Raw genomic sequence first — 144179 nt, 5'->3', positions numbered from 1 at the left:
AGTAAGATATTTGCTCTTGAGGTCAATGCCCCAGAATGAGGCCTAGATGAAAAGCGCTTAGAAGAACCTGACTCAAGTTTGGTTAAGAAGAGAGTCTTTGCAATGTAAAGGCTTGGGATACCTTGGGTGCCTGCTTGGGCCCCATATTTTTCAACCCAGTAATATGGGGAAAATACTTCTCCATAAGCAACAGAAAACAAGAGTTGCTGGACATATTAACTATCCCATGTCTCCATAGCCTTCATCACTGGGAATTGTTCTGAGATACAGTTGATGGGATATTTTAACTTTTAAGAAGATGGCACATTATTAGAATCGGTCCCTCCTAGGGGCCTCATGTTGGCTTTCTTCCTTTTCCTGTCATTTCTTTTGTTCCTCACTATTGCTTTCCTGAATTGCAGGCCTAATGAGAGAAAGACAAATGAGCATTTGCCACAGAATTGGCTTTCTAAGAATCGCAGATTAAGATCCTCAGAATTTTTTTGTTACTGTTACATAATACCTAAACCAGAACTATTGGGTGGTGTGTAGGCTTCAAATATGACTCAGACCAGGGCTCCAAAATTATCATCAGACAAGACTCCTTTCCAATTCTTGGTTCTGTGTTGCAATTTCTGGTCTTTATTCTTAAGCACCACGTGCAATACAATAATAGTGTTTATTTAATTCTGAAATCCTAGGTCCCATGGAAATAACAGGAGAACCTTTCGTATAATATTGTGGCAAAAGATTTTGTACTTCATCGTTCTGATTGGGTCATGCTTCCATCACAAAACCAAACACCTCTGTAATATGAGCTTTAATGTCAGTCATGTTCTCATTCTGTGATTTATTTATTTATTTTAAAGATTTTATTTATTTATTCATGAGAAACCCAGAGAGAGAGAGAGAGAGAGAGAGGCAGAGACACAGGCAGAGGGAAAAGCAGGCTCCATGCAGGGAACCTGATGTGGGACTTGATCCCAGGTCTCCAGGATCAGGCTCTGGGCTGAAGGCAGCACTAAGCCGCTGAGCCACCAGGGCTGCCTTCATTTTGTGATTTAAAAGTGAATCCTTACGGTGTGTAAGTGGAGTGCATGGTGTTTCCTAGAATAAAATCAAAGCTTGTTTGTGAACAGATGCCGTAAAGTCAACGTTTGTTCTCTACACAGGACACAAGTACAAGACATAGATAAGGCATTTTCCTAGGTCAAAAGGTTTAGGGTAGAGAAGCATCTAGAGATGTAGCTTTAACTGGGGAAGCTCAGGAAAAAAAAAAAAAAAAAAAAACTTCTAGGGGAATAAAAATCAGGGTGGGCCATTGTTACAGCATGCAGAGCTAAACAACAGCATGGAGCCCAAATAGATTGGTGCATTAAGAAATGAGAAAAGAAACATCTGCTAACAGTCAAGAGGTGTTGAAAGCAGCAACTACACCAGACGTAAATAGAAGCAATGTCACCAATATGAATTACATGTTTTAGCCATTCCATTGACTCGCAGAGATTTAAAAAAAAAAAATAGATGAGCTTCAATTTTGTGATTTGGAAGGTGGAAGCTGTTGAGTTGGTGGATTTAGGCGTAAACTCCTAAATGCTACTGTCTATACTCTTAGTATCACTAGATGCAATTTGTTAAGTCAACTTAATGAAACTTAGCAAAGGCTGAGCTTTCATTTATTTTTTATTTTACACTTATTCTTACTAATTTGCATTTCACACATTCTTCTGTATATTATTCTTGAAGGATTTGGATTCCAGCTCTCCCCTCACATTTAGTTATGAGAAAATTATTTAATCTATCTCTGTTTCCACATCCCCAAATGAGGCTAATAATACCCACCTTACGAGATCGCTTGGTCAAGAGATAGGGCTTGGGAGGTAGTTCACCACCAAATCTCAGCTTTATTATTTATTAGCTGCATGATCTTGGGCAAATTATTCTCAAATGTGATGAGGTTTTAATTTCCCATAAAATAAGAATCAGAAAAGTATCTACTTTGTAGGTTGTTATGGGAATTAAGTAAATTGATATTAGTAAAGTGTTAAAGAGAGTGCCTGGCATACATAGGCACTATTTTGCTTAAAAATAGTCAATACACATTTTCTTGCATTTATCACAAATTATATATATTGGAAAGTTCGATTAATGGAACTCTTTTCTTTTAAAAATGCACTCATCGGTTGAAGATACTCCTTATAAGATTGTTTTTGTAACTTATCTGTGCACTATCGACAATCCTAGAATGTAATTTTTCTATTATATATCATCTGAGATCAAGTGGAAAAAAACCAGTAAAATAACATAGACTAAAAAGGAAGACATTACTTTGCATTATGAAATAAGCTTGCCTCTGTAATACACAAAAATATGAGATTTGTTCTGGATGGCTACATATGGGAAAATTTAGCAACCATTGGCATTTAAAAGGAGCCAAATTAGAGGCGTGATCTATCTTTCTTTAAACCTGAGTATCCAATGATGTTTTTTCCTCGACAAATAGCTAATTTGCCATCTCTAAAAGTATGCAAAAATGCATTAAATTTTATGTAGTTATTTTTGTGAAGTCCATTTAAGAAACTGCTGAAGATTAGTTCAATAATCGTTTTTAATCTTTTCTATCTTGGAATATTATAAGGTAAGTTCATTCTCTCCAAATTTAAATAGGTTACACCGTTGATGAGAGAAATAAAAAATGAGGGCAAATAACCATGTTTAACAAAGGAACTGAATCTAAAACTAATTCTCAAGGAGTGATGTCAAGGGAAGTTCTCATCTGTTTTTTTGAAACTTTTAAGAGATCTGAGCTACACTTTAAGGCAAATGAAGCATTTAGACACTTTAGAAGGACAGCTGTGTCAATCAGGTGCTCTACTTACCATTGACGGCTTTTTTCTTATGCTTTGCTGAATTTATAAACATGTCTCACATTACACAGCCCTAGTGATTTAAACATGTTTCTCTGTGACATACAAGGAAGGAAAGCCATTTATTTTTTCTTTAAACAGAGCTGCTCACGGGGTGGGAAAGGTCTCACACTTTTAATTTTCTTTTCTTCGTTTACATGGAGCTGTAATCTGCCTGGAGACGTGTAGGCTTCCCATGGGCTGCAGACACAGAAAGATAATAAAAGCTGCTTTATGTTGGAGCACTGCACAGTCCTTTTAAAGAAAATCCATGAAAATCTCCGCTTCTATTGTTAATGCATTTTACTTTGCCTATTGAATTTTGTATGATTTAGGATCTCATGACAATACACAACTGTAAAATAAATTTTAGGTATAAAATAAATATAATATGCTTATCCATAAAGATAATTAGTAATGTCCAAAAATGCTCACAATTTCAGCAAGACACCACCACCTTCAACAAAATAATAAAATACTTATAACAAAATCATAAAAGTGAAAACCTTTAAAGGACCAATTCAAGTTAGTAAGAAATATGTACTAATGTTGAGTGCTTACAAATGTGCCAATTAATTTGCATATCAATCTTCATCACAACTCTCCACATTTATTATTTATTAAATAAATATTTATTGAGCACCATTTATGTGCTGAGTGTTAAACGACCAATAAGTGAGAGAGGCATGATCTCTGCTCCCATGGAGTTACTAGACTAATAGTATCAGTTTTCTCATGATGAAATATGTAATCTTAATGAATTTGAACTATTATCCTCATTTTCTTATTTATTTATCTATTTATGTATTTACTTGAGAGAGAGAGAGATTGAGAGAGAGAGAGAGAGAGAGAGAGGCAGAGACATAGGCAGGGGGAGAAATAGGCTCCCTGCAGGAAGCCTTATGCAGGACCCAATCCCAGGACCCTGGGATCATGATCTGAGCTGAAGGCATACACTCAACCACTGAGCCACCCAGGCGTCCCTATCCACATTTTCAAATAAGGAAACTAAGACATAAAGGGTATTGTAATTTTCCCTACTTAACACAGCTATTGAGTGGTGGGATATCAGAGGTGGGATTTACACTCATTTTCAGGGGACGCTTCAGAGTCTAGCTCGTTCCATTTTTCTGTTAGCTTGGGATTTCTACCCCAGCGTCAATGTTTTCCTAATATCTTCCTATTTATACTCTGAATTTAAAAAAAAATTGATTCAAGAGAAAAAGTGCACACAACTTTGATTTTTGTGAAGATTTTGCCATGAAAAATAGTAAACTAATAGTCAAGCCAATTTTAGATAAATTAATAATTAAAGATAAAGATGAGGAAGAGAAGTTGAGTTTGGTATGCACTGACCTACACTGAAAAATCATAAGCATAGACATGTAAACTATGACCACCAGGGAATAAAATAGACCTACATAAAGTCAAAAAAGCAACCAATGTCTCTATTTAGTAAAAAAAAAAAAAGTCTCTATTTAGTAAAAAAAAAAAAAAAAAAAATTCTGATCCCTCAGAGGTTTTTCTACTCTAGCTTATAAATTCTAAATCATCTTGACATTCAACAAGTGAATTTTAAAATATAGAATGTAATTCTCTCTGTTCATGGGTTTGCAAAGTTCAACTGTAAGTCAGCCAAAGAAAGGTCTAAAAACTCTATCATGAAGAAAATTTCATGTGTGTGTATGAATGGATAGGCTAAAGGAATTTTAAGTTATTTTAATTTCTGTTTTGTTAAAAATATTTCTTAACTTTAGTACATTCAGTTGAGTCAAATGGTTTTTTTTTTAAGTGATAGAATACATCACCCCAAAATATGCTACATAGGCCTAATAATTATTTTGAGCTGAAGGTGATTGAGAAGAGGCAGATACAAGAAAAGCTTGTATCTGACCTTCCTCTTATTTGCCTGAAAGCAGGACATAAATTTTCAAAGATATCCTTCTTCCTTCTCTTTCAGGAAGAACAAAATTTCCTTCAGAGGAAAATTGAAGTCCCTATCAATCTGAAGAGGCACCAGCAAAATCTACATAAGGAATTTTACTAACTAGTCTGTATCTAACATTAGTTTCCCCTATACTTGCCTTCCCACAATTTGCTACCTGGAGAGACTCAATGGCTTTTGCCTTTGTTTTGTGACTTCCCTAACCATCGATGTATTGTCCCCTATGCTAAGATACCATATAAGCTCAAGGTTTGTTTTTTGTTTTTTGACTTTTTTAAAAATTATATTTATCCATGAGACACGGAGAGAGAGAGGCAGAGACACAGGCAGAGGGAGAAGAGGCTCCATGTGGGGAGCTGGTTGAGGGACTTGATCTCAGGACCCCAGGATCATGATCTGAGCTGAAGGCAGATGCTCAACTGCTGAACCACCCAGGTGCCCCTAAACTCAAGTTTTAACCAAACCTTTGACCTACCTATTTTTCCCAAGGGCATCTCTCATGTATACAGGAAATATACATGTAAATAAACTACTATTTTTTTCTTGTTGATCTGTCTTTTGTTATAAAGGTCTCAAATGAGAACCTAGAAAGGTAGAAGAAAAAATATTTTTTTCTTTTCTACACTTATTTATATTTTATTGGCAAGTAGTCTCAATGGGTCTTCAGTACTGTGTCAATATAACTACCACTATTTCTCCAAAATCTTCCATGAGCTCTATGGTGCATTCCAACTCCAGATACTGGTGAAAGCAAAGACATTTTCAATATAAACTGTAAAATAAGAAATATCCTCATGAGTACATGCTCACATTGATATTACCTCTGAGATGCTAAATGACGAAGGGAAATATTTGTTAGCATCTGGTGTAGTTTTCTTTCTTAGTGAATATATTCATATTTTAGCTTATTCACCCTTTACTAACTCATGCACGCATAGAAACATTTGTTCAACATAATAATGAGCCCCTCCTATCTAAGTACTCTTCTTTTGTTATAGATAGGAAATAACAACAACTAACATTTACACAATGCTTATTATGTTTCAAGAATTATACATTTAAAATTCATTTCCAAGCCCCTAAGGATTCCACTGTTTACAAAAGGAGCAGACAAGGCATTGTGATTCAACAGGGCATGTAAAATAGATATCTTTGGGAGGAAAGGGTTTGGAACAAAGAAATGAGTGATTAGCTCTCTTTTGAAGGCTGATTTAGAGAAGGTTACATGAACTGTGTTTGTGTGTTTGTTGTTTGTTTGTTGTCTTACAAGGAGAATGAAAGCATTTTCAGACTGAAATCAGAAAAATGACATGATGTGTTTGAAGAACATCATGTAGTTTGGTATATTTGTTGCCCAGAATGTGGTGAGGTTACAGAAGAAAGATAAGCTCTGTAGCTCTACTTAAGTAATTCAGGTGTGTGTGTGTTTTTTTTCCCCAAAAACTGGTATAGCAAAAATTAACCATTGAAGGATCATACGGGAATATAACATATTCAAACTGGCATTTCAGAGCATTCTACTGGTAATATGGTAAATTTAGGTGAAAGCGGGTGCATGAAATCAAATGTCAACTGCTTAACCAGGCGTGAACTGAGAACTGTCTTCACAAAGGGGGTAGTAATAACAGGTAAGAGAAGCAGTCTACATTTTAAGGGGCTAATGAGTTATATCTGAAGGAATTAGTGATTGTTTGGAAATGGGAATGGACAAGAGTTGAATGCCAACTATGTGCCATACACTGTTCTTAGCAGGAAAGAGAAAACAGATGAACAAAGAAGCAATAGTACAGAAAGAAACAAAGAGAATATATGGTAGACCAACCATATCAATAATTTTACTGAATGTAAATATACTGAACAGTCCAATTAAAAGACAATTTATCAGAGTAAAAGCAAAACAAAAAATAGGCTGTATGCATGAGACTCACTTTAAATCCAAAGACACTGCCAGAAACAGAGGTATTTAGATTTCATAGGTAGAAGATGAGTAATGGGGCTAGGTAGGGAGAGAGAGATAGGGAGCTCTGGGATCAGGTTCACAGAAATCCCAAAAATGCTGAGGTGTAAGGAAGCCAGAGATAAGGGAACAAACCAGACCACCCTGCCCTGGGCCTTTTTGATGACTGTCATCTGTGACCAACAAAGAATAACCAGACCCAAAAAGGAAGTCATTAAAGATGTTCTCACCAGTCCTCACTCAAACCAAGACATCCTAAGAATGATAAGGCCACAGGCTCCCTGGGCAGCTCTAAATAAAGGCTGTCCCTGAAGGCGCACGTGGGCAACACTGTGGGGACCCCCCTCACTTCCCAGAGCTTTCTCTGCGTCCTTGCTTAATCAACTTCTACCCCTTTACTCTCCTTTGTCTGCGAGATTCATTCTTCAACTCTGTGAGACAAGAACCTAGCCCTTCTGTTCCAAGAGATTGAGATGAAGCCGAATTCCATAGTAAAAATACTATGGAGAATGATCAATATAGGAATATATATATATTTTGAAATGTATACTTGTAACTTTCTTTTAATGATTTCCTTCTATATGACTTCTATTCAACTGAAGGCCTTGGTTGCTTTGAGGATGATTAGTAATCTAACAATGAAAGAAGAAAGAACAGTTCACATATAAGATTAGGTAAAGAGTTGAAATCCACATACCTCAGTTAGAGACAGGCAGAAGCTGGAAGGACGGCAACTACAAAGGATCAAACCAGACTGTGGTTGGCATCTTTCAATGAGGCTGGTGTTTCCCTCCCTCTATTCCTTTATCAGAGACCTTATGGAATTAATTACATTAGAAAATTTGAAGTCCCTCACAACAACCTGATTGATACTGTTGAAATATTTGTTCACTCGCCAAAATAATGTAACATCATATTGTTAGTAGGAACTGAAAATTAATTTCCAAAATACGAATGATAGGATTATGTCATCAAAGTAAAAATAAATTTTGTAACAATAGAATTCTGATTACACAATGGACAGGACTGGAAGTCAAAATCCATCTTATCTTGGCCATGTAAATGAGTTCTAGAAAGTCTCTAAGCTTAAATATTCTCATTTATAATTAAAAGAGTCAGGTAAGAAATCCAAGGAGAGCCTTTAAATGAGTAGATTGCTTGTAATAAAAATTTAATGATCTAAAACTCCCATGCAAATACATTCAACTGATCTTAGAGAAAGGAACAAAAATAATACAATGAAGAAACGATAGTCTTCTCACAAGTGGTGCTGATACATTGGATTTCTACCTGCAAAAAAAAATTTTAACCTAGACCAGTTTTTATGCTTCTCACAAAAATTAACTCAAAATGAATCATAGATACACCTAATTGTAAAAACACAAAACTTTAAAACTCCTAGAAGATAACATAGAAAATCTAGATGCCCTTGGGTTTGGCAATGACTTTTTGAATAAAACACCAAGCAGGATCTATGAAAGAAAGAATTAATAAGATGGACTTCACTAAAATTAAAAAACTTCTGCTCTTCAAAAGACATTGTCAATAAAATGAAAAGACACATCACAGATTGGGAGAAAATATTTGCAAAAGACATATCTGATTAAGGACTATTATCCAAAATATATAAAGAACACCTAAAACTGAACAATAAACAAACATCCCAATTAAAAAATAGACCATGGATCAGAAGAGACAGCTCACCATATTAGATACACAGATGGTAAATTAGAATATGAAAAGGTGCTCCATACTGTATATCACCAGAGAAATACAAATTAAAACAACGAGATATGTATTAGAATGGCCTGAACTCAAAATGCTGATCTCACCAAATACTGCCAAGGATTTGAAGAAAACAGGAACTCAAATTCATTGCTGGTTGGAATGCAAAATGGTACAGCCCCTTTAGAAGACAATTTTGTGGCTTCTTATATAAGTAAACATATTCTTGCCATAGGAGCCCACAATCTAGTCCCTTGGTATTTAAAACCAAAGGAGCTGAAAACTTACGTCCACACAACAACCTATAAATAGATGTTTACAGCAGTTTTATTCATTATTGCCAAAACATGAAAGTAACCAAGATGTTCTTCAGTAGGTGAAGAGATAAATGGTTGGTACAATCAGAAGAGATAAATGGTGGTACAATCAGACTATGGACTATTATTTGGTATGAAAGAGAAATGAGATATTAAGCCATGAAAGACATGGAGGAAAGTTTTTCTCTTCCAATTTTTATTTAAATTCCAGTTAGTTAACATAGAGTATAACAGTAGTTTCAGGTATAGAATCCAGCAATCCATCACTTACGTAACAGCACTCAGCACTCATCACAAATCCCTCCTCAATACCCATCATCATTTAACTCATTTAACTCATCTCCCCACTCACCTCCTTTCCATCAACCAACAGTTTGGTTTCTACAGTTAAGATTCTGTTTCTTGGTTTGCCTTTTTTTCCCCTCCATGTTCATTTTGTCTCTTAAATTCCACATATGAGTGAAATAATATGGTATTTGCCTTTTTGGGATTTATTTCAGTTAGCATAATTCTCTCTACTTCCATTTACATCATTGCAAATGGCAAGATCATTATATATATATATATATATATATATATATATATATATATATATATTCCACTCTTTGTCCATTCAATGGACACTTGGGCTCTTTCCATAGTTTGGCTATTGCTAATAATAATGCATGCATATGAACATCAGGGTGCATGTATCCCTTCAAATCAGTATTTTTGTGTCTTTTGTGTCTTTATAAATACCTAATAGTGCAAATCTGGATTGTAAGGTAGTTCTATTTTTAACTTTTTAGGAACCTCTGTACTGTTTTCAGAGTGGCTGCCCCAGCTTGCGCTCCCATGAACAGTGTAAGAGGGTTCCCCTTTCTCCACATCCTCACTAAGACCCAGTGTCTCCTGTGTTATTAATTCTAGCCATTTTGACAGGTGTAAGGTGATAGCTCATTGTGATTTTGACTTGTGTTTCCCTGATGAAATGAGTGAGGTTGAACATCTTTTCATGTGTCTCTTATAGTCCTCTCTATGTCTTCTTTGGAAAAAATGTCTATTCAAAGACATGGGGAAAACTTAAATCCTAATAATGCATGTTACTTAAACTCAGTAATGCATATTACTAAGTGAAAAGAGTCTATTTGAAAAGGCTTCGTACTACAGAACTTCAACTCAAAGACATTTTGGAAAAGGCAAAACTATGGTGACAGTAAGAGACCAATAATTGCCAGGGGTCAAAGGGCAATAAGTGGTGCGTAGTCTGAATCCAGGAGATTTTTAAGGCAGTGAAACTGTTCTACATGATTCTGCACCGGTGGATACACGCCATCATACTTTTGTCAAAATCCATAGAATGTATAACAGCAAGAATAAACTCTAGCGTAAACTGTGCTCTTTGGGTGATAATGATAAGTCAATGTAGGTTCACCAATTGTTTTAAAATAAGGAGGGAGGCTATGCATGTGTCGGGATAGGCAGTAGATGGGGAATCTCTGTAACTTTCTGCTCAATTTTGACGTGTATGTAAAATTTCTCAAAAAATGTCTATTAAAACATGAAATGGTAAAAATATTTCTACAAAATAGATTTGCCATGATATAATTGCTTCCATTCTTTAATTCTGCTGTCCTTGTCTATGATTTGTCTCACTCAAATTAAGCTAGCAAACCAGCAGCCTCAACACCTTATCATTATACACAGTAGAATGATATATTTTCAATTAAATATAACTAAAACCGAGGAAGAACTTTTAATAATAGAATATTTTAAATTTTATTCAGGTAAGTAGTATTCAAAAAAAATTTTTTTTTAACATGGAAGAGGTTTCCAAATAAGTAAAACTGGGAACTTATCTAAAGCATGTTAGAAAATATTTTTTTTTGTTTTATTTTGTCTGATTTATTCAAATAATCTTCTATATTCTGGGTTATTTTTCATGCTAATTCCAAACACTATGGAATTAGTATTTGGAATACTAGAGGGGCGCCTGGGTGGCTGAGTCAGTTAAGCATCTGCCTTCAGCTCAGGTCAGGATCCTGGAGTCCTGGGATCCAGCCCCTTAATGGGTTCCCCCAATGGAAGTCTGCTTCTTCCTCTGCTCTTCACCCCACTCATGCCATGCTCTCTCTCTCTCTCTCTCTCTCTCTCATTCTGCTTCTCTCTCATTCAAATAAATAAATACATAAATAAAGATAAAAACTTATTTTCTTTACTGCCTTATGTTTTTGTTTTCATTTAATCATCAAATAAGCGCATTGTGTCCATTGAATATATTTCTCTTCTTCATCTTCAGGTTAAGGAGGAGGAGCTCAGAGACTGTCCATGATTTTCTCAGAGCTACGTAATGATTACACAGAGTACAAATTCAGATTTTTACAAATCTGACTTTGTCTCCAGTGAATTCCTTCTGCTTCCAGGCTACACTTCGGAGCTTGAGTAGACCTTCTTGTTAGGATTCCTGCCTCCGTGTTAAATGTCAAATCACCATTTCTTTTTCATTTGTAATTCCTTAATGGGAAAAGAGAAGGTGGCATTAGAGAAATAACATAAAATTACCTGCAGTTGAAAGGCAATAGTATCCCTTTTCCTTTCTGAGATTTGGACTCAAGCCCTTTACCTTTTATTTTTCCAGGAATAAAATAAGGAAGCAGATATAATAATCCAAACATTATGTGCATGTTCTCACAAAATTAACATCTTCTTAGAGGTTCAACCCCTCACCTTCATCCTGTATTATATTCTAGAACAACATTTCCAAATATTTTATGCTTCTGTAACCATTTCAATAGAAGAATCTGACTACACACTTCAAATGCATGCATATTTATCTATTTATAAATAATATATGTGTCCTATTAAAATAAGTGCTATATATGTTATAAAACAAATATCTATCTTAGAAGCTAATATTAAGTTAGAGGCAAATATAAAAATCTGATACTGAATAATTCTTAAACAATAAGTGAAATGTGAATATTGATATAAATTTATAAATGCACTGGGATACCTGGGGGCTCAGAGGTTGAGCATCTGCCTTGGGCCCAGGGCGTGACCCCAGTGTCCTGAGATCGAGTCCCATATTGGGCTCCCCGAAGAGAGCCTGCTTCTCCCTCTGCCTATGTCTCTGCCTCTCTGTGTGTCTCATGAATAAATAAATGAAATCTTAAAAAATAATTTTATGAATGCATCAATATGTTGCTCACTACTCAACTGTAAACCAATAGTCTAGGAAAGTGAAACAAGGTGGTGTCAGTCAAACCCAGAGACATATTAACTATTAAAGAAAAATGAACACAGGTGTGTTCATTACTTACACATTAGAGAGCAATGGCTACCAAATTCTAGGGGAAATAACCAAACTTTTTCTTCAAAAGCTTACACCCAGGGGGATTAAGTCAAGTACATAACTATCTATTAGAGGAACATAGGATGAGAGCAAATGAAAGACTCAAACATCATGCTGTGCAGATGGAAAGGAATCCCAGGCTGGGAGGGGATTCTCATTCACTCCTGCCATCCCATGAGGTGATAAGGAAATCGCTCTTTTCTTGAGGGTGAATGTGCAAACTACGTCAAAGGCACTGAAGGCTTAGAGGGGAAGGCTGTGTGCTAGGAAGCTGGGAAGGAACAGGATCACATGCAGGTCTGCTTTTCCCCTTCACATACCATACCTCTGTTAATGCACCTGACATGCACCTGACCCGTGCTTCAGAGGGCACCTAGGGGGCTCAAAAACTCATATATTTCTGACCCTAAAGATAGATTTACAATCTTCTGTTATGAATATTGACATTAAAATGTGTGTACTTCTTAAAAATGAGTGTGCTATTCTCTGACATAGAGATTTTGACATTCCGGCCAGGTCTGCGGTGGGAGCTGTGAATTGCCAGATGGATGAATGCAGAACAGCCTGACTGTCAGAGAATCTTTACGATCTAGGTAAAATTTAACATCGAGAAAGACAACATGGTGCTTCCAGTTTCCCATTGATCTAAAAAAAACTATTAGAGAAAACAGATTTTGAAATATTTCTAAAGATCAGAAAAGGTCTGAAAAAGTCAGAATACCACTCATGGGAGGTCTCAAGGCCTGAATATTGACTGTGGAATGGCTATGCAGAAAACCTAACAGTGGGTTTTTTAGAGAAAATTCCACATGTTCATAATTCAACTGGATGAACAGCTAATCTGGCAAAAGAGAAAGAACCAGTTTGTTACATATTGTAAGACTCGCAGCCAGGAATTATTAATAAATAAATATGAAACCAGGAACTTTGGCTGTATGGTAGTAGACATGACAGGGTTTGAAAATAAATAGGAAAAAAATCAGTTGCAAAGTGCAGATTGCAAGCGCTGTTTCATTTCATCCAGTTCTTAGACTCAATTTGCTGCCTAGGAGAGACTACATCCAACTAAGCTCCTCAGTCATTTGTCCCTTTTTCCATTTTTTTTTTTTTTTTGAGTGAAGGACAATGTGGGGTGAGTTAGAAAGGAAGAAGGGGTCAGACAGAGAGAGAGATTTCAAGTAAAGATCTTCAGGGATGAAGTCAGCTAAATGTAAAAGAGAGGCAGCAGTTCTATTAGTCACTTTCCTTAGGCAGCGGCTTCTCTCGTCACTCTCAAGCATCTTTTCTTTTTTTTTTTTCTTTTTTTTAAGATTATTTATTTATTTATTTATTTATTTTATTTATTTATTCATGAGTGAGAAAGAGAGAAAAAGACACAGGCAGAGGGAGAAGCAGGCTCCATGCAGGGAGCCTGACATGGGACTCGATCCCAGGTCTCCAGGATCACGACCTGGGCCGAAGGCAGGCGCTAAACTGCTGAGCCACCCAGGGATCCCCTCAAGCATCTTTTCTATGGTCTTCTTTCCATCTTCTCTCCAGATGCAAGCCTGATACCCCCAGCTCTTCCCATTTAGAATCTTATTAGAAAAGATACCAAGGGATGGATTTATTTTGTGCAAGATGGATGCGTTGTGAAGTTCCCCCTCGTAGGGACATGTATGCTCCAGCTAGCCAACAAAGCACCAAGCCAAAGGATGAAAAATGTAGAAATAGACACCAGAAGTTAGGACCAGAGAGAGGAATCTAGAATAATAGCAACAAATGAAAGAAAGGAGAAACTGAACAGGAACAGAGGTGGATTCAGAGCTGAGTGGCTAAGCAGGTGTCCAAGGCATCGACAAACAGAGGCCTTAATACGTTGTCGGGAGTCATAAGTAGTGTTTCTTCTGGTAAGAGTGGTGTATATTGAAGCTACGCCGAGATGCCATTATTCACTAATCAGATTTGTAAATATTCCTCAATCTGGCACTATGCTATGCTTTTGGCAAGGCAGTGGGAGAACCAGAGGCCTCACTACATCACTGGTGGGAATGCAAATTCCAATGATCGCTATAATCAGAGATATGGCAATATCTATTAGAATTTCAAACACACGTACTTTTGGGCAATTCTGTTGCTGTGAGTCTGGTCTATGTAGGTGGTTGTACACATGCAAACTGTGATAAATACAGGTTTCTTTGTTTGTAGGAGCAAAAAACTCAAACCACCCAAAATACCACCAAAAGCAACGGACTTAAATGAATTATGATACTTCCATCGAATGGATGATATGCAGATAAATATCAACCAGAACGCTATCTGTACTCTGATATGGGAAGTCCTCCAAGCTATATTTTAAGTAAAAAATCATGTGCAGAACCATATGCATAATTTACAGGCTTTTGTGTAGAGGGAGAAAAAATCAGGATCTGTAGCTACGTTTCCTTGGATGTAAAGAAACTGAAAAGACACATAAGAATCTTTCTACAGTGACTTCCACGGTGAGAGGGGACGGATAGACAGAGGAGAAGGCGGGAAGGGAGGCAGACTTCTCAGCGTGCACCATTGTATCCTTACGTATGTTTGTTACTTGGAAAATGAATGAAACAAAGCTTTTATCAAATATTATTGGAATAAAATTGGAAATGGAGAAGCGTTTAACTTTTGCACCTGCACAAATGTAAATTGATACAACTCCCACTGACTACACAGTACATTTTAGTTTAAAAATATAATAAAGGGACGCCTGGGTGCCTTAGTGGTTGAGCATCTGCCTCTGGCTCAGGGCATGACCCCAGGTCCTGGGATTGAGTCCCCCCATCAGGATCCCCTCATGGATCCTGCTTCTCCCTCTGCCTGTGTCTCTCTGCCTCTCTCTCTCTGTGTGTCTCATGAATAAATAAATAAAATATATTTTTTTAAAGTGTCCCAAGAACAAGGTGCATTGGTTTCATCAGGGTCACCAGAACAGACAAGGTTAGGTTGTGTTTCTTAACAACCTCAAAATCTTAGTATTTTACAGAACACACGTGTGTTGAGGGTCGGCTTCAGTTCTTCCCCCTACTGTCTGTGCCCCAGCTCAAGGTTGAATGAAACTGCTCCCATCTAGGAGTCTCATGCCTTCTAGAAGCGAAAGAAGGAGATGGGGAACCAGAAGCTCCGAAAGCTCTCTTGGAAGTGACACATTGCTTATCACTTCACGATATTTTATTCGCCAATGCAAGTCAGATGGCCTCTCTTAACTTCAACAGGACGGAACTGTCACCTACCCATGGAGGAGGGGTGCATCACGAGTCATATAGTCAGGCCAAACTTAACAGCATTAAGGAACTACAAATCCCCACAGAGGAAATATTTTGAAAAATAAGAGTATTACTGTATGTCCTTTGTTATTAAAAGATCACCTTTTTCTTTGTCCCTGCATCCGATGCAGATTGAACCCCTCCTAACACTGATGTTAATTCTAATGGTGGATGATAAATACAAACCTTAAGGAACCTGCCTAAAGTTCCTACATATCTCATTGCTCCCTACATAGGAACAGACCCTACGTACAGTCATTAAAATTGTCAGGAAAGGGTTTGCTTTGATAGCAAGTGAAGTCTCCTGTTTTTAAAGCCAGTTTCCAATGTTTTCTAATAGATCACATCACATAGTTAAGTCCTCCAAGGTGTAGACGCATCAGTAGGGATGCACACCATTGAAGAAAGTGACATCTACGCAGAAGATTATTTTTAATTGTGGATGAGCGGAGTGTTTTTTTTTTAAACCAACTGAATGAATAAAAGAAACCTCCATTTTAATAATCATTCCCACATATGCAAACCTTTTTCTCATACTGAAATAGCTGAGTGAATATTATCTACAGAATTTCCTTCAATTAAAATTTTAAATCCATTACTTAATTCTCTTCAGTCCCTCTTCGGTTATTATCAGCCACTGTCTACTTTATTCGGATAAGTGGCCTACAGTGTCTGCTGTAAAAATTGAGTATCTTTTGAATTCTGGATCTTCCTACAAAATCATATTATTTCGGAATCTGTTAATCAGATAGCATCTATGAGGATTTTTATTACCAATAAAAAGCAGAAATCCTTTTGACTCAGATAAAATCTTCCTGGGAGACTCCCCTCACCCAAAAATCCTAAACGAAAATATGGTTTTTTATTTAAAATCATCACCCACTCCGTATGCCTGTGTCTCTGCCTCTTTCTCTCTCTGTGTCTCTCATGAATAAATAAATAAAATCTTTAAAAAAATGAAATGAAATGAAATGAAATCATCACCCAGGAAGGACTACTTGATCGTGATTCGAAAGTGGCCAAAGATTTAAATTTCATTTCCATGCTACTTCTCAAGCTGTCTATGCTGCTGTGATGGAAAGCAAGAAGTGAATGAAATCACACGAGGGAAGGAGAATAAAGGAGGGGAAAGGTGGGAGCTGAGGCTTAGAGGCGAGATCTAAGAAGGGATATTGAATAATGAGAAAAGCAGCCTGGCTGAAATAGAGGGATTATGATAAGAAGTATTGAGAGGCGGGTTTGGGAAAAGTAAATTAGGACGAATACTAGAGGACCTGGAGATCCAGCTAAGGATCCTGATGGAGATGATCCGATAGGACATGTTTTCAAAGAGGGGGTGGGGAGAAGGAACAGAGCAGAGCAGGTGGGAAGGGCAGGGTCGGAAGCCGAGAAACATCACCTTCAGGTGCCAAGATTGGGAATGATAAGCAGTCGGTTAGACGACATCATCATGAAGAAATGGAGGGAAAGAAGAGAAGCCGTGAAAACGACAAACTAACAGAATTTGAGTACATTAACACGAAGTCAAAAGGAGAAAGGGATTTGACTGATTGTGAAGCCGGGAGAATTGAAGGACGGATGAGTCGGAGAAGCAGAAGGCACAGGGGGGACCCTGAAGATCAGGCCTGGAGTAGAAGGGGGTGTGTAGGTGCACGTCTACCTGTAAGGGGAGGCTTAGAAGGTTACTTTTACGAATGTGGAAATCAGATATGAGATCATGCACCTTGAAATGTCAACGAGATATTTCAAATGTGAAATTCAAATTTGAGAAATAGACCAAAGGAGAATTTCATCTCCTGCCCTCTTCTTCCTTCTTTCCCTCCTCCCTCCCTCCCTCTCTCCCTTCCTTCCTTCATCTCTCTCCTTCCATCCCCTCCCCGCTCCCTCCTTCTCTCTTCTCTCCCCCCACCCCACATCACTCCAGCTGTTCTGTGTGCCCTTGAAAACCGTGTCAACACTCTTCTTCTTGTTGGATGGAGTATCCGTGTGCTTACACCAGGTCCACTTGGCTGACAGTGGTGCTCGGGCCCCTCATTTCTCTTGACCTATGTGTTGTGTGCGTGTGCATGAAAATATTGTTTTAAGGAAGTCACGTATGAAAAATGGTTAGATTTGTAATACCTGAATTAATTCCTGATTCATTAATAGCAAATGACCTTGTCTACACTCAGCTATATCCTTTGCCCTGAAATCCACATTGTCTGATGGCAAGGCAACTACTTCTGCTTTTTTAGAAATTAGTGTTAGCATGATTTATCCTTCTCCACCCTTTCCTCTTAATTCGTTGGTGTCTTTATGTTTGACCTGAATGTTTTAAGGCAGCATATGGTTGGGTCTTGTCTCTCTCTCTCTCTTTCTTTTTTTTTTTTTTTTTTTTTTAAGACTTACTTATTTATTTGGGGGATGGAGGCAAGACAGAGGGAGAAAGAGAATCCTGGAGCAGACTCCCTGCTGAGCACAGAGCCAGACCCAGGCTCCATCTCACCGCCCAGAGATCATGACCTGAGCTGACACCAAGAGTTGGCTGGTTCAGCGACTGAGTGGCCCAGGGGCCCGGGTCTTGTTTTATTTATTTATTTTTTTAAATTCAGTCTGACAATCTCTGCTGGTTCTTTGGTGTGTTTAGTTTACTTACTTTTAATGTGATTATTGATATTTTTATATTGTCAGGTTTAAAGTTACTGCTTCAGTATTTGTCTTATCTGTTCACTTTTTCTTCTTTTTCTTTTTTCCTTTTTAGATTGCTTTTTATGATTCCATTTTATCTCTTTTTGACTTAGCTATAAGTATTTGTGGTTTATAATTTAGTGATGACTTAAGGGTTTAAAGTATACACTTTTAATTTATAATCTGTTTTCCTTATATCATATCATTTCAATTAACATCTACAAATTTCTAATAGTGTGCTTTTATTTTTCTCATTCTAGTGATTACTGTATTATGTTTGTGTATATTGTAAACTCCAGATTCTATTGTTATTATCTGTTGTTAAATAGTCAACCTTTTAGAGAGCTTTTTATTTTATTTTTTATTTTATTTTATTTATTTTTTATTTTTCATTTTTATTTTTTAGAGAGCTTTTTAGAAAGAAAAAAATAAACATGTTTACTCACCTGCTTAACATTTCAAGTACTCTTCGTTGCCTTGTGTAGCTCCAGACTTCTATCTGGGACCATATTTCTTCTGTATTAAGTATTTATTTTAAGATTTCCTGCAGGGGGACCTGGACGGCTCTCAGTGCTTCCAACTCTTGATTTCAGGTCAGAGCATGATCTCAGAGTTATGGGATTGAACCCTCCATCTGGCTCTGTGCTCAACAGGGATTCTGTTTGAGATTCTCTTTCTCCCTCTTCCTCTGCCCCTCCCCCAGCAGTCTCTCTCTCTCTCTCTCTCTCTCTCTCTCTCTCCCTCCCTCTCCTTCCCTCTTTCTCTCTCAAATAAAATTTAAAAAGCTTTATTATAGTGTCCTCTGCTGCAGATGAATTATTTTAATTCCCGTATGTCTGAAAAAGTCTTGATTTCACTTTCATTTTTAAAGAATATTTTCTCTGGATGTCGAATTATCATTTGACTCCTTTTGTTTGTATTTAATACCTTAAGAATGTTTTTTTTTTTTTTTTCCTCTTCTGGCCTACATTGTTTATCATGAGAAATCTTTTGTCATCTTTGTTTTCCTATATGTAACTTTTTTTTTTTTCCTGGTTGTTAAGAATTTTTTCTTTGTGATTGGTTTCAAGCAATTGATTAGAATGTGCCTTGGTGTATTTTCATTGTTGTTCTTTTTATGTTTCTTGTATTTGGAGTCTGTTGACTGTCTTTGATAAAATTTGAGGCTAATATTTCAACCATTATTTTTATAATTTTATTTCCCTCTTTTGAAGACTCAAATTCCCTGTAGATAGGCCATATGGAGTTGTCCCACAGCTTGCTAATGCTCGGTTCATTGTTTTAAGTCTCTCCCCCACCCCCGTATTTCATTTTTGGTAGTTTCTATTGCTATGATGTCAAATTAACTAACTTATTCTTTGCAATATCTTATCTTTCTTTTATCTTATCCGGTGCATTTTTCATACCAGCATCATATAGTTTCCATCTCTATTAGTGAGATTTGGCTCTTTTTAAAAAATATCTTCCATGTCTCTACTTAGGATATTTAATCATTCTTATAGTTTTTTGAATGTGTGGAGTATAGTTTTAATAACTGTGTTATGATGTTTTTCTGATAACTCTAGCATTTCAGTTCTGAATTGGTTTGGTTTTACTAATTATTCTCCTCATTATGAGTCATATTGTCTTGCTTCTTTCCATTCTTGGTAATTTTTTTTTTTTAGATGTAAGACATTGTTAATTTTGCCTTGTTGAGTGCAATATTGCCTGAATCCTGAGTATTTTTGTAGTCATACCCATTTTCTTGAGCATTTTTCTTGGACTTAAGTTATTTGTAAATAATTTAAGTCTTTTTGGCCTTTATTTATTTAGTTCTTTTCCTTTCCCTTTTTTTTTAAGTGGGACAAGAGCAATAATTAGCCTAGGGCTCATCCCCCCGTGACGGACGAAAGGTCCTTCTGAGTGTACAATCAGCTGTGCATGAAGAATGAGGCTTTCTAGTCTGACTGGATAGCAGGCACTATTCCTATATCATCTGAGCTTTGGGGACTGTCCTTTTTATCCCTTTGGGAGGTTCTTTAAAGGGCCTCTCATGGTTTGTCACATATGTGCTGAACAGCGCTCTGCATAACACAAAGACTCATTTCAGATTTTCAGAGTTCTTTCTCTGTTCACATCTATCTAAACTAACAAGTAGATAAGTTTCCCTGCTGACTGTAGTTGTCCCTCTCTCCTCAAACTATCAGTTGTGTCTCTTCAACTCAGGGCACCCACTAGTCTCTTTCCTTTGTTTTTCTGTCCTGCATGATAGCCTGGAAACTTTCTCAGAGAAATATATCTAGTAATTGTTGAGCTTATTCCATTTGTTTCCTATGAGAGCAGGATGTCTGTTGCTTAATGCCCAGGGCCCAGAATATAGTTGCTCTATACATCTTGTCTGGTTATTTGTTTTCTTCAGGTGGATTGGTAAAATTCTTGTATGATAAGTCTATTTTATCTAGAAGTAGAAGTCTTTTCATTTTTTAAAAAAGATTTTATTTATTTATTCATGAGAGACATAGAAAGAGGCAGAGACACAGGCAGAGGGAGAAGCAGACTTCCTGTGGGGAGCCTGATGCAGGACTCAATCCCAGGACCCTGGGATCACAACCTGAGCCAAAGGCAGATGCTCAACCACTGAGCCATCCAGGTGCCCCAATCTTTTAGTTTTAAATAATAGAGGCCCATAGAAGGAAACAGTTAAAAACTGACTGTATAGGAACACAGCACAGACCCTGAAACTAGACTTCTTGATTTTAAATCCTAGCTTCACCAGTGTAACATTAAGCAATTTTCTTGAATCTCTATGATTCATTTACTTCAGCTGTAAAATAAAGGTGATAGAAGTAACCACTTCACTAATTTAATACGAGGACTAAATGAGTTAGTATATATGAAGTGCTTAAAACACTGCCTGTCTCTTGGCAAACCCTCAGTAAGTATTAGTTATTATCCTATTAGTTGTATCAGTAAAGGAACTCTCCTTATTAGTATTTCTCCAAGGGGAGTGTACAATAAGGCTTTTCAAGGAACTGGAGAGACGAAATGGAAATGCATCAGTAACCAAGGTTACTGTTGTTGTTTTTTTTCTAACAATGGATGGAAGTAACTCATTCTGTTTTTCTGTTTCTTCCTCATTCTGATCTTTCTCTCTATAAACCAACTTTCTCTGTTTCCACGTGGGTGTTTCTGGCTAAACACTCCTGACCTGAGTTGCTGAGTTTCTATGTACTGATGCCAAGAAATTAACTAACACTGTTGACTCTATTGGAAAAATACACATGACTGACAAGGTAGGAAGAGAACATAAGAAAATACATACTTGAGTTACAAAGATGTTTGCTATAGGGACAAAGCGCCATTAAGGATCAAAGAAGCCATGTTAAGGTCACACAGCTGAGTTTGTATATACGGCTGCAATACTCAAGTTCAGAGATTTTGGCATCCTTCAGAGATATTGAGATTTCAATGATGTATGATTTAAAGATGGTAAAAGAACAGATTTTGTCATTGAATTGGGAATAATTTGGAAGCAAAGTCCCGAGAGGTGGGAAACTGTGTTTTCTATCTAGTTAATGAATGCCTCCTTTCTTTTTTGTTATTCAGTACATCTCACTTCAAATGAATAAGTGTCACTGAGGTAATGCTCTATTTCTAACTAGCTGTCTAATTTTTCAGAGAGATGAATGAAATAATTTTGTGAGCAACAATTAACAAGTGGCAGAAGCTAGCTATGATTTTTAATTATGAAGAGATAAAATTTTCTTCCATTATTTGTTTAAAAATTTTGTTGATTGCTCTTTTCAAAGAGAAATGAGCTATCTTCAGTTCATGTCTCAAGAAATGAATTCAATGAGAGCCAAAGAATGTTAATATTAGCTCTCTTAGTGTTGTTTGTATTAAGGCCTACATTTTAAAAAGAAGACTTTTTGGACAATTTACTTATAAGTACAAATCAAAGTATTATTATAATTTTTCCTGTAAGTCAAAAAAATGATTCTGACAGATTAGCTCAAATATTTTTTTTTTTGTAGAATTATTTATGGGAAAGAGTATTCAGAAATAGAACTGTTAGAAGAGATAAACAAAGAAATGTCTGGTTAAAAGTTACAAGGCTCTTGACTGATGGTCCTCTTGGTGGATGGGTTACTGCTTTCTCAGAACAAGATTTTGATTCATTGTTCTTAGGAAAAACTACTCACTCATTTTATCAAGACTATGATTTTCTTCCCATAAGAAACATCTGCATTTTCTCACCCAAGTAGCTCATTTTCTAAACCAAATTTTATCCTTCTACAGATCCTTGAGAAAGACATTACAGTTCCCCAAAATCTAGCCTCTTGTCCAATAAACACTGGTAAAGTGTTTTGTTATGTGTAGATGAAAATATGATATATTATGTAACATGGAAACTGAATCCAGTTTCAAATGCAAGAGAGGAACTTATTAAACTGAGTGGAATGCTTTTGTGAAAGCAAAATTCTTAGGTCATGCAAAAAAAAGAAAAATGTTTTGGTAAACCAGACAACGTAGCATACTGGTATGTCTTATAGGACAAGATACAAAATATTTATATAAATGAAGGGTTGTTTTTTTTTTTTTTGTCATTGCTTATTTGTTTATTTTGTTGCTGCTTTTGTTTCAGTGTTTTTCTTTTATCAGTCTATCACATCATGGTTACCATGGTCAAATCCATTATCTAAGCTTGACTCATAAACCTGTGTTCACTAGGGGTTTATAAAATTGCATATTAAATTATTTGAATAATTGTGTGCCTATATTTTGCAAATCAGAGAGCCTGATTTTTAACAGATAAATAGTGAAAATAGTATTCTATTTCAACTTATAGGGTCAGAAAGGAAACAGGAAAGCTATTATGCAAATTATCTCATACAAAGGCTTTCAGAGCTATTCTGTGCGGAGAAGAAAATTTGCAATATGGAGGAAAGGAGTGGACCCAGATGGCTGTGGCTTGTCTGATTTCAAAACTAATTTTTTGTTAATATTCCTTTTCTTAATAGATATGATTAATCACCCTTTCCATCATCTATTTGGTAAATTTGTGTTTTTAGTCTTCTCTGCTATTTTTAAGCAAATAATTTTCTTTCTATGGTAACAAAAGTTCCAAGAAGGCAGATTTTTTTTCACACTTGTGGTCACTGTTCTATCCCTTAAGTCCAGAACAATATCTGACTCATAATAGACTTTCAATAAAATGTTTGTTACTGAATTTTGAATGACTTTATACTACTTGGAAAGTCATGGAAACAGTCTCTCTCCTACACTTATGGGAAAAGGCAAGAGAATTTCCATCAAGCTGATAAATGTCTTGAGTATGGAAAATCAGTATGGTGTCCCTTCATATATCCATTACATAAAACCTCCAGAAAAAATGTAATAGTTTTGAATATTGAAAATCAATAACTATCATTGGTGGATTTTCTTCCAGCAGTTTGTTCCCAAAGATGAAACACAGGAAATTTTGAGTGCTTTCATTTTTTTGCATGCTCTAAAAGACAAATTCAACAGCTAACTCCCTCATACCATTTTTTCTTCAGAGGTTTCTAAAAGAGAATAAAATAATCCAGGGACGAGTAGTTCTAAAGTGTGGTTTTGAAGGTGACTGGTGTGGCATTTCACAGCTGTTGCAGGAGTAAAGACCACTTTGAATTTACCCTATTAGGAAATAAAACTTCTCTTTTTGCATCACTCTCAGGACAGTTTTTGCAAAAATAAAATGCTTGAGAGGTGCCGGGGTGACTCGGCTGATTGAGCATCTAACTCTTGGTTTTGGCTCAGATCATGATCACAGGGTCCTGGGATCAAGCTATGCCTGAGGCTCCATGCTCAGCAGGGAGTCTGCTTAAGATTCTCTCTCTCCTTTTTCCCTCCCCCATTTCCTCTCCCTAAAATAAATAAATAAATCTTTAAAATAAAATCCTTAAAAATATTTGTTGACTGAATGAATGGTATAGCAAGCCTCACTATAATAGACTGAAGGAATGGGATAGAGGGATACATTCTTCACAACTATAAATAATCCAAGTTCACTTTTACTTAACTTGAGGTTATCAGTTTTGGTTCCCCATTTCAATATGAATAAATCTAAATTTTTTGAGACAGTTTGAAATGGTAGAAACAGATCAGGGATACAATGTCCTGAAAATAATTTTCCACTTTTTTTCTTCTTTTTTTTTTTTTAATTATTGTATGAGGAAGGTTTTATTTGGCCCCTATTCATGTTGGCTAGAAGCAGAAGTTGGAAGGTCTTTTTGAAGACTCAGTTATGCACCAGATGATAGCAACACCTTGCAAACCTTGAGTAATGTCCTCCAACATATCAGCTACCAATATGGTGCTCATTCTTCTGTAGCCAGTAGAAGTCAAGAAATCATAATTTTGAAAGACAAGTGGTTCTTCTCATTATTACCTACACTCCAGCGAACTTTTTACTTCCTGTCTGCAACTTTAGGCTCTGCATACCCCAGAAAGGAAGGCTCCCATTAAATGAAATATCAAGGGTTTCATTAAACTGAATTTGAGCCTGCCACTGGACTATTTTGAACTCTTCATACTAGTGAACAAAGAAGCAAAGAAGAGGATGGTTTTATTAGAGATGATGGCTGATCTTTCTAACCATGGGGAAGGTTTGTTTCTTCTACAATATAATGGTAAGAAGGAATGTGTCCAGAATGCAAAAGAGCCTCTGGGATGTTTCCTAATAGACCCATGTCCACAATTAAAATCAAAGGAAAACTACAATAACCAACACAAACAGGCCTGATGGTAGTCCACACACTTCAACAGAAGGAAGATTTGGATCACTCTTCATGAGACAAGGCAAGGAAAGCCAAGGTACGTGGGTAAAGTCATTATAAATATCAACTACGACAATGGAATTAGTTGTACAAAGAAGGACTATAAAAGATACGAATCTTACTTTTTCTGATGTGGATATATTTATGTAAATATTAAAGAGTTTTTTCTCTTCTTCTTTTCCATTCCTCTACCGTCTGTCCCAAGATGTGTTAATAATAGTTATGCTTAGATCTCAAAATTAAAATTACAAGGTATCAAAGGAGCTGTATGTCCCAGCCAGATGAAGAATGAACATCACCCACAAATAGATAAAAGGACTTTATGTCCTTTGGGGGGAGATAGTTGGCATATTTTCAGTTATACAAGGGAGAGCTGCCAAAGTTTGCTATTTTCTTTATTTGAATGTTACATATTGATAAAGAAGATGCATGTGAATTCAGGTTGACCAAGGATAGACTATGGTGGGTTTGTATTGTGTCAATTTAGCTAAGCGGGAACTGTTTCTCAGAATTTCTTTGTTCCCTGTCAATGTGTGCCACAAGCAACATTCGGCACAGATTAGGGAGGCAGAAGGAGCCAGCAGTCATCTTTCTGTTACACGTGACAGGTCAGGGCAGGCACAAGGAGTTGTTGAAGCTTATGCAATGTGTTCACAACCTGCTGGTTCCCTTGTTGGGTGGTGTGATAGCCAGACCTGCAGTGACTTCAGATCATGGCAGATTTTTTTCTTTAGCTTTTTTGATCCTGGCTGAGGTATGTTTTAATTAGGTGATGAAGGGTACCAACCTCTCCAGTTAAACAGTGCCACCTTTGAAGGGGGAGACTTGCAGATAACAAAGCAGGTCATAATTTGTCTTCATAGGTTCTAGTTCATCTTGTAGTTTCCAGCCCATATCCACAAGTTCCATTTTTTTTTTATTCCCTACACTTCACATCCATCCTCTCTTCCTGACTACCTGCCTTTCTAACTTTGAAATGTAACACTAGATACAGAATCAAAAGCCTAATCTGAATTTTTTTAAAGAATTGTGTAAGGCCAAATCCCCATAAAAATCATTTTGTTATAGAGATACGTGTGTGTGTGTGTGTGTGTGTGTGTATATGTCCTAATGATTTTGCTTCTCTGAATAAACTATGCCTAAAATATGTGGCTATCTTATTGGAGGTGATCAGAGAAGACTTCTCCAATACCATAAAATCTAAGTAAAGTAAGGAAATGGAGAATGGATTAAATATACCATTTAATGCAGTTATATGTGATTTGAGGAACTGCAAGGAAGCCCAAATGGCATTGTATAGTGATCAAGGAACAATAGATGGAGTCAAAATGTACACAGGGGGAAATTTATTTGTTTACTTATTGGACATGTTCAGTAGTTTACCTTTAAGTGTGTGTGAAACTGGAAGTCAGTGACTGATGCTGAGCCAAACAATGGCATTATCAGATACATTTAAAAAGATCACACAAGGGAGATTTCCACTTCTAGTTAAGATGGAAATCTTTGTCTGCTACAAATTCACCAAGAACAACTAGAAAAATTAGTTTAAAAAAAGCAGCAAGATTTCAAACAAAAGTAAACCCTATAGTGTCAAATTAACCTCCTGTCATTTTTCACTAATAGTATTCGATATTGTTCAGTTGTATGGGGCAAGAATCTAAGAGCAAAAAAGAAAACCATAGAAAAACAACAAAGTTTTTGACTGTCTTATGGTATTGAAGTGACATAATTTAGAATTTTGGACTTCCTCCCCTAAGAAGAGTTCTGCTAACCACCATAGCAGTCCCAGAGTTGGATGGACCCAGAGTTGGATGGACCAAATGTAGAGAAAGCTTATGAAACAGAAGCCTAACTTTGAGTTAGCTCAGTTTCTAACTAGATTACTATGATGTTACCTAACTCTTAAGTGCCACTAGAAGACAAAGTGAACTATTCAGCATCCAGACTCTTGGAAATCTTCATGCACAATGCTAGTGATCAATCTAGAATTGTGAAACGTACCCAGCAACAGATTGAAGAACAAAGCAAATAATAGAGATTTATGGATGACCTAGTTATTGCTGCTATAAAACATGGATTTTAAAATAACTGTGGCTGCTATGTTCAAGAAAATATATTATAAGGGAGAATTTCACAATTAAAATAAAAACTCTAGAAGGGGCACCTGCACCCCAATGTTCATAGCAGCAATGTCCACAATAGCCAAACTCTGGAAAGAACCCAGATGTCCATCAACAGGTAAAGGGATAAAGAAGAGGTGGTATATAGATACAATGGAATATTACTCAGCCACCAAAAAAAATGAAATCTTTCCATTTGCAACAACATGGATGAGACTAGAGGGTATTGTGCAGAGTGAAATAAATCAGAGAAAGGCAATTATATGATCTCACTCATATGTGGAATTTAAGAAATAAAACAGGAGCTTAGGGGAGGGGAGGGAAAAATAAAACAAGATGAAGTCAGAGAGGGAGGCAAACCATAAGAGACTCTTAACTATAGGAAACAAACTGAGGGTTGCTGGAGGGGAGGTAGATGGAGGGATGGAGTAATTGGGTGATAGGCATTAAGGAGAGCATGTGATGTGATGAGCACTGGGTGTTATATAAGGAAGATGAATCACTGAATTCTACCTCTAAAACTAATAATACACTGCATATTAATTCATTAAATTTAAATTAAAAATAAAAACAAAACTCTTATCTATTAAAAATTCAAATGAAAATTCTGCAATGGAAAAAAAAGACTCACCATTATTAAATATTAAGTTTCTAATAAAGAGTTCTGCAGAAAATTAGGCACAGTGTGAGAGGGTTAATGATCAGGATTTTAGGACAAAGTAATAGAAGATGAAAGTTTGAAGAACTAAGAGGTTAGAAAATACTAAAAAGAGTATAAGAGAAATTTCAGACAAGGTGAAAACTTCTAAAACATATATTTTGGAGTCAAGGAATTATATGACAGTAGCAATATTTGAAATATTTGAAAAATATTGGTTCCAGGAGAATACTTTCCAAACTGATTATAACCACCAAGCCACAGATTAAAAGGATTATGTTCATTGTCATGTGTAGGATATATTATGAAATCAGGGAGATCGATTGTCTATGACAAAGGTCTAAATGAAAGATTATGTAGCTAGGTCAGTCGTAATAACGTGAAGTGATGAAAAGTAGGCTGGTTTGGGATGTATTTTGGAGGAGAGCAGGAAGGATGAGCTGATAGATTAGGGCATCAGTCTAGAGAAGAGGATGACACCAGACTGAACAACTGGAAAAATTGAACTGCTTTTACTGAGATGGAGACTAAAATGACAGAGTTATCAAATTGGAGTTGGAGAGGATGAGAAAATTTGTCACAAAACAGTCACAGATAAAAGGTAGGGACTCTACTAGGAATAGGAAGCAGTGAACAGAACACATAACAACACCATATAACCATGTGGAATAACGGTTCAGTCATAACCATATTGAATAAAGTTTCAAACACCTGCGGCCACAAAGAAGTAGTTCAAAATTATATTCTAAAGTGGTGAATTTAAAGCTGGCTAACTGAAGACCCTCATCTCTTGTCTTCTAGAAGCCTATCACAAGTTTTAAATTGTGTTTGTTTAAAAATGCCATTGATTTTCCCTCATTCTTAGCTAGTGAGACAATTTAGCTGATTGAAATTTAGCTGGTAATAGGATTCTAGATTGAAAATTATTTACCCTTATCATTATTACATTACTGTTTTATTGTCTTTTGACATTCACAAATGGACAGGAAATCTTCTACCAATCTAATTGATATCTCTTGTTTGGGAATCTGTTTTTGTTGTTGTTGTTGTTTTTTCTTTTTGTATTTAATCCTTTGCAACTTTATTAAAATGTGCCTATATTGAATATGTTTTATTTTTCTGTTTTGGGCTTGGAATAATTCTTAATTCCTTTTTCAATTCTTGAAAATTCTTAGCCATTATCTTATCCCAAATTTCTATGTTATCTTTCTGAAAATACTGTTACCTACATGTTACAATATTTCACTAGCTACCAAATCCACTGGGCATTTCATTATATTTTGCATTTTTAAAGGTTACTTGGTTATTTAATTAATAAATTTTCATATTTTTTCTTTCTGATATCTAACCCATTTATTGTTTTTATTTTGATAACTATATATTTTTACTTCTAGATACTTTTCAAATCATTATGTTTAATGTTATTTTTTTAGAACGTCGAATCATTTCCCTGTTCTAGGGATATCAACCCTTTCCTCTTTACATATTTTTACTCTTATTCATAGGGTTTTCGCTGCTTATACGATTTTAATTTTTATTGTGATTTTATCTTCTATGTTGTATTTTTTTAGGTAGTGTGAGTACTATGGCCTGATTTAATAATAGTCTATAAAGAGTTATTTTGTGATCATAGAATTTAAGATGAAACTGATGAGCGAGCTCAGAAAGGATAAGAATTAAATGGCCATATATTCATGGTCCTAAAGAATTAATCATGTTCAACTTTTCTTTTGCTTGTATTTACCACTCATGATTCAAATCCCAGGAAATAACAACAATACGAACCTAGCATAAATCACATGACCACCCCTAAGCTGGAAGAACATAAAGGTTCAATCAATATTCCAAGTAAGGTGAAATGACACTAAACAAGGAGAATGTAGTCACCAAAAATTATCTTCAAAAAAACAAAACAAGTTCTTTATATTGCTTATCAAGCATAGTTTAAGTAATGATGTCATTGCGAATGATGTCATTTCTTAAAAAAGAAAATTATGCTTCATTCTCTTAATTCATAGTAGGCAAGGGAATCATTATAATTTATATTCTTTAAAGAATGGACTTTGGCTATGGAAAACAAAAAAATATTAACATGCAGGAAAGCGTAATATATTAATAGTGTAATTAGGGGTGATGATGTCCTGAGTAGGAATTGATCAGAATCAAGAATTGATCAGGGAAGCTGGGCAGATATGTAAAGCTTACCCCCACTACAAGGTGGAGGAAAACATCATTTGGGAAGGGTGATTATCACTCAATGTAGTTAGTATCTGAGGAACAGGGATGTGCAGAAGTTGTGTAGGTGTCAAACCAGGATAGAGGCATGACTATGTAAATTATAAGAGCTGAAAGAAAAAAAAGGTTGTCATTTTTGTGTGTGTGCACACATGTACTGTCTATAAAAATGAAAATAACAGACATAGAGAAACAGAAAGTTGGAAATTACCAAGTGTGTGTGCATAGATTTTAATGGTGAGGGGATATTGGTATATCAACCAGAGAATAAACATTTATATTTTAATGTATTAATATTGAAATTAATATTCATAAGAAATCTAACAGACGTTTCAGAATGAAAGTCTAGGCCTGAGCTGTTCAATACAATATCCACTAGCTACAAATAAGTATTTAAATTTAAATTTCCTTTTCTCATTCTTAAGAGAATGACTCCAGCCACATCAAAAGGGCTCAATAGCCACATGTATCTAGTGGCTACTATTTGGACAGTGTAGACAGAGAACATTTCCATCATTATACAAAGTTCTATTGGACTGGAGATAGAATTCAGGAGAAAAGATTTCCAATAGGATATCATTGACAGAGACATACTGGGAACGTTGAAAGAGAAATGAACCAACTGAAAATAGAGCAAAAGAAAAGAAAGTAAAGAACAAAATTTTACAGAATGCCTTATTTTATATGAGTTAGAAAAAATGCTTTGTAAAATTGTTAAAAAGCAATTCATGTTTTCATTATTTCTGTTACTTATGCTTAAAGGTTGCTAGAGTAGAGGAGTCAGGGGGAGAGGAATCATGTTTTTATCAATTTAGATCTAATGAAAATAGACATGATTTGATAAAAAAAAATGGAATCAAAATGTTATTCATAGAAGTCTAATTTTTAAAAGTTTAAATTCTGTACTTTTACTGAAGATATTGAAAATAAACTCTGAACTCTCCCTTGATTGGGCAAAAGAATCCTGAAACTTAACAGAGATGAGGGGTCTGTCTATGCTTTCAGAGTCTTCCTCTTTTTATGTCCTTCTCTGTAATGTTAATATTTTAAACAAAATTGTCTCTAGATCTTATATTAATCCAGTGACTAAAAAGCTACAACAAGGCAACAAAGTTGATTTTCTTTCATTTTTTGGTGACATGATCCTTAGATTTTGTAACACTTTTTTCCATTGGGTAATTATAAAAACACCAATATGGATTTCAAAAGTCTATTTTAAAATTATTGATTTTAGAATTCACTAAGAAATCTTTATAATGTTTTATAGTTCATCAACTAATAATTTTTGCTTTATTTAAATATGTAAATATGACAAAATGTGTGTGTGTGTGTGTGTGTGTGTGTGTGCTGTTTTAGTTAGGAAATGAATTTGTATTGCTAAATCCTATTTTAAACATAGATACTCAAAAAAGATTGGAAACAGAATAGAGATTATAATACTGGTTATCTCTGATGCCAAAATAAGCAATAGATATGCCCTCAATGGCATTTTTTAATTTTTCCTTCTCTGCCCTCCATCAGTTTTACACATACAAGATGGTTTCTGCTATTTTTTTAACATATTTATTTGAGAGAAAAAGAGCAAGCCTGGAGAGGTGGGGAGGAGAAGAGGGGGAGGGAGAGGGACAAACAGACAGCCTGAGCTCAGAGACCAAAGTGAGGCTGACCTTCTGACCCTGAGATCTTGACCTGAGCCCAAATCAACAGTTGGACACAATGGACTAAGCCACCCAGGCACCACTTCTGTTAATTTTTTTTTTAAGATTACTTATTTATTTATTCTGGAGAGACACACCGAGAGAGGCAGAGACACAGGGAGAGGGAGAAGCAGGCTCCACACAGGGAGCCCGACATGGGACTCGATCCCAGGACCCCGGGGTCACGACCTGAGCCAAAGACAGAGATGCTCAACTGCTGAGCCACCCAGGTGCCCCCCATTCTTTTTTTTTTTTTTTTTTTTTGGCATTGAATTCTTTTGATGCTGATCCTGGTTCCTTCCTTCCTTCCTTCCTTCCTTCCTTCCTTCCTTCCTTCCTTTCTTTCTTTCTTTCTTTCTTTCTTTCTTTCTTTTCTTTCTTTCTTTCTTTCTTTCTTTCTTTCTTTCTTTCTTTCTTTCTCTTTCTTTCTTTCTTTCTTTCTTTCTTTCTTTCTTTCTTTCTTCTTTCCTTCTTTCTTTCTCTCTCTCTTTTTTTTTTTTTTTTGTAGCAGAATGAATCCTGAAACCTTGGACTTCCTTAACCTCCTTATGTAAAGTTCATGCCTTGACCTTCTTATATAAAGTTCTTTCCATTTGGTAGCTGAGGCTGCTGAAATCCTGCACCAGATGTGGTGTGGTTATTGCTGTCAGCCCTATCTATATATAGATTAGCTGAAATATTCATGCTTCATCAACTGTCATATTCCCTTAAGACAGACTGTCTCAAAGCATAAGTTCACATATTATATGTGGCCTAATGAGCCAGTTGTCTCAATTGCCCATTAGAGTCTTGAGCTAAAATAAAGAGAATATAGAATACTTTTCCAACTATTCATTCATCTTTTATATGGAATCAGAACTCTATTTTAAATGAGCAGAACATACACTTCATATAGTCTTCATGATTTGAACAAAAATTAAGACATAAACTACCTTGATCATTTTTGAAGTGATCTTCGTATATTCTAACTCTGATTTTCTTTCCCATGTAATTATTATTATTTTTTTCGTACGGGGAGATTATCAGTGATAGTTCATGGTTCTGGGATCATAGCCTTTAAGTTAGAGAAATTTAGGCTTCTCCTTATGGTAACAGATGTAAAATAGACTACAGAGGCACAAAGTTCTCAAGAAACACAAATTTCCCAGAGTGGCTTTTTCCATTACCAGAGCCTTTCATAAGCTCTTGACTACTTCTCTTAAATTTAGTTTGTTGACTCTCGAAGCTTGGCTTAATATTACTCCTAATTTATTTTCAATAATGAAGTTTACTTAATGCAATGCTCCAACAAATTTGTATAACTGGTATTTGACATAACCTGCACTTTAAAAAAGGAATCATGGATCTTTTCAGAGACATTAGCTTTTAAATTTATGTTAACCAAACATATCTACTTTAAATGAAAATAATATTAATTTCCATAATATTCAAAGTGCATCCAAGAGTGATAAGGAAATTCTATGGTACATGTTTAGGGAAAGGACATTTCTTGCTAGTGGAAGTATTAAGTACTTTGTCAACTGGTAGGTTAACAAAATGGCAAAGTATTTAGATTCCTCCAAAACTATTCCTGGAAATACTCTCTTCTAACCAATAAAAATGATTTGCCTTACTTCCCTTCCCTAAATATTCCTATTTACCATTAACTAAAATAATTTAGATTTTTAAGTTTTCCAAGCACTGTGTACCATTTATTAGCTAAGTGACCATAAACAATCCTTATCAGGAAAATGGGGATAATTGTACCCAACCTGCAGAACTATAGCTGAGAGGATTAAAAACGGTAAGTCTATAAACCGATTAACAAAATCTCTGAGGATATGAAGAGGTACATAATAAATGCCATCTCCCTCTTCTCAACATTAACACTCCCTTTTCAGGGTGGATACAAAGTGATGAAGCTTAACAGGAAATATGAAAAAGCTGCTACCCTGAACCATCCTGCCCATGTGAGCTCACTGAAGTCTGAAGTCCTTTCTTGGTCCTTTAATAGACTATAGACTCCTTGATGACAGACGTAGCGACTTCCTTAGTCAGGACCCACCTCCTAGCACAGAGTCTTATGCACAGAAAAGTAATAAAATACATGGTCGGAATTAAAGTGAACTCTCATGCTCAAAATGCTTTTGGTTAGTTGTTTATAGATTTAAAATTGCAGTAACAAGCAAGGCTATGGATAAACACTTGAATTCAGGGCTTCTCTTCCTCTGGAATGATTGTCTTAAATTTCTATCTCAAGCATAATTGTCTTCCCAAAGCTCTAGGAGTGTTGTCTAAGACATACCTATTGTGCAAAAGCCTTAGGACTAGGAAGGTGTGTGTGGCTACCATCCAACAGTGCTCTTACCCCAACTGGTGAGACTTCACAATCCTTTTTACCTCAGCACTTCAAGGAATTATTCGTGATTGTTTGGATCTGTCTCATGTCCTAAAGGATCAAAATTTGAGGTGCCTTCCACGTATCTCTAAACTATTACCTCTCAGGGAACTAGAAGCTGTATAAGTATCAAAGGACACATCATTATGTACTAAAAAGGCAACCTGCCCAGGTATCAAGAGATCTACATTTCTGCACCATTTTCATCATCCTTAGGATGAAGAGAATTTCTACCATTAGTTTCCTTCCAGTTCTAAAATCTGTGATTCCTCAACTGAATCCCTGAAACACGTCTTCCGTCTGAGTGCCCGTTGAACTTGGAATGCATGCGTGTATTCAGAGCAGGCTCTGTAAGGCATTGACAGTGGAATAAATAAGAACAACTAAAGTAGTTCTTGGGTCAGATTTCAGCTAAATAACCCAGCTGATTTTATTTGCTTACATTAAGAGTTTATTGTATTAGTCAAGTAGCTCCAGAAAAAATGAACTAAAATAGATACATAGGTCTTACAAGTATATCCAATATCTCTCTATAAATATAGCATCTCTATATAAAATGCATGTAGATATAAAATATATATTATAGGATATATACATATATCCACACATAAATACATACATTTATATATATAAGCACACACACACACACGTGTGTGTGTTTTTTTTTTTTTTTGATCCCAAGTGGTTTATTTCAGAATGTCACGCAGTAAGATTTTAATTCCTAAACTAAGAAGCTATCATAACTAGGATGGCTTTTCCTATTATATAATTTGGATAGTCATATGATTGCTGAAGTTATAAAATCAGTCCATTGGTCTTCATTGTAGAGCCGCTGTTGCTACTTGCCACACAAGGGACATCCATGAATTATGGCCTCCCTGATGTAGCAGCTGTACACCTAGAGCAACTAGAGAAGCACTAGAATAGCAAACCTGGGTTCAAGTCCTGACATTGCCACTTCTTAGCCATGTGACCCCGGGATACAGGTTTAACCTCTCCAGGATATTTCCTCATTAATAAAACAGGACTGGTCATTATCCCTATCCCTTCCATTCTACCTGTGAGCATCAAACTGCATAATGCATGCAACAGGCTTAGCGTCTTTCTGGTCTATAGAAATAAGTAATAACATAAATTTATTATGGGAATAATCATTGAAAGTCCACATGATCTGCCATCTGTAAGCTAGAGACCCAAGAGAACCAGTGGTATAATTTCAGTCCAAATCCAAAGGCTTGAGGACCATGGGAGCTGATCATGTACATTCCAATCCAAGGGCAAGAGAAGACTGATGTCCCAGCTCAAGTATGTAGGCAGGAAAAGAATGCACCCTCCCTTCCCCCAACTTTTGTTCTATTCAGGCCCTCACCAGATTACATGACGGTGACCCACATGGGGAGGGCAACCCATTTTACAGACTATACCAATTTTAATGCTAATCTTGCTTAGAAACACCCAGAAATGATGTCTAATTGGAGCACCCCATGTCCCAATGAAGTTCACACATAAAATTAACCTTCATGCTTATTAAGAGCCCGTACTCCAGAATACTGGAACATGTTTCATTGGTAGCTACATCCAGGAACACAAAGGCAAATTAGTGGACATTGGACCACATCGCTGAACATGCTCTCTCAATTATTCTCTAATGGGAAATTAAATCAGCTAGTACATAGTTTGCAAATACTTAACACTTTGTGAGTTTCTGTGAGCTACAAAATGTGCACAAGACACTTCCCCTGCCCACAAAGAGACCAGATACTATAATGGGAATATAAATCATATGTATTAAATAATATGTATTGGAAAGAGCTAAAACAAAGGATAATATGTTAAGCCTCTATTCTTGATTATCCTATCTAATGAAAACAAAAGATTGCATAAGTCATATTAGAATTTTTCTAGGATCTAAAATATCAGACAAAAGGTCTTCTTTACTGAACTCATTTTGAGATAGTAATAACTATGTCATGTTTAATCCTCAGAACATATTATTTGTCTTGTCCTCCTCAGGCACGGAAAAACTCTTTTTAATCAGAGTCCATCTTTATGTTAATTGCCATGAATTCTGCCGATAGCCACACCTTCAGAAGTTAGTGAAAAGGCAGGGGTCAGGAAGAGGCTACGTGAAGAGATGCCAGAAAGGTGTTTTGTCAATGGGACCTATTTTTGCTCCCCTTGCAACTTGTATGATTGTCTTGGGGTGAGATTCTAAGAGTTTTGCTATTCTATGTATACTCTAGATAAAAACCCTTGTCACTTCCCGTAGACTTTCTGATCATTGCCTTCTTGACAGTTTAACAGCTGTAATTCCCCCAAATTTCCTTTAAAAAAAAAAAAAGTCAAATTTCTCCTGTCATTTGTCACTTGTGTTGATTTTTTCACAAATGAGAAACAAAAAAAAGTATGAATGTCTTTCATTTGCACACATGACTAGTTTGCAAGTTCAAATAGTTTGACTCTGCAAATAACAGTCTTTAAGAGAATAGTGCGGTACTTGTTAACACCTTCGAAAGGCCGGCATCCCTTAATTTGGGGCCACTTATTGCATTTCTCAAATATGTCTTGAGTCCCTTCTCAAAGCCAGGCATACAAGTAGGTAATGAAACTACAGAGCTGAATAAGACGTGGTATGGTCTCATACTCAAGGATTTTAGATTTTACTCTATGGGCTATAAGGTGGTCACTGAAAAGGACACTTTATGGAATGTTAAAACAAATGTAGATAACTTAGCTAGAAGTTTAAATACTAGATTGGAGTTTGGATTGGGAGCCATGCTAAAGGCTGATTGTCAAGGCAGCAGAAAAATGAATAATCTAGGGAAAAAATAAGTTAGACCAAACAGAGACAGTGGGCCTGGAGATAGAAAAGAGTTATTAAATTTGAATATTTTATTTCAATATTTCAGAGTCGAATCAACTAGAATTTGGTGATTTCTTGAATGTAGCTTATCAATAGATAATGAGTTTTCAAAGCTCTGCCTAGATTTTAAAAAGTAAGCAAATACAACGTATCCAAGAACAATTAATTAGCAATCACATAGAAAACAAATTTAGCCTTCTATTTCAGATGGTGATAGTTAGCAGTTTACAGTGGTTTTTTATATAAAGTTTTGTCTCCAAGAGCCTCACAGCTCACAGGCTGCTGAAACCTCTACTATTCTGACCATCTCAATGAATATTAAGAAGATATTTCTATCGTTGGGGTAAAGTTTTTTTATGGGAAGCACAACATGCAGAGATGAGGGACTCTGGAATCATTACCACTAGCTATCGACAAAAAGTGAGCAGGACGCAAAGGTGGAACCCAAAATATGAAGTGCACTAGGGAAATATTGGGATGGAAGGAAGGAAAGAGGGTTGGGAATGTCTGCTAAAGCATTTGAGTAAACTAAATTTTAATAGGACTATTCTGAAGATAACTACCTCTCTAGGAAGTTAGCATAAGATATGGACTTTGATAGCAAATAAACTAGAGTAATTACACTTTTAAAAAATCACTAAGCTTTCAACTAATTTGGAAACCCAGTGCTATCTATTTGCATGTGTTGGGTGGTGGTGGTGGGTGGGGGGCTTTCTCCAGGGGCATTTTTTTCTTTGTGCTCAATACATGTTTACTGTTATTATTCACCAAGGCAACATTAATAAAACAACCTGTCAAGTGATGGGTTTATCCGACGGTTTTGCTGACATGGATTTAAAAGGGGATTGATTTTGTGGGATGGACTGGATAAATACCTTTCATTCCTCCCCCTCTCCCACATTTTAATGTGTTCTCAGATCAACTGCAGAAAGGAAATATGAGCTCCTTCACAGGAATTTTAACTTGGATAAATAACAGTGGTTAATAAATAAAAATCAGCTGACATTTATTACAGAACCCCACTCTTATTTATGATTTTTGGCTGTGGTTCAAAAACACACATGACTCACTCCTCCCAGGGAGATGCCGTCTCCTCTAAACTACAGCTCTTATCTTTCTTTACCTGGTGTGGGAGGCATTTTCTGTGCTTCGATTCATTGCAAAATGTGCATCTCTCTCCCATTAACATCTGTTTGAGCCTTTCCTCGCCCTGCTGCTTATCAGAGCTGCCTGGTGTGTTTCCAGGATGAAGAATTGTGGTTTCCTCTTGCCGTTTACTACACACAGTGAATTTAGGTAACAACACCTCTAAGGTGCCAAGAGTCCTAGAAATTTTGCCTTTAAAAATTTTAAATGTTGGCTTCAGGAGAATATGAGATACAGCAGGACTTCTCAAGGTGGAAAATCATCACAGTTACAGACCCCATCCCCTGGTTATAGACTATGGGGCTTATGTGAAATTTTGTACTCTTAATCTGCTTTGGTGAATTGATTATATTGATAGCTCTGCTTAATGGCCTCCATCCATCTGACATTTGCCTTGCAACTTTTAATTGCCTCTGATGGGATTCAGAACACACTACCCCAAAATACAACATCTTGGCATATGAATTATTCAAAATGAGAATATTTAAGAAATGACAGGTGCAGAACAGACTCTCTGACCTCACCCTTCCCTCCCGGAGCAGGACAGAAGACCTTTTTGTGAGATATGCCCTCCTACACGCAGGAAAGAAGCATACGTACCTCTGAAGATGGAAGAATGTTAAGAGGAATCTGAATGAATAGGACTTGCTAAATTTTCTTCAGTTTATTGCCCTATTGTTCTATCACATTATTCTATGATTTTCCATTTTTCATCAAACCTAGTATAAAAACATTCATGTTTAACTATTTCATCAGGTAGTTATCTCCTTCTGAGGTCTTCTGTGTCCTATAAAACTCATATTAAATAAGTCTGTATGCTGGTCCAGTTAAGAGGGCCCCAGCCAGAGGACCTAGGAAAGTAAAGGGAAAAATAATTATTTCTTCCCTTACACCTCACGCTTGGAATTTGGAATAGTTATTACTCTGACCACAGATTAAACAGAACACATTGAACATTTCTGAGGTGGGGCCTCAAAAGGGCTCACATATTTCCATTCTCTCTCTTCAAGCTTTGTTTGTGACATGATGAAAACCTAGGGCTAAACTTTGGAGGATGAACCACATGGAGCACAGATGGGAAATCCATGTCAAGATCCTCCAAGATTAACACATCCTTAATTGTTCTACAAGGTGTCCACAGACAAATGAACAAGATGGAATGTACCATCTAACCCATTGACTTAAAAACAAAATTAACATCTATTGTCCTGTGTCATTGAGGTTTACTAGGAATTGTTCCCCAACACTCTTGGGCAAAAGTTAGCTTATAAAGAGACTTAATATTAATAATGAATCCTAAATAGTACTTAAGTCCTGTGACGTTATGGACCTTAAGAAAGTTGGCATTGTATTTTATTTCATCTTATGTTACTATTAATAATGCTTATAGCTGAGGCCTAAAACTTCATCTTTCCTCTATCTTGTGCTTCTTTTAAAGTTCCAAAGTAAATGTGGGGGTGGGAATACGGAGAAGCCAACATATAATTAGAGTCCTTTTGCAACTCTGGAGTCTTTTTATCCCAGTGGAAGTCCCTGGCATTTATTGAAGCATTTGCTTTCTGATCCCCAGGGCTGTAATGTCGCTGCAAATGCCCTGCTTTTCCTATTTTCCTTTCAAAATATTTATTCCAAGAGATTATTTTATTGTCATCAATTTTTAAACAAATTACTACTAGCCATATTACTCCTAGCCCAGGGGAGACCAGAGACTCCTGCTAAGCTTTCTTGTTTATTTTACATGATCTACACACAGAAAGCCCCAAATATTATTCAATTTATAATTTGTATGTGTAAAAGTAACAGTAGATGCACTTGAAAATTGAATTTAAATTATCTTCATTATAGTATTTTTAAGCCACTGTATTTGAGAGATATCCCATTATACTTTTTTAAATTATTTAATTAATTAAGTTATTTATTGAGAGCGAGAATGTGCAAATGGGCTCGGAGAGAGGCAGGAGAGGGAGAGAAAGAATCTTAAGCAGTTTCCACACTTAATGTGGAGCTCTACATGGGGCTCGATCTCACAACCCCGAGATCACAACCTGAGCCGAAATCAAGGGTCAGACACTTAACTGACTGAGCCACCCAGGCGCCCTATGCCATTATACTTTTGAGTCAGTAAAACTTTACTGAAGAATCATATGTAAGATACTATTGTCATCGTGGTAACTAAAAAATTAAGTACAGCAGTATATTTTTCTTTAGGACAGGAAATCTAGCCTTCTTTAAGATTATGGACTAAGTGATTCTGAGATGCTTTATTTCTTTATTTTTCATAAAGAGTTGCCAACCAAGTGCCCCTGAAATATTATATATATTTTTTTGAAATACTATATTTTTAATGACATATTTATTCTGAAGTGTTTTGTGAATGGGAAAATACCACTTGTTAATGGAATAATAGAACTTTTGCTCCTTTTAGTCTTATAGCAATGGATATGTTTGCATCTGGATTGCTATACACCACGTGGATCCTCAATGAAACACTTGAGGGAATGACTTCAGTAAAAGTTTTATTCTACTGAGCATCATTAGGCTTAACTTCAGGTTTATAGGAATGCCACTACCAATGAAATCTTAGTGGTTACAATTGCCTCTCTCTGTCCAACAAAGGAGAGGAAAGGTAAAAAGACAGGTGTTATCATGTTTATAACCATTTTTTTAATCCGCAGGCCAAGTTTTCTTAACTTCCTGTGTCTGCCAATGACCATCTGATGATTGTTGTGCAAAAAGGAAATAGAAACTCATAAAACCACCACCATACAATATAAATATAATATACTATATATTGAGGGAAAATTTATAACAGACAAGACACACATAATTCCCAAGGTCTAATATTCTAAGAGAAACATGTGTTGAGCCTAATATTTGTTTTTTATTTGTTTGTTTGGTTTTTAAAAGATTTTGTTTATTTATTCATGAGAGACACAGAGAGAGAGAGAGAGACAGAGACACGGGCAGAGGGAGAAGCAGGCTCCATGCAGGAAGCCCGATGCGGGACTCGATCTCGGGTCTCTAGGATCACGCCCTGGGCCGAAGGCAGACACTCAACCATAGAGCCACCCAGCTATCCCAAGCCTAATAATATTTAGGCTGGACATACCATGGTAGGGGTTCCAGCAAAGGAACTTCACCTCCATAGTGTAGATATTTATAGCAAAAGATGATTAAGAAACATGTAAGCAATTATGGAATATAAAAGAGCTTCCCAGGGCAGGAAATGACCTTGCAAGAAAAATTTTCCTTGCTCAGCCTGTTCTTCCATTAACCTACATTAAGGCCAGTTGAATCACTTCTTCAATAAACTATAGGATAGGGGGAGAAAACTAAGCCATTAAGACCGACTCTCTTCTTTATGATCATGGAATAAAGTTTCTCCTTCCTTTTGTAAATACAGCTTTGAGTATCTTATATAAAGTAATGAAGACACATTAGTTAAGATTTTAGGTAATTGCCCCAACAGTAGAGAGAGATCTGTGTTATAAAGTATTGAAATTAGGTGAAGGGGACAGGAGGAAACTTAATAAGGAGGAAGGATTTAAGCAAAGGGTTTGTGATCTGTGACTCTTCTGTTACTGGACAGATGCTCCTGGAAAAGAAAAAAAAGAAAGCAGGTAATCCAACCTATTCTATTTATAAGCTTGCTGAAAATTGACCTTATTAAACAGACTAATGCTATTTGTCAGAAATAAATCACTCATCCATGGAAGTTTGTTTTTTTTAAAGAATTTATTTATTTATTTATTTATTTATTTATTTATTTATTTGACATGGAGCAAAAGCAGGGGGAGCGGCAGGCAGAGGAATGAGCAGGCTTCCAGCCAAGCAGGGAGCCTAATTCAGGGTTCTATCCCAGGACCCTGGGATCATGCCTTGAATCTAAGACAGACACAGCTGACTGAGCCACCCAGGTGGCCCTATGGAATGTTTATAGCAGAACATCCTTGATTTAGGATTGCTTATGGTAAACCATTCTAGAATTTATGGTTTTTGAGTTATGGCTTCCTGGAAAAACATCATGTAAGCTGCAGTACTAACCAGGGTTTAAAAATGGCAATGTTTCATAGCTAAGTCTTCCCTAAAGAATTAGAATGTTCAATTTCTTCATTCAATTTCTTCATCTATCATTCTGAGCCCAATAATGTGAATCCAATATAGAAAGGGAAAAAATGGGGATCCACATTCAATTGCCTTGGACCTTTCCCTGCTTCATTAGTTCTGTGCCTTTTGATTGCTTATAACTTAGAAAGTATTAGTGAACTTGATCCTGAGTAAAATCTACAATTTGTTTGAGTCTATTTTTATAATTTGACACTCAGTCCTGACTTATGCAGGAAATAAGGTATTTACCTCCTATTGTGCTTCACAATTAAGAAAGTTTTCTTTCACGTTGCATAAATCTTCAGAATGTGAGGGTTCCCTTGATCCCTAATGACCTTCATTCTTCCACTCACTTCTGGACACACTGCCTCCAAGGGGTTGCATTTTCCTCTCCTTGGGGAAACACAATTCACCCACTCAGACTCATAACAGAGCAGTCCATTCGGCTACCCCAGTGTCTTATCTATTTAGGAGGCTCGTACATTCAATTCATTAATGATTTTATCTTCTAGACAGTTCTTCTCTGCAGTGAGCATCAATGAGTTACAACTGTGGCTCTACTGATTCCACTTTGGGTGGCGGAAGGGAGAGAAAGAACTCTGAGGATGCACATGTACTCTCTGACATACATAAGGAACAAGGGGTTTTCATTCTAGGCTGCAGGTGGATTCCTTTCAACAAACGAAATTGAACGTAGGCTGTTACCAAAAAGACCCATTTCCTTCTGATGAGCTTCCTATTTAATCTAAACAAGAAATCCATTTATTTTTAACATAAAATCAAACACTATTTTTTTAAAAAAACAACAATAGACTCATTTTTTTTTCCTGAGCTACATATTCTTTTCTCTCCTTGGGTTTCATAAAAGATGTCCTTTAAAGAAACTAAAATGAACAGTTGCCAGATCCAAAGTGCTTTTCTCCAGTCTGTACATTCTTATCCTCAAGAGAGAAAAAAACAAAAGCTGGAGTATTTCAGCCTTCTTTGCTCTACTAGCTGCCTTTATTTAGATAAAGGAAAAACATTTCTCTACTCACAAAACTTCTGATACCAACTGTGTGGGTTTTCCACATCAAGTAACTCTCCAATTATCTGCAGACACTAATTGCATGTTCTAGAATTTAATTCAATTTTGACTTCCTGGAGTTAGCGGAGACCCCGCAAGTTATGGACTCAGTCTCACGAAACTGCCCTCCCCACTTTGGATGACAGTTGCAAGTAGTGGGTCTTCAAATTATTCATACTTCTTTCTAATTTGACTAAAAATCAGGGGTTTCCATGACCCCCATCTCAGATTTAGTAGTGGCTCACAGAACTGAGGGAAACATATACTTACTATCACCAATTTATTATAAAGAATGCAAAGGAACAGCCAGATGAAGAGATATATAGGGCAAGGCCTGGAAGGGTGCTGAGCATGGGAGCTTCTGTCCCTGTGGAGTTTAGGGTTCACCACCTTCTTGACTTGGGTATGTGTTTACCAACCCAGAAGATCTCTAAACGCTACAAACTTCCTGATATACTTCCTAATCATCACGATAACCTGTTAGCTAAATTATTATCCTCTTTTTCCTTTTGAAGACACTGAGTCACAAAAGATGTTTAATTACTTGCCGTATATCAGACAACTAGTGAGAGAGAACATTTCAATATTAAGCTGATTTCTATTCTTTGCTTCTAATAATTACATTAAATATTTGCACAGAATTTATTGGACTTTGAAGGGACTTTAGAATGAAAATAAAATTTTTACCATAAGAAAGAATAAAATATAGTATTTACAGAGCAGAGGACAATGTATTAGGTTCATCTTAGAAGTAGAACATATGTACGATATACTAGCAATATTTCTTAGTGCTTCTTTAAACTTAAACGAAAATTATTTGGAGCAGCCTGGGTGGCTCAGCGATTTAGCACTGCCTTCAGCCCTGGGCATGATCCTGGAGACCCAGAATCGAGTCCCCCATCGGGCTCCCTGCATGGAGTCTGCTTCTCTCTCTGCTGGGTCTCTGCCTCCCTCTCTCTGTCTTTCATGAATAAATAAATAAAATCTTAAAAAAAATTATTTTTACCAGTTGATTTTGATAGAACCAGATGTGGGATTTAGCACTTGTGCTATTTGAACCAGCCAATACGAGAGCTCCTTTAATCCTGTGCATTGCTCACTTCTAAGAAAGAATGTCCATTTGACTTGTGTATAAGAATATTAAAGATTGGGGCTCAATTGGTTAAGTGTCTCACTCTTGGTTTCAGCTCAGATCATGGTCTCAGGTATGTGAGATCGAGCCCTGTGTCTCTGTGCTTGGCTTGCAATTTTCTCTCTCCATCCCCTTCTCCCCTTCCCCACACCTGCATTCTCTCTCTCAAATAAGTAAGTAAAATCTTTAAAAAAATATTAAGGATATGTAAAATATTAAAATAAAATTAATTTTATTTTACAATTCGTCTCATGTGTATTATTTAAAATATAACAAATAAATTTAAAGCAACGTTCTTGTTTGTTTTGTTTAGAGGAAATTAAGTTATCATTATGAATGGTAAATATCTGATCCAAAAAATTATGGTCCTCAGGTTTTAAAGTGTTTATTAGCTAAAGTTCCGTGCTATGTTATATACTTATTAAGAGTTTCCATAAAAATTTAAAGGCCAGAAAAGCTGAGGTCTTCAGTTGCATAATTGCTTTAAGGCTTAATTTGCTCTATAACTTATCTTTTTCTAATTGATCTAAGCTGCATACTCAACTAAAATAAGCATAAAACTTTCCTTATAGATAACATGAGCTAGTCAATGATGCTAAAGGACAAACATATAGATTTTGTCATCTGCCTCATCTGAGAGTAAAAAAGATGAATTAAAACATTTTAAAATAAAAACTTTCATTTATATTTGCTGTTTTTTTTTTTAGAGAGACATCCAGAAAGTTTATAGAAGATATAAAGCTTAGTTTACTTGACTTACAATATTACAGAAATAATGATGCTTCAGCAGAAAAATCTATAATGAACATTGACTTTTCAACCAGCAGCCATACAGCACCGTCCTTGAACTGAACCCTGGCTTTGATCATTTATGTGGAGGCTGGATAGTGCGTATAGTCAATGGCAGATGCGTGTTTTAAAATGAGTGAAAGTAAAAATATAAATAAATAAATAAATAAATAAATAAATAAATAATTAATAAATAATAAATTAGTGGAAATTTACTACTAACTAATGAGTTTTCCAAGCGATGAACATTGGTGTGTGATGAACAGTGCTGAGGTAAGCGAGGGCAAGCTTCACAATGGGAACCCAGGGAAGTTGTGTATTTTTTGGCTCACAACAGTCATTTCAGACATTAACAAACTGAGCCCTGCCTTGAATACTCTTACATGGCCAACATTTGTGATCACAAATTTTCTGCAAAACAACAAACTCTCTCTCTAAAATAAAGGAAGAGCTTATAGAAAGAAAAAAAAAACATACTAAATCTAATGAGATAATTGAATTCTAGGACTATTAAAGAGAGCCAAGTGTTCATATCTGTCAGAGGTTTATCATGTTCTATTTGTAGAGTTTGAGAGAAACTAATGAATTTTCATCGGGAAAATTACTGACAAAATAGAAAAATTTTCATCAGTAAAACTTGCATAACTTTCATTAGCAGAATTTCTATCACTAACATTTCCAGGCAGCTTGTTTGTTTTATACACTCTAGATTTTGAATTAATACAGATAACTAGGAGGAAAAGACTAATTATTTTTAGAATATCATGGAATAGAAATTGGCTTTCCTTTACAATTGTTCTATGTTCTAATTTTTATTTATTTATATAAGTAATAGATAACTAAATGGATATACAGGTTATATAAGAATAAAAGTTTCTGATTTATAACAGTGTTTCAAATATATATATATATAATTTATATTTGTGTGTTGGTAAAATAATCTTCATTTGTCTTACAGGAATTTTTCAATGTAAACATTTCTCGAAACTATAAAGATATAAAGATTTGGAGATAAATTAGCAACCTATCAGAGTAATTAATTTACTCTGGACGATTTTTCCTTTTAGATTACTTTTATTTTTAAACTACTGTTTCATTCCCTTAAGCGGAAGTGGAATCACTTTTATGCCTCATTGACAAAAATGCATCTCCACCAGACTGATATAGTTATGAATTGTGTTTCCTTATCTAACAGATGTTTTAAGTAAGTAGATTTGATATAACTTGCCAGAGTAGCTATAGGACTCTGGCTCTTGATCAATTCAGCTAAAGATCTCAATAAGTAGGTATTTCACAAACATTTGTTCTGTGGATTAATGAATGTAATTAGGCTATTGTGTTTCATAATAAACTGAAATATTGTGAGGCAGATAAAGTCGCCAGACTCAGTGGAAATGTTACAGTTCTCTACGTATTTGGATGTTTTCTACCTTTGGGGAGACCAGTCAGCATTTTGGAAAAAACTAGACTTTAATAATCTTCGTGATCGCATAAGAGATTTAGTTGTTTGTCTGTTTTAGTAATTGAGCCCTAAACAGAAAATGGGAATACTAATTCTGACCTCACAGGGATCCATGAGATTAAATAAAACCGTCTCATTTAATGCAGCATGTGATATTCATACTTCTCACGCATACCATGTACCTATTGTTTCTGGCATAGGATTAATACTCAGGCCTTTTATAGCTATATTCATTCAATATTATCAATTAATAACCAGATGCTGGATAATTCAAATACATGGGAGGTATGTTTCTGTAATGCTCACTAAAGCAAGAAAGCTAGCTCAGTACCGTTCACTTCTGCAGACCTTTAGAAAGTGTGATATTTTCATTGTTTGTGTTTTTATCATCTAGTAAAATTTTTCAGCTTCCTCTGGTTGAAGCTTTGGAGTACTTGTCTCTTTTTATGAGACTGTCAAAAGTTGCTAAATTTAGGTGATTCTTTCCTTGGAAGTTTGTGGCCAAGAATGATGTTATAATTCTCCCTCACTAGCCATTTGAGAATAAGATTTTGTTTGTTTGTTTTGAGGGAATGGTGGTGTTGGGGATTGCATTCAAATCTATTTTGTGCTGGATTTTATGTTGGCTGTGCAGTGTGTGAGTAAAGCAAAATTTGTCCATCATTTACTGTTTGACCTTAGGCAGGTGAGGATTCTTTAATTCCTGTTTGTTCTTCTCTTAAAATAGGAACAATATACTCTATGGTGTTGTGAAGATCACAATGGGGAAATGTAGCTTGTGTGCAGTGCTTAAAATAGTACCTGATGCTAGTAAACAATTTACAAGTATTAATTATTAATATTTTAAATTTATTCTAAATTAGCTAATGGTTTTCATGTGATTTTTGTACTATGCAACTTTAAAATGGCAATTTTTGACTTTAAAGTTATAATATATTTAACACAGTACATAGAGTATAGGCTTGTCTGCTACTGAAAGTAGAGTATTCCCATGAAAGTTTTCATAAACCAAAATGGCTCAATGGGAAGAGTACACCCTGCTTTTTGAAAGTTTCTATTACGTCAGTTCACTTTTACGGAAGACTTCCATTAGTACCTGTTTTGGGTAACCAAAAGAAATCTGAACAGGACTTTTGTTTTTGTGAAAAAAGTTGTTATAATACTAACGTAGGTCTTTCATAAAAGCAAAGTGGCATAACTTTTAGAAAGGGAGACATATCTGCACAAACTTATTTTTATAGGGGATAATACATATGTACACTATATATGCAAGGAAAGTCTGGGATTATATCATCTAGATAATAATAGTGATCATATATTGGTGGATAGAGTACTTTTTTATATGCAGTAGATTTTAAAATAAAAAGTATAATTTTTATATTATATCTCCATTATACAGTTAATGGAAAGAGCTTTACGTGGCTTTCTAAAGGATTTACAAACATGTGAGTTTTACATTCAAGATCCCTTGCTGACAACCACAGGAGATGCCCGGAACTAGAGTCGAAAATAATTCCGAAAAAGTGTTGAAATCTTCCAGCAAAAATTATCTTTTAGCCTTCCTCATTTAGTACCTGGCAAATCTCCAATATGAGGGCAAGGTGATTTATTATCAGCTCAAGGAAGGACCATTTTGATTTGCATTTCAAAAGCTTACCTGATGGCTTCCTGGTTTGCATTAAGCTTGATAATTTCTTTTAGGTCTTGGGCCAATTTGTGTTGATATGCAGAAATGAATTACATGCATTGCACAAATGATAGGCATCAGAAGATTATTTTGGGTAAGAACCCTTTTGTAGCAGCTAAGAGGAATGCGGGGGGATGGCTTGCTGTCTATTCTAAAACATCAATCGAAAGACACAAGACATTTGATGAAATAAAAAGCAAAGGTTACAAATTGTACCAAACTACCTATTATATGACACCTCTTTAATTAAGAGTACTCTTAAGACATGTATTGATGCCTAGAGACAATTTATTCTGGAAAAAGGGTAAATCTCAGATAGCAAATTAGTTGGAAATTAGAATGCAACAAGTAGGCTTTTTATAGTTTGTTTCTGTTGTCATTCCAGGGGCTTTGTGTGAGATCCATGGGATGGTGCAGGGAGATATTTATGCTTGGTTGGACCTCAGCCTTAATAATTTCTGCTAATATTTTTTCTTTGTATTTGATGACCCTTTTCAAACTCTGGTGTTGGTTCACAACCTTCTCAAGCTGAATATAATCTGAAACCAGCACCAGTAAGTGGAGAGTAGAAACTGAGAGAAAAGAACAGGCCCCTCCGGGGTGTGGGAAGAGGGGAGGGAGAGAGAATCTCAAGCAGACTCCTTGCAGAGTGGGGAAGAGGGGGTGGCACAGGCCCAGGAACCCAAGATCATGACCTGAGCTGAGATCAGAGTGTAACTGCTTGAGCCACGCAAGTGCCTCAGGAGGTGGTAATTGTAATAAGCAAAAAGAGTTTACATACAAGGCTTGTCTTGAGCAGCAGCAAGACAAATGGGTCTGTGTACCCACCCGCCAAATCTTAAAAGTCTATAAAGAGGCCTTAACTGGGTTCAGTCACTTATACCATGCAGGTACTTGTAACACCCTCTCACTATGTCCAGGCTGTGTCCTCAGAGCAGCCTCTGGGAGCAGGAAAGGCACAGAACCTACATTCCAAAGACAGGGGAAGGACTGAAGAGCCCCCTCCCGGTGCTCGGGTGAAACTCACAGGTCAAAGGTCAAATTGGCAGCCCTGTCTTTCCTATGACTTTTTCCAAATTCTGGGAGCCCATCTTTCCTCATTGTCACAAGCTGAGCTAAGTTAGGAACAAGTCACAGCTTCTAGATAATGGGGGATGTAGATATCACTAGCAAGCTGCCACTTCTCAGACACCCACATATTATAATGCTTCGTCGCTTTACCATACTGGTGCACCCAATACTTTGATTGTGTGGAGCAACTGGTTTTGAGAATAAACACTATTTTGTAGATTACTCATTTGGGAAGGTAAATAAGCTTCACTTAATTCCTTATGCTGCCACTTACTCCCATCTGAACTACAAAATGTAGCAAGACTAAAGAATAAAATGTTGATTTCTGGTTACCAATTATTTAGGCATGTACTCAACAGGAATTTTTTTCTGAGAAGATTTCTCACCAGATTTCTTTTGTTTTTTCTTCAGCCAATATAATGCAGTGGGACAGCAATCATTGAAAAATTGGCCATAGAAACAATGTATTTTTGATCACCTTTTATACATATATATAAAATATTTATATAATATCTAAATGTATAATATTTATATACAACATATACTATATTATATGTATAATGTATTTTATATGTATAATATATGAAAGATACATGGAAAGGAATCATTTTCCATTAACTCTTGCTTTTCCATACCATTATTAGACCAATTCTACATATTAGTTAAGAATGAATTGCTAACACCAGAGAAATCAAATAAATAATATGTGTGTTGTGTTCTTAATTTAGAAATATTGTTTATTTCCAGGTAATTTCACTCTCTTGCTCTTTATTGGGAAAGATGAATCGCTTAGTATGAACTAGACATTGTACTAGCCAATGAGAAAGAAAGGCGAAAACATTAAGATGCCTCGATTATAAGAGTTTAAAGTCAGAATGGAAAGTCAATCTTCTATAACTCAATTGCATCACAATTTGATAAAGGATAGAGTAGAAATGCTAATAGCACATTGCGTAAGTACATGTGATAGAGCAAATAACTCTGCTTGAGGAGTCACAGAAAACTTCGTAGAAAAGGTGATATTTAAATACAAATAATTCCGGCACCATCTTAGAACATACTCTTCTTCACAATCTGCATTATTACTACTATAATTGTCCTAGATACCATCAAGTGTTGACTAGGGTCTCAATAGTGCCTCAACTGGTCTCCCTGCCCCATTCTTGCCTCTAGAGTCTTCCTCACACAGAGAAATGATCTCTTAAAAAAGTAAGCCATGCTTTAATTTCCCAAATTAGTAAAATAATGTATGCCTCATAGGTGCTTCATATTTGTTGAATGAATGCATGAGTGAGTGGGAATTTGCCACTGAGACAGAGAAGGACATCCTAGACCAATGGAGACACATGTAACAAGTCAGACTTGTAAAAGCTAAAAGTGAAATTTAAAATATTAACCAGGGCAGCCCGGGTGGCTTGGTGGTTTAGCGCTGCCTTTGGCCCAGGATGTGATCCTGGAGACCTGGGATCAAGTCTCACATCAGGCTCACTGCATGGAGCCTGCTTCTTCCTCTGCCTGTGTCTCTGCCTCTCTCTCTGTCTCTCTGTGTCTCTCATGAATAAATAAAAATAAAATAATAAATAAATAAATAAAATAATAAAATAAAATAAAATAATAAAATAAATAAAATAAAATAAAATAAAATAAAATAAAATAAAATATTAACCAAACGACATGATCTGAGCATTGACTTAGCAGTCAGACATTGACCAAACCATTATATCACTTAACCCCGGCTGAATATCAGTCGAATTGAGAGGATTTATGTCTTGGGTGATGAGGACAAGTTTTTTCAGCTGGAGTTTAAGTAAGAGGGTATAGAGGAAGATGAAAGGGAAAAATAAATTGGGTCTCAAGTTTGGAGATATTTGTAGGGAATTCTAAGACATCTGATTAGAATTCTTTCCAGAAGGTTAATAGATTTTGACTTTTTGCAAAAAAAGAATTAACTCTATATTTTCACATGTTTAAAATGTGCCTACCAGAAACACAAATTGGGTACAATCCTTCTTACAAGTACAGGTGAGTATGGCTTGAAAAGTCATATTTTCTCTGCTGTTTTAGTTAGAAACTTTTGGACCTACAGTAACAGAAACCCAACTGGAACTGGCTAAAGCAAAAAGAAAAGAAAAAAGCATTTTTATGGGATATAAGAGTGCTTCATAGAATTCAAGGACAAAGAGATGCAGCTGGATCCCAGAAACAATTGAAAATAAACCACCAAGTCTCTCTATGTATCCTATTGCTTCTTGCTGCTAGTCAGCTTCATCCTTCATCTTTAGACAGGCTATTGTCCTGAATAAAAGCAGGAAAATAGTACCACCAAGTCTCTTGAATCTACTTGTCATCTCCTCCAGCAAAGAGTCAGAACCCCCAACTCCAAATTTACATTCCTAGAAAATGTCACTGATTGGCTCAGATATGTCAGCTTTCTGGCCCTGGACTAATTAGTTATAGCCAAGTGGAAGTAATGCAAGATGGATTGGAATAGATATTCTATTTGGCTAGAAAATTAAATATGTCTAGGAAGCACAGTCTCATTTTATGAGCCTATAATATGGAAGTTATAATCATAACTTGGGTTACGGGTTGAGAGATGAAATGGATTGACAATAATATAATTGGATAGTAAACATCTAAGTTTTATCATCAACATCTGGTAAAATTTCTTGCATTTAGTAAATGCTCAATAAATCTTACTGCATTGATATGGTTTATCATCGCTCCTCCAATAACTGCAAATAAGGAGAGAACTGGCTGATATTACAAATCTGGTGGGTAGCAATATATTGTAATGGTTCCTAATGGAAACTCTTTGTCATATTCTCCAGTTTTTAATTCTGCATTTTCTTAATAGATGTATGATCCTGAGCAAATACTTTACCTCTCTATGTCTCAGTTTTTCCCTACTGTGAAATAGTCATTAAATTATTAGTGGGATCCCTGGGTGGCGCAGCGGTTTGGCGCCTGCCTTTGGCCCAGGGCGCAATCCTGGAGACCCGGGATCGAATCCCACGTCGGGCTCCCGGTACATGGAGCCTGCTTCTCCCTCTGCCTGTGTCTCTGCCTCTCTCTCTCTCTCTCTGTGACTATCATAAATAAAAAAATAAAAAAATAAAAAATAAAAAATAAATAAAATTATTAGTGTTTCACAGGCCTGCCATGAGTACTACATGGGATGAGTCATGTGAAATACCCAGAAGGCCACAAGTGTCCAACAAATGCCGGCTGACATAATTGCCACTGGTTACTTTAGTAAAAAAAAAAAAAAAAAGAAAGAAAGAAAGAAGAAGAAAAGAAGAAAGAAAGAAAGAAAGAAAGAAAGAAAGAAAGAAAGAAAGAAAGAAAGAAGAAAGGAAGGAAGGAAGGAAGGAAGGAAGGAAGGAAGGAAGGAAGGAAGGAAGAAAGAAAGAAAGGAAGGAAGGAAGAAAGAAAGGAAGAAAGAAAGAAAAGAAAGAAAGAAAGAAAGAAAGAAAGAAAGAAGAAAGAAAGAAAGAAAGAAAGAAAGAAAGAAAGAAAGAAAGAAAGAAAAAAGAAAAGAAAAAAGAAGCCAACAGTTTTAGTTTTTGCTTAAATTGTTTTAACTCATGTCTTAATAAAATTTTTGCCATTATGAAAGACAATTTTGATTATACCAAGTTGAATTTCTCAAAATTAATTTCAGAATGTGCAGCCTAATATTATTGGTTTTATTTATTTATTTATTTATTTATTTATTTATTTATTTATTTATTTATTGCGTGCAAGTGGAAAGAGGTGCAAAGGGAAAGGGAAAGAGAATTTCAAGCACACTTCGCATCTAGCGTGCTGGGGCTCCATATCATGACCCCAAGATCACCACCGAAGCTGAAATTAAGGGTCAGACCCTCAAACGTCTGAGCTCTACAGGCGCCCCTAACTTTGTTGGGTAATTTTTTTTTTTAATCTACAACTAGGAAAGTGCAGTTTGAACTTATCGATGGAGATACTTGAAAATGATCCAGTACTAATACTTTGGCCAGGGGAATAAGATCTCTGAACACATTTTATTTTCAGTGATGCTGGGGATTTTTTTGTTGCTATTTTTTAGTTGTGTTGTTTTGTTTCATCTTTACACAAATGTCTGTTTGGGGACAGTTTATGCTGGGGTACACTACATCTTTCCAGAACTCATTTTCTACTCCTTACACTTCTTAGTTGAAAATACTCAGAAAGATCAATAGGAGAAACTGTAACTTTTACAAGGAAGAGGTTTTTATAATTCATATCTCCCTTTTCTTTTAGAAGAGGCTATTCCGAAAAGCTATTTGGGGATTTCTACTCTCAGTGCACCGTGATAAAGCAAACTTTCTCACCGTGAGAAAGTTACAAAACCACTTTTTTTTTTCCAGGATCAATAACTCAAATGGTGCTTTTCACTTTCAGGGACAGAAATGAGACCCAAATACTAGATCTCTAATACATTATTACTTTTGTGCCCCTGTCAGATCAGTTGGTGAGATCCCGGGTATCTGTAACTCAGTGTCTCTGCATAAAATGCATTGGAAATATGGACCTAAGGCCATTGACGTTTTGTCTGGTGGACACTGGACGTGAGTCTCTCTAATCTATCAGATGCAGGTTGCCACACTGTGTTACACGTGACCAGGCAATTAAAAGTTCTAGGTCATCAGGAACAGACAGTGCAAAGGAGCACCTTGCTTAACAAATCCAGGCTTTGAATGAGGAGAAAGATAAATTTAAAATAAGTATTTTAATTCTGACTTGAATAGCTTCTCACATTCAAAGGAAGCCTGGGGGCCACCTGGGGCCCCCAGCAAGGACTCATTGATTTGTAAAAGTGATGATGCATAAAAAACATCCTTTGCTAACCTTCATTAAATACCTCACTACGTGTATTTGGGTTGGTCAGAAAAAATAATCAGCTGGAGATATTTCAAAAAGGAAGGGATTTTAAAATAAGCACTTAAAAATGGTTGAAAAGATGGGAAACTCTGCAGCTAGCTTTGAAGTTATCTGCTAGCTTCCAAGGAACAAGCAAACTATAGACATTTTGGAACAGCTCCACTGCCTACGTTCCTGAGCACGCTGATTTCCAGAACAATGCCCCAAAGTGCAGCAGAATCCTGTGTCTTCTGGAGTTCCTGCACCGCCTGAAGAATGGTTCCTGCTTTTCTTCCTCCTTCCATAGCTCATCGGAGTCTTTTCATGACCACATATAAGTAGGAATTTTTCTAGTAAGACAGTATGAAAATGTAGTCTTCTGCTCTCCCATCCTTATAATGAAGAGGAGCACAGAGAAGGCTGTGGAAATGATGCTGAGATGCCAACAGACGTCCAAACACAGTGAGTTCAATTCCTTTTTATCTTCATGAAGAATTCCCAGCAAAGTTGTAATGGGTATTGAATAGATATCATTTTGAAGCCTGTATCTAGGAGAAATGATTATTTTCTCTACTTGCTTCTCCCCCATGTCTGTTGGTAATGGCCTGGATTATTTTTGCCATTTTTATGATGATAAAACCACTGGTTCTAAATTCATTACTTATATGGTTTCATGTCCATATCTCACCTTTCTGCATTTCTATAATTTCATCCTTAAAATGCAAAAAAATAACGTAATTTATTAGCAGGTGATGAAGATTAATCATATCAATGCCCAGGAGGTACCATATTGTGGATGGTAAATAATGTCTCAATCATTTCTGCAAATATTCTCATGCTATTCCTTCCATTTACATGTAAGAAATGTGCCATGTAGAAATTCAGAACACAATTAAAGTCAAAAATTGATACGTGGAGTATTTCTGACTTTAATATCTCTTACTTGAATGAGAAAGTGTTAAGAGAATGAATAGAAAAGTAGTGTTCAGTTGCAGAAATGTAGATAACATGATTTAAACCACTAATAAAATACTGAGATGAGGCCATAGCTCACTTTCTACACGTTTCTTATAAACATGAATTCTCTTCTCTGGAATCATATCAGAAAAACTCAGTCATGCTAGAAAAAAACATGATGCTTGTTTAAAATAAAAGTCCTGCAACAGGCAAAGCAAGGGTTATTATTAATGCAGAAGTACATCTCCATCCTGGCTCAATAAATGGCTGCCAATGGAGGAGATTAAGAGATTGCTATAGAAAAGGCAATTTTGATTTACTTGTGGATCATACTAAATAGACTAATAAGGACTCAAAGATTAACAACTCTCCAGATTTACTGGATGGTAATAATCTACAAGTCTCCATATGATAGTGGATATAACATAGGATAACGGAAGGAAGTCAGTATTGTAGTGCAAACTGCATTATATTTCTAACACTTAAATTAGATTTGAGGTATGTTTCCACACTGACAGAGTTCCCATACATATCTGGGAAATAGATCATTAGAATCAGGTAATTACCTCTGGAAGAATAATAGTTTGAGCACTTGGATTAGTGTCATGACAATTGTTACAACATTTATCATCATTAGTTTAAGAGTAGTGTAAGTCTAATGTATTAGCCTTTCTTGATCTCAATTCTTGTTTTGTTTTGTTTTGTTTTGTTTTGTTTTTATCTCAATTCTTAATTGGACTGTGAAATTGCATACTTTTCTCTGTTTTTACTTGTTTGCATTAGCCTTCTTAAACAATGTGAGACAGTAACTTGTGTGTGTCTACTCTAAAATATTTAATTAGATGGATATGGGTTTCTCTTGTTTTAATGAGTTAAACAAGCACATGTTTAATGACATTATTGGAATATTTGGCATTCTTTAAACTAAACTAGAGCAAAAAATAATTCAGTTACTAGGAATGTATTCAACACGTGTTTATAGCAATTAAACAAAATAATTATGAAGAATGTAAAAGTTAGAGAACCTGGGTATCTTTTTTCCAAAAAGTGTATGTATATGTGTGAGTTCCATTAAATGGAAGATCTCGCTTTTGGTGCTTTTAACTCAACTTTTCAAATAAATTCCTGAACAATAAATTTGACAGAATCATTATTATTTATAAGAAATAACAATGCATAGAGTTTAAAATATAATTGACTCTCAAGTTTCTTATTTAATTAATGTTTCAACAAAGGTTCTAAAATGTGCATTAGTCCCCTCCTTTGATATTTCATTTCACTAATAATTTACCAATCTCCTCATACTTTTTTTTATAAGATGTTATTCATTTATTCATGAAAGACACACATACACAGAGAAGCGCATGCAGAGGGAGAAGCAGGCTCCATGCCAGGATGCCAGGAGCCTGATGTGAGACTCGATCCCGGAACTCTAGGATCACACCCTGAGCCAAAGGTAGGTGCCAAACCACTGAGTCACCCAGGGATCCCCATACCAATCTCCTCATACTTAAAAGAATAACTCTGTTACCTTGGATTAATCTTCTTTAAATTCATTACTATCACTTCCTTCATGAGGAATTTATTTTAGAGTTGCCTATCTTATTTATTGACCTATTCTAGTCATCAAGGTTATTTTTAAGAGGCAGTGTGGTATAGTGACTTAAGAGTCAGTGTGATGATTAAAATAGTTGCATTGGGGAACTCGGAGTCTTAGAATTTACCAACTGAGTGACCTTGGACAAATTACTCAAATACTCTACCACCTACATAATAAAGAAAATAACAGTATCTATCTTGCCTGATTGTCGTTAGGATTAAATGGGAAAATGCATACAAGTATTCAAAATAGTGTCTGACACAAGTAAAAGTGTTCAACAAATATAATTCTATTATTATAACAATACATATTTGAACAGTCTTGAAACAGAGCAAAGCAGAACTACATTTCAAATACACATTAAATTTTGTCGAAGAAGTATTTATCACAGAACTAAAGATCAGTGACTCATTGACCTAAGGGCTCAAGTATAAGAATCAGTGAAAGAGAAGAGGTAAAGTTAAGCAAATTCTCCAAGACCGTGCAACCCACAGTTCCATTCTAAGTGTGACCTAAATGTATCTCAGTAAGAGAAATATAAAGACTGGAATCACTGGTTTAAGCAGGCTTTTTAGGGATCCCTGGGTGGCGCAGTGGTATGGCGCCTGCCTTTGGCCCAGGGCGCGATCCTGGAGACCCGGGATCGAATCCCACGTCGGGCTACCGGTGCATGGAGCCTGCTTCTCCCTCTGCCTATGTCTCTGCCTCTCTCTCTCTCTCTGTGTGACTATCATAAATAAATAAAAATTTAAAAAAAAAGCAGGCTTTTTAGACTTGATGCCTATTTGTAGCTCTGATTTTCTGAATTAGTATAAAGGAGAAACTTGCTAGAATATTTCTGAACTTAAAGGTTCATAGAATGTGTTGTATCTGCATTCTTTATTCACACAAATGAGATTCCTGCATCAGTATTTTCTATACATAGAATGTATCTATCATTTCATGATATCACAGTGTGCTCACAGTGAGCATCTTCTGGGATATTGAGAGTCAACCTCCATTAAAGTATTTCAACTTCATTGTACCTTTCTTGTTATCTTTTCCAATACCACTTTGGTTTCTTATCTACAACTGAATTGAAAAGAAAACCAAAAGAAATTAAAATCATGGATATTTATATACTATTTGTTGATTCTAAATGCAAAGTGTTTTTTATCTTGGAACTATTATAAATTACTCCAATTTCTTTGAATTGTCATCCAACAATTCATCAAAGATATAAAGGCAATGTCTTTAATATAGGAAATATATGGATTGGCCGCAGCGATTTTTTTTCTAAAGAGTCAAATTGACCTTTTCAACACAGATTCTTTTTTTTTTTTTGAGCAGATTTCAGAAAAATCATGTGGAAAGAGCAGAGCGATCCTACATACAATATTCCCTGCACCTCTACCACACCTCCCCCAACCATTAGCATCCCCCACCAGAGTGGTATGTTTGTTATTTATGATGGATGAACCAACATGGACCCATCATTATTACCCAGAATCCATAGTTCACATTACGATTCACGCTTGGTGTTACCCATTCTAAGTGTTTGGACAAATATATAGTGGCCTACATTCACCATTATAGTATCACACAGAAGAGTTTCACTGCCCTATAGATTTATTTCACTGCCCTGTTCATCCCTTCCTCCCCCAATCCCTGACAACCACTAATCTTTTTTTTTTTTTTTTACTCTCTCCACAGTTTTGCTTTTTCCATAGTGTTGTATTGTTGGGATCAGACAATAGTAGACTTTTCATATTGGCTTTTTCCACATAGTAATATGCACTTAAGCTTCTTCTATGTCTCTTTGTGGTTTGATAGGCCATTTCGTTTTATTGCAGAATAATATTTCATTTTATGAATGCACCATAGTTTTTCTGTTCACCTCCTGAAAGACTTCTTGTTGCTTCCAAGTTTGGGTAATTATGAATAAAGCTGCTATAAACATCCACATGTAGATTTTTGTGTGAACATGTTATCATTTCATTTGAGTAAATACTAAAGAGTGTGATTGCTGGATTGTGTGGTAAGAATATGCTTAATTTTGTAATAAACTGCTAAGATGTCTTCCAAACACCTATTTTATATGTCATATGTGTTGTATTCTGTATTCACACAATTAAGTAAACCAGAGAAAAGAAAATGTTATGTAAAAAATCTCAAGAAGGAGAAAATACATTTATAATACTGTCGTGTATTTATTGAAAAAAAAAATCCATGTATAAGTGAACCCATGCAATTCAAACTCATGTTGTTATTCAAGGGTCAACTGTAATAACAATTACAGTGGAGTTTAAGTTTTTCTATTTGCCTGAACTTGGTATAAACTTTAATATTCAGAATGAAATCCAATATTCTTGGATGACATGGTAATAAAGCATTTTAGCATAAACACTTTAGTATCTCCTCTGGGAGAATTTAGCCAAAAGACATGAATCATTAGAGATAAAATAGTGGGGTAGTTTATTTGCTCAAATATTTATATAACAATAAAACATCAGATATGCAGAAAGTTTACACCCTTATGTAATATGTATTAAATAATTGCAACTACTCTTCAACATCAAACCTTTAAAATCATCAGATAAGTACTTATGGAAAGTGTTATGTTTAACCAGCAAAACTAATATAATAAAAATATTTGGGGATATTTATGTCTTTATCATAACTATAAATACATTTATTTTTCCATGTTACTTCTCAATTTTGCCCCAGCCCTTCCCTCTATAGGGAGAGTTTGTCTTACTTGCCTAAAATTTTCTTTTGTGGGTTTGTGGAGGACATTTACTTCTTGTTTTCTCCCTGTACTCTATAAAGTGAACTTAAAGTTTTTTTATAATCTTCCTTGGAATAGAAATAGCCATGAGAATGTTATAACATACTAGTGAGGAGGTGCTGTGTATCAAATTGCAGTTGGCAATAAGGCCATACATAACTTGGTTACAAACTGACTTTCCCTTGCTAATTGATTTTATGTCAATCTTGAGCTTAAATACCATGGATCAGGGACTTAAAGTAATTTAAATCATATCTTTACAGGGGCACCTGGGTAGCTGTTAGTTAAGTGATAGCCTCTTGGCTTTGGCACGGGGCAGGACCTCAAGGGTAGATCCTGAGATCCAGCCCTGCCTGGGGCTCCGAGCTCAGTGGGGAGTGGGCTTGAAAGATTTTCTTCCTCTCCCCTTCTGCCAACTTGGGCACATGCCTGCACTCTCTCTCTCTCTCTTTCTCTCTCAAATAAATAAATAAATCTAAAATTAAAATAATAATAATAATAAATAATTAAATTAAAAAAGAAAAAAGGAAAAGAAAACCTTGAATTCTTAGTTACTTAGCTCATCAAAATTCTAGTTGTGAGAATTGATTTAATGGTAGATACCTGAAGGGATTCACATCTGTAGACATCCAAAATGCAATCCTAAAATCAAAGTAGAAAAAAATAAAATAAATAAAACTTAAAATAAAATAAAATACAAAATAAAATAAAATAAAATAAAATAAAATAAAATAATAAAATAAAATAAAGCTAGAATATGAAAAACCTGGGCCTCATAGCTTGGTTCCTAATTAATATTGGTTCCAATGAAATGAGCATTAAGTCTGTGTCTAATGGAAGATGTTGTGAATAAGGACTCTATTCACATCTCTTGTTGCCAAGAGCACCATACATACTTTATGATAACCTAGAAGAAACATAATGTCTTAGAACTCTAGGAAAATCTGTTTTTCTTCTAAGCAGTCACTTATATATTTTATGTCACCATAACTAATACCAACAAAATTAAGAAAGTCATCATTTTCTCTATTTTCTATTAGGCACTATTCTTTGAATTACATATGTAATTCATTAAATATTCACATAAAGCCTGTGAAATAAGTACCATTCTCATCTTCTAACCTACAGTTTGATGTTTGATTCATATCATACTTCATTCAAAAAAACTTAAAGCTACTTAAAAGCTATGCATAATACAATGAGGTGAAAGGAAATAAAAGACAAAATTAGGGTAAATTAAATATATATATATATATATATTTGAGTGAGAAAAAAGGGTCATTATCATTTTCAATAGGTAAACGGAGACTGGTTAATTATGAAGCTCATTTTTTTCCTCTTTACTCATGTGGTACGAAGCAAGCCTTCACTTCTCAGCTGCTCTTGCAGTAAGGTATCAACAGGGGACTGAGGTCTGACCAATAAATGTGAGCAGAAATGAGGTATGGCGGTTCAAGACTGGGCCCTAAAACCTCCATTCTCATCTTCATGCTCCATTTTCCCCAATCTGTTGGCTATATCCTGATGCCCAGGGAATCCTTGAAAGCCAAGAATTGCAGATGGATAAACTTCTGTCAACATAGGTCCTTGAAGGTTGATGTACAGAGCACAAAAGGGGAAAAAAAAAATTGATGCTGAAATTGTCCCAGTGATAAAACAACTAGAGGCAAAAGCACAGTTTATTAAAAGTAATTCTTCATTGTGGAAGGTTAATAATTATCTAGTCAGGCTATTTTGTGAATGAATGTTAAGCTTAATTTGGGGGCTCCTTAAAAGCATCCAGAAGCAGAGACGCATGGTCAAGATTTCAGGCAATCTTCAGGAGTACTGTTTCTTTCAATTTATTGTTTGTGGAATGCTGGGAGTCAGAAGTTTTTGTTTTCAAAAGTCTCTAAATATAGATTTATCATGCTTGTATTTAAAGGCAGAATGTTGTGTATGTGAAAGTCAATCGAGTTAACATCCTCTTCAGAAAGTTGAAGAATCTAAGGGGAGACATGTCCAACTTGGGATTCATATGAAATAAAGAAAACCCTGGAAATAAGATTCTGTTTTGATTTTGTTTTTTTGTGTTTTTTTGTTTCTTGTCAAAAACAATGATATGTACCTTGCACTACAAGAACAAGTAGGTTTTCTTGTGCTCCAAAAGTTGTGCAGCCTATTTGGTTTTTATTGTTGTGAAACAAATTACCCCCAAATTAGCAGTTTAAAGCAACATTTGTTCACTAGATTCTGGTAGCCCCCACCCAATTCCTCGTGGACTATCTGCCTTTTTAAGTTCCTACAATTTGCATCTCTTGACCATGTAATCCTCTCCGTATTCAGAGCTGGCTACTGAGAACCTCCCTCTTACTGAGTCCATCTCACACATTGAATCTCTTCTTCTTCTTCTTTTTTTTTTTTTCCTAACCCTTAGACTCAGACTTAAAGGGCTTGTGTGATTAGGTTAGGTTCACCCACGATCTACCTATCCTAATGTTAGCTGATTTGGGACCTTAATTTCATCCAGGAAATCTTTTGACAGTAACATCCAGATTAATGTTGAATTGAATAAACAAGAGACGTTTTGAATACATGGGGGTCTAAGAATTTTACCTCAGAATTCCACCTACCACATTCCATACAGATGGTCAGAATTGCTGGAAACTGGAAAAAGAAGACATTTTTCCTAAACGTCAGTCAATCTGTGAAGTACTGTGAAGCATATTTGGGACCCACTTTTAACGATTGTTGAGGATCACCAGATATGAATTCTCTAATTCTCTGTGCTGATCTGATTCTCAGCCATATTGTATTCTTAAATTTACCTTCCTTTAACCTACATTGCAAACCCCATTCATTTTATCTTTTGTATCATATGTAAGACATACTGTGTCTTTTGTGGAGAGAAGTGGGGAATACATGCATTTCAAAAGAGAACCCTGTTGCTAGGACTCCATTTTTTTTCTTTCTGAGATTGTACAAAAATGTTATGGTCTTACCAAGTGGGAAATAAGTGATATAAAAAAAAAAAAGTTGTAAAGGACTAGTAGGTAGCTTCTCTTGAAGAAAAAAATACACAAGCCCTGTTTGGTGAAGGATGTAGACTGGGCTTCTCTCCCAAAGCCCCTTAGCTTTTGGCTTTACTGGAAGAAGGGATTGTACCAGAAAATGATTTTACTTCTATAGTCCTAGAATTCTATTAAAATAATAATTAACTATTAGGTAAAAATTACCAACCTGCAATCAAGTACAGTAAATTAAAGTATTTGAAACTTCATATGGAGTATTTTTTCAGTGCCTAGAGATTATGTGGATTTTAATAAAATAATAAGTAAATATAAGGACTTTTAAAAAATGTACTGGACATATAGTGTGTAGTTTTCAAGGGAAGGGCAGAAGAAACATATCTTTGATCCCTTGAAATGTTCATTTATTTCAAAAACACTGAAATTATATATCAGCTTAGAACATCTAGTGTCTTCTTCAATTTAAAAATCACAAAACTGCATGCTTCAGTAACACTGCTCTATTGAAATTAGATCCTATGAAATTTTCAAGTTGAAGAAGAGTTTGTGATTGATGGATGTGCAAAGCATCATCTTTCTGTAATCCTCAATCTTTCTTCATTTGGGAGTAGAATCATTTTAGCAAGCATTATGGTCTGTTGGTAACTTTACGAAAACAAAAACAACATTGAACTTAGGCTCCCTGAAAATTATTCATACATTTTAAAAAATAAACACTCTGCAGAAAAAAAAAAACAGTTAGGTTTTCCAGCACCTCTATAAACAAAGGGGGTTAGTACCTCCTCTAATAATGGCACATATATGTATGTGAGTGAGAGCAAAGGTGGGGAGAGACACATGCTAAGCATATTGGTTTATGTGTCTGTAAATGATGTGAATACTGAGAGGACATCTTCTATACTATTTCTTTTTGGTTAAACCATTTGTCAAAATGATGGCCTTCTTGTGTGGGTGATATATTGCTTTCCTTGGGAAGATAGACTTGAGTACTCAAATAATTTAGGCTTTGATATGCTACATAGCACTATTTGGATTTTCTTGGAGAGGTAAGTAGGAAAAACTTATAAAGTATATATATAAAGAAAATATCTATTCTTAAAAAAAACCTCTCTCTTTAACTGAAATGTATCAATTTGAGGAAAACAACTTTTTGGGAAATATCAAATTTCATTGTTTCTATTTCAAAGTAAATAATCACTGACAATACAGATTCCTTAAGATAATGACAAACAATGCTTCAAGTCCAAGTCCAGGGGGATATATGTATATATATATATATAAATAAATAAAATTGATAATTACATTGCAAACTTAAAATATAGAATGAGCTACATGTGAACAAACATTTATTCTAAAGCTGTTTTCAGGACTTTTAAATATTTAGTGTGATATATACTGGACTCTAGAGTCGAAGAAAAACTAAAGACAAGCATGGTAATCAGAAAAGGGGCCTTTGAAGTCTAACCAGTTCTAGGGCTCTCATCATTGTTTGTGAGCTAAAACTCACTAAGTGAGCTAAAACTCACTAAGACTCCGTTTCTCCATGAATCAAGCAGGGCAAGTAATGACTCCTACATGGGGTTATTTGAGAATTCAATATACATAGTCAACACATAATTATTGAGCACCAACTGACTCAATGTCTATGATAGTTATTGGGGAGACAGAAATGAGCAAAACTGCCACTATTTTTTAAAGTTTTTATTTTAATTCCAGTTAGTTAATATACATTATTAATTTCAGGTGTACAATATAGCGATTCAAGAATTGCTTACATTACCTGGTGCTCATCACATGAGGGAACTCCTTAACCTCTATTACCTATTTAACCTATTTCCCACCCCTCCTTTCAAATAAACATCAGTTTGTTCTCTATAGTTAAGAGTCTGTTTCTTGGTTTGTAGGTATCCCTAAAGGCTCCACCAACAAAACTATTCGAGCTAATAAATGAATTCAGTAAAGTTGCAGTTTATGAAACCAATAAATAGAAATCTTTTGTGTTTCTATACACTAATGACAAACTATTAGAAAAATAAATCAAGAAAACAATCCCATTTATAAGTGCATTGAAAGGAATGCCTGAGAATACCTAGGAATAAATTTAACCACAGAGGTGAAAGATCTGTACACTGAAAACTATGACATTGTTAAAAGAAATTTGAAAAAGATACAAATATATAGGAAGATATTTCATATTCCAATACATGCTCTTGGAAAGAATTAATAATATTAAAATATTCATACTACCCAAAGCAATCTACAGATTAATGAAATCCTTATCAGAATTCCACTAGCATTTTTTCATAGAAATAGAGCAAAAAATCCTAAATCTTGTGTGAACTACAAAATACCCCTAATAGCTAAAGCAATCTTGAGGAAAAACAAAAATGGAGTTATCATGCTCCCTGATTTCAGACTGTAATATAAACCTATAGTAATCAAAACAATATAGTACTGACATAAATATAAACACATAGATCAATGGAACAGAGTAGAAATCCAGGAATAAATTCATGCATATATGGTCAATTTATTTATGACAAAGGAACCAAAAATATACAATGAGGAAAGGAAGGTCTCTTTAATAAATAAATGCTGCTGGAAATACTGAATAGTCACACACCAATGAATGAAACTGGATCTTCTGACCAAAAAATTAACTCAAAATGGTTGGAAGACTTGAATGTAATACCTGAAATCATAAAATTCCTAGAAAAAAAAAGGTAGGTGGTAAGCTCATTGACATAGTTCTTGACTATATATATATATATTTTTTATTTGACACCAAAAGTGAAAGCAACAGAAGTAAAAACAAGCAAGTGGGACTATATCAGACTGAAAAGCTTCTTTCCAGCAAAGGAAGCCATCAACAAAGTGAAAAGGCAAGCTACTGAATGGGAGAAAATATGTGCAAATCCTATGTTTCACAAGGAGTTAATATCCAAAATATACAAATAACTCATAACTCAATAGCAAAGACCGAACAATCCAATTAAAAAATAGGCAAAGGATCTGAATAGACATTTTCCACAGAAGACATACAGAAAACCAACAGTTACATGAAAAGATGCTCAACATCACTAACCATGGGGAAATACAAATCAAAACCATAATGAGGGGACCCCTGGGTGGCTCAGTGGTTGAGTGTCTGCCTTGGGCTCAGGTTGTGATCCTGGGATTCTGAGATTGAGTCCCACATTGGTACTCTGGGATCGGTACCCCACAGGGAGCTGCTTCTCCCTCTGCCTGTGTCTCTGCCTCTCTCTGTCTCTCATGAATAAATAAATAAAATCTTTTAAAAAATAAAATGGCTATTATCAAAAAATAATAAATAGCAAGTGTTGGTGAGGATGAGGAGAAAAGGGCCTCCTCATGCGCTGTTGGTGGGAAAGTAACTGTGCAACCATGGAAAACAGTATGGAGGTTCCTCAAAAAATTAAGAACAGAACTACCATATGATCCAATAATTCCATTTCTGAGTATATATCTGAAAAAACAAAAATATTAATTCAAAATGATATGCTCACTGTCACATTCTTTGCTTATATGACAAGATATAGAAACAGCCTAAGTGTTCAGTGATGAATAAATGGATAAAAAACGTGGCATATATATACACATATATGAATTTTATTTAACCATAAAAACTAATGAAATTTTGTCCTTTGGAACACATGGATAGACCTCAAGGGCATTATGCTAAGTGAAATGAATCAGACAAAGAAAGGTAAATACCATGCTATCTCACTTATATGCAGAATCCTAAACAAACACATAAGTTCGTAGACGCAGAGAACAGATTGATTGTTGCCAGCAGGGTGGGTGGCAGGCAAAACGGGTGAAGGTAGTCAAAAGGTAAAAAAGGTGCAAACTTGCAGGAATATAATAAAAAAGTCATGGATAAAGATGTGATGTACAGTAGAGGAGCTATGGTTAATAATGCATTATTCCAAATTTAAAAGTTTCTAAGAGAGTAAGTCTTAAAAGTGGCCATCACAAGAAAAAATAATTTATAACTATGAGTGGTGATGGATGTTAACTAGACATATTATGGTGATTATTTCACAACTTATCCAAATAGCGAATCATTATGATGGACACCTGAAACTAATATAATATTGTATGTCACTTATACCTCAATAAAAAAATTTAAAAAAAGAATAAATACACTGAAATTATATGAAGACAGAGTTATACAGGACAGGAAAATAAGGAAATGTCATGATTGTGGTAACACTCAAAAAATACAAACCTAGGCAAAATTATAAAAAAAAAAATTGCATTGAAACAGAAACACTTTTCGTTCAGCATAGAAAAAGCTTCAAGATTTTAATTCTGATTCTAAGTTAAGATTCTTGAAAATCATTAAAGTGTGGGTTCCTCATTTCTCTCCAGTTGCAATAATATCACTTAAAACCACCTGCACGAGGAGCACCAGCTGAAAAGAAGTGACTACAGATACCAAATGGGAATGCAAATCATCTTCTCCATCCCTATCATATCTACATCAAAGTCATGCTTTAATGTCCTTTTAAACACTAGAGGGAAATACCCCTATTAATTCAGGAGAAGGCAAGAAAGATACCCCACTTGCTACCACAAGAAGGTTAACAGTTTAACATAACTCTGACTCTCCTGTGAGAATTAGCTTAGAAAGATGGAGCATAATTATTCATCATTATGGATGTACAAGCCTGGGCTCATTAATCAAGTGGAGATGAAGTGATCACTTATTATTACTGTAAGCCTTGGGTTTAAAATAACTAGCATTTTGCATATGTTTTATGTTTGGTCAAGTTGGAAAAGCCCATTTGAAATTGTAAAGGCTGCACTAGTTGTAAATTATTATCTTTTTAAAAAAGACCTTCAGAGGAGAATATATTCCATTGCGCATCAAGAAGTGTTCAAGGAGATAGAGCAGAGTTTGTCTCTAAGAGGCCAGAGTGAACACAACGTGAAGAGCCCTTGGATCCATAATGAAGATAGGAAGGACCATCTAGGCATTTCAGTTCAGCCAAGCAAATCCATAATAATTTCTCCAGTGATAGATCACAATATCACACACTTGGCTGAGCTAACTTTTTTTTTTTTAAGATTTTATTTATTTATTCATGAGAGTCACAGAGAGAGAGGCAGAGGGAGAAGCAGGCTCCCTGCGGGGATCCCAATGCGGGAGTCGATCCCAGGACCCAGGGGTCACGGCCTGAGCTGAAGGCAGACGCTCAACCACTGAGCCACTCAATCGTCCCAACACAAGCTTTGGTTTAAATCCTCTTTAAATCGTATCTTACTTATTCAGCCTCTTCTCTGTTATAAAGCATATGTTTTGTAGCACAGAAGAAACACTTATTTGAAAGTGGCCATCAAATTTGTACCCCCATCATGATCTCTCCTTGGGTATCTCAAAGTCAGTAATGCACAAAACTTGTGGATACCTTGTCTCAGGAAAAGGCTCTGACCTCCAGGAAAATGACCTGGGATTGATGTGAAGCACCACGATACCTCTCTGCCCTATCAGCCAATCTGTTATAAAGTCTTTTTAATTCTCTACATAGTCTTTAGCCTCACCCATCTTCCCTGCACCCTAATCAAAGCCACCATCATCACCCACCTTTGTCTGAAAAACCTCCTCAGGTGGTTTTGAGCATTTTCTCTTGCCTCTCTCAATCCTCTATCCATAGTGCAGCTGCCCTGATCATTAAAACACAAAATAAACAAACCAGCAGACACTAGACGTGGTTTTAACATTTTTCCTCTGTAAAAACCTTTAGTGGCTTCTCCGTGCATTTCAAGTAAAGTGCAGGATCCTTAAGGAGGCCTAATATCCCTGCAGGGCATGCTCTTACCTCTCTCTCTAGCCTCATTGCTCACCTTTTTTGCCTGCCCCCCCCCCCCATCTCACAGTTTTCTTAGAACATTTCCAGTTGCTTTAATGTGTCCCGTTTCTTTCCACTGAAAGACCTTTGCACATGCTCTTCCTTGGACTGAAATTCTTCTGGTCCTCTTTTCCTCAACCTGACCCTATAAACACCCACTGATCCCTTTTCTCTCTGATTGTATGTCCCTATCATTAAAAAAATTTTCTCCAAACTTCAGTTTAGGTTATGGCACTCCACTATACACTCTAATAGAACCCAGTCTTTTCTTCCAAATGCGAATCATAATTTTATTTATTTATTTATTTATTTATTTAATTTTTATTATTTTTTTTATTAAGAGTTGGGGAGAGGGGCAGAGAAAATCTTAAGCAAGTTCCATGCCCAGTGTGTGGAGCCTGACATGGGAACTCCATCTCTGAGATCATAACCTAACCCAAAATCAAGAGTCAGTCACTTAACCGACTGAGCCACCCAGATGCTCCACAAATCATAGTTTGAATTTAACTTTATGTTTACCTTCTTTGCTCAAATATCTGCCACATGAAGGTAGGATCAGGTCTTTCATTTATTTTTATATGTAATATCTGCACTCAGCATAGGGCTCAAACTCACAACCCCCAGATCAAGCATTTCATGCTTTACCTACTGAGCCAGCCGGGCACCCCAGGATCAGGTCTTTCTGATTCATAACTACCTAACACAATGCCTGGCTAGCAAAGTTGTCCACAAACATTTACTAGATATGTCATATATCTGTAACAGAACAAATTAGAACAGCAGCAAATAAAATCTATGGCTCCTGAATTAAAATAATTTTCAAGAATGTGTCTTCGTTTTTTCAGCTTATCTACATAGTTAAACTAAATGAAGCATTTATTTTTCAAACCACAGACATTGAAAAGAAAAAAAAAAATGAGAGAAGCCCACAATTTTGAGCTTGTGGATAAAAAGAAGAGGCAGAAGGGGCACCAGTTGCTCCTCCCTCTTAACTCCTGCTCCTGTTTCCAAAGTAAAAAATGTCCTTGTTCTTGCTCCAGCTGGATGTGGGAGGTGAAAACTTTTCAAGACCCCTCTTAGACCAACTTTTGGCAGCAACCAGTTCTCCGTGATTGCTTTGCTTATTCTACTAGAAAATGTTTTCAGTAGAGTCAAGTCTCAGAGTGTCAAGGAAAAAGTAAACTGTGATCCACTATAGCCTCACCCAATGGCTCAAACACTGAACACATAGCATATTTAACAGTTTTTCTGCCCATGTTCCCATCATTGCGTTTTGCAAAGAGACAAGATCATATTGCAGATGAACATGAGGGACGAAAGATGTCATTGCTGCCATATTGGAAAGTACAATCTGCCATAGGTCTCAGAAGTGTCTTCCAATTTAATTCTCCTTCTAAATTAAGGAATAGAGAAGAGATGCTATAAAGGAAACCAGAAACATTTCCAATTTATGGAGGAATAGATCTATATCTATTTAAAATTTTGAGGGGTAAGATTCTCAGTTAGAACAATTTCAGGCCTAAATTGATTTTGTTTCCTTCACTCCATAGTATTCTAATACATCTTTTCCAATAAATGATTGTTTTGGCAGAGATGTCCACAGGTCTCTCGGTGAGATGACTGGACACATAGGCTAATGTGTCACATAACTGAGTGAGATAACCCTGTTTGCGGTTTAAAGTCCATATTCTGTATTTTGGGCAAGAGTAAAGTATGAACAGAGAAATATCACCAAGTGCGACACAACTGTTGCATCCTATAGACATTGACTAAGTTTTTTATGAAATTTATACACATATACATTTGTTCTTTGAAATATATATGTATATAGATCGTATTACCACTTTCCTTTAGCAGACTCAAACTGACATTCTTCATTATATTTATGTCTCTAAAAATATTTATAAATTATTTATAAGTATATTACATTTATTATATTCAAAAGATTGTAGCATGAAGATGAAAGATCTGGGCTTTAGAATCATCCTGGGTTTGTTTGTTTGTTTGTTTGTTTGTTTATTTATTTATTTTTCATCCTGGGTTTAAATCTCAAACTTAGCACTAGTTTATGACTTTGATGATATTATTAAAATTTCAAAATTCAGTTTCCCTAGTGTAAAATGATACTGAGTATCTTTCAGAGGACTTTGTAAAGATAATCAAAGGGGCACCTGAGTGGTTCAGCCGGTTTAGCGTCCACCTCTTGGTTTCAGCTCAGGTCTTGATCTCAGGGTCATGAGGTCGAGACCCAAGTCAGGGTCCACAGTATGGAGTCTGCTTAAGATTCTCTTCTCCCTCTGCCCCTCTTCACCCCCACGCACACCCTCTCTCTCTCTCTCTCTTTAAAATACATACATTTTTAAAAACCTTTTTAAAAAAGAGATTAAATGAAATAACACACATAAAATGTTTTCTGGAAAACATAGGAACTCGATGAATTTTAATTATTATTATTATAGACAATGAACTATTATTATTGAGATTTTTATCTACTATCTCCAAGAAGTCTAGAATGAAAGTTTTCATTGCTAAAACATGCAATTTTAATTTGAAGAGAATCTTATTGCCAGTTCCTTGTCACGATCAAAGTATTACCTTCTCATTTGCTTTAACAAAAGAAATAAAGGGAACTCAGAGAAATTAAGTAGGTTTTCCAAGGCCAACCAATTAATTAATTCAGGAGGCATAATTAGAACTCACGTCTTTTGTTTATGGGTGTCAAGCTTAACAGTCCACCTAGATAGTCCTCATAATGTAGATTTTTATTATCTTTAGTGTGATAGCAAAGAACAGAGTGTTATGCTCTTAAATGTTATATTCTTCTCAAGCACTCTTTTTTTCTTCATAGCTCTAGGAAGAAAATACAAGAGGTATTATTTTACTGCTGGATTAATGAGAAGTCAAAGCCTCAGGGAAAGCTGAGCGCCCATTGAAGGTCACACAGTCATGAGGTGATCAAATTGAAATCAGATCCCAGTCAGCCATTGCTACAGGCTGCTCGTGGTAGTGCGCGACTTTTGTCTAGAACTTTGTACTTTTCAAGACTCTAACATACATTTTCTCAAACAAGTTGTCAAAAAGGTCATCAATCTTTATGGTGGGAACTTCCTTGCAAATTAAGTACCAAATAGTTAACAAAAGACAGAAACAAAAGACAAAAAGTACCACAGCATTTTTCAAACACGTGTGTCCTGAGCCTGTCAACTTCTGTTATCACCACAATGTACCGGGATTGTTAAGGTCAGCACTTTGCTGACCAAGTCATTAGGAAGTCTGCATTACTTTTTCAATTTCTAAATTACCTCATTATGTAGAAATCATTCGGAGTGAGTTCCTTTTCATAGATTTAAATATAATCTTTAAGCTTTTATACATAAAGCCACTTAAACTAGATCTATTTTGATCTAGGAAATGATTTTCATAACTTAAACAAGGAGGATGTTTTTAAAATTTCTCTTATCAGTATGACTATCCTTTGGCTTGAGACTCTGGAATTTGGTGGTAGAACTGAAAGGAAGACAGGAAATTTAATTTAGTTGTGAATTTATAAGACTTAATAGGTAATATCTCACTATTACACACTTTCAGTAGACCAGCAGAGCCAAAATGAATGCTTAATCAATTTATTCTATTTTTCAGTAACCAGATTACTCAGTGACATAATATATATGGAAGCGAATAAAATGTGTATGTGCTGTTTGTGTGTGTTGGGGTGGGGGACTGTTTACTCACATACACACAGAAACTGAGGTACACAATCACTATTCTCATAATCCCAAATTTGGGACATAAACATTTACCATTTTTATTTTATTTTATTTTATTTTATTTTATATTTTATTTTATTTTATTTTATTTATTTATTTATTATTTTATTATTTTATTTTTATTCTATTTTTTAAAGATTTTATTTATTATTCATGAGAGACAGAGAGAAAGAGGCAGAGACACAGACAGAGGGAGAAGCAGGTTCCATGCAGGGAGCCCGATGAGGGACTCAATCCCGGGACCCTGGGTCACGCCCTGAGCCAAGGGCAGGCACTCAACTGCTGAGCCACCCAGGCATCCCAAATGTTTATGATTTTTAAAATAAAGACATGAAAAATAACAGCTTATGTCTTCTAAATAAATTTCATTAGAGAACAAGAGGACTCCAATCACCATTGTCAAATTATTGATTTTAGAAGATACTTCATATTCAAATATATTGCTGAAATATAGTTCAAATATAGTTTCTAATGGAAACAGAGTCAGTAGAATTTTTGATTTTTCAAAAAGGTGAAACCTAAAAAAAATTGTTATTAAGATCAAGGGACTGATTTTTTTAGAGTTAATTGGCAAATTCTATAAGCAATGCACAATATTCTATATGCAGTTTAATTAAAAAATATTTTTTTAATTCATCCTTTAAATTTACTCTACTAGAATTTTGAAATCCAGATCTCACTTTCTATAATAATGGCTTAATAAAAAAAAAAACAAAACAGCTCTGGATAAAAATTATTTTTCTTTGATTTTCCTCTGCTATAATACCAGCACCACATGGCAATGATGCTACATCTAGTCTACATTTTCAATTCTCACATCATAGGATTTTTTTTTTAATTTCTCCTGGCCTATAGTTTGTATGCCAATGTAAAACATTTAATAAAATTTTCTTCTCTTTTCCTTACATATATCTTCTAAATTCTGGTGGCTGTTAGTAACACCCCCACTAGATCCAAATTTTATGCAACTCTAGTTAATACTTCCAACACTTTCTCAAGAGCCAACCCTTTCAGCAGTTTGTTATTTTTACTGCTTTGCTTTGAGAAACTTCATCTTAAGCTCATTTTCACTTGATAAAACACTGACTGTGAGAAAATAATCACTTTTTTTGTACTTAGAAATGTTTTTAAAAGATTTTCTTTAATCCATAGATTATTACAGTTCCTAAGATATTTTAGGAGCCATGAACTCAAGCCTAAGACAGATACTTTTTTATATGCCTTACCTCATTCAATCCTTACCATAAGCCCATAATGTAGTAATTACTAATCACTTTTGTACCAGAGATAACTGGGATAATAGTGATCTAACTTAATAAATTAGTTTACTCCAAATTCTCTACTATTTCTCTTATAGTTTATTGTCTTCTTACTGACTGAAGGTGCACATGCCATGCCCATCAACATGATACTCAAAGACCAAAAGTGTTAAAGGTCTTGATTAAAATTAAAGAGTTAGTTTAAAGACAAAGATAAGATTAGGTGCCAAGATAAAAATCTTCAAGTCCAGTTCCTAACAAATATCAGGCAACCTGCCGGACATGGAGAACAAAGATAAATGGCACACATTCTTTCCTCTTAAAAAAAAAAAAAAAAAAAAAATCTCAGCCTGGTGGGAAATATAATCATACTATTAATAACAATATGTGACTAGTGGAATCTATGGGATCAGGGAACAGCAGGGCTGCTGATGCTTAGGGAAAGGTAGGAAAGCTTTTACCCAAGAGGAGATGGTTTGAATGGGGTCTCAAAAGCATGAGCATGAGTTACGTGGAGCCAAAGGGAAGAGTATGTTTCAGGAAGAGGCAGTGGATTCTTAGAGCAGCCAACATGACAGAAGCATGCAGATGACTCTGGAAGAGGAATTACAAAATGCTTCCCATGCTGGGATGCCTTGGGGGCTCAGTGGTTGAGCATCTGACTTCCTCTCAGGGCTTAATCCTGGGGTCCCAGGATCGAGTTCCGCATCAGGCTCCCTGCATGGAGCCTGCTTCTCCCTCTGCCTGTGTCTCTGCCTCTCTCTTTGTCTCTCATGAATAAATAGATAAAATATTAAAAAAACAAACAAACAAAATGCTTCCCATGCTATAGTGAGTGCATGCCAGAGATTTTGTGCTTTAGGTAATGGGATAGGAAACTCTCACATCTCTTTTATTTCCCCCAAAGTAGTAACATTTTCCAGTTCATGATTTGAAAGGTAACACTGACAGCATTGTGAAAGAGATTTTAAATGACATCGGTACTCATAAAATTAGAAAACCTTTACAGGAATAAACCACTAAGGAATATGTAATGAATAGTTGATTTTTTTTAACTCTTATTCTAATAAAGACTAGAGGAATGTGCATGTGTATAATTTTAAATATTTATTATATTTCTAAATATATATTTCACATGTACAAATATATTTTTACATAATTAATTTTTTTTTAGTTAAAGCTGCATTTTTATATAATGGTAAGCTTATTTTCCTATTATATGTATGTAACCCCTTAAAATATGTTTTCTGTTTCTAGCACTACAAATAAAAATACTTTAAGGAATATTGAGTATCCTACATAACTGTATATATTACTCATATATTTCTTAAGTTGTAAACTTTTCCTTGTTTGATATGAAGAAACTGGGCTCTTTCTTTCTTGCTTTTTTCTTTCTTTCTTTCTTTCTTTCTTTCTTCTTCTTTCTTTCTTTCTTTCTTTCTTCTTTCTTTCTTTCTTTCTTTCTTTCTTTCTTTCTTTCTTTCTTTCTTCTTTCTTTTTCCTTCTTCTTCTAATATTTTATTCATTTATTTGAGAGAGAGAGAGAGAGCACCAGCAGGGGGAAAGGGCAGAGGGAGAAGAAGACTCCCCACTGGGCAGGCATCCTGCCTCCAGGCTCCATCCCAGGGTCCTAGGATCATGACCTGACCAGAAAAAAGGCAACGCTTAACCAACTGAGCCATTCAGGCACTCCTGAGCATGTCTTTAAAATCCTCATGCTTTCCTAGGAGCCACCTGTAACAAGCAGATCATTCCTTTATGCTAACAGATTGTGACTGACATAGCTGTCTCAGCAACTCTGTTAATAATTAATACTGACACCTCTTTTAGGTTGAATTCTCTATCATATGGCGACTTATATTTTACTTTAGCATATAAATGTAGGAGAATGGCTGTACTGAGCCAGACTAATGGTACACTCAGGCTAGCATTTAAATTCTGACATCATCACCTTATCTTTCTTCTTAACACCAACAGGAGAATCTCCTCACCCCAAAAATAAGCATTCAAGCTTCTCTTGTACACTCATTAGTGATTTGTCTAACAACTTCTTGAACATAAATGTAAAGTAGAACTTTAGTTGAGAAGGCATAGAGAACAGGTAGTTTCAAGCGTAAGGGTATTGAAATGGAAGTGGAGTAAGTCATAGTCGATGGTTCCACATGATAGAACTATGCCAAAGACAGAAGCATAAAGATTTCAGTTGGCCTTAGAGAAAGTTTTTAGAGTTGTCGAAACTTGACTGGGTATATTTGTTGGATAATTAATGAGAAAGAAGTTAAAATTTGGCAGGTGTTCTATAATGAGAATTAAATGTCACACGGTTGGACTGGAACAATGGTTGTCAAGTGGAGAGAAGGGGCTTAAGAAAAAATAGTGTACGTATGATTCAGAAAATGCTTATTGGGGTCATTCTGATATTCCTAATTTCCTCTTTCCTGAGCAGCTGTGAACCACTAGGATTGATCTTCGAATTTTCTATTTCTCTTAGAATTATTTTATTCTCTGAGTTAAAGTAGTACATTGCATAAATTTAAAAACTATTTGTTTCACTTTTTCCTCATATTTGGTCCAGATTCAACATTTTAGCAGTAATATTTGAGATTTTTTTGGCGGAGGATAAAAGCTCTTCTCAAACCCTGAAATCACTTCTCAAATGTAACTTTTCTAAGTCAATAGTGCTCAATTTTACCCACTTCCAAGTCTTCATCTTCTCAATACCAAGTCCTATTTTTTCTGGTGTATTCATATGGAAAGCTTACTAATAGGCATAATTATAATTTTAAGAAGAGTCTTCAATTTTTAAAATTCTTTATTAGCCCAATTAAATTTTATTTTCCTTTTGGTACAGAAAACAGAAAATTTAAATTTAGGTCACATAAAGTGACTCCATCATAAGCTATCTAATTTAATATTTCTCCAGGTGACCAAAGCAAGTACTTAGAGAATCATCATTTTTGGGACAAATGTTTAATAATGGCATTTATGTTCTACCATTTGAATTCCCCATGAAGAAAAAGCAAAGTGGCTCTTTTAATTAAAATGTAAAGTAATTAAGACTTTTTTAATAGAATTAAACAAAACAAAACCAAAAAAAAACTCTGAAAAGAATCTGATTATAAGGAAAATATTCTTTTGTATTTGCAACATGAGTTCTGAATTAATCCAATATCATGAATACTGAGCTTTATTATTGTAATTCTTCAATTAAAGATTTATCATTCATTTAAAAGTGTCATAGTTTTAATATTCACTACTGGTTATTCTATCAAATACTACATGACGAAACTATTAAATTAAAATAATGGCAAATTAAAATAAACTCTACAAAGAAGCAAACATTTTATTTGCCTCAGAATTAACTAATCCCTCTAAATTTTAATCTTGTTAATAAAACTGAAGTCCCAATAACAGAAAATATTTGTGCTAAGTATCAGGTTACACTTAGTTAAACTATTTAAAAGCCTCAAGTGAATTCTGTTACCTGTTTGCATGTGTGGGTACTATGTCTATGGTGTTATATAGCATGAATATTGGCACAGTTACTTAAAGAGCCATCCAGATGAGGAAGTGAAGATAGAATAATGCTCAGACTATTTGGCCAGGGGTAAGGAGTTCCTCTACTTTAGAGTTGGAGATTTCCTAGAATGTCGGATCATAGTTTTCTACAAAGAATGTAAAGTAATAATACCACCTATTCAGTTCCTTTCCCAATTCTATTTGAGCAATTTTTTTGCATCAGTTAAAATTCCACATTAATCCATTAATTAACCTCAAGAAATGAAGTCTGTGCTGACATGATTCTCTCCACAATTTTCAAAGATTACACTATATCCATAGACACTGAACTTCATGAAGATATTGGAATTGTAATGCAGATTGAAATATCTTATGAAGTAGGACTTGCTTTTATAGCTGTGATACAGGAAGAGAGCCACAAAGCAGTAATTGTGATAGAAAACCAATGAAAGGACTTGCTGTTAATTCATGAACCTTCCTGAATAGGTTGACACTCAGCCTCATTGTGCATAAAGTGTAAATAGGTTAATAGTGCCATTTACGATCACAGTTATTGAGCATGACGGCAGACACTCTACTTATGTCAAAGACCCCGTGGAGGAAGTAGAGAGATGGAGACTGACTTGAGAGCCAGGTAAGGGTGGGAGAGAGAAGTACATGTTTTTTTTTTTTTTTTTTTTTTTCTTACATGCTGATAAATTCACCTCTTCAACTCTGGTCTCTCCATGTGTAACTCTGAGTTTTACAGAGCATCTCTCCACACTTGTATACCTCTGTTCTATTCTCTTCTAGAAGTTTTAGGGCTTCTTTAATTCTCACATTACTTTATTCGGGTCTTCCTTTCTTTTTTATACATTTTATTTATTCATAAGAGACACAGACAGAGATGCAGAGACATAGGCAGAGGGAGAAACAGGCTCCATGCCAGGAGCCCGATGTGGGACTCGATCCCAGGACCCTGGGATCACGCCCTGAGCTGAAGGCAGATGCTCAACCTCTGAGCGGCCGAGGCGCCCCTCTTTGTGTCTTTCTTAAGACTATTTCTTTTATTTTCTTTTACTTTTTATGGTATTCATTTGTGTATCTTTCTTTTAAACTTCCTTTGTAAACTCTCTTGAAGACCATGAAAATGCTTAACCATCTCGTATACCACCTAATGCTATGCCATCTTTGTATGCACATCATTTTCCTTTGTATTTAGTTGTTTCTTAATATATAATTGAATAAATTTAGGGAAATGGAGGATGCATTCATAACATACTGAAGAAATATAATTGAGAGGATTTGGGAACTCCTGGAAGGTACATCAGTTGATTCTGAAGTCAGTGCAAACATTTCATGGTGAGGAAAAGGATGCACTCATCACCGCAGACATTAGTACTATTTAGGTTGTTAGACTTTTAGTTGCTAAGCTAAGTTGCTAACATCTCTTTAGTGCCTACTTTTAAGAAAAATAAATACTAGAAGGTAAAGAATGATAGTGAAGAATCTTGCTTTCATCACAGAATGGCTACCTTTGAAGTTATGGCAATTACAAATTTCCATGTGATGTTACTTGGTACCATGGCTGATATAGTAGAAACCCTGGATTTAATATTCCTAGTATAGTTATGTAAGAAAAATCTATCATCGTCTACTAGAAAAAGCCCAAATATCAGATTCAGATACTAATTCCTCCATTTATGACTCTCATCAAATATTTCTCTGAATCTCAGTTTCCTTTCTGCAGAATGACTTTAATAACATCCTCTTTACTCAGATTCCAAGTGAATATAGTTATTTTGAAAGCCCTGTTAACAAGTAGTGTTAACACTGAAAGAAAGATTCATATGACTACAAACCTACATAAAATTAGATTGGCTTTCAATTCATTTTAGTTATATAGAATTCACCTTATGAAATAAAAATATATTTAGAATGTTAAAATATTAACCCCAAGATCTTAAATTGAATACAATAAAGTCATATAAAATTCATAGCAAAGGTAAACACATGTTTTTCAAAACTTTTTAAAGAAACAGATGTTCCAAATACCCTTATTTTTCATATAAACCAATTCTGCTATAATGTGGGTTGTTATAACGTGTACATATTTATTATATTCAAGAATTATTATTATAAAATATTTTGGTGTGATAATGATAGGTTAAAACAAGTTCCCATTTTTATAGGTACATACTACAGTATTATGGATGAAATGATATGGGGGCTAGGTTTGGTTTTAAACTAATTCAGTGGAGAGGTAGGGCAATAGGAGGGTATATATTGATAATATAAAATTGGCCATCTGTTAATAATTGTGGAGGCTGGGTTATGTGTGAATGCAGTTGATCATACCATTCTCTGCTCTTGGTGTGTTTTTGAAATTTTTCATAATAAAAGACTAAAAATAAAAAAGAAAAGAAAAGATAGAACTAAATTTGACTTACAGATGATATGATACGCCAGCAGTACTACCTGGGAACCTATGTTTCTCATCTGAAAGAAGAGGTATTCCCAAGAGTCAGTTAAAGCCTCCCCACTGTAAAGTTAAGTAGGCAAGATTCCTAAGATGGAGAAGTCCTGAATATGATAGAGGCATCTGATATATGCCAGCATCATAAGGTCATGAGCTCCTCAGCCGGACAGAGAAGCAGACTACTAGGAGGAAATAAAATTCAAGTTGAAGTTTAAACAACAGCTAAATGGATTTTAAGAGAAAGACACTTCAAGACCTAGCAGACAGAAGAAATGGATCGAGTCTTAAATCTAAACTCCTAGTAATTAATGCCTTCGTAGGATAGAGCTAAATGGATTCCCATGCAGCTCTGTCCTTAGAAATATCTTTGGAGGCTCTATACGCTTTGTAGCACTTTTTATAAATTTGATTCTATTTTCTCTACATTATAAATATAAATATATTTTTACACTAGAAAAAAATATAGCCACTTAACCACAAGTTTCTACCCAGGCCATTGTGACCGTCAGGACAGCAGGGTACACTGCAGACGCTAAGAAAGGCATCAGCTGAAATATCCAGATGCCACATAAAAAGTAAACTTTCGAATAGCAACAAATTACTGTAGAAATCATGGGAAGGAGTATACCTTCTGCCATAAAAACAAAACAAAACCTGAAAGTCTAGACAAAAAAACCTCTACCGATTTAAGGTAAATAAAGCTTGCTTAAAATAAAAACTCCCCACAAAAGGCAACTTATTGATAAAGTGAACTTTGTCAAAATTAAAATCTTTTGCTTCTTTGAAAGATATGACAAAAATGAAAATGTAAGCCTCACATGAGAAAATATTTGATATTTGCATGTTTGTTAATATGTTTATTTTCAGATAATTTATGAGGGATGGAATGAGTATCTAAAATACCGACTATAGAAATAAGACAAGCATTTTTGTATTTTCAATCTAATCTTTTAATCCCCAAGCTCCTATTTCCATGTGAAAGGCTACCCAAAAGTATATTCTAGAGGACTAGAATCTACACATTTAAAAAATTGTGTTGTTTACCTATTTCACCTTGATATGTAGTAATTATTTATGTATTCTGGATTAAAGTGGGGTTTTTTTTACATACATGTATTGCTGTATGTAACATATGTACTGCTGACTCTTTCATCTGTGGCTTGCTCCTTCATTTCTTAGTGGTGCCTTGATTAGTATATTTTTAGTAATCAATTTGTCAACTTGATAAAATGAGTTGCACAAGCAATTCACAAAGAAATAGTTATGAGTGACTATCAAATATATGAAAAGCGATCTAAAATCATTAGTCATCACGGACATGCAACTTAAGACTATGTAACATCCAAATGGATAAAACACAAAATTGGTGAGATGATAGAGCAACTGGAATTTTTGCCCATTGTTAGTGGAAATGCAAAATTGTTCAGCCATTTTGTAAAAGTACTTTGGTAGTTTCTAAGGTAAATATACTCTTCTATTACTTCGCCATTCCTTTCTTGTGTATCTACCCAAGAAAAATAAAGCATATGTCCACAATGAGACCTGTAAATGTATTTCCATTGCAGCATTAGTTGTAATAACTCAAAGTGCAAACAACCCAAATGTCTTTCAATCAGTAGATTGGATTTACAAACTATGTAATATTTATTAAATGGGTTATTATTGTTCACCGACACAAAAGGAACAATGCACTGATATGCCTAACAATATGGAGGAATGTCAGGAACATTATGATCAGCCAAGGAAAGAAGACAAAAATGTATATACTGTATGATCTCTTATATATGGAGCTCACGAGCAGACCAAATATTTACGGTGATACTAATCAGAGTAGTGTGAAAATGCTTGCATCTGGAGCGGTGGATAGAGGGAGGGGTTGACTGGAAAAGGATGCCAGGAAATTTTTAGGATGAAGGAAATAATTTGGGAGATTTTAATACAAAGGCATACATATGCTTCATCATTCTGAACACTTAAGTTGTGTGCATTTTATAGTATGTAAATTGTACCTCAACTAAGTACTGTTTTTTTTTTTTTAAATTAAGTTTCTTTCTTTTTAAAGACTGGAATCTAAAGTGGCTTGTCTACTAATTACATAGTATAACTGGCAATGATGTGTGTATACATACTTTTCAAAGATTAGCTAATATTTTTAAAATGCTTATGTTAGAATCACATACTTTTAGATATAGAGGAAAACTTCAGTAGAACCTACTCCAATCCCGTAATTTTATAGATATGGAAAATGAGGTGCAGAAAAGTTAATTGATTGGAGTCAAACCAAATATTAAATTGAGGCAGGACAGGGACTCATACCCATTTCTCAATGTCCCCTCCCAGTTTGTTTCCACTGTATTTATTGCCTCTTTTGAGAACAACAATGAAAGAAGGAAAGAAAGAAAAAAGAAGAGGAAAGAAAAGAAAGAAAGAAAGAAAGAAGAGAGAAAGAAAGAAAGAAAGAAAGAAAGAAAGAAGAAAGAAAGAAAGAAAGAAGAAAGAAAGAAAGAAAGAAGAAAGAAAGAAAGAAAGAAAGAAAGAAAGAAAGAAAGAAAGAAAGAAAGAAAGAAAGAAAGAAAGAAAAAGGAATAAAGAAAGAAAGAGAGGAAAAGGAGGTGAGAAAAAAAATACTGGTGTTTTCTTCTTAAGACACAGTTTCTCATATGTTTACCGTGATTTCATGAGAAATTTGTATGTTGGGCCTTGATGATTACTTGCAAGATTGTTTTAACCAAAAGTGAAAGCTGTGATAATACCAGTAATTTAAAATAAGTGTAGAGATGGAGTCCAGATTATAACTAGAATTTTTCGTAAAATGAAAATGCTTTGCTGTATTACCTGTGAGAACTGTTTATTCCTTTGTATGCTTTCAGGTTTTCTGGTATTGGGCATCTGTTAAATCATACCTTTGTGATAAGCTAAGTTTATACTCAGCATGGAATCTCATTGCAAGTATTGAATATAATTGCATTATTGTAGTGAAAAATATGATTTCCAATATAAACAATGGCACATGTATTCTAATCTAGCTTAAATGTTAAATTAAATGATGCCAAGACTTATGATCTATCTAGAAGGAGAGGATCTGGATTTCGGGAACAAAACTTTTCATAATAAATACCTTCATAAAATAAGTAAATTGTTAGAACATCTTGCAAAGAAAAAACAAAATTTGTTTTGATTTATATGCTGCAAAGGAGTTAGAAAATTTCCATTCAATATTTTTTGAATAATCAGTAAGTTCCAGATAAAAACCTTCCAGAGAAATAAACTTCAAATTTTCTGTATCTACTAATGCTAGTATCTCTTGTCCATTATTTAAACTTAGAAAGTGTCCCTTCAATATGTATACTTAAAGCAGATCAAACTCATTTTTTTTTTAAAATTTGCAAATGAATTAATGGTGTTTAATTGCTTCTTTTACTACAAAACAAATTTTTCTCACATCTTTGCTCCCATTCATTTGCTATAAATTCTTTCAGTCTTCTTCCTAAATTTTATTTCTTTATACTGATATGGTTAGTATCTATCAATCTGTAATAGCCTTTTTCATATACTATAATTCAGATTCGATCTTATTTAAGAATGTTACCAATTTCGTCTTAACTAGGTTTTAACGTCCTCAGGGCAAGTACTCTATTTTTAATTTCCCTGGCATCTTTTAATTACGGCATGTTGCAGGTGCCGCATACACATTCTACTTTATCTTACTCAGCAATTTATCAATCTCATTGATGAATTGTTCAGTGTGGAAATAACCTAATTCTGAAGCAGTGGATTTCCCTCATGAATGTTTTTCTAAATCTTTAATTAAATATTTCTGTGGTTTACTCTCATCACTGCTGTAATCACATACCTGTTATAACAGGTATCATTTAAAAAATATTGCACTATGATATGTGCTCATGCTAATTGGTTGCATTTTATTATTAATTAACATGATATATTACTACATTTATATTTATACTAACTTGTGTATTATACATCTATAGTATATTTATTATTATATGTTTATTATTATATTTGTTAGGTTTAGAACATATTCTTATTGGTCATTTTTATTGGAATGCTCAGATACTTATATCATTCAGTTGGTTAAAAAATAATCCACCTGATGTCTCTAATAAGATCAAATGGGCAAAATTGCCAAAAGATTCAAACATAATAGGCAGAAAAAATTTCATGTTCACCAAGCATAAAAAGAATCTGAAAAGTCATAAAATCATAAACTAGGGCTAAATTGTAAGCAATGACCTTTCAGATTAAAGTAGATAGTTTAATTCAGAACTAAATCTAAAGGAAAGAAATTACGAATGACAAGTTATGTTTCAAAAGTATAGTGTCAGTTGGGATTCTGATAGGAAGTAATGGTACACTCAAATCAGGATAATTTGAAAATTTATTTACAAATATGTAATTTACAGAGAAATCCAGTGAATGAGGGGTCCTGAAGCTTAAGCTTTATTGTTTTTTAGGGTATTTTATTTTTAGAAAAAAGTCTATGTATAAGGAAGCTTCCCATATTCCCCAGTAACATATCCATCTGCATGTTCTTTTTTTTTTAATTTATTTTATTTTATTATTATTATTATTTTTTTTCATCTGCATGTTCTTGAATGGGTCTTGGTCACATGACAACCAACTGCAAGTAAAAACCTTTATTTCTGGTCATGATATTTTATGCTTATTGTGGGTTTTCTTGACAAGGAAGAAAAGAATCTGTTGATTTGGAGTGAGCAATGTATAGCAGAAGAGCTATACATTTTTTATTTTTACAAATTAATTCCATGTATTTATTCCACAAACACTTATTGAAATTTCATCATGGGCCAGGTACTCCTCATACACTTCTCCTGATAGTAATAGCATCTGAATCTATTTTGCTATTCCCAATAAAGTTATGTTTGTTCTTATTATCCTTCTGATTATTTTTGTGACTTTATGCATTGGAGCTAAAGTTAACTGACATCTAAAAGACCACCTCATTTGTGGCATTAATATTGTTAAGAACCATTTTAAAGCCAGAGAACAGAGATAAAGAACTTATCAAAACTACTTAGGGTAAAATTTATTGAAGCTGTTATGAAGTTGGAAAGAGGTCAAAATTATACTTTCAAAATAGAAATGCTAGGATCTGAAGGTGGTTGGGAAAAGAAAGATGGTTAAGATGGTAGCTTTTCTATCTGGTTATTGGTGAATGTTGAGATCAATGTTAATAATCAATATGGGATTTAAATAGAACATTATAGCATACCAATATAAAGAAAAAACTAATTAAACATATAAATTTTTAATCAAACTAAGATTTTTAACCTTGTACTTGGAAAAGGATAAATTTAATAACTGTGAGCTGGTATTATTTTAAGTATAGACATACAAGTTCACTACTTCAAATCCATGAAACAAGCCAAGAAGTCTTAATGAAGTCAAATCTTCCGTTAGTATAATTATGGTAAAGAGTAAAGAGGAGCAGAGATACACATTTGATTTTAGATATGTGGGGTGCTGGATTCCCCAAACTTCACCAAAACAACATGTTGACAAGACCAAGGTGAGTTTACTGCTTGCTGTGGTAAGGGAGAGCAATGCCTCACGGTCTTAGTAGCATCCTAGAGGAAAAAGGGCAACACTGGCATATTTATGAAATTTTAAAAATTAGCTTAAGGTGAATCTTTCAATTCGAGAATGGAGAATGGAGTGAGGGAGTTCAGAGCTCTGCCAGGACTGGGTAAGAATCGTGATATAATAACTCATGACTGGTGGACACGGGAAGGTAGGGATGTTGCAACAAGGGATCAGGGGATCAGCATTTAAACTGCCCTTCAAGCTTTCCAATGAAAAGTGGATAGGTCTTTCAGATTTTTCCTAGAACGAATAATAACACCATAAGGAACATTCTCTTCTTAGCCAAGAAATTTTCTGGAAAAGTAGTTACGTCGATAAAGATAGTAGAATAGTAAAATCATGTCAATTGAGACAGTAAGTTCTGCAGATGTTTATATTCTCAGAGATACTAGTTCTAAGAATAAGTAATTATATATGTATATATATATGTATATATATATGTAATATGTATATATGTGTGTGTGTGTATATATATATATATATATATAGAGAGAGAGAGAGAGAGAGAAGAACAATAGGAAAGAAGAGAGAGATGTGAGTTCCAGAATTTCTTGTGGCTCGATCAGCATAGAGAGTTACCAAAATAATGAGCTTGACGGGATGACCACTGGGTGTTATTCTGTATGTTGGCAAATTGAACACCAATAAAAAATAAATTTATTATTAAAAAAAAAAAAACAAGTAATGAGCTTTCTTAGAAGAGCTCTTCGCTGAGAGTCATAAAGGAGGAAAATTCAAGAGTCAAGAACACGAGCCAGGGAGGGCAAATGAAGGCCAAAAAAGGGAGAGATCAGGAGCCTAGGAAAGAAAGAAGAAAACCAAAGAGAATATGTAAGAATCAAATTGAACATGTGAACATTTCATCAAATACTATGAAAACTGAAAGTGGGGGTTTCATTTCTCCTCCTTTTTTGTTCCTACTGCACACAAAAAAATGAAGCATATGTTTTGTTTCGTTTTTCTTTAGCAATAAGAGAGACTCCTCTACTGCATTATATATTAATGCTGTTACATCTCTTTGGTTAGGTTTGTTCCTAGGTACCTTATGGTTTGGGGCGCAATTGTAAATGGGATTGACTCCTTAATTTCTCTTTCTTCAGTCTCATTGTTAGTGTATAGAAATGCCACCGATTTCTGGGCAGTGACTTTGTATCCTGCCACACTGCCGAATTGCTGTATGAGTTCTAGCAATCTTGGGGTGGAGACTTTTGGGTTTTCTTTTTTTTCTTTTTTAAAAATATTTTATTTATTTATGAAGGAGAGACACAGAGAGAGAGAGACACACACACACAGACAGAGGGAGAAGCAGGCTTCATGCAGGGAGCCCGAGGTGGGACTCGATCCCAGGACCCCAGGGGTCATGCCCTGGGCTGAAGGTGGTGCTAAACCACTGAGCCACTCGGGCTGCCCCCTTTTGGGTTCTCTATGTACAGTATCATGTCATCTGCAAAGAGGGAGAGTTTGACTTCTTTGCCAGTTTGAGGGCCTTTTATTTCTTTTTGTTGTCTGATTGCTGAGCCTAGGACTTCCAGTACCTTGTTGAGTAGCAGTGGTGAGAGTGGACATCTCTGTCTTGTTCCTGATCTTACGGGAAAGGCGCCCAGTGTTTCCCCATCGAGAATGATATCTGCTGTGGGCTTTGTGTAGATGGCTTTTAAAATGCTGAGGAACGTTCCCTCTATCCCTACACTCTGAAGAGTTTTGATCAGGAAAGGATGCTGTATTTTGTCAAATGCTTTCTCTGCATCTATTGAGAGGATCATACAGTTCTTGCCTTTTCTTTTATTGAAGTGATCTATCATGTTGATTGTTTTACGAGTGTTGAGCCACCCTTGCGTCCCAGGGATAAATTGAATGCTGTTACAAAATGTAATGCTGCAAGAGACAACTGGTCATTGGAATCCAGAATATGGTGGCAGAGGACAATCTACTGTCAACCATGGTAAGGGTAAAATTAAGATGACGGAAAACAATTGTCCTCATAGTGACTAAATCACCTTATGTCTCTACAGAGTAAAGAAGCCAGCATTAGGTCAAAGATTAACTAATGAATAAATAGTAGCTTGAAATTTTGGCCATAATTAACCCAGCTGAGACAGAATTAACTGATAGAGTTCCATCAACTTAATCAGGGAGGTGAATATTTTATATAAAGAAAATTAGGGGTACCTGGGTGGTTCAGTGGTTGAGCATCTGCCATCTGCCGTTGGCTCAGGTCATGATCTTGGGGTCCCTGGATCGAGTCTTACATAGGACTCCCCAGAGGGAGCCTGCTTCTCTCTCTGCCTATGTCTCTGTCTCTCATGAATAAATAAATAAAATATTAAAAAATAATAAAAGAAAATTAAACTCTTTTTCTTTTTTTTTTTTTTTTACAAAACTCAAAGCCTTAATGGTATATTTTTCTAGTAGGTACATACCACTATTCTGTTTAAACTTTGGTGTGTCTTACTTATAAAATAGGAATGTAACATTCAAGTTCCTATATAAGATGGTTGAATTGTAGGAAACAAACAACTTGGCACTATAGAATCTTAGTATGTATTATGCACTTTGATTTATGGAATCAAAACATTTGGTAAAGTATCCACTGCCAGATCCAGTATTACAAAGAAGAAAAATCAAATTCAGAAGGTCAATTAGCTTATATAAGGTGTCACAGCTAGTAAATGGTAAAATAAAGATTTAGGTCTAATTCCTAAGTCCTTGTTTTTGCTGTTTTCATCTAATTTATATGTGTGAGTTTTTCATTTTCTTAAGAAATAATGAGCCCATATCATGTGCCAGTAATCGGACGAGATCGTAGGTTGGTAAATGGTTAGATTTTCCTGAGAGGATAAACCCCAATTAGCACTTGCCTGGGAGACCAGAGACACTATGTCAATAAAATATTTATCTCACAGTTTTTACTTGCATCTCACATGAGAAATTGCCAAAGTGTGCACAAGAATCTGAAATCACTATAATTATTCAAGGATTGAATGTGAATAGGGTGGAGCAGTGCATGAAGTTTACCCAACTTACATATGACCTATATGAGACTTGCATAGCCTAGAGTTAATACCTATTGTTCCCCACCCTAACTGTACCTAAGAGCAAGGGGGTGGGCAATGTGACTTCCATCCTCAGGAATAAAAAGAAACAACAGGAGATCTTTTTCTACTAGGAAAGGGAATTTGATGCAGTCTTTAGGGATAAAGACCATGATTCTTTGGAATATTTCTGAAATCCCTGTTACTTTGTCGTTTTCATTTAAGAGGCTATTTTTCTTTCTCTTGTAAAGGATTTTATTTATCTGACAAAGAGAGAGAGAGAGTGTGAGAGAGAGAGAGAGCGAGCGAGCAAGTCCGTGGGGGGGGTGGGGTGGCAGAAAGGGGCAGAGGGAGAGGAAGAAGCAGACTCCCCACTGAGCAGGGAGTCCATTGTGGGTTGCAATCCCAGGATCCTGGGATCATGACCTGAACTGAAGGCAGACACTTAACCGGTTGAGCCACCCAGGAGCCCCAGTGGCTATTTTTCTATAATTTCTATTGTGTGTATTTCTGTTGTGTTTTTATGTGAGTATTGCATTCAACTTCCCCACTCCCATCAGGTACACCTAGATACTAATATATTTGTTCTAGTAACAAAATCCTTTTTTTTTTCCCCTTTTGAAAATTGTACACTGACTGGAGTACATCTCCTCTGACTCCTCTAAAAGCAGGAATAGTCACATGACCTAGGCTTAATTGATTGGAGTAACATTCCCACCTACTTACAAAATTGGCACAAAGGCTCATGACTCAAGACCAGTAAGTTAGAGTCCTCTCTTAAAGTTTTGTTTTTAACAATTTATGATTTTTTTTATTCTTTTCTTTCTGCAGTCACTGCTAATCTGGAAGGATGGAAGCCAAAGTGTATACTGCCCACCATGTGGGACAGGGGTTTAGGCTTCAGGAGCCATTTGGCCTCTATCTTAACTACTCATCTCCTACAACTGTAGCAGGAAAACAGTAAAATGGACAAAATGTAAACAATTTGAAGTGACTGTGGTCCAATAAAGCTTTATTCGCCCAAAAGAGGTGGCCCTGGTTGACCTTTGTGGATCACTGATCTAGAATCCATATGACAAAGAGAAACTTCAAGGTTGCACCATTTCCATTTTCACCTGTAGTTGATGTCATCAGACACAAGCACAGAGAAATTCTGAGAGAGGTCTGATAATATCATTTGAGATCCTTATTAGTTACCTCTTGCCACATAACAAACGACTCCCAAACTTAGCTTGAAACAACATGTAGTTATTTCCTCTAGTTTCTATGTGTCAAGAACTCAGAAGTGCCTTAGCTGACGTTTCAGTTTTAGTGTCTCTCATGAGGCTCAACTGGGGCTGCAAGATCCGCTTTTAAACTCATCCACGTGAAAAATAAATAAATAAATAAATAAATAAATAAATAAATAAATACTCACTCACATGGTTTTTCAGTAGGCTTTAACTCTCCATGGGCTGTTGACTGGAGACCCCGCTTCTTCCCCGAGTGGAATTTGTATGACATGATACCTGATGTGGTGAAACAGAAACAGAGTACCTCGAGCAGAAGTCACACCTTTCGGATAACCTGATTTTAAAAGTGACATGCCATCACTTTTGTTGTTCACTGCTGGTCCCACAGACCAGCTCTGGTGCAATGTGGAAGAGAACTATGCAAGAGGATGAACTCCAAGAAGCAAATCAATGGGGGCCACCTTGGAACCTGGTTACCACACGATCCTTGATGGATCCCTGTTTGACTATGAATCCTTTCCTGCATTTTCAGGTTGAAGTAACAAATATCTTCTCTTTAAGCTTGTTTTGTCCCTGATAAGGATTAAGGTTTTGTCTCCCTTATTCTGTGAACCCTAAAAACATTCAAGCCAAGCATAGTGCTTTCAAGAGAAGAGAGTGATCAAGGAAGGAACTGATGTGGGGTGGAGCTAATGTGTGTGCGGTATTTTCTACAAGTAGTCGTGGATGGTGGAGGGCAGCAAGAAATAAGGTGTTGGCAGCTCAGAAAAATAAGAGTAAGCTAAATTCTAATAACAAAGAGGAGGAAGAAAAGTGTTTCATGTTGAGTGATCTCTGATCATAGATGAGACAATGGAAATATAATTAAATAAAGCCCCCATGTCAGGTAAGTTTATTTTCCCACACAGGCTTAAAAAGCTGAAAATAGTAGGGATCTGGGGAAGCATAGTTCAGACATATTGTACAAGATAATGAGACTTCACTGGGATCTAATAAAAACACTGAAACTACTCAAGAATATCTGATTATTGGAGAGTTCGGGTATGAAAAATGTATGTTTATTATTATAATGTAAAACACATTTGCTACATAATAGCTGCAGCAACACAGTGGTTCAGATTTTCTTAGGAAATGTGAATAAATCACACCAACCAGGCCCAGAATAAAATACAGTTATAAAATAGGAATATCATTAGGATTTGTCTTATGGCAATAAATCATTTTAATAAAACTGCTGTTAAAAATGCAGAATGAATGTCATAAGGCTTTTGGTTTTTTTCCCAATGAGTTGTTGAAATGAACCTCCTGAATGAACTAGATTTAAAAGAATTCTAAATGACCGAGATAACAGAATTCTGTTGAAATGGAGGTGAGGCATTTTAACTATATACACATGGGAAAAATGAAGAGCACTACTAATAAAAGTAATGCAAATACAAATACTCAGATATTTGCTCCTAGTTATATTAACCATTACAAATCAGAGGATATATTTATTAGCAGTCTAAGCAAATCTAAAATGCTTCCAAATTTTGCAAAATTCTTCTGCATGTATTGTTTACTCAGGTAAACAACACCCCAGACTAAAATGGAAGTGACAATTTTACCAAATAAGAATAATGAAATAACAGAGAAAAATGTGATATTGATTTTGCTAAACATAATACAATTTTGGTTGAGCAAAATGTAAATTTTATAATACCAGTAAAATATCCTCGGTGTAATGGTCCATCATTATAAACATTTTACATCCTATTTGCATAATAGAACTCCTCATGCTCATATCAGAGTAATTTTATGGTAGATGGGTGTTCTTCATTCAAACCACAGCTGAAGCTACATTATAGGAAGAAGGAATCTGCAACATAGGGGTGAACACACTTTTTTGTGGAAATATACACATTTTCAGTGCCACCTATTGGTAGAAAGAAGAGATTTATATACAATTATTTCTTTTACATATTTGTGGTAATAGATAATGTATGAATAGTGAACAAAGTGTACCTAAAAAGTATGAACTAATTTTGGAGGTGTTTGATTAATTAGTATTAGATTTGTTCATTGATTTTTATACATATGGGAAATCGCTGGCAATTTAAGTAGTTGCATGAATAAAGTCAAAAATTTGTGTATAAATCATTAAAAAATTATTTTAATTTTTATTTTTTTCACATCTTTACACTGAGTAGTCTGATATAAAATTTAGGTAAATTTGGTTGATTTGTTTAAGTTTGGAAGAAAATGTAACTATTGCTTGATTTCATGGCCATGCATTTTCAAATAAATGAAACACTGTACTTTGTGAAATCTATTTACAGAGAAATTAAAATTATTTAAGTTAAAAGTAACCTTTGCCTAAATATTTGGAGATCCATTGGAATTTCTTAGAATGTTTGATTATTTATTGATTGTTTATGATTTATATCTGAAAAATGTCATTTACCATAGTCTTAAAGAGAATCCAATTGCATCATTTGGTACAACATTTCAATTGCTACTTCACTTACATTTACTTTTTAAAGGGCACCCATATAATGCATAGAATCAAGTGTCAAATAAAATTCAATAATAAATTATTCATAATAACACTTGGTAGGTAAGACTGAGGCAACTTATTTTTCTATTTTTGATATTTTTTTTAATTTTTCAAGGATCAAACTCTAGTTTTATTTTTTTATTTATATATTTTTTAAAGATTTATTTATTTATTCACTATAGACATACAGAGAGAGAGAGGCAGAGACACAGGCAGAGGGAGAAGCAGGCTCCATGCAGGAAGACCGACATGGGACTCGATTCCGGGCCTCCAGGATCACGCCCTGGGCGGAAGGCAGGCGCTAAACTGCTGAGCCACCCAGGGATCCCAAACTCTAGTTTTAAAATTGAAATAAGGCAATATCATTAAAACTAACAAGTAAACCTGTATTGGTTAAATAAAAATATTTGCAATTATTAATTTATGAATTGCAAAAGTAACATAACGAATATGCCTTCCACATTAACCAAAACCATGAAGTAATTTTTTTCTTACTGCTTGAGTTTTAAACATCAATACAGAAATATGTTTTCAAAGTTTCCAATGATCCAGTCATATGTAATAATTGTTTCGTTACTTTAATTAATTGAAGGGAAAGTCCTAATTTATACCGTTCCTCTACCTTGATTAGAAATAATTTTGATAATGAAAGATGTGTTGTTTTTCTCCCATTCTCATTGGAGCCTTAGTGAGTCTCTGGGAATCCCCCAGCAAGAAGGGAAGAAGGAATTGAGGAAGGGTTGAAGCAGGTAGGAGAGCCCATCTCTGCTTCTGCTTTTACTTGTTCAATGGTGGTGCGTTTCACTACTGTCTTGACCAAGATCTCCCATGGGGTATGCAGATCCCAGTCACGTATTTTTGCAGAGTCCTTTCTATATAAACAATTTGGTTTGAAAAGATTTACAACATTGGGGTGCCTGGGTGGCTCAGTAGGTTGAGTGTTGGACCTCTTTTTTTTTTTTTTTTTTCAAGATTTTATTTATTTATTTTTCAGAGAGAAAGAATCAGCAGGGGGAGCAGCAGAGAGAGAAGGAGATGGCAGGCTCTCCACTGAGCAGGGAACTGGAGGGACTCTAGGATCATGACCTGAGCAAAAGGCAGACATTTAACTGACTGAGCCATCCAGGCGCCCCACATGTTGGACTCTTAATTTTGGCTCAGGTCATGATTTCAGAGTTGTGAAATCAAGCCCTGTTTTGGACTCTGCACCAGGAATGGAGCCTGCTTAGCATTCTCTCTCCCTCTCTCTCTCTCTCTCTCTCTCTCTCTCTTTCTCACTCTCTCTCCCCACTCTCTACTCTTTGTCTTTTTCCCTCTTAAAAAAAAATTTACAACATCATGGCCCATATTTATGATGATTTAGAATAACGGTTGGAAAAGAGGTACTTATGTATTTGTTTATTTTCCAGTTAGTATACATAAAAATTGTTCATAGCATCAAAGTACTTTCACCTCCTGTTCATGACTTGGAACCATTTTTTCATGGTTTTTACTTTCAAATGCAATATTTCTAACTAACTTTATATCTCCAGCCATGAGGAAAAAAAAAAAAAAAACACGGCAATGCTGTAATTGCTCTCAATGCTGTCAGAAGCCATTTGTATTGCAACAATTGGGTCTTCTCCTCTGTGCAGTTTCTCAATGCCTTTTATTTAATGCTGATTACATCCTTACTCATGACGCTGCATCATCCATCATCCATCATATGACTCATGATTATTGGCATCTAATCACTCTCTCAAATCCAAATCTTACCTAGATAATGTATGGAAATGTAAATGAGAATTCATTTCTGGTCATGTAAAATTTTCTATTGGGAATGTAATACTGTAAACATAGCACATTATTCAACTGTGTACTCTCTTGAACTTTATAGACTCTAATCACTACATTCCTAGGCCTTGAACTGTTGATGTTGACTGCCATCTTCGATTCCACATCACTAACAATAGGCATTCCCTTGTGTGTACCACCCTGCCCCGAAATGGTATTCAGAATGGTCACCCAATCCTTCCATGGGTTTGGTTTCAAATGTCAGTCAAATTTTTGGGAATGGCTGAACCCATATCCTTCGAGGGTTTTCAAAACCTTTGCATCAAACCTCCCTTCCTGGAATGGATTTAGGAAACCTTAGAGAAGATAGTTTTGGCCAATCCCAGTTAGGTTCACCCAGAAGGCCAATGCTCGGTACAAAGTAGCCCATAGAGAAGTTAGGATCACTACCTTGAAAGCAAGTGGGAAGGAGGTGGTGGGTGCATGGTAAACGATACCTATCATGAACCCTACTGCTTCTAGGTATTGAAGATGGAGATGACATTGTGGTTATCCAAAACATGGGAAAGTGTTAAAACTCAGGTCCACACATATGGCTGAAGGCCATGACAAGGCAGGGGACTTTTAGTAGCCAACAGACTGAGCATATCTCATGTCAAATTTAAGTGAGCATCAACCAAAACCAGTGCATCAGCACCATTCTGGTAGCTCATTTCCTGTGAGCCTGTTAAAGAAATATTTTACTACCCAGAATGAACACTCTCAAAATCTTAGCTACCTCACTTACGACATGTAAATTCATGATGAAGTTTTTTTTAAGAATTACATGAGATAATATGTGTAAGGTACGTAATAGTGAATGGCAGATGTTAACTAATTTAAAGTGAAACTTCCTTGAATTTCAAAATTATCTATCCATTAAGTAATAGAATATGGAATCAAACACATCTTTTTTTTTATTTCACGCAGCAGGGGCCGTGTTGGATCTGCAAATGCAATAGAGTTGAGGGAATTTGAGTATATACCAAATTTTACACTTGAATAATATTTAAAGAAGAGAGGAGACCCAACTCACTGACAGTGATGGTCACATGCAGGCCTTGGGAGTGAGGATGGGAATTGAGAAATTTCTATGGGAAGGCCATAAAACTAAATACAGTTTGTTTTTTTCCTCAATCTGTTTGTTGCTTTTCCACTTTTTAAATTTATTTTATTTATTATCTCTGCTTGTCCCTTTATTAAGTCATGGGGACCATGGGAAGAGGTAGGGAAGAGAACTATACTGGTCCTTTATTTTTTGACTTTGCCACCTTAAAACACTGATTTAAAACAACAAAAATCAAAGAAAATATCTAAATCATGCCTGCCAAACCATACACGTTTTAAAAGGGAATATCATGAAGTATTACTGATCGACATTTATATAGTAGTTAATATTTGTTTTTAGAATCATGCAGAAAAACAAAAAACATGCTTAGTCAAAAAGACTACCAGTATAAAAAGGGTATTTTTAGTTACTTTAAGAGTGTTGCTTCAATCCTTTGATGTAAAGAAGTAAATCACCTGTGCAGAAGAGGACCTAGAGTTCCAAGTCAACTTTTATAGAGAGAGAATATTCTAATGATTACAGACCAGGAAATCCTCTTAGATACCCCTTCCCGAATTTGCATTCTAAATCTAATCTTAAAATAACACAAATGAGAAAGCATAGAGCTGTGCATGGAGTAAAATGTGGATAAAATCCTTGTTTCATCCCACAGTGGAAAATTTCAGGTAATGAAGAGACATTTGTCCAAACCATCTGTTGGTTGTTCAGCCTGGCTTTACATATACAAAAGAGCTTTTCTTTTGCATGCATGCATGCACATGGAGAGCCACTCAGTTCAATATTTATTAAAGATGATTTACATTGTAATATGTGCTTTTAAATTTATTTTTAATTTTTTAAATTTAAACTCAATTTAGTTAACATCTAGTGTATTATTAGTTTCAAGGGTAGAGTTAGGTGATTCATCAGTTGAATATCAGATTCATTACATTACCTGTCCTCCTTAACGCCCATCACCCAGATACCCCATCCTTCCATGCACCTCCCCTCCAGCGTAATACATGTTGATAAAAGTTGTGTGTGGGCTATTCTACAAATGTCCTTTACTGCAAATAAGCATAAATCTCAATCTCTCCCTCTCTCTCTGTTTCTCTATCTGTCTTTCTCTCTCTTCTCATGCTCAGTGATATAGAATGCTGCAAATTCTCTTGAGTTCTGGGCTTCTGAGGGTTCATTTCTGAGGAGCAGAAGCTATCTAAATCTCACATAGTTGAATATCTTTTCAGATCAGATCATCCTGTGATGGAAATTACCCAGGTCAAAGCAGATAAGCACAGCAAAATAGATTCAGTTGTGCTTTGTGACATAAGGATACTGCCTGGTTTAAATAGATAAGTCACCTTACAGAGCTGGAGGGGAGATGATCAAAAGTGTGGAGATGGTGGGAACAGAAAAAATGTCTCATTTATGCCAGCAATTAATCAAAAGAATATGTCACTAATTTAGGTGATTTTCCGACTTTTTTCCCCATAGAGTTTGGGATACTCCTCTGTTTGGTATTATGATAAACTTACAAGTAGATACTGATGTTAAAAAAGCAGTTTAATATGTAAAGTGTATGAATATGCAAAGGAAATAAATCAAGTATTCAACCTCCATATGATTAAAGGAGGTGGAGACACGTTATAAAATTTTACTGAAAGACATTAAGGAGACTCAAAGTAAAGGTGTCAATTTCCCACAAACAGATCAATAGATTCAAAGTATTGTTTATAATATAAAAATAAAGGGAGAAACTGATATTCTTCAGCTCATCTACTGAAGAATAGATTAATAAATTGTGATATATTATAGAATGAAATGATACGGAGCTATGGCAATAAATGAACTTTTGTCACACATAAACATGGGTAAAGCTTAAAAAAAACATATAGAGTGCAAAAAGCAGATTAGAAAGGATATTGAGAATTAATTCATTTGTAAAAGCAAACCTAAACAGTTTACTAACAGATAGTATAGCCATTCTAGAATGTAGTTGGCAGTTCTTTTGTGAAATTAAGTATTTCTGTATCATAGGCCAAGAAATCGCGCAAGACTATATGTTTTGTAGTTCCGAAAAGGAGGAAAATTGAGTGGGTTCACTGCAATGGAGCTTGCCACAGTGGGGAGCTGGAGGCAAGAGAAATTAAAAAGAAAAGTAAGGAAATAACAAATATAAAATTTGGATTCTTCTTATCATTTTCTCAAAATTATGAAATCTTATATTATCTTTTGTACATATGAGGCATTACATATATGTGCACACACACATAAGTGGTTTGCTGCAAGAAGACACAGATCCATCTCATGAAAACTAAAAGAAAGGAGCACAGTGTATTTTATGGCCAACCGTGAAAGCTGGGCAGAGGTTTCCGTAGGATTATTGCTGAGGACGACTTTCAGAACTAGAGAGGGTGGACTAGGTTGGCATCCTTTCAAATGTTCATTATACGCATTAGGATCTGAAGGTTCCCCATACCTAATTCTGATTCCTCTTTCCCTTTGTATTTTTCAGAGGTTCTTGCACTCCTGGTATCTCTCAGGATCTGCTTCCATAAGACCCAACGGATGTGTCTCTGCATCACTTTTTATTACACTAAAGCTGGCATCATCCCTTTTGCAGATGTCTAACATTCCCTTCCAAGTAATCATACTCTCCTCACTTTCTGCCACTTCATTCTCCGCTGCTTCCCACAGGGCATTCAATGATACCATTTTTAAACACTTGGTTATTAGATCAAGCACAGCCTATAACCTTTCAGTTGTTTTCATTTTTTAAAAACCTCAAATCCTTAATATTTCCTATATGTCTGCATGAACCAGCCCATGCCTCTAATAGAAGACTTTAACCATTCTCTCCTCCACAGGACCTCACTCAATTGTGTTCATTTCATTCTTTGAAAATATGAGACTTCTAATCATTTCAGGAACATAACAGAGGCTAATTCTTCTCCTCTGAATGTTTTTTTCTCCTCATATTTTCTTTCTTTACTTAGAAAATTCAGATTTGCCCTTTAGACTCCATTTTAAATGTTTAGAAACAAAACAAAACCAGCAACAAAAATTCCCATTCTTCCCCTTACCTAATAATTTGTTAGATCCCTCTTTTACATGATTGTACAAGTTAGCAATTATTTAGCAATTATTATAAAAGTACTTAAATGATTAATTAATTTTCCAATCATTCACCTAATGTCCATCTCTTCAGTTAGAATGTAAAGTCCCTGAGGACAGGGACCTCTTTTTTTTTTTTTTAAATCAACTCATTAGTGCTTTGTAAATATGTGGTCAATTAGTTGTATTTGAATAAATAAATAAAAAGTAGTGGCTCCTAATTGCTGTTGATAAGCCAATATGTCTAACTTTCTCAATTTCCAATATTTTGCATGAAATAACTTTTGGAAAAAGGGAAATCTATGTATGTCAGGAAACAGTACACACAGACTGGATAATTTGAGTAGATTGTATTCAAGGACTGTTTATAAAGGTGTGGACCAGATTTTAGGAAACCAATTTGGAAAAATTCAGTACCACAGGACTAGGTCTAAGTGGAGATATTTCCAACCCCTATCAGAAGGGGACACAGGAAGGGAATGGTTTCCAAAGCCTAGAGAGAAAGAAATCAGAGAAATCTGCTCTATGAAAGTTGTAGACTTTGGTGGAGTGAAGCTAATGTAGCAGGCAAAAAGTCTGCAGTAAATATATCATACCTCACTTTCCTTCCACCTTCCACCCTCCTGCACATGCCACCATTGATCAAACCCAAGTGGAAGCCAGAAAGCAAGGGAGACTTCTTCATTCAGTGTATACTCCTACCATAACACTCATCTACCTCATGGCACTGTGTGGGAGGAGAAGGTGGAAAAGTGGATCAGGAAGGGCCAATGGAAGAAGTTCAGCATAAACACCACTTGTAATCAATGTCATTATCTGTCATTATTAATAGATTCACATGTATTAACTACTGAAGATAGTATTTATTCACCTTGATTACTGCAGGGATATAGAACTACTAGAATAGTGAACTACTGTTCACTATTAAAATTTAAATTCTTTTCAACTCTAGTTCAGTATATATTGCATTACAACCATCTGTGAACATACTGGAGTAACCATTAGCTATATTGAAAATGGCTGCTTTTCAAGTCAGCAAAGGGAAAGAAATCGGCAAAAACTCTCACGAAAATAGAGGTAAATAATTCTGATTTTATTGATTGCTCGAACCGTGTATCCAGAAGTAAAAATATGAGGATAAACTTGGAAGACTTGGGATTTGGCTTGAAAACAAGCACATTACTCTTTTAATTTTTAAAGGCTGTTATTACTTTTTCATATAAGGAAACATGGCGTGATTAACAAATGTCCAAAGGTAGAAGCAGTAATTTAAACAATTTTTGAGAATAGAAAAACTAACAATAGTTGTCCTTTGTTTTCATTTAAATATAAAGACAGCAATGTGTATTACACTATAGCTCTTTTCTCCATTTTTCCCTTGATTTTTGTTGAGATCCACCTCAAATTCCCACAATGAAAATTCGGGGCCAGTTCATGAGGAGCTCTCCATATTTGGGTTCCCATAAACTAGAGAATTTCAAATGTTCTTGACCAACATATTAAGAAATATTTTTATTTCGTATATATACACATATCCATCTACACACAGCACATTTTATAAACAATACTTACCTTCACTTTATAATGCTTTCTGAAACTTTCACTTGTGTGCTTCTTTATTCTTTTACAGACTCTTCAAGTACTCTGATTTGTAGATGGTTTGAACAACAGAGCTAAGGACCTAGGTTTGGAAAACCTTTGTTAATGCAAAGACTAATGACAGGAAGGAACACAAATATTATTTAAAGCATTTATTGAGACTCATTTGTTCTTAGCATACTACCCTCTATTTCCATCTACTTCATTATAAATGGCAAGATTTCATTCTTTTTAATGCTAAATGAAATCAGTCAGAGAAAGACAGGTACCATATGATTTCATTCCTATGCGGAATTTAAGAAGCAAAACAGATGACCATAGGAAAAGGGAAGGAAAAATAAAATAAAAACAGAGAGCGAGGCAAACCATAAGAGACTCTTAACTGTAGGGAACAAACTGAGGGTCGCTGGAGGTTAGATGTGGGGGGGGAGATATGGTAACTGGGTGATGGGCATGAAGGAGGACACCTGATGTAATGAGCACTGGGTGTTGTATGCAGCTGATGCATCACTAAATTCTACCCCTGAAACTAATAATACACTATATGTTAACTTAAAAAGAAAAATCATTTGTATTTACTTCTGATCCTTCTCTTGCCTTCCACCCCTAATACCTGTGTACAGATTTTTAGCATTATCCTCTTAAATACATAATAATTTAACCTATTTGTTTTTTTTTTCTGTCTTCGATCTAGACACTATAATCCATTTTCACTAGCAGCAAGTGAGATTTTGAGAAACCTAGCCATGCATTCTATATTCTAAAATTGATCTGAATAGGATCTTTTTCTGGTTTCAATTTCTGCTACTCTCCACATTATTTTTTTTTTCTTTCAGTCCCATCATCTATGTATAGTTGCTGGATGAAGCTATTAAAAAAAATCTTTATTGTAAACATTAGGATTCCATCGGGGAACAAGAACAACTGTGAAGTAACATGAAATGAAGCATTTATTATAAGGATTAGGATTCTCACAATGGTGAGGAGGGTTGGTGAAGTAAAGTTCTAGAAGGAGATGATTGGAGCATCAGAGAAAAGTCACTAACCAGAGACCAGGAAGGAAGACTAGTGAAGAATAGTGAAGAAGTCAGTGCAATGGATTGTTTCTGCACCTCATCGTGGGTCTGAAGTTACTTTGGTCAGTAGTTAGACTGTCAGGGAAAATATCTCTAAGTGAGACTGAATTCAAAAAAAAAAAAATCAAAGACAAACGAGAAGTGTTGAAAATAAACCGGTGTCCTCCAGGACAGATAAGAACTTGCCTCTAAGTCCAATAATTCAGGAACTCTTCATCCCAGAGTCCCACCTCTGTCTGGCCCAGGACTTGGAGAAGCTGAAGAAAGAGAGCAGGTGAAGGAGCTGTGGGTCTATGTACACCAGTGAGAGAAGACAGTGGATCTACAAGGATGAGCCAAGCCCTGGCAGCACATGGGGGTTTGCGTCCCTCTTCAGGTAATGGCCTCTGTTTCCCTTGTACCTTGCAAAGCTCATTTGAATCTCTTTGTGTCCAACCCTAATCATACAGGGAAGGTGGTTCTGCAATATTGTCATGGATTAAACCACCACGCTCAAAACAACAACAACAACAACAACAACAACAACGAAAAACCACCGCCCTCTAATTTTGCTCTCTTCTCTGCCTGGAGAATCCCATCACCTCAATCGTCACTTATTTGAGGTAGCACTTCCTTCCCTACAGAGAATCTCTTTGTAAACCCACAATTTCTTTTAAACGTCTATCCTCATAAATCTTGTAGCAAACTTTGCAAATGACTCTCAGATTTACTGTAGCTCATGTTTATAAATTATTGACTTACTAGCTCGGATTTCATTCCCATAAACCTAGTACACAAAATTGCTCAAAAAAAGATTTGTTGAGGTAATAAATGAATAGGGTTTATCACATCCTATCCTTTATGATGACTTATTTATCTGCTGCTCAACTATATTATAATTCCCTTGAGAGAAGGGTTGAGTGGTTTGTGTCTCTGTGATCTTTGTCTTCACCAAATGCCAGAGACATTTTATGTGTTTGATCAATTATGTTCAGCAGATGACTTTATAAACCTCGCTATCTTCCCTTCCAAGAGTGGAAGAAGCCTTTCCTGACAGATGTGTACATTTTCCACATGTTCACACTGCTAATTCGTCACATAGTCAGAGGGGACCTAATAAGCATTGGTTGACAGTGTTTCAGAGAGTTACATTAAAATCAATATGTGAATTATACCTGACAATTCCAAATGCCTTGCATGTTCACGGGTAGGTATTTCATGAAGGGCACAGGGAATTTTAATGCATTTGTGATTTGATTTGTCAGAAAGCCAAGTCATTGATCATCTTTATAATCCCCACAATGACTGACTCTAACTCATGCGTAGAGACAGTTACAGTTGCTGTCACAAAATATGATCAATCACTTAAGAATTAATTTCAGTTAAATGTTCACAGATAAATTAGATCACGTTTGCCATTTGGATATCTGTTTTGCCTCATCACTTTTATGGCTTCTCTTATCTTTTTGTGAGGCATGTAAGCTCTCTGCCTACAAATTCGACTGAGTAAAACAGACCATTTGAGACATACTAACATGTTCACTTCTTAGGGGAAAAAAAATCATTAAACTATTCACTAGTTGAATGCAATTTAGCACCAACCAAGTTTACTAGGCAACACATTTATTCAGTCTAGTTCACTGTGTTCTGATTTCTAACAACAGAAGCTACCTGATTTTCACAGTCAATAACAATTTACAGATAAAAATCAATCTGTTTTACTTGACTGGATTGCAAAACATCTTACAAGTACTTACGTTTTTAACTGGATTTTTTTTTTTTTTTTTTTTTACCCAAAGCAAACACACAAAATCTCAGTTTGATTTCTTTGTAAACTATTTTTAAAGCCATTCTTCCTTTTTACCTCTTTTTTTTTCCCAGTAATTGCTTACCCATTTTTCTCATGCTCCCTCCATTTTGAATTTTTCTGTTTATACTTCTTTTTAATCAAAAGTCTTATTTAGGACCTTTTAAAGAGAGGCTTATACAACTTCCATTCCTGACTATGACAGATTGTATTTTACAAGACCAATCTCCTTTTGAAAGTAGCAACTATAAATGATGCATGAAATATGAACACAAAAACAACAAAATTGTTGCTTGAAGCCATAAGAGAAAAACCTGGATAGTCAAGACTCGAGTGGTCAAATTCCAAATTCTCTTCTTCCAAAGAAGAGAAATGTCATAAAATTAGGTGGAAAAAGCATTTGCTGATTCTTTAGTGAGGCGGTGCCCAGAAGTTGAGCAGAAATCGATGGCTCAAAATATTTATCAACCTCCTAGGGACTAGGAGACAAAAATTGGAGTTCTGGTCTACCAATACAACTAGGCATTAGGAAGCCCATGTATCCTGCTCTTCTATTCTCTTTATACTTAGAGATTTGAAGAAGACCTCTCTATAAAAGGAGAGATCAAGTAGACAAGTATAAGGGAATATGGAGAATCAGAAGCTAAGGGGAGTTCTTGGCAATCTTGCCATGCTGAAGAGATAAAGTTGTGAGTTCAGAGCCCACCCAAGATAAAGGACTGTGGTAAATACCCCAGGCTGTCAATTGCAATCTCCAATATCCACTCTAGGAGTAAAAGCACATTAGAAATAGATTAAACCTCAATAATTTAAAACCCTACCTCAAATCATTTACTTTCAGATTGCTACAAAATAATCTGGCCATATGTGATTGATGTTCCAAAAGAAAATCCCCTGATAAAGATTATATCATCTAGAATTTCCATATAGCAATAATTCCTATATAGTGATCTAAAATTACCAAGGGATGCCTGGAAACAGGATCAAAAAGAAAATAGGAAAAGTAGACAATCAAAAAAACCCATTTTGATCCAGATGTGAGAATTTTCAGACATAAGCATTAAAATAATACCAATTTATATGTTCAAGAAAATAAAGACAACATTGGGAATTTCACCAGAGCATTAGAATCCATAAAAACTCAAATACTAGGGATCCCTGGGTGGCGCAGCGGTTTGGCGCCTGCCTTTGGCCCAGGGCGTGATCCTGGAGACCCAGGATCGAATCCCACATCAGGCTCCCGGTGCATGGAGCCTGCTTCTCCCTCTGCCTGTGTCTCTGCCTCTCTCTCTCTCTCTGTGACTATCATAAATAAATAAAAATTAAAAAAAAAAACAAACTCAAATACTAGAGCTAAAATATGCAATGGCTGACATGAATAAATTAACAGATGAGAGTAATTAAACAGAGCAGAAAACATTTTTGAACTTGAAAATAGGACTACAGATTATATCTAGACTGAAGCATGGACATTAAAAAAGAAGGAGAGGAAAAAAGAAAGAAAGAAAGAGTAGAATAGCCATATGCAACTTGATGAAAGATCTAATATACTTTGTTCTAAAATCTAAGAAGCAGCAGAAAACAAGAATAAAGCACAAGCAATATTTAAAAAGATATTGCTTTGGAATTTTTCAACACAAACATGAGACATTGAGTCACAGAGTCAATCTATTTTTTTTCTAAGATTTTATTTGTTTATTCATGAGAGACACAGAGAGAGTCAGAGACACAGGCAGAGGGAGAAGGGAGAAGCAGGCTCCCTGTGGGGAGCCCGATGTGGGACTTGATACTGGACCCCAGATCATGACCTGAGCTGAGGCAGACGCTCAACCACTGAGCCACCCAGGCATCCCTACAGAGTCAATCCAAATAGTGGCTCATTTGTGAACTCTTCCAGTTGCATGCCATGTACTCTGCAGTGCCCTCTGTTGATGTTGGAAATCTTCATTTATGCAATTCCTTTTTTATCTTCCAGGACATCCTTTCCAATCACATTTACTGCATCAAGGCACAGATATTATGCAGAGTTGTGAGTAAGAGAATCAACACAACACAAATGACCAACGATAATGTGGCTGCTTCTCACTGTGGACAAGAATTACTGCTTTGAGATAAAGCATGACATCTCTTTTATGTGGCTAATTGTATAATAACCCACTGTGGCACAGAGGGAAGAGGAAAATTCATTCCTAACCTATGATAGTAATTAGCTTTTATGCCTGAGAATAAGGATTTATAGCAGCTCTTAACAGCGATCTGCAGCCAGTGGGAAAGAATCATTAGAACATCTACTAGACTAGACATTTACCTGGGCCTATCGGAAACTTGATTCTGTGTGTATGTGAACAGTATTTCAGTATTTTCTTTTTTTTTGGGGGGGGGAGGGGTCTATCTCTTTGGTCTACATAAGTCTACCTATTTATTAAGAACATGAAAAAAAAAAAAGAACATGTGCACTTAATAATAAAGAGAAAAAAGTAGATGTCCCAGTGGGAGATTTTGAAGATTTCCTTTGTATACGAGTATCTTCAAAAGTATCTTGTATTTAAATATATCTTGGAATAATTTAGTATCTTTATGGAATGCTTTGTTTCATAATGATTATCCAATTATTGGATGTGTGATTTCTCTAACACTATTATTGTAAGTTATGTGAAAACTCCATCACACTTTTTTTCACTTTCCACCATTTCTTAGGAACCCAGTATACTCTTTTTCAAAAATACCTTTACAAATAATTCTTCTCATCTTATTTGGAAGGCTAATCATGAAGGATAATTTAAAAGCTCTGATTTTTTTTCTGAGTTTGGGCCTTGTTCCATTGGACTACTGAAGATCATAACAATCACATGTTTTTGCTTGACCACGTTGAAGAAAATGGGCACCTTTGCTCTGATGCCCCCTTGTAATTCACAGATATGTACCTTAATCTTTTGTGGAGTCTTGGATTTGAAACGTGTTCTCAGTGGGCCTCTTCCTTGGCAGCATGTGTGTTCAGGTAGACGGCTCCATCTGTGACTAATGCTGGCCAATAAGAGGTGCAAGCTTAAGTGTAAGAGAAAACTCAGACTCCACATAAAACCTTCACCTAAGATTGCACTGCTCTTACAAACTAAGTCAGACATTTTGTGTGTTTGTGAAAAGTCAGACATTTTGTGAATTGTGTTTGGCTTTTAATGTTTACTCTTTGAAACAAGAGATGAACTGTATCAAAGCCATAAGTACATCAGAAATAGAAACCCTTCAGAGCCCCTGGGGGGCTCAGGGGTTGAGCACCTGACTTGGGCTCAGGTCATGACCCTGGGGTCCTGGGATTGAGTTCCACACCAGGCTCCCTGCATGGAGCCTGCTTCTCCCTCTGCTGTGTCTCTGCCTCTGTGTGTGTGTGTGTGTCTCATGAATAAATAAATAAAATATTAAAAAAATAAATATAAAAATAGATAAAAATAAAAAATAAAAACCCTTTAATGCAGTGTTATACGTTTGGAATTTCTGTCCAAATTTAGCATTAGATTTTTGGAAATAAGTATTAAAATATTTTTGGAGAGGGCAGCCCGAGTGGCTCAGCGGTTTAGCGCTGCCTTCAGCCCAGGGCCTGGTCCTGGAGACCCGGGATCGAGTCCTATGTCAGGCTACTGCATGGAGCTTGCTTCTCCTTCTGTCTGTGTATCTGCCTCTCTCTCTCTCTCTCTCTCTGTGTGTGTACCTGTCATGAATAAATAAATAAACCTTTAAAAAAATAAAAAAATAAAAATATTTTTGGAGAGTAAAGAACACTTAACATCGTGCTTCCTTTCAGTGCTGCATCTAAAAAAAAAAAAAAAAAAAAAAAAAAAGATAAATACACCTCCCCCCCCCCTTCAAGGAACTTAGAATCTGATAGAGACACAATGCAACCTAGTAATTGCAATACAGTAGATGTGCTGGTACCATAGGCTGACTCCTGGTGCTGTATGGTCTCATGATTCCCAGGCCAGAATTTTGGGTTTGTTTTTTTGCTTTGTTTTTGCACTAAATCTCATTACAGTAAAGAATATTTTCCATGTATCTATAGAAATGCCATGCATCATTTGACCCCAAGAGAAAAACCACCTTGTCTTTTCCCTTTTAATGTAACTTATTCCTTCAAGAATACTATTTTCCAATAATTATTAACCAACTCAAATCTTTCTAATGACATGCATATTCTTTCTCCTCTCTTCTCTCTCTCTCTCTCTCTCTCTGCATCAGCATGGGTGTATATTTTAACATCTCTTTAAAAACCAATTACAAAATGATGCTCAAAACAAACTACCATTGTTTCTTGTAACTATAGTTATTTCGGGTTTTTGTCTCATAAAATAAATCAAAATAGAAGTATATTGGCAAGTATTACAGTGTCCTGAGAAGCTTGTTAAGTTGGTGTTTCTAAGCATCTGGTTAAATTTTAGGAGAATTTTTTTTTTCAAGATCTCTTTCCCTGAAATTTCAAAATTTATTTTCAATGCTCATTATCCTAAGCCATTTTTTAAAAAATATTTTGTTTATTTATTCATGAGAGACACAGAGAGAGAGAGAGAGAGGCAGGGACACAGGCAGAGGGAGAAGCAGGCTGCTCACAGGGAGCCCCACGTGGGACTGGATCCCACCCTGAGCCAAAGGCAGAGGCTCAATCCCTGAGCCACCCAGGCGTCCATATCCTGAGCCATTTCTTTAAATACTGTTCTCTGCCTTTCCTCAATCAAGCAAAGTTATGCGCTGTCTGGTAATAACAAAACAATTTAAAAGCTTCATTTCCATCAGAAGAAAACATTAAAAATCATTTGCATGCATATTTTTTGCAGAGTTTTCATTTTCCCAGATTATGGATCTATCTCATGGCTATGAAGCAGAATTATGACATAATCTGCCTGAATGGAATCATGAGTTCAATATATCTCATTTGTGCATTGTAAACACTTTTCCTTCTAAGATTTATTCTTTGAAAATATAGTTTCCACACAGTTTCCTACCTACAGTAAACTTAGCATTAAGTAGCAACAGAATGACAGATTGCCATTTAGAGCACTAATTGTGATTTTGCCAAAATGAAATACTATTCACATGAGACAGCACAATATTAAAAGTGGACAACCTGAATCAAAAATGGAAAATGTGGGATCCCTAGGTGGCGCCGCGGTTTGGCGCCTGCCTTTGGCCCAGGGCGCGATCCTGGAGACCCGGAATCGAATCCCACGTCGGGCTCCCGGTGCATGGAGCCTGCTTCTCTCTCTGCCTGTGTCTCTGCCTCTCTCTCTCTCTCTGTGTGTGACTATCATAAATAAATAAAAATTAAAAAAAAAAAAAAAGGAAAATGTGGTAGCATGTGTTGGAAAGAAACTCCAACTCCAAAAATCTGTGGTGATGAGGTCTCCAGGGCACAGTTTTATCCCAAGAAGACTGTCAGAATGCCAAGTTCCTAGTACCTATGAAATATTCACAGAACTCTATAAAACAATGAGGTTAATATGGAAATAATCAATCATTAAGAAATGAAAATTGTATTAGAAATCACAACAGCCCTAGTGTGTAAAACATTATCTCCTTGGCTCATGTAAAAACATATAGATATGTACATGCAGAGAATTGTCATTCAGAACCCCCAAATGAGAACTATGGTTGGCCTATCATTTGATTAACCACGTCTTCCTCTTAGATATTGATGGCAAGAAGAAGGAGAGAGCTCTGCTTTTTCCAAAATTTGATCTCAATAATAAAAAGCGATTTTTCTCTGCATGTACCAGTTTAAAATGTCACCTGAGGCAGCTTCTCAGAGTGGCCCATAGCACGTAATGAGCCGTGAGACAACTGCCAGATGGTTTACGGGTATATTCATTACAAGGCACAATCACAGTTTATTAACAAAGAAGGGGGAAAAAATGAAACCAAGTTGGCTTTAAAGCATAACGGGAGATATATTAATGAAATAAAACACCAGTAAATTTTCAGGTAGACTGATCGTCACTTCTCTATACATTGATACTGGACTCAAACACCCGGTAGCTAATTAGGGACTTCTGTGACAGTGCCAGGATTTTTTCTGATTAGATATTTTAAGTGGTGGACTCCTATGGTTTCAGATATGCTTATTTTCAGCCAGTAATCATCAATCTTCCGCCTGAATGAACATATGCCTTTATCCTTAAAAGTTCTATGCACCGCAAGAAGTCAGAACTGTATGAGGTCCCTCAGAGAGAATACAAGCATATATAAATATATATATTATTTTTTATTTAAATATATTTAAATATTTTTTTATTTAAATATATTTTATTTAAAATATATATATATTTTTTTTAATCAAAAGCTGCTGCATCAGGGATTCATTCTTGCTCATTCCTTGGCACTTTTTCCATCTCTCCTGCAGTAGAAAGCTGACCTTAGGAACTGGAGTCTCCTCTAGTAAATGGTGGGGAGGGGAGAGGTTGGAGGGGTCAGTCTCCTCAATCTCATACAGTCTTCTCAGGGTACAGAAACCTTTCATTTCTTGTGTTTTTTTTGTTTTGTTTTGTTTTTGTTTTTGTTTTTTTTTTTCACTTTGCCTTTCACACCTTCCTGCAGTGGTCTAGAGGTATCATTTTTTTTTCCCCTGGAGAATTTATTTGTCCCAGGAATAGAAGACCATAAAATAGCATATGTTGTTAGTGAGTTAGCACTAAATTTAATGCTCAGATTATGCCAGACAAGTAGAAACTCATTAAATCTTAAAAGTAATAGTAATTAGAACTTCTAAAACAGATTTCTTTAAACTTTTATGTGTCTTGAAAACTAAGGTATCTTGGCTTGTAAGAACTCCATCAGTATTTTTTATGAGAAAGCTGTTTTGATGGTTATAGTTTCAGAAAAATGGTTTTGAAAATTAAGAGGTAAGACATTCAAGGAGCATTTCATTCCCTCAACAAATATTTGCTAAGAACCTAAAGTGTGCCTGTTGTACTGTGGGGAGATGTAGCAGTCAGCAAACAGACACAAATCCTTCTCTATGGGAACTTTCATAGTGGAGGGAATACAACAATAAACAAGAAAGCATACAATAAATCATGTCTGGAAGCAATAACCACCATGAAGAAATATAAAGCCAAATAAGTGGATGAAGAATATAATGAGAAGGTTCTATTTTATAAAGAAATTGAAAACAATCTTTTTTTGATAAGGTGGCATTTAAGCAAGACCTAAAGGATGTGAAGGGTGAAATTTGTAGCTATTTGGACAAGGAAGTTTCCAGCAACAAGTGCAGAAGCTAGTAGTTGGTGTGTTTAAGAAGCAGCAATAAGATTGGTGTGACTTGAATAAGAAAAAGGGAGGGTCTACAGAGCAGCCATTGTGAGAACACTGGTAAAGTAGGGATTTTCAACTATTATTCTTAGTAAAATCTGAAGCTACTTGAGGAGTCTGACCCAGGACATCACTCAGCCTGACCATGCTTTTAAAAAGATGATTGAGGGTTGCCTCAATTGAGGGTGGCTCGGTGGTTGAGCGTCTACCTTTGGCTCAGGGCATGATCCCGGGACCCTGGGGTCCTGGGATCGAGTCCCATGTCAGGCTCCCTGCATGGAGCCTGCTTCTCCCTCTGCCTGTGTTTCTGCCTCTCTCTGTGTGTCTCTCATGAATAAATAAATAAAATCTCAAAAAAATAAAAATAAAAAGATGATTGGGATTGCAGGGTAGCAAACTGACTAAATATATGCTAGAGTGGAAGTTGGGTAACAGTTTAGAAAACATTGTAGTGGTCAAGATAGGGGACAGTTTAGAGTATAAAGATGGAAAGTTGAGAACCAGCCAGATACTGCGTATATTCAGAAAAAGAAAAAAAAAAAAAGATTTAGTGACAGACTGGATAAAAGAGGTGGACAACGAAAAGAAGTATAAGATAAATCCAAGAGTTTTGGCTTGAACAACATGAAAACTGAAGGTACTGAGGCAGGAAGTCTGGAGGCACATACATCTTTTGCATCACAAGATTTTTCATAAAATTTAAAATAGAATTGGAAAAAGAATGTCTATCAGATTCTCTTTTTTTACCAACCACAATGAGAAGAGAAAGCAAAAGTGATTTTTTTCTCTAAAAAGAGGGATTTCCCCTCCCAGAGACAGAGATATGATTAATAGGAACAGGCATAATCAGATGTCCCCAAGAAGGGTTTCACATGGATTCGGTTTGGGTAAATTCTAGAGCAGTCAGGACTTTTATCTCAATTCCCGTGCTATAACCTGGAGGGGTTCCAAGATTCTTTGAGAAGCCATGTGTCCATCATGGTACTAAAGTGGGAGAAGAATGATGATTATTTGAGGTTTTAAAGCCCCCATCATTCTGGTTGTGATGGACTGATGGAGACCAGTGATCATGAAGGGGTCTCGAGTTTTTGGTGAAGAGTTTACACAGCTGGTTAATTGCTACCAAAATGGGATTGGGTGGAGAACATTAAATCTGTCCCATTAGAGAAGCAATGGAGGGTTTTTTTGTTGTTGTTGTTTTGTTTTTAAGAGTGGGAGATACAGGGCAGCCCCAGTGGCGCAGCGGTTTAGCGCCGCCTGCAGCCCAGGGTGTGATCCTGGAGACCCCGGGATCGAGTCCCACATCGGGCTCCCTGCATGGAGCCTGCTTCTCCCTCTGCCTGTGTCTCTGTCTCTCTCTCTAGCTGTGTCTCTATGAATAAATAAATAAAATCTTTAAAAAAAAAAAAAAAAAAAAAAGAGTGGGAGATACAGAGTGACTGACCTCAGCAGCACAAACCACCATAAGACAGAAGACAGTTTTTGAATATCAAAGACTCATTCTCTACTGAAATTACTGAGTTTACAAGCAGCGGGCCAGATTAATTTAACTCTGCTCTTAAGCAAAGTGGACGCTCAAGACTAAATAAGATTATAGGAAGTAAAGGAAATAACATCTCCATGAGTTTGATCTGAAAATGAGAATATGCTCCAATGGTTAATATGTGTGGGGTACCTCCTTGGGCTAGATTTTCAAGTAAATCCATTACAAGGATTTTAAAACTTTGATCCTGACAAGCCAATGGAACAGACAGTTTTTTTTTTATAAATGAGGAAATTGAATCAAAGACAGGTCAGGCAACTCTCTCAAGGTCACACATCTGATAAGGGGTGGGCTTAGTTTGGGAACCCAGGAAGTCAAATGACATTTGTCATCGCATTAGACAGCTTCTGGTTACAGCACCCTGATAGCACGACATTCACTTTGACTTAACAGACTTTTTCTTGTAAACAGACTCCATATATTTTTGCTTTCAAACTAGAACAACTCATCATTTTTTAATCACATGTAATGGCTTACTGCGTGGTAGTAAACTTGGCCTTCTCTTTGATGATCTGCTTTTCTTTCCCCTTGTATCCATCCAGCTGGTCATCAAGCCCTGCCATGATCATAAATCTTGTATCCCACAATTCTTCACCTCCAGAAACATTTGCCCGGACAATCACTAACTTTTCCCATTACTTTAGTACATCCTGCAGCAAAAATAATGGGAAGAGTGTTCCTTCTCAAACACCACAGTTATCATAACTTTCGTTTTGTTCAAATATTTACATTTGACTTCTGTAATTTTAATTTAAATTGGAGTCCTGAGGATACAGAAATGAGAATAGTTTGTTCCAGCCCATAGAAAAGCTTTCAATCAGTTGTTTGCTTTTGAAAGTATTTAATCAACTAACCTTTACTGTAAGTGGTCCTGTGCAGAACAGTCCACATCCAGTCACTAAGGGAAGCCTTTAAAGCTGGATATAGATTTTACCTCAAATATAATATTTTTCTCTAAATTCTTCCATTAATGCAAAAACAATCCCAGTCAATAGATCATGGGTGCATTGTAAACTTCTACATAGAGTCCATTGCTCTCTTAGTTACAATATTTAAAAGTAAGGACCATACAAGTGTCCTAGACTTAATGCTCATGGGAGTTATCACAATTCAGTCATGTTCCATCCAACCACATATGGGGAGGAGCAGATGGTAAATGATGATGACACTGCTGCCTCATTTCCAGTATTCTTTCATCAATCTAGGAGTCTGTCATCTTGTTATTTATAAATTCTTGCCAAATCTATCTCTACCAAGAGATCTCTCTCCCCCTTGTTAAATGTAATACCAGTTTAAGTCATTTGGAGCCAGCTCCTCCCTGAAGCTACCTTGTCAACATGAAGAGACTTCAGGGTTTGTTTTTTTGTTTGTTTGTTTTTTAGATTTCCAGAATCAATACTGCATTGCATTACATTAGTGTTTTTGTGTGTTTTTAAAACATCTGTAAGCATTTTTTAATCATCTTTTCGAAACCTTTTTTTATTTGTGGGGCACCTCTGTGGCACAGTCAGTTGTGTCCAACTCTTGGCTTTGGCTCAGGTCATGACCTCAAGGTCATGAAATCGAGCCCCAAGTCGGGCTACCCACTCATGTTGGAGTCCTGCTTGAAATTCTCTCTCCCTTTCCTTTTGCCCTTCCCATTTGTGCTCTCTCTCTTTCTCTTTCTCTCTCATTAAAATAAATAAATAAAATCTTACAAAAAAAAAAAAAAAAAACCTTTAGGGATGCCTGGGTGGCTCAGCGGTTAAGCGTCTGCCTTCGGCTTAGGGTATGACCCTGGAGTCCCGGGATCAAGTCCCACATCAGGCTCCTTGCATGGAGCCTGCTTCTCTCTCTGCCTGTGTCTCTGCCTCTCTCTCTGTCTCTCATGAATAAATAAATAAAATGTTTTTAAAAAAGCTTTATTACAGAATGCCATTTCTTGAGAGACCAAGGTTAGCAGTTCCAATATCTAAGGCAATAGAACCTCTAGATTTATTATGTAGCTTAGGGAACACTGAAATGTAGATTAGAAGTGACAAATAGTTTATCAAAAATATTGTTTTATGTTTTTGAGTGCTACCAACCCCATATTCCTTTTATAATCTGTATCACGGCACTTTTTTGCATCTAAATAGAACAACAGAAACACAGCATCTTTCCTCATTTTCATTTCACCATTTTGGTGAACACTTATCTGGAATAAACACTTGAAATAATTATAAGACATATAATAAATAATTAATCAGGTCATTGGGCATTTATTGATCTCTGATGAGTTTCTATGGCTGCTGAGGTTAATAAAACACAGAACTTGTACTGAAAAGTCCATAGCCTACTTGGGAAAATCTACATAGAAACAAGCAAGTTAAAAACATGGGGCTTATCCAAGCTGCTTTGGAAATAAAATAGAGTTTCTATTCATGTGTACAAAGAGAGGATAAAAGTGATGGTTATAATACATGGCTGCAGATGAACATAATTATGTATGTGGGGGAGAGATAAAAGAAAATAAAGTGATTTCCTTAATTCCTAAAAACTTTCTTCCATCAACACGCTATCTTACTAGGTTACCATGTTCTATTTTCCCTTGACAGTAAATATTTTTGATAGAATTGTCTACTTATTATTTGTTAGTAATATTTAAGTTAGTAATTCCTAAGAATATTGTCAAACTCCCACCCCCAATTTTTTTCTCATACTACAATAATCACAAAATGTTACAAATCACTATCTTGTCAACAAACCAAGTAATATCCAATTATCACTCCCTTTTGTCATCTGTGATAGCACAACACTGTCAAGTTCATCTTATATGTGCTCTTCTTCAATGGTAGATTTCTTCTCTCATCGTCAGACCTCCCCCTCTCAAGTTGCCCCCATTTCTCAGTTCATTGCCACCTAATTCCACCTGTTAGCCCATTACCTCCTTAAAGATGACTTCAATCATATAGGCAGTTTGACATCTCTCCTTACTCTAAGGCAGAATTTTGGCCTACTGGAAATCTCCAATCTCTGCAACTAATGCTCTGGTCTAAATGTTTGTGTTGCCCCAGAATTCACATGCTGGAATTCTCGTGCCCGGTGCGATAGTGTTAGAAGGCGGAGTCTTTGGGAGGTGATTAGATTACACAGTTGCGGCCCTCATGAATGGTATTAGTGTTTGTTTTTTGTTTTTTTTTTATTTTTAATAGACCCAACAGAAGTCCTTAGGCCCTTCTACTGCATGAGGATATAAGAAGTCTTGAGCCTGAAGAGAGCGCTTTAAGCGACCATGTTCACACCCTATTGAACTTTGAGCCTTTAGAATTGTGAGAAATAAATTTCCATTGTTTAGAAATACCATCTGTGGTATTTTATTACAGCAGCCTGAACAGAACTAACTCCCAAGAGTCTCTAGATCCGACTTTTATAGATAATCCACATTTAGTTTATTTTTTCTTTCCCATACAGAATTACTCAAAATGTCAATAAATACATGAAAATATTTCCCTTCTTTGTTTTTACCTTAGTTTCTCTCTTCTTCTTTTAGTATGTCACCAAAAATAAAAACTTACTATACTATGAGCCTTCTGTGAAATAGTCAAATCAATAGCGCATACACAGCTATTTAATATTTTTTTCTTTTATTCTCTTACTAAGTTTAATGCTTTTTACCTGATACTATAGGTATCTCTGTCCCTCACTTCTCTCTTTCACTCTGAGTGGCAGAAAGGTGTAATATTTCTAAAGCTAGACAGGCTTGAATTGAAACCCATAGTCTACATTTCCACTTAGATATTGAACAGAAGATGGTAATTTTTATCTTTCCTTCCATACCTCCAGATTCTCAAATTTAACTGAACATTAGAATCACTTGGGTACTTTAAAAATACTCATCATAGAATTATATCTACTACTATTTCAATTTAATTGATCTGAAATATGGACTGGACAGAGGATTTTAAAATTTCCAAGGTTTTTGAAAGGAACTCTAAGGTTGAGGACTCTGGTGGAAAGTGAGGTGCCAATCTTTCTTCCCCAATTTTTGCACAGTAATTAGTATAAAAATTCTCACATACTATGAATATCTTAATAATTGTCAGTTGAAGGACTATGTTGGGAGTTCACAGATATTCCTGAAAAAAGGGGGAAAAAGCCTAGAAGACAACTATTAGAAAGGCATAAGAAAGAGGTACACACAAAATTGTTAGTCGCTTTACAACAATTAATTTAGCATCAGCAAGCAAATTTGTGGGGGAAAAAAACACTGGGGGTCATTCAGATCTAATTTCAATATTTAAAGCAAAGAGTAAAAAGATGAATGTTAATCCAGTAGGAATTTTTTGTTTAGCTTATAGAGGCCTTAGAGGTGAATGCAATGTGTGTTTTCTGAGAGAGCTTCACATAGTATCTGACTTCTGAGATTCTATTAATGTGTTTTTGTTTTTTAAAGATTTTATTTACTTATTCATGAGAGATACAGAAAGAGAGGCAGAGACACAGGCAGAGGGAGAAGCAGGCTCCATGCAGGGAGCCCGACGTGAGACTCGATCCTGGGACCCCAGGATCAGGGCCTGGGTGGAAGGCGGCATTAAACTGCTGAGCCATCCAGGGCTCCCTATTAATGTGTTTAATGTGCATTTCTCAGGTTCTTCCTGTGGCTGGTAAGAGCCCAACAGAACCCAAGAAAGTTTCAGGAAATAAAAGCCATAAAAATATGCAAAAAAAAAAAATATTGGCTTTGATATTGGATGATCCAATTCAATTCTTGTTTCACCATTTCTTTATGGAATATGGTGATAATTATGGAATTCTGTCTACATCCCAGGTTCTGTACTAGAATGTGGAATTGAATGAGGAAGAAGATGTAATCTATGGTCCAAAAATCTTCTGACGGAGAAGGTAAATGAGTAAAAAAAGAAACTAAAGTAGGAAAACACAATGTGAAGAATTTTATGCATAAAAAAACCATGAGACCAGCCACAGAAAAGCCAGGAAAGCAATTTTGCAAAAGAAAAGGCTAAACTGATCATCTCTATTCTCTCCTATCTTTTTGTGATTCTCAAGTTTACAATTTTATCTATGAGTAGAGATATATAAAATTACAAAAATTTTCATAGGACGCAGGAAATGTCATGTTCATAGTGGGCTAGCAATGTTAGCACACTGCCATGTTGTGGGTAAGAAGGGATGGGTTGCATTATTAAAGTAAGGAAGAGAATAAGAGGAAGAAAAACAACAGTAGCTAGGCTACTGTTTTATTTTCCAGGAACAGTAAAGTTGATGTTTTAAGAAAACTTTGGCCAAGAGCCCTGAAATATTTAAATGTCAGCAATAGTTAGATCCAAATGTCTAATGAATTGTGTAAAGTATGTGAAAATTGGGAAAGAGTTTGGATTAATAATCACAATGCACACACGCACCAATACACATACACAAACACAAAAAGCAATATTGATCACATTTTAGAAATACAGATGGTAGACATGAGTGGCTAGAAAAGATTTGGAAAATTTGCGAAAAAAGAGAGAATAAAATACATTCAGTTAAGATAATGAGCAAATACAAGAATATTCTATTCATTTTTCCCCAGGAGTTTGGTTAAATTCTGCAGTTCTTGGCAGTGGAATAAAATGTATGAGTGCTCTGTTTGTTAGATTTAGCACAAAGTCAAATTTCTTCTAGAGATTCTTTAAATGTTGATCACAAAAACCCTTTATACTCTTAAAAAGTAATGAGTATCTCAAAAACTTCTATTTTGGGGCTTATACCTCACAATATTTTCTGCTTTAGAGACTAAAACTGAGAGATTTAAACATATACTTGTTAATTAATTTATTTAAGTATAACAATAAGAAACCCATTACCTGTAGGTATACTGTTTTTATTAAAAATTCATTTTCCAAACCAAAAAATTTTTGAGAAGAGTAGTACTGTATGTTATCTCTGTATTTCTCTTTAATATCTGAATTAATTCAAGACAGCTAATACTTACATTTCCTTCTGGTCAACGTATTTCAATATGTTTTGGTGGATGTCTACGAATAATATCTTGCCCCTACTGATATACTGTTAGAAAAGAGAATAATGTTATGGGTGTTTTTCCTCGATACTGCACCAAAATTCAACCTGTAGTAGTTCCTTACAGGTTGGTTTTATTTTTATTTTTGCACTTTGAATGAATTTTGTGCCCATGTCTGATTTTGTTACATCACTTATTGATCGGAAAATATTGGTTCAATATCTTATGCAAGTTTTTCAACTGCTGACCCACTTCATTACAACAATATAAAAAATCACATTCATTAATAAAATCACCCATCAGAAAATCTTGAAGCTGTCAGGCTTATGGTGATGCAAAGAAGTTTTCCAAAATTCTAACTTGCTTGAAAATTTGAACTTTATCATTGGCAATAAATCTTGTCAGTTATTTTCCTTGAAGTGACAGGCCTAATTGATACCTTTTTGGCAAAATATCTGCTCAGTTACCCAAATGTAATTAACCAGTTTATGGCAGTTGTTCTTTTTGGTACCCTATGAGAAAATAGTTCCTCAGGTCATGACTCAATTGCATCTCCTCATACCAAGACTACAGTCATGATTCATGTTAAACCATCTGCATTTTTATGGGTCATTCTTTTGAGCCATCAGTGCAAATGCTGATAAAGTGGAAAAAAAATCATTGTCTTACTTGACTTATAAAAGTAGTCTTAACCCAACAGACCCCTTGAATATATATCAGAGACTCCAAAGGGTTCACTGATCACACTGTTCTAGACACATAACTAACACAAATATAATGTACAAACATAGGAAAAAAGTACATGTATATGTATGTATGTTCACACGCATGAGATTTATATAAATATGTCCTATGGACTGAATGGGGTCCCTCTAAAAGTCATATGTTGAAGGTCTAGCTCCCAATGTGATGGTATTTGGAAACAGAGACTTTGGGAGGCAATTAGATAGTGACGGTGGAGCCCTCATGATGGCATAGGAGCCCCTACAGGGAAACAAAAACAAAAACAAACAAACAAACAAAAAACACAATTCTCTCTGTCTCTGCTCTGTGAGGCTACAACAAGAAGGCAGAGTCTGCAAGCCAGGAAGAGGGCTTTCACCAGAACCCAACCACACTAGCACCCTGATTTCAGACTCCATAACCTCCAGAACTATGAGAAATAAATATCTGCTGTTTAAACCACCTAGTTTTTGGTATTTTGTTACAGAAGCCTGAGATGGCTAATATAACATGCAGGCACAGCAGATTATGTTATTCTCATTCATTTATGACCATTTACTGAAACTTAAGGATGTGTGTGTGTTTAGAATTTATAAGATTATCCTGAAGTATTTCACAGAAGACTATTAGAAAAAAAAATCTTCCTTGGCTTCTATTCAAATCCTTCCCACTGGCGTGATGGAGGGAAATTGGTTAATGTGTATCAGGATAGGAAATGAACAAATAAACAGTAATTTAGAAAGAGTCCCATAGCATTGAATGCACATCTCAATTAAGACATAATTTAAGCTATGAGACATGAGAATTTGGTGGGCTAAATCCATCAGACTAGGATGGAAACAGAAGAAACAAGAGGAGAGAAAATAGATATTTTTTTATGAAAGGAAGAATGTAAAGTTGAATCAATTGGAAAGATAAACATAAACAAGCATTTATTTTAAAACTAATGTTTTGAGAGTTTGGTATGTGCTTGACGTCATTCAGGATAGCGGGATTGCAATTGTGGACAAGACCGATCTGATGTCTGCCCTCCCAGAGTCTACAGTACGGTGGATGCTATAGGTGAGTGACAAGCATTACTCTAAAGTGAGATAGATGGGATGTCACCAACAGAGAACCATCTCTGAACGGTTACTGAAGGGTGGTAGGCAGTTGATTTTAATTGATGTAATGCTAGGCCAAGATAATGACGTGGTTAAAAAGATAGAAATCAGTTAGGAAAGAACAGAGGCTGCAGGCTAGGAGACAAGAAGAAAGAAAGAATCGTAGTAAGAGACTCCTGGAGCTCTAGACACATAGGAAGGACTGAGAAAATAGGAACATCAGTACAGCAAAGCCACAGGGTGGATTCCCTCATTGAAAGGCAGCCCTGGGAGAAACACAAGGCTCACTCTCTGGCATGGTCCTACTTGATCTCCTCCACGTTAGATTAATTTCCTTTCCCAGAAGACCACGCTCTTCTGCATGCCTGCTGGATTGTGTTCTTACATGCCTGCTGGATTGTGCGCTAAACAGTAGCTTCCTGTTTCACCACTCCAACCAAAACCCATGCTACCCTCCATTGTGCACCAGGGCTCTTTAGATCTGCCTCAATTTTGACAGTTGTCACCGTACATGGTATTTGTTTATGTGTCTGTCTTGGTAGAAATTTCGAAGTGAGCTTGATTATAGCAATGTTCTTACCAATTGCTCAAACTTTTAGGACTGACATCTCCGCCCTTTGAAACCTGTTTGGGGACTTCTCTACTCCCCTTCCACCCTGACATCTTGGCCATTTGAAACCTGTTTGGGGACTTCTCTACTACTCCTCCACCAAGAAACAAGATTATTTGAGCGCAGAGCACACTCCTGAATGCATTTACTCCATATACACTACAGCCTGATAGAAACAGATTTTAAATGACTGCTGCAAATCACAAACATTTTTCAGTAAATGTAAACATTCATTTTTTTTTCTGAGCTGAAAACATTTCGAAGAATTCAGAGTTTATATATATAACAGATGGTTCAATTTGGTCTAAAAGTTCGCTGTATCTCAGGATAATTGGTCGTGAATAGCACGGTAATGTGACTGAGCCGCGATCGAGTATAACCCATAAATAAAACACACCTGTAAAAGTGTTCGAAGCAGTTGTTAATTGTTCCACCTGGGCTACAACGTAACAGTGGAAAGCGTGCTAATAGTACCATTTGTGGGCTAATTCACTTAACTTTGGCTTTTTGCAACTTCAGATCATATTTCTGAAAACCAAACTAAGTTTCTGAACTAACAACTCTTCCACATATTTCCAGTAAACAAATGACGTAAGCCAACCCACATCTAGACAAACCACAGACGTAGAGAGCGAGTTAAAGGCCATCTTACTATCTCACTACTGTCCCCATTATAAGAAACAGCAATGAGAGTACTTCAGGCTTACACATATTTTTAATTCTTTAAATACCCTGATGCAACACATTTATAAAAACCAATATTTTCAGATGGTAGGTTTTTGACAAAGATTAAAACAGATTAATATCAGCACGATCACATAGCACAGATAACCCATGGCAGGATAACAAGACCAATATGAATAGCTCTAAAACTTTATGACTATTCTAGTGGCTTTTGTGTGCTCTGTCGAATTTGAAAGTTATAACAGTCCTGTGAAGTAGGCTAGTTTTCCCTGTCCTTTATAGATGGACAGTTCCTTTTAAGAAGTACCTCCCTAATGTCACCCAGCACTTGATGGCAGATCCAGCTTTTTGATCCACAGATTTTCCTTTCAAATCCAATGTTCTAATCTCCAGGCCTCACTGACTCTCAAAACAATAATAAAAATAATTTCAGAGACTGAGCTAAAATCATCTCACCTTCTTCAGGAATTTTAGGTGAGAGAATTCAGCGGTTTAAAAGGTCTAGGAAGTGAGATAAAGCACTGCGGATGGGCAAAGAGAGACATATCGGAAACGGTGACCACTGAGCAGAAAATGGTGAAAATAATAACAAAGGAGATCTTGAGAAGAGAGGTTGAGAGCAACCTGTGAAAGCATTATCCTAGATTTGCCAGCTCGGTGGTTTTGATTCAAATCCAGGAAATTAACTTTGTTCTCTTCCAGATTCACAGTTACAACTCACGGCCAGTCATTTGCCAAATTTGAGCTTTCGACCCTTCTACTGAAACTGTGTTTGCATTGCTCTCGAAGGAGGTGGTAGGAGGGCCATGAGCCGTGGAGCAAGGAATTCGACTCAGCCACGGTTCCATCCTGGCTCCTCCACTTGCAAGCTGGTAACCTCACCCCAGTTACTTAAATAAACACTATTGCCTCTCAGTTTTCTCAGCCATAGATGAAAAATAGTACACTTGCTGCGAATATTAAGATAATACACGTAAGGCTTCGGAACAGTTTCTGGCCCAGAGCAAACTATCAGCTAGCAGATTCAAGCTACAAGAATGTAGAAATCTGTTTATGCAAAAGAAAATGAAGGCAAGAGATGTAGATGTGAATAGTGCAGGTCTAGGGAACAGTAGAAATGAAGGAATGACGTGACATTTAGATATTGGAAGCTTTAGAAGAGAGAGGAAATTTTTTTTTTTTTTTTTTTTTTTTTTTTTAGAAAAGCAGAATTCTTGCCAGGCAGGCAACTAGGAAGTTGAATTGAAATTAAGAATTAAGGGATTAAAGGATTAAGGATGTTGTCCTTGTCCTTTTAGAGAACATTCTATGGAAAGATTGATATATTAATTTTTCAGAAAGGGGAGGCGGAAAGAGAATGAGAGAGAGAGAGAATATCCAACAGACTCCGTGTTGAGTCAGTGTCCCATGTGGGGCTCTCTCTCCAGACTCTGAGATCATGACCTGAGCCGAAATCAAGAGTCAGAGGCTTAACCGCCTGAGCCCTCCAGATTCCCCACTATGAAGAGAATCCTTAACGACAGTGTTTAGGTCCCAGGTATAGGCGCACGCATGTGCATACCTACAGGTGACCAAATTGACTTGAGTGCAAACAGAGGCAAATCAATTTAATACTCAGTGCACAGCTTCTTCAGGTATCTGCTCCTCCCTACAACTTCTCAATTTCTGGATATTCTGTTTAATTTTTTTACGTTATAATTTATCATTGGAACTATTCACACAATAGTTAAAAAGAGAGAAGTCAGTTTGATTTAAGGAAGAGTAATCTAAGAATCAAATTGTGAAGCATCACCAACGTTATTTTTTAATGTGAAATTATAAATTGATGTGTCTACTACAGATTCATCTCCCCAAACTGAATTTTCATTCCTCTTTTAGTATCAGCCTATGATACGAATGACGGTTAAAGAAGAATCTCGAAATCTTATACTTTAAAAAAAAAAACTGTATTTGATAATGTGAAGGATATGAATAAAAGTTAGTGGTACTTATTCATGTAGGGATGGCAGTTTTAATGAGTTGTCACTGTTATTCAGACGATAATTTTTATAATTGGAAGTGGCTACTGTGAGGTCACAATAAGGAAATAAAATCTTCATTCAGTTGAAATGTAACTTTGTTCAGTTATAACGACCCATAGAAAAGAGGGTTTTCAACTAAGGGTGCATTTTCATCACGTACACAGTGAAATATAATTAGGTTCAGCCCTCATTCACAGCATCTGCATTTAAAAGCTCAACTCTGTATGAAGCTCCTCCTTTTCATTCTCCTCCACTTCACTCCTCCTCCTTCTGGATTTTGACCTCTGGGTCTTGGAACCATGCAAGATATATTGAGATCTTTGATCTCATTAACATGTTTTGCAATTCATTTTTTCTGTTCCTATCTAGTTAAAATAGATTAGTACTCATAGATATTAAGTTACAAAGCCCAGGTCAGTGCACCGAGATATTGCAAGTCAAAGCAGGCATTTAATTCTTGATTTCATTTAAATAATTATTTAAAGATTGGAACAAAGGGACCTTGAGAGGTTATTTAGTCTATCTCCTGCATCTTAGGCAAAATTATTCCTAAAATAGGTGCCTGACAATCTTTTTCACTCCTAAGGAATCCTTAGAAAGGGACTTAAAGCACCATCTTGGCATATTATTCTGCTCCATAAAAACACTCAATATTGTCTTAATTTCAGATTTAAATCTCAAATGTCATTTTATTTTTTCTTTGTCCTTAGAAGAAGTAATTGAATGATTTTCCCTGCAGTAATCTCATATTTTTAAGTTCTTCTTCCAACTATTTATTTTATCCTTCTACTTCCTCTTTTGCATTCTCAATTCCACTGCAAAAGAGTGACTTGTACAGACCCTGTGATAGATTACAATAATATCCCAGTACCAAAGATGAAGAAAATAGTGTGACTGACAAATATTTATTTAATCTTCAGTTGTACCCTGTTTTTCCAGTGGTAAAAAATACTCATGATATTTCTTACAAACTCAAGAGAGCTGGTTTTTATGAGATGGTGATAATTTAAATGAATATTTCATAAAATATATTTGTCAAATTATTTGACTTTTTTGAGTTTTATGTCCCTTATGTTAAAAAAAGGAAAGAAGAGAGAAAGAAAGAAAGAAAAAAGAAGGAAGGAAGGAAGGAAGGAAGGAAGGAAGGAAGGAAGGAAGGAAGGAAAGAAAGAAAGAAAGAAAGAAAGAAAGAAAGAAAGAAAGAAAGAAAGAAAGAAAAAAAAAAAAGAAAGGAGAAAGAAAGGAGAAAGAAAGAAAAGAAAAAAGAAACCTTGTGTGACTTCATTTAAAGCAAATATTAAAGAAATATTTTGGGGCATCTGGTTCAGTTTGTTAAGCATCCAACTTTTGGTTTCTGCACAGGTCATGATCTCAAGGTAGTGAGATCAAACCCCTTGTAGGGCTCTGTGTTCAGCTCTGGGTCTGCTTCAGATTCTCTCTCCCTCTCCCTCCTACTCACTCTTTCTCTCTCTCTGTCTCTTTCTCAAATAAATAAATAAAACTTAAAAAAAAAAACACTTTTGTGGTAACCTAAAGTTACTGATACTTTTGTGTCAGCCTAAAGATGAAAGTCAGAGTGGAAGAAAAGATATTCAAGAGCAGTTTTAATGGAGGGGGGGATTTTCTTGCATACTCTTTCTCTATAATTTTTTTTTCTTTAATTCTCACACTCACTTCTAGAGTCATATTTACTGCTTTTTTGAACAACACTCTATCCAGCCTAGTAGCTAGGCTGGAGTTAATTGTGATACCACCGTACATTTTGAACTTTGTCATATGGTCTAAAACTTTGCTACTTCCATCTTAAATAAAAATAATTTATTTCAGCATTCTGCATTGGCAGTAATGGGAACGATCAGTCCTTAGATCTTTAGGTGGAAGCCTGACTGTCTACATGAAATCTTCCACTGTGGAAATAAGCATGTAACAGGCTAAAAGTAACCCAGAGAAATTTCCAAAATGTTATAATGAACTCCAGATATACTAACTTTCATATTTCATTAAATATTGTTATTATTATGAATAATAATTTCATAATTTAAAAAAAGAAGAAAAAAACTTGAATCATAAGCAGAGGAAACTACTTAGAGGGTGATATTGTTGAGCTTATCTCCATCTTTTGTGCAGCCTTATCCCAGAGTCCATTGTAATTTCATCACTTTTAGCATTTTGTGCTTAAGGAAGATACTGTGTTTTATGAAGCATCTTGATACTCTATGCTAAGCTTTGAAAAATCTTCTAAATGTATACAATTTTCATAGATTTATCAAATAATCCAAGGTTGGGAAATGCAGCATAATCTTCACAAAGATGTTCCTCTTGATTGGCTGGAAAGGAAAGTAGACATGTACTTTGAAGTTGTCTAGCCTTTCATTTCAGCAAGCAGGGAAGAGAGAAAGTTTGCCTTAATTTTCAGATATGTCTGTGAGTGAGACCAATATACTCAACACCCAAGGACTCCCAGGAGATTATTTTTCTCAATCTTAACCTGGGACTGGCAGCTGACTTACCAAGGAGGAAAAAAGGAAAGATACTAAATGATAAAGACATCCATGGGCAAATTATTCAACTACTTGGTCTTTTGAAACATTTCCTGGAAATAGGTCCACGTAAGATTTATTTCCATTAGTATTACCCTAATATTTTTCTAAGACATATTTATCTATGTATTTATAAAACATTTTGAACCAAGTATGCTATAAATATTTTATTCAATTTTAAAGGATAAGTGTCTAATCGATTGCTTATATGAATAATATATTACAAAATAAATTTTGGTTTTCATATTCCAGGACATGCTATTTTAAAATAAATAAAACACAAAAACATTCAGTTTTTTTATTAGTTGTCAGAAAAAATTACACTTGTAAGAATTAGTACTTTTATGATTTGCATAGTAGGCATTCAATAAACATGTTTAAGCGATTTGTAATAGTAGGCAGATCTTCAAGTTTTACAGTAGAATTCAATAAAATCTTCACATTTGTAAATGAAACTTTAAAATAATTTGTGGATATATTTTTATCCTTAATATAAGTTAGCTCCAAATAGTATTTCCTTAGAACTCTCTTTTATGAAAGAAATGAAAGTATAAAACATGTTTTTGTTTTTTTTTTTATTTAATTGGATACCAAGAATATGGCATCTTGGTGAACTTGTTCCCTTAATATGGATAATCATAACATCTTGCATGCATAAAATTTTTTGAAGAGTAGTCAAACAGCCTCGCTAACACCTTTTAAAATTAAAATAAAATTTAGTTGTCAAGTAAAATAAAATCTAAATTGCTTAGAAAACTCTGGATTTACGGCAGACTAGCAAGCAGGTCATATATGAATTTCATATACAGGTTCTTGAAGTTGTAAATTGAAGAAAACTCATTCAAATTGCCGGAGGAAAATATGTTACTCTGTTTATATTAAAAGCTGTGAGCAAGACAACTTAATGGAAATTGGGTACACTGCTACATGGCTTCAAGCTCCTTTAGCTACAAAGCCGAAGAGGTATTTAATTATAAGTTCTAATAAGAATATCCACGTGACGCAAGGAAAATATAACTTTTTCTGAAAGTTCACACGTATTCAGGGCATAGAGGGAAATAGGAAACAAAAGCAAGGAAGATAGAGCTCTTCTGGATTCTTCAAAAGCATGACCATTTACCTTGTAATTTAGAAAACTGTGGACCTAATCAAATGTTTTACAAGGGTACTGAAATGTCTTGTTAAGTCATCAAACGGTTGTCCATTGCCAAGCTCATATTAATTAACATGTCTAGGTTCTATCTCTCAGGGATGCAACTACATGGTGTGAGCTGGGCTCCCGAGGAACTATAGTTCTGTTAAGAGATGAGGAGAGCAGGGGCACCGACCAGGGCGATGGTCTGGAGGAGGAAGAGCACTTTAGGAGCTTCCTGGGGGTATAAGAGATGCCTCAGGAAGGAAGCTGCTTCTTTAGAACCTAAAACTAGAGCTTCCCCTGGCCCTCTCGACTGCTCCCACAGAGCTGCTGACTCTCCAGGACCGACAATCCCCTTATCACTCAGTGGAAGCAACTGAAGAGGAACAAAAATTGTGTCGGTTCTGATGTTTCTTTTCTAAAAAAAAAAATACTATTCCTGATAACTAATGTCAATGGATCACCTTAAAATTTCAAGTCTTGCATATTTAATACTTTAGGAACTAGTCATGGCTGTTGCAAGTCTTGCCCTGGAAGAAGAACCCTTATATGTGAGAACGTGAACTCTGCAGCCAACATGAGTAACGCCAGGGAGCACTGTCAACACCGGCCTGGCAGATAGCAATGGGCCGGCCCCGAAAGCAGCCAAACAAACACAAATGATGACAAAAGGCCAGAACTCCACAAAAGCCCCAAATCTGCAGGTAACAAAGCGATCCGCGCAACCAGCCATGACTTCCCGAAGGCTTCTCTAGAGCAATCATGTGCTGCAAGAGAAAAGTGGCTTCCTAAAGACAAGGGACTGCCCATGTTGGCTGCACAGCCAAGAACTAGGGTCCTTTTAACCACCTGGGATGAAATGGTTGTGTTTTCATGAGTCTGTAACTTATCTTAGAGCAACTGTTCCCTTAGAATGTCTTGATGCATCAAATACCTCTTCCGTCACTCTGCAAGGAACTTTAAATTCAGAATCAATACCTCCTCATCCCAGGATGTTCCTTTACAAGAAGATAATATTCAGGTTTTTGTATGTCTCTCTACCTCAACTTTCTCCATGTTACCCGGAGCCATGACTTTAAGGCTTTGTGCAAGGACGTTTCTTCCCAGTCTTGACCCTTGCCTGCGTCTCTGCATCATGAGTGCCCATGTTGGCTGATGCAACATTAACATGCCAGTTGCAGATTCTCAATGTGCATATCATTTTCAACTTCAAGACACATCAAAATCAGTATGAAGCTTACTGCATTTGAAATAGATCTCCGGCCATACTCTTTGCTTTTTAAATATAAACAACGTTAAAAAGAGTAAGGGTTTTTATCTGAGTAAGGCTTTTTACAACCTTAGATATAACCTATTAGATTCTAGTAACCCCAACCATGCGGAGAAAGTGCTGAAGGTCTGGGTTGGGTTCTGGATGGTACGACCTGCTTTTCTCTTTCTGTTCTTTTTCCTACTGCACCACCCACCAGTTAGCCACCTGTACATTAAAAGAGAATTTCCAGAATCTCAAAACTTTACAAGTTTGGTAAATAGGCTGAAATGTACATTCTCTGTTTGACACTTGAGATTCTGTGCGAACGGCAATATTTTTTCCCCATTCCTAGAAGATCTTGTTCTGACACTGAGAAATTGATGACAAGAAAAGAAACTGTACTTTGTAAGCCATGGAAGAATTTGCCAGATGGTAAATGACACTGAGTGTTTGATCAGCAGACTGCCGTTCTCCGACTAGAGGCCAATGACGTGTACTTTGAGGATCCTAGGTGTGAAGTGGGGAAGAAGGGCCGGGAAAGCAGACGGCCAGTGAGGATGCACCAGAGCACTTTTCACCCAGAACAACGCATCAGTTAAGGACTTGCTTTCAATATTAGAAATATGTGAGATATAATCTAAGATCAATAGATGAAAAGTTAAACTGCATAAAATGAATTTGGAACGCATTTAGAAAAATTTAGATGATTGCCGTTACAGGTTGGGTTGTCCATGACTGCGGAAATTTCCCAACGTCATTTCAGCTTTAGGTTTCTATCATCAAGCCCTTTAATTTCCAGTCCACAAACAAAAATTAATAGAGAACCGTGTTCTATTCATGATTCTATGGGAAGAGTTTCCTGTCACTTATTAGCTGCATAAACTTTTCAAAGTATAGAAACTTACCCATGTCCCTTAATTCCTTTGAATCATCCCTTTATACATCAAGGTAAGGGCTCAAAGGACTCATAGGACAAAGCCCGTCCTTTACAACTGTGATTCCCTTCCCTCTTTATTACCCCCCCATAGAGTTAAGGATATTCAGACCTTTTGAGAAAAATGCATTTTTGTTAAGGTCTGCAACATTTTGTTTGAAAAGTTTCAGACCTTTGGAAAAGTTGAAAGAATTGGGTAGGTGAAGCGTATAAGACTGTTTTTAATTTACAAAAACATCAGTGGACTAGGTGAAAAGTATAGGAGCATCCCTTCTGCCTAGGCTGAACTCTATGGAACTGCTATTTTTATAGGTTAAAACTGCTCAAATATCTGCAGTTTCATGTGATTTGAAGTAAATACAACTAATACGCCTAGACCTTTTGCTGAGGTTCACCAGTGGTTCATGTTTTGCCCAATTGGTCACCCTTCTAGATATCAAAATAAATATAGATATAGATGTATAGATCTATTCACTCATGTGTCTATCCATTTATTCACCTGCCTGCCTATCTGTATATCTATCTTCAATCTATTATCATCTATTTAATCTATCATCTCTGGTCTGTCAAAATCTGCTAAATCCATTATTCTAAACCATTAAACTCTCTCTCTCTCTCTCTCTCTCTTCACACACACAAACACAAAATATTCATATTTCTTTTCTTTTTAAAAGATACATAGAAAAATAAATAAGTAAATAAGTAAGTAGATAAATAAATAAATAAAATAAAGACACATAGTACGCCATTGTGGACAAAAGGACGTACAGAAAGGACAGATGAGTCAGCTGCTCTCCGCATGAGAATTAAGGATATTCTCAGCATTTTTGCTATTATAACTAATTTCAAAATGATTAACATTATACATAATGTTTGTCGTTTTAGTTTCTTGTTGCTTTAAACTGACGGAATTCAATTCCTAGAAGCAGAATTGTTGAGTAAATGGATAAATACTTACATACTTAATGCTATATGCTGCTGAACGTCCCTCCAAAGAAAGACACTATTTTAAAGTCCCATCAGTGTAAGAGAGTCCCTGTTTCCTCACAGGGTATTGCCAATCTGTGTCCAATCTAATAGCTGGGAAAGATGATCACAGTGCGATTTTGTGTTTCCCATATTTTAAGGGACACTCTATCCCACGACCCCAGGATCACGACTTGAACCAAAGGTAGATGCTAAACCACTGAGCCACCCAGGTGCCCCTACACTTTGTTTTTTTTAAATTGAGGATTTATAATATGTTCAAAATCTACTAATTCTATGGACAGAGCTCTTTCAATGCTTCTTTTTCCCCCAGTTCCTTCTGTGTTATGCTAGTAGCATGTTATTATTTATTTATTTATTTATTTATTTATTTTTTTTTTTTATTTTTTAAATTTAAACTTTAGAATACACTTTTCTAGCTCTGGAGCAAAACCCATTCCAAATTTATTTGGCATTTTGTGACGTGAAATTTATTTATTATTTTGGCATTTCGTGATGTGAAATCAACGTACTTAAATAAAAATTATATCTTCATTTGTCCAAGTCTACTTCTTTGTCTTTTGTGGTGTTTGATAATCTCTTGTTTGAATAAAGCTTCTCCTCTAACAGCGATTCCTCCTCCTAGGAATGCCTCCTGAGACAGTCTTTCCTGAGCTCTTGTATATTTAAAGCTATTTTCCTATGTACTTGATACTTTAAGAACAACGTAGCTCACTATAAAATCCTTGGCCCACATTTGGTTGCTTTTAAAATATGACTGAGAAGTTGAAGAAAATCCAGTGTCCTTTCTTTTGCAACTTGGTCAATTTTTTTTCTTAATGTTTGAAGTCTAATAGTTTTATTAGTCTGTTTCTCATAACTTTCTGTTCTAGTACATTTTTGTCTCAGGTATATGGTGATTTTTCAAATTGAGTCATTTATTTCCAGAATTTTTTTGTGAACTAAAGTTTTAAGTATTACATCTGCCTCATTATTTTTGCTTTTTAAGAACTAAAATTATATGTACAACGGACTGTCTTTCCTGTTCTCTGCATCAATTGCCTTGTCTGAATCTTTTCACCTTTTTATTTATTTCATTTTGTTCTCAGAGATATTTTCATGTAATTTTTCAAGACTCTTATTATATCTTCAGTCAAATGTATTTTATTCTGACACCTTATAATTTAATTTTTCTAAAGTTACTTTTTCTCTTTCTCCCATTTCTTTTCCTGAGTCTAAATGGGCTCTCATTTCACAGATTCTGAGGGTTTTTTCCACTTATGTTATAAACTTTGATTCATGTGTTCAATTACTTTTTCTTATCTGTAAGTGCCTGATAAACGATATTTAATTCTATTCAAGTGTTGTGGTCATAGTTTTCTTCTGCTTTTTGTTGTTTGATGGAAAGCATTTTCATCAGCTAAAATATTTCGATCTATCTTCTATTAGTTTTTACTTCCTGTTTATATTCAAATGTCTCAATACACTTTTATGTAGAGAGTGGTCAGGGATTTGCCTGCAGTAGCCATTCTCGGTGCTCTGCTTAGATATCATAGAATCTCTTTGCTGATTGGGTGCATCCTCCCTTAGGCGCTGTGGGTATTGCTGCTTATATACTTTCACACTTTCAAATTTCTCACACTTTCAAATTTCACACTTTCAAATTTCTCCAAGGGGCTTGCTCTCGGATAACTGGAGCTGTATCACCTGGAAATTGCCATTTCCCCGTGCTAACCCAATGACCGATCTGTGAAGACCTACAGCAAGCAAACCAGTACCCTCAAGGGATACAATAAGTTTATGGTTCATTTATGCACCAGAGTTCCTGTAGGATGGGATGAATATGAACATCACTTGAAACTACAGCCTTGCTTAACATCTTCCCCTTCCCGATCATGCTTTTCTTCCTGTCTCCTTCCAGTGCTCTGAAGCTTTTTCCTTCCAGTTTATCCTGGGACCACTCATTTCACATCTCACTTGCACAGGGATTCTCATTTGGGCCCATTTCATCTAGGAAACCCAACTTAAGCTAGTAAATGACTAGCTTTTTGTTGTGGTTGTTTTATTCAAGGGCACCTTTCTTTAGGAAGGTTGGTACACCTTCTAACCTTGTAATTGAATTTCCTTTCTTAATCTTAATTTCTATTATTTAATAACTGTTCTTTACATATCAAAGGGATACAGCATCCAAGTCCTATCCTGGTCTCCTCATTCCAAGCAACATGCTGCTTCTGTTCTTGTGCGCTTCAAGAACTTGCCTTTGGATTTCTCAGAAGCTGGTCCTTTGATCTATCAGTTCTTGATTGTGATCCCAGTATTTCCCAGTGCATGGCAAGCTGTTCTCTTGCTGAGATGTATTTATCTGTTATATATTAGACTTTTGCCTTTCCTTTTCACCAAGTCTCCACTTGAGTCTGTGCTCATAATGGGCTCTGGAGATGGCTCTGATGGATTTGATTATATTTTTCCCTATTTATATATAATATAAATTTATGATATTAAATTATCTCGTGTTCTCTGTTCTCCAGTTTTCTTGTAGACCTCTATTTTAGGTGGATTTATCTATTATTCCTTACCTTTTGTATGTGTCTTTCTTAGCTCTTCTTTCTTTTTCTTTTTATTTTTTGAAAGATCTCTGAAAATGTTTGGATTTATGCCCTATTTAATTTTTTTTATTCATAAAAATCAATTTTAATAAATGTGGCCTTAACCCCATGGGATTGAATACCTTCAAGTCACAGAAAAACTAACAAGTCTCAGTAATTTCTTAACCAAGAGTGAGAAAAAGTTGACCTTCTTCCGACTTTATTTCTACTGCTTCTATAAACTAAAATACATCAATTAGGAAACCATGAGACTGTGACAATTTGAAATAAAGTATACATGTCTGTTTTTATTGATGAAAAACAACCAAAGTTTGCTCAAATGCACAGAATTTAGTTGGAAACGAACAACTTCTTGGGAAAATCCTTCTACAGGAAAGGAAGTCCTTCTGGCAGCCACCCTGCCTAGCTGTAGAAAAGCTATTTGTCATGCTAATTTGTTATATTTTTAGAGTAACTATTTTAAGTGTCTTATTTAAATTTTCCACAGTCATATTCAGCTAATAAAATAAATTAGATAATTATAGCTAACTCATAAAGTTTCTCTGGCACTATTTTTCTCAATTGAAATTAGACACCAAATTGAAAATAAATCAGGCAATTTTTGCACGTTTAATATTCAAACATATCATCTAAATAAGTTACATGGGTTTTAGAGCTAGCCTAGAACTTTAAAAATTTGTCTATAGTCTCATCATTTTCTATTTTTTCATTGATTTGTGTCATTCTGGTTGTGTCACTGAAATAAGAAGCAATAAAAGAGATAATTGAGAATTACTATTTTAAAATATTGCAATTCTACATAAAATATGAGCCTAGAGATTATTGAAAATAATATATGTAATTTTTCTGACATCTGGGGGCTGAAGTTTTAACTGCCCCTTGTCTGTGAGAGTGACATATGCTTCTGTGTTTAAGTATCTTATTTTAGGACGTTTCGTAGAAGTCATTTCTGCAAAGGCTGCAAAAGAGAATACTAGTGCAGTCCTGCCTTAGCTATGAAACAGGATGTTGGTGCTATTTTATTTTAGCTGTCCTGACTCCGTATTTTCTTGCTGGAGGCTCTGGCTCTGACTACCTATCCAACTGACTCCTAACAATAATCTTAGCACCTTGTCCTGGAAAGTCTAAGTGTGACAGCCTTCTTTCAATCTATCTCAATACCTTTCCATTCAGTTCAATACCTTTCCATTCCTGCTAGGGTTGCTCATGACATTCGTGGGTCACATCCATACTAATCCCCTAAATGTTTGCACAGCCACACCCTTGATGCTCTCGTCAGAATATGCTTTCTTGGGGCACCTGGGTGGCATAGTTCTGTTAAGCCTTAAGCTCTTGGTTTTGGCTCAAGGCATGATCTCAGGGCTGTGATCTCAGGGTAGTGAGACGGAGCCCTGCATCCTGCCACTTGGTGCAGTCTGCTTGAGATTCTTTCTTCCTCTCCCTTTGCCTCTCCAGCTCATGCTCTTGCTCTCTCTCAAATAAGTAAATAAATCTTTAAAGAGAGAGAGAGAGAGAGAATGCTTTCTCTGCAAGATTTTGCAAATCCTTGCAAATAAGAATTTCTTGCAATATGGATTGGATACAAATTTTCCAAATCTCTAAGTTCTCATTCTTTGTTGAACAGTTCCTTCTTCAATTCCTTTCCTTCTTCTTGCATTTTACTAGGAACCAAGCCACTCCTACAACACCTCCTTAGAAAAAAACTCTCATCAGAGTCACTTTTAAAAGTCACTCCATGGCAATCTCAGCTTTTCCTAGCATGCATCTCAATTTTTTTTCCAGCTTCTACTCATTACCCTTTTTCAAAGCTGCTTTCACATTTTCTGCTTTCAAACAGACACTCACTTCTCAGTGCCAGTGTCTGTCTTGGTTAGGACAGTTACAACAGAATATCATAAAAGGTGATTTAAACAACAGAAATGTATTTCTCACAGTTCTGGAGGCTACAAAGTTTAAGTTCAAGGAGCTGGCCAACCTCTTGTCTAGTGAGAATACTCTTCCTTTTTTGCAGACTGTGATCTTCTTGCTATAGCCTCACATGATAGGAAGACTAATGCCTTTCTCTTCTTATAAAAACAATGCTCTTGTCATTTGGATGACACTTCCATGACCTTATCTAAACCTAATTACTTCCCCAAGACCCTCTTCCAAATACTATCTCATTGGGGGTTAGGATTTCAACATATGAATTATGAGGGGATATAGAAATATCTAGTCCATAACATTGCTCCATGCTTCTCTCCTAACTTGATGTGCATTGCTGGCAACCTTTGGCATCCATTGGTGTGTAGAAATACCACTTTATTGCCTCCATTATCACATGACCTTCTTTGCTATGTATCTTCACATAGCCTTCTCATAAGGACACTACTGGTGGAACTTAGGGCTCACTATAATCCAGTATGACCTCATTTTCACCAATTGCATCTGCAAAGATCCTACTTCCAAATAAATTCACATCTGTTTTGACATAAATCTGGGGGAAACAATATTCATTCCAGGATACTCTCCCACTGCATTTTCAATTATTCCAGGATAGAAATAGAGCAAGTTTTTGGCCACTGTTTATTCCTATCACCCATCTAATGTAGATGCCCAATACAAATGCAGTAATGAATGACACATGTCCCAACTTTATCTGATTACAAATACATTGTGGCACTTGTGGCAATGGTAAGAAGGCAGCATATGAATGTTTCAGCATAATAGTTTCTTACTGATAAAAATTACTGAAGGACTTCACTCTGATTCCTTATCATTTTTCAACTGGGATCAAGAAGGGGTGGGGGAACCAAAACTAGACTTTTGTTCAAGAGGGAAAATGAGATGTACATTCCAGAGCTCCCTAGAATCACAACTTCTGAGAGCCTGGGTGGCTCAAATTTGAAATTCTATGCAAATTTCTAAAAAGAAGCAAACATCTGCTGCATTAAAAGAGATCTGTTATATAAAAAGAATCACAACTTTTTTTTTCAGATTTTATTTATTCATGAGAGACACAGAGAGAGACACAGAGACACAGGCAGTTGAAGGAGCAGGCTCCCTGTGGGGAGGCCAATGGGGGACTCGATCCTGGGATCCCGGGGTCACGCCCTGAGCTAAAGGCAGACGCTCAATCACTGAGCCACCCAGGTGTCCCTAGAATCACAGCTTCTTAAACTAAATATTTTAGCCACCCTGAGAGATTATTACAATATTGTTTATAAAGTAGATAGTATAGGAATTTTAGAATGTAACATTACTCCTTTCCTTCCTGTATGTATTTGGCAATCTAATGGTCCTGTTGTCATACGGTGCCTAAGATAGTGCCCAATAACACATACGTGGCAAAGTGAGCCAGGATAAGCACAGTAAACATTTCAGATTAAAATCAATTCATATTATCTTGAGGACTCTGTCACAATCATAATTTTTTTTTTAGGACAGATGAGAATATTTAATATGAAATTTTAAGTCTTCATTGCTTTGCTCCATGAAAAGATTTTTTAAAATCTGAACAAATTATAACAACTATTCTCATAGGAACTAAAATCTCTTCTGGACTTTTTAATAACATCACAATAAAAATCTTTTAGCTAAGGCATTATTATAAATAATTCCTGGAAAATCCTATAATATAACTGAAATAAAATATAAATTATCAATTCTTTTTTTAAAGGGGAGGAGATTTACTTTTTTGAGGAACCTCCATGGTGTTTTACAAAGAAGACGTACAATTTGCCAACAGACACGTGAAAAGATGTTCAACATCACTAATCACCAAGGAAATGCAAATCAAAGCCACAATGAGATGATACCTGACACCTGTCAGAGTGGCTGGAATCAAAAGACAAGAAATAAGAAATGTTGGCGAGGTTGTGAAGAAAAAAGAACCCTTGTTCACATAATTTTTTAAAAAGTTAGTTCTTAGGTTTTGCTGATGACCCAAGGACATATTTAATCTTTGCCTTATCTTTGATCTTGACTCAAATAACAGCACAAGAGCTGGTCTGATGATTTTTGTTTTGCTTTGTATATAAGGCTATTCTTCATTAGACTAAGCAGTCAGTCTTTCAATAACATCTACCATTTCCTGAGTCAGTATCATACAAACACACTAAAGTGAGGAGCACCAGTTGTGAGAACCACTCTGGTATGGAACAGTTAAAGCTGCACCTGCACACCAATAAGTATTGGACATTTGGGCAGCCTTCTCATGCTGAGAATTCGAATCCTAAAATATGTCCTTTCTCTGGTAATGAAGGACCTTAGCTTTAAATAACTTTTTAAAAGAAACTGATGTTTCTTATATATATGTATAATATTGAAGTGTCTCTACAAAATGTTTAATTTGTTTCTTTCTTTTACATCGATGAGTAGTGTTTTAACTCAGTGGGGAGAATAAGAGAAGCATGGATAAAGTAGTGCAAAACATTGGTGGTTTATATTGTATATATTTTTCTTTTACCACTCAATTATCTTACTAATCTTACTAATAGAGCATATTAAACATCTTGAATCAATCAGGATCTCCAGGGAAATAGTATATGGAATTGTATATGATTAACTCTATTTTTCAATGAACTAATATAATTTGGGCATCTGCAGTAGCATCATTGATGGTCATCTGATAATTAGCTCTATTGCATGAACTGAATGTTTGTGTTGCCTCCAACACCAAAATTAATAGATTGGATACTAACTGCTAGTGTAATGATATTAAGAGGTAAGGCCCTTGAGAAGTAATTAGGTGGAGCCCTTCTGAGTGGGATTGATGTTCTGATAATAAATGAAAGAGATGAGAATTAAAATTAAAAAAAAATAAAAATAAAATGTGATTCTGTCTTAAGAGGAAGAAAGAAAAGAAGGAAGGAAGGAAGGAAGGAAGGAAGGAAGGAAGGAAGGAAGGAAGGAAGGAAAGAAAGAAAGAAAAAGAAAGAAAGAAAGAAAGAAAGAAAGAAAGAAAGAAAGAAGAAAAGAAAGAAGAAAGAAGAAAGAAAGAAGAAAAGAAGAAAGAAAGAAAGAAAGAAAGAAAGAAAGAAAGAAAGAAAGAGAAAGAAAGAAAGAAAAGAAAGAATCTTTCTTTCCACCATGTGAAATTAAAATAAGAAGACAGCTCTCCCAACTCAGAGTGTTCTCACCAGATGCTGGATCTGCTGGCACCTTGACCTAGGACTTACCAACCTCCAGAACTGAGAAATAAATTTCTATTTAAGTGCTCCAATTTATGATCTTCTGTTATAGCCTCCGAACTGTCAAAGCCACTTGTACAAAGGCCTTCCCCTAACCCCAAGATATTAGGGACATAAGGAGCTGCAGGATCTGGATCTTGGTGCTACTTCATATTCACAATGCTCTAGTAGCTTTCATAAATATTAGAGTCTTGTGCCAAAAGCATGGGTGTAGCCAACTGACTTTTCAATATTAGTTTTAAAAAATCGTGTTTACTTTGATTCATAAACTCTTCTTCAAATGTGAACTATCTGACAAGGTTTATTTTTTAGCTATATATATTTTGTTGTTGTTGTTGTTGTTGTTGATGTTGTTCAATAACTAAGTTCCATTTAAATTGAATTTGTGACTACTGATAGCTCCAAAGATGCCTTGGGAAGTCTGAAACAACTTTCTGTAGAGAGTCTATTCCAATGAGGCTGTCATTATGATGTGATGTTTAGTGATATAAGTCAATTAGTTCCAAAGAGTTCATTAAGTTTAAACGTAAGTAGAAGATTCTGGATTTAAAAAATCACACTGCAAGCTATTGCTTTGCCTCCACTCTATCAAATGTGTTAATAAACAATTGTTCTAAGAGAGTCTGTGGCACATAATAGACTCCACTGCCAGCTGCAATTTTGTATTTATGATTGCTATGAGTGTCATGTCCTTGGATATAAGGATAGAACCTTAAAATTGATTGCCAGAAATCCTATGCAAATTCCTAAAAAGAAGAAAACAATCTGCTGTATTACATAGGTCTGATATTATATAGTTGATTGAGAATTAAATTCTGAGAAACATACTAATGCATTCTAATTGGCTAATTCACTTTTCTGAGCCCATCAAAGTCGATTTCTTTTGGTCTTGAATTCTCCTGAAGGTTCTAACAATTATAAAGGAGTGTATCGTGTCACATAAAACACGCCTGTTGTGTGGTGGTGGAGACATAGCTCTGGGGTGTAGAGTTTTGTACTTCACTTCCTTCAAATTATAAAGAAGAGATACAGATTTTGGTTACTTCTGTTGATATCTTATTGTAAATCATAGAAAAGCTAGAAAACAAGAGATTCATTCAGCAGATTCAAGAAGTGTAACCTCACTCACGGGTATTCATATCAAGTAGAAACTCCAGTGATCCAGTGGCAATGTGTGTCCCCTTTGTGCCCAGGTTCTTGGTCACACCTCTTCGAAGAATGAACAGGTAAAGTTTCCTTAAGCCATCAGGGTGTGCTGAGTCGTGCCAATCAGGGCTTTGGTCACATATCTGTCTACCTATTAGGTTAATGTCCAAGTGCTGATAGTTCTTTTTTGCTGACATCTGGGATCTGAGGTCTTAACTGCCCCTTGCCTATAAGAGTGACAGGTACTTTATGGTTAATTTTCTTATTTTAGGCTGTTCTGCAGAAGTCGTATCTGCAAAGGCTGCAAAGCTGGGTACTAGTGTGGTCCTCTCTAAACTGCAAAACAGGATGTCAGTGCTGGTTTATTGGAGCTGCCCTGACTCCACATTTCCTTGCTGGGGACCTGGCCTTGACACCCTAACTGTCCAACTAACTCCTAACAGCACCACCTATGAGCCTGTGGTCAGGCAGTCAGCCTCACGCACCTCTTCATGTACCATCCTTCCTTTAGTGAATCTACTTCTTTGCTTCTGAACTAACTTGTCTCTGGCTTTTCTTTCTCAACCTCTCCTTCTGGTGCTTTTTCTGTAGCTTCTGCTTCTCTGCTACTAAAAGTAACCTGTATGACAGGTCAGGTCAACATGCTTTCACAGAAGACATCAGCAAAGGTCCACAAAGACAAATGTTTCCATCTGTCTGGACTGCTAACAAAATACAACAAGTTGAGTGGCTTATAAAGAGAAACTAATTTCTCACAGTTCTAAGGCTGAGGAGTCCACGGTCAAGGCACTCACACGGTTGCTTTCTGGTGACGGCCTTCTTAATGGTTCATAACTGGCCTTCCTGCGTGTCCTCACATCATGGAAGGGGCTTACACACTCTCTGGGTTCTCTTTAAAAGAGCACTCATCCCCTTCATGAGGGCTCCACCTTCAGGACCTAAGCAGCTTCCAAATGCCCCACCTACTAATCCCATCTTCTTTGGAGGTTAGGATCTCAAAATAATATTGAGGGGACATAAATATTCAAACTATAGCAGCAATTATTTCTAGCACATCAAACTCATAGTAAGTGACTGACAGATTGGGAGAGAAATATTTTGATAAATAAAAAATATCTTGATAACTAAACATTGATGGAATATTTAAAATATACAAAGAGCTCCTGTAAATCGACATAACAACCAAAATGACAGAAATAAATATAGTACAAATGGAGAAATAAAATATTAAGAAAACAGAAATTTTAAGAAAACAGAAATTTTAGATGGAGAAATCCACATGACTAGCCTTACTAGTAATTAGAGAAAGAAAAACTAAAATTAACAGAAAGGACTCTTTACCGATCAGATTGGCAAAAGATTAAAAAAAAAAGTTGTTTTAAATGGTTGATAATACCAATTATTGGTAAAAATGTGGGATAATGGGAATCTTATGTAGTGCTGGCAAGAGTGCAATAGAGTGAAGCTTTTATATAATGAAATCTATCACCATTTAGGGAAATCAAGTATATGTAAATTTTATCATTTTACCAAGGCTACTCCTCAGTATGGGTGCCAGAGGGAATTTTGCCTGGGTCTCTGAGGTTGTTCATAAAAGGCTATCCATTGTCATGAAATTTCAGTAGTTGAGATTTAAAATCAGCTGGGTATCCGTAAATAGGCAAGTGGATGAATAAAATTTGGTAGATGCATAAAATTGAACAAATGCAGGGAAAACTATTCAAAACATTCAAACATGAAACAAAACTAGTTAAACAATTTCTCTTCTTTGCTATTGTCTCCTAAAAAGTTGAAGCTGAAAATACTTCTTGGCCCTTAAAATATTGTTTAATGTCATAAAGGACAAGTAGATTGAAAAAAAAATTACAAATTTTATTCTCTTTCAGTGAGGCAAATGGCAAATGCCACTCAATATTCTAAAGTTCAATATTCTGATCCATCAAAATAAAAACTTGCAAAGGTGTACAATAGGCCATTGCTATGAAATTTATTTTCATTTTTTTATTGAATCTAAAAAATTATTTCATAGGCAGTCAACCCATTCTGACTGCACCAAAAGACAAATTGAAAAATAGCGCATATTCATTCATTTTAGTCCTATTAAAAAAAAAAAAAGGTGAATTGGGGTATTACAGTAATTTACCTGAAATACAAAATGTTTAAGTGGCTTTTGCCCACTGGACCAAAAGCCCCAAGTCAAGTATCTCTTGGACCATGCAGGCACAATAACTGAGAGGCTGTATATTGCTATGACATTTATGTGTATAAGGTGGCTAATTTCACACTTGCACAGCTCCATTGGTAAGAGGCATTTGTCCATATTTGTTCATCCCTCTGTCATACTAGTGAGAGGAAGCTGTTTAACATCTAGAAAACAGCATGCTGCAGATTATTCCAAAGTACTTTCGGCAGAATGTAGGACCAGGCAAAATTTTGAAGTAGGAAATGGTCTTTGCTTTCAAGAGTTCTTTCCACTTCCATTCTTTTGCTGCCTGTATCACCATCCCATTCACTTGTCCTGTTTATTCCCTCTACCTGGCATCTTTGACCAATATCATGTTTTTTTTTTTAGGTTTGAGTAGGCACTGGGGAAAACTAAAACGGGAGGTCTTCTTAGCTAAGAAATTGAAATTGCCACTCAGCTTCCAGCCCCAAGGCACAAAACTAGCTTTAGGGTAGAGGAGGAATCAAGACATGATGGAGGGTAGGTCTCACTGGTTTGATGACTGCTGAGAAGTGGATAAATTACCCTCTGGAAAGTCCAGCAAAGAATGAGTATGTCCCAAGAGTTGAAGGACCATGGTAATGGCAAATTCAGAAGTAGGCAATGTACAGAGGCTCAGGTCAGCAAGCTAGGAATCAACTTTTCAACTTTCAGCAAGCTAACAGAAATAAGATCCAAGTCACAGACCAGCGGAAGGAAACATGGCAATCAGAGTAAGACCGGTCAAAGCAAAACATGATAACAATCTACTGGCCGTGTATTTCAGGTAAATATTAAGAAATATCAAGACTGAGTGTCATCACTGAAAACTAACTTATTAATCAGGTAAACACAAAATATATGAAGTCTAGAATACATATTGTTGCTATGGAATTTACTTCATTACCGAATGTATAAACTGTGCTATGTAAGCTTGACAAGGAGAAATGCCATTGGACTTAAGTACTTTGAATTAGTGATTAGAAATGAGACCAAAAAAAAAGGTGAGACATTAAAGTATTGATTGAAGTTTCCCTTTCCATACTAAACCAAGGTCATGATTATTTCTAAAGTGCTGATTATCTTGAATTTACAGTCCAGGGTCAAGGAGGCTAGTTCTGTGGACTACCAATCAGTCAGAGCTTCAGAACCAATAACTGATAAGATGTTCTATTAAAATGACTTCCAGATATATTTGCATTTTAATAAGAGGAATCTTCAGTACTCTAGAAATTAATCTTTAAAGTTGAAACTATCAGGAAGTGATGAAGATATTTATGAGCAAGAAACCTTATCAAGGTACTCGATACGTATAAAGCACAGATAACCACTCTCTTAAGTGGAAAGTTAAGTTTGTCACACATCTTAATATGTAAGAACAAACAGAATTGAAGATTTCCCTTATATTCAATCATTCTATCACAATCACACAGAAAATTTAATACCAGCTCTTCATCATATTTGAACTAAAGTCTAGCTCAGATGCCACTTTTCCGTTGTCTTTTTTTTTTTTTTCCGGCGTACTTAAACTAAATTGTTCCCTCAATTCTGTATAATTTTTATAATATTCTTATATTATCCTGTGCTGTAATTATACTCAGATGTTAGTATCTCCAGCCAGAATATGATCATTTTTGAATATAAAATTTTAGACGATTTTTTCTGCTTTTTTAAATAAGTGGTTTGCAGTTCTCCAAAGGAAACCAAGAAACAAAACACCTCTGATTTGTTGCATTTCCCGATTTCTGAGATATAAATATTCCCACCATGACACATATTGAGTAACGAACCTGACTTCACTCAAGCTGAATATAAAGGTGAGAGGAATGTACACAGTTGGCCCTTAAAGAGTCTGTAAGATCTGGCGTCTTCAGGCTTCAACTCTCTGGATTTGAATATTGGTTCAAATACTTACAAGCTATGTGATCTTGGTCAAAAGATTTGTAATGAAGATAATTATAGCTTTTCTATCACAGGATTGCTGTGTGGACTGAATGTGTTCATAGGTTTGAAGTAACTAGCATAGTACCTATCACATAGTAAGCAACTCAGAGTTGTTAACTAACTATTTTACTTCCATATTATAATCAGAGAGACATCTAGGAGTCATGCACAGTAGAGATCCCCTGTTTTGATTACAAGAGGTTTAGAATAATTGATTAAGTAGGAATGGGGATTTTAAAGGAAGTCCCTTTCTGAGAAGAGTAGAAATACATATTTTTGAAAGTGTTTAACCAGAATCATGAAAGTTTTCTTTTAATAGAATATAGATTCTGCTGCTATATCAAATATAACAAATAATGGATTAATTTACAAGAGAAAAGCTCACTTCTTTTTTACCTAATAGCCTAAAGTTATGTAATCCAGGCTTGATGTGATAGGGTCCCAAGTGCATTCCATTTTCTGCCCTTCTTCAAACGAAGGTCTTGTCTACATGGTCTAAGGTGGATCACTACTAAATTCAGTAGAGAAGCTCCAAGAAGTCAAGTCAAGAAGTCAAGATGGAGAAGATGTGTCATGAGTGCACTGTGGAGACCCACAGCACGACCTGTGTCTTTCCACAGTGTCAGCTCTATTCAGTCATAAAGCAAAGTCAAGTCACAATTATAAAGCAGGGCCAGGATTCCAAATGCAATGACATTTCCCCGTGTGGTTAAGCTCGGCCTCTTACACAGCACACGCAACTGGGACAGAGGACAAGCCACACAACAAACAAGATGACAGGAGGGTGCAGGGAGTTAATGACCCAGATCCGAAGTCAGTCTATGGGTGCACAGTCGAGATAAGACCTCCGTCTGGTCCGGGTCAGCTCTTGGCACTTGCTGCTTCTTACGTTCAAGCAGTGAAGGACCTTGGTTCCATTTGGAGATGAATGGAGCAGAGCCTTCAGCGGCAGTTGCGTTTTTTAAGTGGTCAGACACAGAAGGGTCAGGTCTCAAGAGCCTGACGGTTGGCTGGCCAAATCCTCTCCTTTTTAAAGGGATTTAATTGGGCTCGAACCCCTGTCCAAGTTGTGCTCTGGTTTTTCCCCTAACCAATTGTAGGGCGTCAGTGTTAGGAGCTGGTTGCACAGTTAGGCAGTCAGGGCCCGGGTTCCCAACAAGGAAGCATGGAGTTGGGACAGTTGAGATCAAACAGCATGGATATCCTGCACCACAGCTTGGACAGGACCACCCTGGCCTTCTGCTTTGCAGCCTGTGCAGAAATGACTTTGGCAAAACATCCAAAAATGAGAATTTTTTTAACATTTTTTTTTTTATGAGAGACACAGAGAGAGAGAGAGAGGCAGAGACACAGGCAGAGGGAGAAGCAGACTCCATGCAGGGAGCCTGATGTGGGACTTGATCCTGGGTCTCCAGGATCATGCCCTGGGTTGAAGGTAGATGCTAAACTGCTGAGCCACCCAGAGATCCCTAAAACAAGAAAACTAACCACAAAGCATCTGTCTCTGTCACAGAAAAGGAGCAGTTAGGACCTCAGCGCCCAGATGTCAGCGAAAAAGGACCATCAGCACATGGACATTAACCCAATAGGTAGACAGAGATGTGACCAAAGCCCTGATTGGCCTGACTCAGCACATCCTGGTGGCTTAAGAGTTCCACAAAAGACCCCACTGAAGTCCCTACACTTGGAAGCTCATAGGGCAACCCTCCTGGACTCCCCTCCGTCTCTAGGAGCTCAATGAACTTTGCTTTGGTGCCCACCACTCTTCATCTGGGCTCCCTCTTCATTCTTCGAAGAAGCATGGCCAAGAACCTGGTACTTGAGGCGACACCAAATCCTGGAATGTCAGCTGGTTCTGGACTCCTAGCTGCAGTACCTTAACCGCTTGCGTCATTGGCTGACACAGGCCCCTGCTTGACATGAGGGGCTCCGTTCTGACCTCTGCCAAGTGCGTACATCAGCTCCACTCACAGCTCATTCATTGATAAGAACATATTTCCAAGGGCAGCTGCGTGGCTGCGATGTAATCTGAGTCGCATTGGCTTTGTTCTGGGGCAGCTGTGTGTTTAGCTAAAA

The 144179-nt window shown here is 35.9% G+C and overlaps 2 long non-coding RNA genes across 2 annotated transcripts; one reads left to right on the top strand and one right to left on the bottom strand.

Annotated features, from left to right (window-relative positions):
• Positions 1–89466: 89466 nt before the first annotated feature.
• On the bottom strand, positions 89467–142706 carry LOC118352368 (uncharacterized). Its single transcript, XR_004809391.2, has 3 exons — positions 142500–142706; positions 99358–99466; positions 89467–89551 (listed from the first exon to the last, which is right to left on the bottom strand). It is a non-coding gene; the product is annotated as an uncharacterized LOC118352368 (long non-coding RNA).
• Positions 106156–121090, top strand: LOC112662610 (uncharacterized). The gene is made up of 4 exons (XR_003138696.3): positions 106156–106231; positions 115872–115945; positions 118773–118850; positions 120888–121090. It is a non-coding gene; the product is annotated as an uncharacterized LOC112662610 (long non-coding RNA).
• Positions 142707–144179: the final 1473 nt, after the last annotated feature.

This window comes from Canis lupus, chromosome 13, assembly GCF_003254725.2.
Source record: "Canis lupus dingo isolate Sandy chromosome 13, ASM325472v2, whole genome shotgun sequence".
Classification (NCBI taxonomy): domain Eukaryota; kingdom Metazoa; phylum Chordata; class Mammalia; order Carnivora; family Canidae; genus Canis; species Canis lupus.
This window is presented reverse-complemented; position numbering and strand designations above follow the sequence as displayed.